This window comes from Lissotriton helveticus, unplaced genomic scaffold (genome assembly GCF_964261635.1).
Source record: "Lissotriton helveticus unplaced genomic scaffold, aLisHel1.1 SCAFFOLD_761, whole genome shotgun sequence".
NCBI classification, from domain to species: domain Eukaryota; kingdom Metazoa; phylum Chordata; class Amphibia; order Caudata; family Salamandridae; genus Lissotriton; species Lissotriton helveticus.
In genome coordinates, this window is record NW_027611850.1 from 80,663 (window position 1) to 224,841 (window position 144,179).

The 144,179-nt window shown below is 45.2% G+C and overlaps 1 protein-coding gene across 1 annotated transcript; it reads right to left on the reverse strand.

Moving 5' to 3' along the window:
• Nucleotides 1–9,526: 9,526 nt before the first annotated feature.
• LOC144807000 (serpin-like protein HMSD) lies at nucleotides 9,527–119,274 on the reverse strand. Its single transcript, XM_078673057.1, has 5 exons — nucleotides 119,210–119,274; nucleotides 112,749–112,941; nucleotides 103,203–103,340; nucleotides 34,327–34,444; nucleotides 9,527–9,684 (listed from the first exon to the last, which is right to left on the reverse strand). The coding sequence occupies exons 2-5, from the start codon at nucleotides 112,929–112,931 to the stop codon at nucleotides 9,527–9,529; spliced, it is 597 nt and encodes a 198-aa protein (XP_078529183.1). The 5' UTR covers nucleotides 112,932–112,941; nucleotides 119,210–119,274.
• Nucleotides 119,275–144,179: the final 24,905 nt, after the last annotated feature.

The window sequence follows — 144,179 nt, forward strand, 5'->3', positions numbered from 1 at the left end:
GTCTGCGTCGTAGTTGGAGTCGATCTCTGCCGCTGGAGTTGAAATCGGCTCTCGATCTTCCTGCTCATCTGCTTCTTCCCCCTCGAAAATGTTCACCGGGTCAGGGGCCGTCTGCTGGGCCTCCTGGCGCGCCAAAGTCGAATAGTCTTCTTGGAGCGAAAAAGGGAACAAGCCATACAGCTGGCTTCATCGTGATCCGGCGACAGGCACTTGTTGCACACCGGGTGGGCATCGATGTGGGGATACTTCGAGTTGCACACGGGGCATCTCTTGAACGGGCTCCGTTCCATGTGTGTCGTCGAATAAGTCTGGTTGCGTTGACTGGGCCTCGCGCACCGAAGAGCCACGCGACTCCTCTGGAGGTCCGACTCCGGAACTGAGCCGGAACAGAGCTGGGCACCGAACGCAAGACAATACCGACGCTATAGGAAAGGCCTTCGGGCCTAAAGGAAAGTTTCTATCGATTCCGATCTTGAGTGATCAAATATGCATCCGAACCCAATGGCGGAAAAAAACAATCTGGGGATGGAGTCGATGCCCATGCGCACTGTAGTCCAGGGGAGGAGCCACCTATCTCATGATACTTCGAAGACTCTTCCAGGACAACAATGTGCAATCATCCGGACCCAACACTAGGCGGCGATCTATGCTATAGATATGAATTCAGCAGCGCACATGCCTCGAACTTGGGCGATATGTCTTGTATAGTTGTATTTTTCACATTGTTCTTTTTTACCATTAGAATCTTCAAGTGGTTCCCCACAAGAAGGCGTGTGATACGCCGAAACGCGCGTAGAGATTACCATTTAACCCACTTTGATGTTTTTACAACCCAATTCTGTATTAATTTTTATTGTATATGCATTATATTTGTATCATTATATGCCTTATATTATTTGACATATTTTGTTATTTACTGTTTGTGAACCAATTTTGGTTTTATTTGTATTGTGTGTGTACGTTTTTTATAATAAATGAACACATATTTTAACTTATTTTGTCATTATTAGCCCAGTACACTGCAGCTTTTATTATCCTCTGTGTTGCCGTACCAGTTATCCTACAGGACCCTTAAGTTGCCTAGGAATCTGTTATTTTTTAAATATTTATGCGTAATGTGCCATGCCGTTATGCCTGGGATACCTCTAAATGTGTTTATGCTTAGGAGGTTGTTTTGCCTAGTATAGTTTATTTTAGTGAGTTTGTGTCCCTGTGTGATCTATGCCTATGGTGATTAGTATTGCGTAGTGTGTAACTACCTTTTACCTGTGTTTACTGGTTGTGTTCTACAATTGTTATTTTGTGCTATTTCTACTAAGTGCTGATCCGGACAGTGGCCCACGTGGCCCTGTCCTGTGTAAATATTCCCTTGTGCATATTGCCCTGTCAGTTGGCACAATGTATATTGCGTGATTACTATAACCTTGTGTGGAGTTCCTTTTGTGGTGTGCCTGGGATGTTGTTGCTGTGTGCGTGCGCAAATGCTTTACACATTGCCTCCCGGATAAGCCTGTCTGCTCGTGCCAAGCTATCAAGGGGGTGAGCAGGGGTTCTCTTTGGCATGTAACTCCCTTGCCCTGACTAGAGTGGTGGTTTCTGCCTGGCTTTGGCGCAAGCCTTAGCCAACCAGAAATCCCAGTTCTAACAGTGGCTATATCGACAGAGAAGCTTTTGTGTAGCACTGAAAGAGCTAATGTTACTGGGCAAGGGACAGGTTCCCTACCTTGAACCTCCGTCAATGAATGCACATTATCAGAGTGTAATAAGGATTAGTACATTCACTGGGGAAATAAGGATTCCAACGCAACCTTAACAAATGTAGATTTTGTCTCTAGAAGACAATAGTGTCAACTGGTTGGTTACGTTTTTCAGGCAGGGTTCAGATTAGGCCTGGTCGGTAAATCCCGTTCCGCTCGCAGAATTTGGATAATTTCGCGTTCCGCAGAGAACGAAAATTGCTGAAAATTCGGCATTCCGCAACTTCACATTTTTTGCTTGGTCGCGTTCTCAAAATGCGTGTCCGTGAGATATTTCCCCCCGAGCATGCAAACAGCAATTGCGAACAGGAAAAAAGCATCGCAAACAAGTAATTCCCTGTGTTTGCGGAATTTCTGCTTGTTTGCGGAGATTTTTTTACAGTTTCACTGAGGTTTGTGTGACGGAAAACGCAAATTCCGCCCACCCCTAGTTCAGATAGTATTACCGAACGCACACAAAAAGGTTAAAAGGAAAGTATTTTTGATCAGCCTCCTCACCACCTGGTGTGTTTGGGTGAACTCCCTTCAGTCATTCTTTGTGTAAGTTCTGCACATTTTTTATCCACCCATGTAATTTCACAGATATTTGAATCTCCCACCTTACATTTTTCATACATCATCTTGCCCGGCTAACAAAGGAGTACCTCAGACATCACAGAACTTTGCAATTGGATGGTCATCTAAGATGGTGACCGCATTAATGTTCAGGACGAACGGCATAAACTTACATTCAGAGAGGAAACCTAAGGTGACCCTCATCTAATATTTCTACCATGTCAATTTCATGATGCAAGGCCATCTTAGATAAAAGGATTCCACATGGCCATACAATAATAGTGGCAGCTGAATTTCTACTTCTTGGTTACAAAACACAGAAGAGAGCCTGGTGCCTTTTCTGCCCATGCCATTGTGGTTGGATGTTCTTGATTAACAAGAACCTTCAACACACAAATAGAGTTGTTTGATGTAAGGAATATGCTACTTACCAGTATGCAACTGTTCTTGGCATGTAGGGCTGCTGACATTCATATCTTGTGCATAGATCGCCGCCTAGTGTTCGTCTGGATGATTGCACTTTGTTGTCCTGGAAGAGTCTTCGATGTATCACGAGATAGGTGACTCCTCCCCTGGACTACAGTGCGCATGGGCATCTTCTCCATCCTCAGATTGTTTTTCGCCAATGGCAAAGATGGAGTATAGTAAGTAAGAGATGGCCATGCAAAAGAGAATCCTGCAGCTGCAACAGGCACCGGGTAGGATGGTGGGAGATATGAATGTCAGCAGCCCTACATGCCAAGAACAGATGCATATTGGTAGCATATTCCGTTCGAGGCATGTGAGCTGCTGAATCCATAACTTGTGCATAGACTGTATAGCAGTATCTCCTCTAGCGGTGATCACCTGTACCAGCTGCAGCAGTCTGAAAAAGAGTTTTAAAGACAGCCTGGCCTACCGCAGCTTGCTGCTTTGATTGCACATCTACACAATAGTGTAGAGTGAAAGTGTGTATGGTAGACCATGTAGCTGCCCTACATATATATGTCTTCAAGGGGAATATTCCCTAGGAAAGCCATGGATGCCCCCATTTTACGCGTAGAGTGTGCTTTTGGGGGGGGACTGTTAGAGTGTGTTTAGCTTTTTTATAACATATTTGAATGCATTTAACTATCCATCTGGCTATTCCTGATTTGGAGATGGGATTACCTTTATGTTGTGGTGAAAAAGCAACAAACAGTTGCTTTGTTTTCCGAAATGATTTAGTCCTGCCCACATAATATAGAAGAGCTCTCCTTACATCTAGTGTGTGTAGGGCTCTTTCAGCCACCGATTGTGGGTTTTGAAATAAAACTGGCAATTCTATGGATTGGTTGATATGGAAAGTGGATATGACTTTTGGCATGAATTTAGGGATTAGATCGAAGTACTACCTTATTTGCATGTATTTGCATAAAAGGTTCTTGGATGGTTAGTGCCTGTAGCTCACTTACTCACCTGAGGGAGGTAATGGCAATTAGAAATGCCACCTTCCATGTTAGAAATTGTAATTCACATGAGTGGAGTGGTTCGAAAGGAGGTCCCATAAGTCTGGTAAGTACTATATTTAAGTTCCAGACTGGTGAAGGTGGGTGCTATGGAGGGATTATCCTTTTAAGACCTTCCATAAAAGCTTTGATTGGTGGTACCCTAAACAGAGACCGGTGTTGTCTGTTCTGGAGATATGCTGCTTAGGCAGCAAGTGAATATGCTACTTAACAGTATGCATCTGTTCTTGGCATGTAGGGCTGCTGACATTCATATCTATAGCATAGATCGCCGCCTAGTGTTGGGTCCGGATGATTGCACATTGTTGTCCTGGAAGAGTCGAAGTATCACGAGATAGGTGGCTCCTCCTCTGGACTACAGTGCGCATGGGCATCGACTCCATCCCCAGATTGTTTTTAACCATTGTGGCGAAGATGGTGTAACAGTGTGAGCGATGGCCATGCTAAGAGTAAGTGTAAATTCTGCAGCCGCTACAGGCGCCGGGGAGGAGGGCGGGCGATATGAATGTCAGCAGCCCTACATGCCAAGAACAGATGCATACTGGTAAGTAGCATATTCAGTTCGAGGCATGTGGGCTGCTGAATTCATATCTATAGCATAGAATATATAGCAGTCCCTCCATTAGCGGCGGCCGCCTGTGCCAGCTGCAGACGTTTGAAAAAGTGTTTTTAGAACAGCCTGCCCTACAGCTGCTTGGAGTGCACATCTACACAGTAGTGTTTCGTAAATGTGTGTGGGGTAGACCATGTGGCTGTTCTACAAATGTCTTCTAAATGTATATTTCCAAAGAAAGCCATGGAGGCCCCCAGCTTGCGGGTGGAGTGGGCTGTGGGGGGGGGGGGGGGGGGAGAGACCGTTAAAGTGCGCTTAGCTTTTTGGTAACAAATTTGAATACACTTAACGATCCACCTGGCTATACCTGCTTTGGAAATGGGGTTGCCTTTGTGTTGGGCAGAAAGGGCAACAAAGTTGTTTAGTCTTCCTAAAATCTTTGGTTCTATCAATGTAGTACATCAAAGCTCGTTTGACGTCAAGAGTGTGGAGCATTCTTTCAGCCACTGTCTCTGGATTCTGAAAGAACACAGGTAGTTCAATAGTCTGACATGGAACTGCGAAACCACTTTAGGAAGAAATGTAGGGTTAGTGCGCAGCACCACCCTGTTTGAGTGAATTTGTATGAATGGCTCTTGTACGGTGAGCGCTTGGAGCTCACTAACACGTCACTGACGTAATGGCTATTAGGAATGCCACTTTCCATGTCAAGAACTGAATCTCACAGGAATGTAGAGGCTCAAAAGGTGGTCCCATCAGTCTGGTGAGGACCATATTAAGGTTCCATACAGGAGCTGGCGGAGACCTGGGAGGAATGACTCGTTTCAGTCCTTCCAGAAAAGCCTTAATGGCAGGCACTCTGAAAACTGAGAGATGCTGCCTGTTTTGTAGGTAAGCCGCTATGGCAGATAAGTGTATCCGATTGGAAGCATATGCTAGATTACATTTGTAGAGATGTAACAAATAACACATGTTGTGAGTAGATGCATCTAGCGGGTTGATGTGGTCTGCACAGTAAATGACAAACCGCTTCCATTTTGCTGCATAGCATGCTCTGGTGGTGGGCTTCCTCGTCTCCCGTATGATATCCATGCAGTCGGGAGGCAAGTTAAGGTAAACAAATTCTAAGACCTCAGGAGCCAGATCGCCAGGTTGAGCTGTAGCGGATCTGGGTGCTGAATGTCGCCATGGCTCTGCGTCAAAAATCTGGGTGTGAGGTGCAGCCTTTGATGCGGTACCACGGAAAGTTCAAGAAACGTGGTGTACCATGGTTGGCGTGCCCACGTTGGAGCAACTAGGATGAGCGTCATAGTGTTGCTTTAGTTTGCGTGCCACCAGCGGTATTAGAGGTGCTGGGGCAAAAGCGTATGGAAATTTGCCTGACCAGTTCATCCATATCGCATTGCCCTGCGACTGTGGGTGCGGGAACCTGGCGGCAAAGCTTTGGCATTTTGCGTTTTCCCTCGTGGCAAACAGGTCTATCTCTAGATGACCCCACTGCTGGAAGTACGGGTGGAGAACAGATGGATGCATCTCCCACTCGTGCATTTGGTGGCTGTACCTGCTGAGCAGATCCGCCATCTGATTGTCCTTGCCTGGGAGGTGTTCCGCCATGAGGAAGATGTTCCTCTGAATGGCCCACTTCCACATGCTCGGAGACAGATGAGACAACTGTGGAGAGTGTGTACCTCCCTGCTTCTGTATGTAGTACATGGCAGTCATGTTGTCCGTCCGGATCAACACGACTTTGTTGCACAGATGTACCTTGAATGCCTTCATTGCCATGAAGATTGCCATCAGCTCTAGGTAGTTGATGTGCATCTTCTTTTGCTGCGTTGTCCATAGTCCCTGCCCTGTGTAGTGGAGTACATGAGCTCCCCAACCCTGGAGAGATGCGTCCGTGGTTAGAATGATTTGTGGAACAGGCTCTTGGAACGGTCGGCTCTTGGAACGGTCAGCCCTTGCAAAGGTTGTGTGGAATCCACCAATGCAGAGATTTGTATGCCCAACCGGTCACCAACACTAGGTCTTTCAACTGTCCTTGAGCCGGATTCCACTGATGTGCCAAGCACTCTTGAAGCGGACGCATATGTAGTCTCGCGTGCGGGATTATGAAGATGCAGGAGGCCATCATGCCTATCAACTGCATGAACACTCGTGCTGGAAGCGAGTGTTGCGTTCTGAATCAGCGATTGAATGCTGTTGATGCTCACAGAATTTGGCTGAGCCGTGGCTTCCAGAGTATCTATTGATACCGCCGCACATGGGCTGGCTGAAGGTGCGACTTCGGATAATTCAGTGAGAATCCCAGATCGTGAAGAAGGTGAATGGTGTGAGACATGTCGGCGGCGCACTGCTGGGCCGACTTCTTGGACAAGCCAGTCGTCCAGATAAGGCTAGACATGAACATTCTGTCTTCTGAGGTGCGCAGCCACTGTCGCCAGGCATTTTGTGAACACCCTGGGCGCTGTGGTCACTCCGAAAGGGAGGACCTCGAATTGGTATTGCTGATCCTGAATGGTGAATCGGAGGTATTTTCTGTGTGATGTAGTAGAATATGAAAATCTGCGTCCTTGAGATCCAACGTTGCGAGAAAATCCCCCTGATTGAGCAACGGAAGAACCTGCTGCAGCGTGAGCATGTGAAAATGTTCTGAGAGAATGTATTGGTTTAGGGGCCTGAGGTCTAGTATTGGTCTGAGGGACCCGTCCTTTTTCGGGATTAAGAAGTACAGGGAGTACACTCCTGTGCCTCTGTCTTCCACCGGCACGAGCTTGATTGCCCCTTTTTGCAGCATGACGAGCACCTCTTGCTGCAATAAGTGCAAATGCTCTGTTGACATAGGACGGTGCCTTGGGGGGATGTTGGGCGGAGTGGACGTTAACTCCAGACAATACCCGTACTGGATAAGTTTTCTGACCCACCTGTCTGTGGTGATGGATTTCCAGACCGGCAGATACTGCTGGAGTCTCCCCCGACAGGTGTTGTATGGTCGGGGGGCAGTGACAAGGCATCACTGTTTGTTGGTGGCGGAGGATCGGGAGTTGTTGTTTCCACGGCCTCTGCCCTTGGTGCTGTTGCCACGATAGCCGCCTCTACTCTGCTTGTTGTAGGAGGTCTGCGCCCCACCTTTAGCGTACTGTGTTTGCTGGGACATCTGGCCTCTGGAAACAGCTCTATTGCTTGAGCGACGAAAAGTACTACCCCTGAACTTCTGGGACTGGAGAGCCCCCATGGACTTTGCAGTCTCGGTGTCTTTCTATATTTTTTCCAGGGTGGTATCCACCTCAGGTCCAAATAAGTGATCAGGGTTACAGGCCGATTGAGGATGGTGGTTTGTATCTCTGGTTTGAACCCAGAGATTCTGAGCCAGGCCTGACGTCGCAACATTACACTTGTGTGAATGGCCCTGGCCGCGGTGTCCGCTGCGTCCAGTGCACATTTAATAGAGGCATTTGAGATGAGCTTCCCCTCTTGGATGAGCATCTCCGCTGCCTCTTTATATTCATCTGGCAAGTGTTGTAACAGGGTCTCAAGTGTATCGTAGTGTGCCCTGTCATATCTGGCCAGGAGTGCCTGAGTGTTTGAAATACACCAGATATTGGCTGCTTGAGCCGCCACCCTCCTCCCTGATGCTTCTAGCACTTTTGATTCCTTGTTAAGGGGAGGAGCATCACCAGTAGTCTGTGAATTTGCCCTCTTACGGGCATTAGACACAACCAGAGAGTCCAACAGCAACTGTCCCTTGATGTAGGTAGGGTCACCAGGTGCTGGCTTATATTTCTTTTCAATCCTGGGGTTTATAACCCTGGCACGTGTGGGTTCTTTAAAAATGTCAGCAGCATGTTTTAAGACACCCTTTAGCATCGGCGGAGTCTTGACAGTTTTTTCTGAGGTGGAAAAGGTATCAAACAGGAAGTCCACCTCAATCGGGTCAGCATGCAGCTGGACGTCATGAATTTTAGCTGCCCTCTCAATTAGCGCATTGAAGGCCGCAGAATCCTCAGTAGGAGAGGTTTTGACCGCATATACTTGTGTCATGGTTATCCTCTGTATCTGTATCGGCAGGGAAATTGTATCCCTAGTCGTCTCCATCCCCAGCCTCCACATCTGAGTAAGTGGGTGATGTTGGACCATTGTCCTGAGGTCATGGAGTAATTGGTTCAACCAGAAGTGGTGAATCCGTAGAAGCCTTTTTCCTCTTTAAAGGAATAGTGTAGGACTCCATTGGCTGTGCCGGCGTGATCTTCCGATTGTAGAATGAAAGTTAACCGGTGTTGGCGTCGATAAACTGTTCTGACTGCTCCTCTAACAGGGGTTGTCGATGCTTTGTGCTTACAACGACATGAGTCCTCGGCCCGGTGGGCACCTTCATGGGCGCTTCGTCGACCGTTCTGGGCACGAACGCCTTCGGCGCCACTTTGGGCGGCAGCGTGAACAGGATCGGCGCCGTCTATTTTGGCAGCGGGCTGGAAGTGTCCTTCGGATCGACCGCTGAAGCCTTGTCCCTGATGCGTTGCAACGAGTCCGACACCTGCTTCGTGAAGGATGCAGACGGTTTCGTCGACCCGACAGGTGTTCTCGATCCACCAGTATGTGCCGACTTGAGTGTCACAGCACCTTTGGCCTTTTCTGTCCGACGAGCAGGCTCGACAGCTTTCGGAGCTCCGTGTCCTTTGTCAGTGTCGACGTCATTTGGCGCCGACGGCTTTGGATCGGCGGCCTTGGCAATTTGTTTTGATGCCCAGTCTTCGGCACGACGCCCTTGAGCGACTTCGGCTCGGCGTCCTTGAGCGACTTTGGCTCGGCGCCCTTGAGCGACTTCACCGGCTCGACAACCACCTTCGGCTTTGGTTGCCCCGACATGTCCGAAGACGAGGAGGCGACCAGAGCGACAGGAGTCTTCTGTTTCGAGGGCATCTCTATCACTTTCGGTTTGGTCGAGGCCGAAGCTTTCACTTTCGGTTTTGTTTTGACCAATGGCGGCTCCGCCGGAGTGTCCATAGCCGGGCCCGGAGGCGAGACCGTGGATCTAGGTGGGTAAGGCCATGTGGCGATCCCTCGACCTGAGCCTTGGATATTGTTCTAACGGGGCATAGCTCTTCACCTGAGCTATATTCCGTGGCCTCATGGTCGTCTCCTACCTCGTCGACGCCGTTTTCTGCATCAAGCATCTATACGTCTGCGTCGTAGTTGGGGTCGATCTCCTCCGCCGGATACGAAACCGGTTCTGGATCGTCCTGCTTGTCTGCCTCTTCTCCCTCGGTATCGAAAATGTTCACCGGATCAGGGGCCGTCTGCTGAGCCTCCTGGCGCGCCGAAGTCGAATCGTCTTCTTCGATCGAAAACGGGAACAAGTCATACAGTTGGCTTCATCGTGGTCCGGTGACAGGCACTTGTTGCACACCGGGTGGACGTCGATAAGGGGATATCGAGAGTTGCACACGTGGCACTTTTTGAACGGGCTCCGTTCCATGATGTAGCGTCGAAAAAGTCTGGTTGCGTTGACTGGGCCTCGAGCATGAAGAGTCACGCGACTCCTCTGGGTGTCAGACTCGGGAACTGAGCTGGAACAGAGCTGGGTACCGAACGCAACAATATCGACGGTAAGGTAAAAGGCCTTCGGGCCTTAAGTAAATGTTTAGCGATTCCGATCTTGAGTGATCAAATATGCATCCGAACCCAATGGCGGAAAAAAACAATCTGGGGATGGAGTCGATGCCCATGCGCACTGTAGTCCAGGGGAGGAGCCACCTATCTCGTGATACTTCGAAGACTCTTCCAGGACAACAATGTGCAATCATCCGGACCCAACACAAGGCGGCGATGTATGCTATAGCTATGAATTCAGCAGCCCACATGCCTCGAACATGTAGTCTTAAAGAAGAGTATGCTAGATTGCATCTTTAAAGGTTGAAGAGGTAACAGATAATGTTTTGGATGGAAGCATCTAATGGATTGATTTGGTTATTGTTGCAGTAAATTACAAATCGTTTTCATTTAGCTGCATAGCATGCTCTAGTAGTTGGCCGTCTTGCCTCCTCGATAATGTTCATGCAATCAGGAGGTAAGTTAAGGTATCCGAACTCTAAGACCTCAGGAGCCAGATCGCTAGGTTCGTCTGATTGGGATCTGGGTGCCTGATTTCTCCATGGTTCCTATTTAAAAGATGGGGCGAGAGGCATAGTCTTTGGTGGGGAACTACTGAGAGTTCCAGGAACGTTGTGTACCATGGTTGTCTCGCCCATGTGGGAGCAACCAGGATCATTGTGAGTGTCTGCTGACGTAGTTTGTGTGCCACTAGCGGAATCAGTGGAGCTGTTGGAAAAGCGTACGCAAGTCTGCCTGACTAGTACATCCATATCGCATTCCCCTGCGACAACAGATGTGGGAACCTGGCGGCAAAGTACTGGCATTTTGAGTTTTCGTTTGTGGCAAACAGATAGATATCTGGCTGCCCCCATTTTTGGAAGAATGGTTGTAGAACTTGAGGGTGAATCTCCCATTTGTGTAGCTGTTGACTGTCTGCTTAGCAGATCCGCTACTTGATTGTCTTTTCCTGGCAGTTGTTCTGCTAGGAGAAAAATGTTTTAGGGAATTGCCCACTTCCATATGTTCTGTGCTAAGTGGGACAGTTGTAGAGAGTGTGTCCCTCCTTGTATCTGAATATAGTACATGGCTGTCATGTTGTCCGTCCGGATCAACACAGCCTTGTTGTACAGGTACTTTTGGAATGCTTTTAGTGCCAGAAATATTGCTATCAACTCTAGTTGGTTGATATGCAGTCTCCTTTGTTTGATTGTCCAGAGCCCTTGGACTGTGTATTGTAGTAAATGGGCTCCCCAAACTGTCAGTGATGCGTCCGCTGTTAGTACTACTTGTGGAACTGGCTCCTGGAACAGTCGCGCCTTGGAAAGGTTTTGTGGATTCCACCACTGCAGAAAGTTGTAAGCGCGACTGTCCACCAACACTAGGTTTTTTTTAGTTGTCCCTGAGCTTGGTTCCACTGCCGTGCTAGGCATTCCTGTAGTGGACGCATTTGAAGTCTGGCATGGGGGACAATGAATATACAGGAGGCCATCATGCCTATGAGTTGCATGAATACTCGAGCTGGCAGAGTGTTGTGGCTGAAATTTCTGAATGAGATTCTGCATGTTGACTATCCTTGATTGATTTGGATATGCCTTTGCTAGAGAGGTATTTATTGTAGCCCCCAGATATTGTTGTATGTGGGAGGGTTGTAGATGTGATTTTGGGTAGTTCATCGAAAAACCCAGGCTGTGTAGCGGTTGGAGTGTTTGAGAAGTATGGCTTGCACACTGCTCGTACGAGTTTGCCTTTTATGAGCCAATCGTCCAGGTATGGAAACACGTGGATGTGTTGCCGTCTGAGGTGTACAGCTACTACCCCTAAACATTTTGTGAAATCTCTTGGGGCTGTGGTTACCCCAAGGGGAGAACCTTGAACTGATAATGTTGACCTTCTATTGTGAACCTGAGGTATTTCCTGTGAGCTGGATGTATAGGTATGTGAAAATATGCGTCCTTGAGGTCTAATGTTGCTAGGAAGTCGCCTTGCTTGAGTAATTGGAGTACTTGTTGCAGAGTGATCATATGGAAGTGCTCAGAGTATGTATTGATTTAGAGGCCTGAGGTCCAATATTGGTCTGAGGGACCGGTCCTTTTTGGGAATAAGGAAGTATAGAGAGTATACTCCTGTTCCTTGGTGTTGAAAAGGGACTGGTTCTATGGCTCCCTTTTCTAGCATGGATTTGACCTCTTGTTGTAGCAGGGTGATGAGTTCTTTGGACACAGGACGTTGTCTGGGAGGTATGTTGGGTGGAGTAGAAGTGAGTTCCAGGCAATAACCATACTGGCTAATTTGTCTCACCCACCTGTCTGTGGTAATTGCATTCCAGACTGGTAGGAACTGTTTGACTCTGCCTCTGACTGGTATTAAATGGTCTGGAGGGAGTGTGATGAAGTCACTGTTTGGTGGCAGTGGAGGCTCTGCTGTTATTGCCGCCTCGTCCTCTGCCCTTATTATTGCCCCTGTGACCTCCCCTGTTGGAGCCCTTATTGAAGGAGCTTTGGGTGTTGCTTTGGTATGCAGAGGAAGTCTGAAGTGTTGCCTCTTGCGGCGCCTCTGTAGGAGGACCGACGAAAGGAACCTCTATGTTGTTGAAACTGCAGCGCGCTCATAGATTTTGCAGTTTCAGTATCTTTCTTCATTAAATTTGTCTAAAATGGTATCTACTGCAGGACCAAACAGGAAGTCATGATTAACTGGTTGGTTAAGGATGGTGGGTTGCACCTCGTTCTTAAAACCAGAGATGCGTAGCCACGCGTGTCTGCGGAGTAACACACTAGTGTCAACTGACCTGGCTGCTGGGTCGGCTGTGTCGAGTGCACATTTAATGGAAGCATTAGTTATAAATTTGCCTTCTTGTATGAGGTCGCTAGCCTGAGCTTTGAAAGGTTCTGGCAGGTGTTGCAGTAAACCTTCAAGCTGGTCGTCGTGCGCTCTATCATAGCGAGCTAGGAGAACCTGTGTGTTTGCGATCCTCCATGAGTTAAAAGCTTGTGATGCCACTCTTTTGCCTGAGGCCTCCTATATTTTAGACTCTTTGTGCCCTGGCTGGATCATTGAATATGTCTGGCGCGTGTTTTAGTACCCCTTTTAGCATAGGAAGAGTCTTGACATTTTTCTTGGAGGTTGGAAAAGTGTCAAATAGAAAATCTTCTATTGGGTCAGTGTGCAGGTCGACCTTGTGGTATTTTGCTGCCCTATCTAGCAGTTGGTTAAACCCAATGGTGTCGTCAGTAGGCGATGGCTTAGTATGGTATGGCGAGGTGTCAGGGATGGGTTGTGTGCCATATGGATCATTTTGATCATCCGATGTGTCATCCAGAGCCTGTGGATCCTATGGGTCATTAAAATCTTCCTGAGGATCTTCCCCCATGTTATCCTCATCATTGTATCATGTGTGTAGGAGAGCAGGGCACAAAAGGCATATTAGGATAGAAAGGAGGAGGAGGAGTAAAAGGCCTAGAGGGAGATGTCCTGAAGTCCTTTTTCTTTGGTGGTACAGGGCAAGTAGAGTCAGTGTCCAATGGTCTCATTGTCCGGTAATAGATGGTAACTTTGCTGGTTTCAGGGTTTATATACAGTTTTGATTGGTCCTCTGATTCTGGATCAGGATGGAAGAGTTCCTCTTCCACTGTCCGTGGCTTTGGCGCCGAGGTTTTTGGCTTACTGGCTTGCTTGTGACCTTTTGGCTCGAGGGCCTTTGGTTCTGGAGTCTTTTTCGGCTCGACTGTCGGTTTGGGGTCGGTAACCTTTTTTGGTTCGACGTCTTTTATTGGTTTGGCAGTCTTTTTTGGTTCGGCGACTTTATTTGGGTCGACGACCTTTTTCGGGTCGATCCTCTTTGTGCTCGACGCCTTTTTTAGGGTCAGTGTCTTTGGTCGAGTCGATGCCTTTTTTAGTTTCGACTGGCTTTGGTTTATTTGCACTCTTTAGGATCGGGTGCGGTTTTCGGATCGATGACCTGTTTAGGTTCGACCCCCTTCTTCGGCTCGATGCCCTTTGGCTGGTCGACCTTTTGTTCGACAAGCTTTGGCTCAACGGCCTTCTTCGGTTCGACGACTTTTGGCTTGTTGGCCTTTTTTGGGTCATCGACCTTCGGTACGACAACCTTCTTGGGGGGGAATGTTACTTGGTCCTGGGCTATCGGAAGGCTTTGATTTGGTCTTCTGAAGGGGTTTTTCGATCTCTGCTAAGGCCTTTAGGCGAAGCTTCGACCGGAGCCTTCGGTTTCGGGATAAGCGGCGTTTGGGGCTGTGTACTCCCCGGTGGGATCTCGTCGTCGGAGTCCGACTGGTCCTCGATGGGGACGATCTCTAGGTCCGAGTCCGCTGCTTCTGGGAGGTCGTGTTAATCATCGAAGTTGTTCTCCGGTTCCGGTGCTGACCGCTGCATCTCTTGCCTAGCGGCCCGTCGAATCCGGATGGTCTTCTTCGATCGGAATTGGGCACACACTGGGCAATTCTGTTTGTTGTGCTCTGGTGATAAGCACTTGTTGCATACTGTATGCTTGTCAGTATACGCGAATTTGGAGTGGCATTGTGGGCACCTTTTGAACGGGCTCCTTTCCATCGACAGCAGACCCTTGACCGGATTAGGATGGAAAGGTTGGTCGAGTCAAGAAGTACCGAACGAGAACAATACCGTCAAAGTCGAAGGCCTTTTGGCCTTTAAAGTAGTTAGTTTCGGTTTCCAAAGTTGGAGTAAAGGAATAACATCCGAACCCAATGGCGGAAAAAAAACAATCTGAGGATGGAGCAGATGCCCATGCGCACTGTAGTCCAGGGGAGGAGTCACCTATCTCGTGATACTTCGAAGAATCTTCAGGACAACAAAGTGCAATCATCCGGATCCAACACTAGGCGGCGAGCTATGCACAAGATATGAATTTAGCAGCCCACATGCCTCGAACAGATAGATACTTTCAAGATACAATTGCCTTGTTGCACTATAAACATGAGGGTGTCTTCACCCACTTCTTTAGAACCGCAATAAAGACTACTGCCTCCAGAAGTCAGCATTTGCATATTTTTTTCTGAATGGAAGCAAAAATAATAACAGGAGGAAGAGTGACTTTGGAACTTTAAATGTTAAAGCTACACGCTATATACAATCTGCCATCCTCATAACAAAAGTGCAGTTAAGTTATTTTTATTTTAACCATTGTTCCATTCAACAAACCAATAAAAAGAGACATTTAAAAGGGTCTCCTGTGTTAGCTTAAGAATTGGAGAAGTGGTGGACACCTATGAGGCCTTTAGGAACAGCCTAAGATATTGCGGCCTGGTAGAGCAAAGGCTTATATCTCACTCAAGAGAGACATCTAGTAACTGCCTGTAGTATTGTACTTTTGTGAAAGACTATTTCTAGGAAATTCACCTTTTTTGTATTGTCACCCCAGACTTCGCCAAAGCCTATATTTATGCTGGCTTTAGAACTCTGTGCATTTGCTAACCAACTGTAGAGTGCCTTTGCTCCCCATTTATAAATTGTTAAATTGCCTAACTCCTAATTGATATATGTAACTTGACAATAAGTCTGTAGTATACAATGTAGAAATCCTACCCAAAGCCTGGAAAGTAAATGCCACTAGTGGGCAGTAGCACATTGTGCCACTTACTACAGTTGCAGTGCAAACATGGCATTAGGCCTATTCTGTAAAGCTGCAGTGACAACTGTCAAACTCAACCTTTTGACATTTAAAAGGAAGGGTTTTGCATATTAATCAGCAACTCACTCCTATGTAAGCCTTGCAGCTCACAACACAGGTTTCATGGTTTTTAAAAGCAGGACATGTAGAAATGTAAAGTTAACATGCCCTTACAACGAGTAGCACCAAAAAACTATTTTCACTGTAGGAATGCTGCCTCAGAAAAATGATATAGGATATTAAATCTCAGCAAAGAGACTAGCTAGAAAATTAAACAATTATTTTTAATAGTTATTAAAATGCCAGCTGTCAGCCTGTGCTCAACCCTTGAATATGCGTCACTTGAGGTGCAAAATGCACCCCAGGAGCAAACTATAGGCTGGCTTGTGTGGGTAGAGAAGAATCTTCTGAGCTCAACAGATATGCAGGGTGGGGGTCGTGAACTTCATTTGATAGCACAGTGTGAAAAGCTGCTTGACCGGTTTGTTGAGCCTTATGTAACGCTTGGGTAACACTTGAAAGGAAAACAGGATGTCAAGACAATTCTGTGTATTATCGGTCTTGGTGCTGAGGGCTCTGCATATGCCCTACCAGATTTCTGCCTCTAGGTGTGCTGTGGTTACAGTGCCCTTCTCAATTTAAATTGTAGTGTCGGATGTGGAAGGGCCCTCAGAATACTATAGTACACTCCTCACTCAGCGAAGTTTAGTGTGGCTGAAGGCCTTGGGCATTTTGGTTTTGCCCTGAGGCATTGCATTTTCAGCCTGTTCGCTAAGGCAGACAGCGACTACTGCAAAAATAGGCAGGTCAGGGGCTAGGAACCTTTACCCCATTGAATAGGGAGGGGCCATGAGACACCTCCACCCACTTACTAGTTCCAGGCATCAATGTGGCGCCTCCAGGTACCCACTTCAGGAGCTTTTCTGGAACTGCTGGTCTGGATCAGGAAGGTCTGGAAGATTAGAAAAGGACTGGATCTGCGGTGTGTGACCCAAGAGGGGCGCTAAAGGATGGTACCTGCTCATTCTTGTACACAGCACAAGGAAGTGGCCTCCAAGGGTCAGATGGCTGACCTCCTTTGTAGCTACAGGGATACAAGCAGCAAGATACCTTTCCCTGGAAGTACTCAGCTGACCAGTGACAAGTGGACCAGGACTGGACCCTGCGGCTGGGCTCTGTCTGACACCCTAGGAGTCTCAAAGTGCATCCACTTAGGTCTTTAGAAGTGTACTCCGGTGTTTGGTTTGGACTTAAAAGACTAGGTTAGGAGGTAAGAAAATTTACAAGGGCAAACCTGATTGGTGTTTCCAACCCCTGCTGTGTTGCAGTCATCATAAAATTCTGCCTGGTTCTGGTCTACTCGACCATTGACTATCTTTGGCACTTTTGGGTGCTTGTTTCTGTCTAAGAAAAGTAATATCAACTGTTCCCCCTATTGAATTTGTCATTTTGGTGTCATTGTGTTTATTAAATCGTACTCTATTTTTTCAATTTATTTTGAGAGTTTCATTGTTTTGCATTATTACTTTACTAATGCATAATTACTTTACACATTGCCCTATGGTAAGCTTTTTCCATAGCTACCAGGGGGTTGTGTTCAGGTTAATTCAGTTCCTTTGAATGCCCACCCGAACATGGTCACCCACCCCAAATAATAATCTAAATTCTTACATTACTCCAGCACTTGTGCAGGATACAAACAGAACCACTCCCCCGCCATCCTCCAAAACCTCAACAACATACCACCAGAACTTTCTCTTGCACCCATTACAGTTTCAACAAATAATTGCTGTGTTTTACAAAATGATTTTGTTCAATCAATGTAGTGCATGAGGGCCCTCAATTTCGTGTGTGAAAGGCTCTCCCCACTACAGAGTCTGGCTGTGGAAAGAAAACCGGGAGTGTAATTGTCTGCTTGAGGTGTAAAGGAGAGACCCGCTTCGGTAGAAAGGCTGGGTTATTTACAAGGACTACCTGTCAGCATCTCTTCCATTGTGAGAACTTAAATTGCTCACTTCACACCCCTGAGGAAGTAATAGCGACTAGAAACACTACCTTCTGTGAAAAAAATTTGAGGACAAGATTGAGCCGGCTCAAAAGGGGGTCCTATGAGCCTAGTGAGGACTACACTAAGATTTCAGGATGAGACTGGAGGTAATCTGGGAGGGATAATCCTTTTAAGCCCTTCCATAAAGGCTTGAATGACAGGGACTCTGGTTCTGTTTCTTAGTGGTGAGTGAGAAGACTCAGCCTGTTGAGAGGGTTCTAGTGAGGGACTACAGATACCCTGAGGAGAGTTGTGAACCATGGCTTCCTGGCCCACGTGGGAGCTGCTGGGAGGACAGCGACAGATTTGCCAAAACATCCGAATCACAAGAGAGGCAGAAAAGCGTATGCAAATATCCCTGATCAGATCATCCATAGTGCATTTCCCATTGACTGTGGGTGTGGAAACCTGGAGGCAATTGCGAACAGATCTATGTTGGGAAAACACCCAATGTTGGAAGCAGGTGAGCAGGACTTTGGGGTGAAGTTGCCACTTGCAGACTTGTTGGAGCATTGTGCTTACAGGACTGAAAAGTTGTTGTCCGATCCCAAAAGCTACTCCACTAGCTGGTGCAGTCTGTGGTGGATTGCTCAATGCCAAATGCCTCGCGCTAACAGAGCTGGTGATACCTGTGTACCTACCTGTTGCCGCAGGTAATACATGGCAGTCAAATTGCATAATATGACCGGGACCATTGTGTGATGTATGTGGCAGAAGGCGGCCTTCAGAGTAAATTGAACTGCCAACAACTCCAGATTGTTTGTGTGAAGGTCTGTTGAAGGAGTATCCACAGACCCTGAACAGTCATGTCCTGAAGATGCACCCCCACCACCAGCCCGTGAGATACGCGTTCATGGTGATAGTCACCTAGGGGACTGGGTCTACAAAAGGCCTGCCCCACAACAGACTACTGCTGACCCACAACTGCAGAGAGCAATGGGTGCTGACTTTTTAAAACTATTTATTGACAACACGAGAATACATTTGTAATATTTACATAATAAATTTTAGCAAAAGAAAAATTAAAAACAAAAGTAAAATAATTGCAGATCAATTCACATATAAAGTTTAGCCAGGTGGAAAAAGGACAATAAGTTATTAAGCAGCATAAATCAGAGGAGACAAAAGAAAATTTTAGCATTTACATTCGTAGAACAGCAGAGCTATTTAAACAAAAGTTCCCCAAACTCTATCCAATTTCATCAGTGATCTAACTCCTCATTTTAGCTAATGCGGACTGCATAGTATACGTTTCTTTAACCAGGGACCACCATTCCATGCTGTGAGGTGGTTTCAGGGAAATCCATGCCCTGGCGATAGTCAGTCTAGCACACGAGTGTAAAATAGTTAATAAGTCTTTCTGTGGGCTGTTCAGCGGTTGTATACCTAATAGTACCATTGTTATAGTAAAGGGAGAAAATCTAACAAGTTTTTGGTTCAAAACATTTTCCAGACCAAAACTCGGTCAGTGCTGGCATGAAAAAAGCATATTCTAGATCAGCCGCGATTAGATCACATTTGGGGCATTTAGACTGGTTGTTTATAGGGATATTTAGGGACCAATTTGAAATTCTTTCTGGTGTATAATATAAAAGACATATTGTTTTATATTGTTGTAGCCTTAAGCTAGAGGGCTGTACTAGGTTATTGATGCTACAGAGAGAAGCAGAGATCTTTTCAGCAGTTATGTCAATACCCAATTTTGTGCTTCACTTCATAGCAAGTTTCACACAATGATCCGCCTTATAAGAATGAAGGCATTTGTAGCCCTCACGGATAGATGATTTAGTCTTTACTGAGTAAAAGCAATTAAAGATATCTGAATCGGAAATTTCCCTCATATTCAGCTTGCGTATTAAAAAAATCGCGGATTTGCATATACTTAAACCGCATGGTTTCAGTCATTTTACTTAAACTTTACCCTTTTGAAATAATTAGGGTCGTTCACTCTCGCTAAGAACTGATTAGAGTATGCACCCATCATGAACTGATAAAAGTAGTATTGATTGTTTGGATTAAATAAGCTACGGAGGTGACCAAAAAAAGTTGCAAAAAAATATAGCCTGAAATCGGGAAAGTTCAGCCCGCCTTTATTAAATGGAAGCTTGGGTAAAGCAATTGATCGGCGTGATTTTTTTGTATCCCCAGATCAAGCCACTAAAGATCCCATCTAGTTTAAAAAAAAAAAAAAAAAAAAAAAGAATAATTAAACACGTAGTGGAATGGACCTAAATAAATAAAGAAATTTTATCAATACCTTCATTTTGATTAAATTAATTCGGCTGACAATACGTAGTGGGACCTTGGGCCATTTTTTCAATATAACGGACACTTATTTTAATAGAGCCTCATAATGGAGTATGATTATTTCACTTATTTTAGATGAAATTTTGTCACCCAGATATGTAGCTGCCCGGCATATTCCTTGTACTGAAGCCTGGGGTTTATACTTCGCTATTATAGGTGTTTTATTTATGTTTAATTTAGATCCAGAAATTGCCCCAAAACTATTGGCTTCCTCAGTTATCCCGTGTAGAGCTTCTATAACATCTGTAGAATATATGGTGACATAGTCAGCGTAAGCTGTAATTTTTAAAGAATGAAGGCCGAAATGAAAAGGAACGATTTGCGGTGGAGTCTGTAGTTCATTGATAAATGGTTCCATACTGAGTCCAAACTGCAAGGGTGACAAAGGGCACCCTTGCAGAGTGCCCCTAGATATTGTAAAATTAGAAGAGGTCATACCAGCATAGCTGATTTTAGCAGTTGAGTAACCATATAAAGCCTGTATCCACCTTAAATATTGGCCTTTAAAACCGAAAGTTGTCATTACGGCCCACAGATAATCCCACCCCACTCGGTTGAAAGCTTTTTCAGCGTCCAGCAATACCATACCGAGTGGGGTGGAGTCAATCTCTGCTACACCAAATGCGGTTATAGCCATATTTACATGGGCTGTTGTGTCCCTGCCCATGACAAATCCATGCTCTTGAGGATTAACTAATTTTGGCATGAGAGGAGCCAATCGTGTGGCAAAGACTTTAGCAAACACTTTTGCATCCGTGTTAATGAGTGAGATGGGTCTGTATGACCTACACATTAGCAGGTTTATTCTTTTTTAGAAAAAAAAACTCTTTGCGATGTTCCATGAATTAGGAGCCTTTCCGCTCTGACCAATTGAGTTAATATCCTGACAAAAGAGGGGGGGGGGGGGGGGAGTAATTCATCAGTACAAATTTTGTATAATTCAACTGTTAGCATGTCCTCCCCAGCAGCCGTGCCTGATGGCAGAGAAACAATTGCAAGTCTTATTTCGGTCATAGTGATGTTGTTAGTTAATTGACCAAGTCCTATTTCTCTGCTGTTGATCATTAGTATCCAAATACATTTTTATGCTATTCGTGGTAGGATGATTTTCTGGAGTATACAGAGTTCAATAATAATTAACACATTGCTCCATTATCTGGGCAGGCTGGTTATAAATAATGTTGTTAGGTCCCTTTATTGTTTTAATTAATGTTTTGGCCTTATCATCAGTGACTTTATATGCCAACATTTTTCAAATTTTATCACCACTCATATTGAGACAGTTGATATTTGTGTAGTTAAACACTGCTTTTCTCTCCGAGAGTGTCTATCATAGCAGACCTAAGATTCACTAATTTATATTCGGTGGATTCCGGGTTGGTGGCAGCATCCCGGCGCCATTTGATGAGAGATACTGCACAAGGCAGACCTGACTAAATCGCTTTTAAAAACTTAATTTCTGCTTTATTTTTGTAATACTGTTGTTTTTATTGATTACTGTGGGTAAAGCGGTAATTTTAACATCGATTGCATTTCAAAACGCTGGCGAGCGTTTTTGCATCCAAACGCGTGCAGGGCAGCTGATTACTAGCGCCACTTGCTTTCTCACCTTTGCCAGCGGCCCCTCTGCCCCGTTCCATCGCGGCTTGTTGCCGATTGAGTGGAGGGCGGCTCACCTACCGCGGCTCCTAGTGCCGGCCTGGTGGTGAGAACGGGTGCCATATTGGGAGGAGTCAGAGAGCACTGGGACCTGTGGCAGCGGTCCAGTCGCTCGAGGCTCCCTCACATAAAACGTGATGTGTTGGAGGGAGCGCAGCGGGCGCGACGGAGGCGCGCCGGAGTCGCGCTAGAGTCAAGCTCGTCTGCGCTCGTCCGCGAGCGTCCAGGGCCAGGGGCCAAGGATTCTGTTGGTCCCTACACTTACACATCCGCTGAGTTACAAGCGTTAAGACCTATTTCCACGATGTGTCCCCCTGTACCTCTTAACACGACGAAACGAACATCTCGTCTTGGCATTAGCAATCCTGCCAATTTAGTTGCCGATTCTGCCCCCAAATACGCGGTGTTGGAAACCACACCAAGTACAACTTGTAATTTTAGGTGCATTTATTTAAATACCCGCTCTATGATCAGACACCAGATGGATATATTCCTGCTGCTATCTGATATAAAACCGGATTTGCTGTTGCTAACCGAAACATGGCTCACTCCGGATTCCCTACCAGATATCTTAGCTGCTTTGCCTGCGGACTATTACATCCTCTCAGCAATTCGTCCGGCAGGTAAAGCTGGGGGTGGAGCAGCCATCATTGTCAATAAGAAATATCAACTTAGACAACTTCCCTCTCTACTCTTACCGAACGTAGAGAATATAGTTGCTAAATTCTGCTAATGGGACACTTGTAGTGGTCTTATTATATCGCCCACCTCAAACTATGGCCACATTTCCTTCCATTCTTGCCGAGCAACTGGCTACAAATAATTCTAAATTACTTTTGATAGGGGATTTGAACTTTTGGTTTGACAATACAGCATTAGACCCTCAAGCAGCTGAGATGAAGGACCTTCTGAATGACATTAATTTAATACAACATATCGATACTAAAACTCATCAGAAGGGCCATAGCCTCGACCAAATCTGGTCTCTGAATTTACCCGTACATTCCATTGATATTAAACCTTGTAGTTGGTCTGACCACTTTAGCATTAGTTTCTCCTTTTGTGTTGATAAAACCCCTCAATTTAAGCTGCAAACTACCAATACAATTCGAAATGGACCTCCATGGACATGTCAGCTTTTTAAAACTTTTTAAAAACTACTTTGCCTGTACAGAGTTCCGATGTGGAGACAGCCGATTATAGGCTTAAATGTTAATGGCAGTAGTTAGCCATTCTTTATGCTCCTCTTACTCGCTTTTGAAATTCACATGGCGTGGACGCACATAAATGGTTCACGCCGGAGTTAAAAAAATTACAACTAGAAGTGAGGCAGCTAGAGAGAATCTGGCGAACTAATTATTGCCCCCAAGCAAGGATTGCATACTGCTCAACTAGGAAAACCTATCAGAAAACACTATATACTCACAAGACTGATTATTTCTCTACAAAAATTATAAATGCGACTAATAAGTCGAAAGAAATTTTCAGGATTGTGACTGAACTGTGTAATGATGATAGAACCTCTCCCCCGGTAGTTCCTTCACAAACACTCTGCAACTCGCTGAATGATTTTTTTTGTGAAAAGATATTATTGATTAAGGACAATTTATCCAAACTTCCTGTCTGCGCCCCTATGGATGATATTTTCTTTAATCCTTTAACATTGCATTCTTTTCCTTTAATTGATAATAAAACCTTTTTAGATCTACTGATCAGAGTCAAATCAGGATCTCCTGAGGACGTTTGCCCCCCCCCAAATAATGAGAGAAATTGGTCGGGCAATTCCAGACAGCATGATCCCTTTGCTCAACAATTCTCTTATGTCGGGGATAGTCCCTAACAGCTTCAAACCGGCCTTATTGATTCCCCTTACAAAAAAATCAGGTATTGATTCTTCAGATCTTTCCAACTATCGGCCAATATCACTTCTACCCTATTTATCTAAGATCTTGGAGGCTCATGTCACCAATAGCCTTTCAAATTTTGTGGAAGACTCTGGTTACTTACAACCTAACCAGGCAGGCTTTCGGCCTGGTCATTCCACCGAGGCAGTGATACTGGCCGTTCAGAATACATTAAGGTCTAATGCTGATAAGGACTCACACCAGGCCTTGGTGCTTTTGGATCTGTCTGCAGCATTCGACACGGTTGACTATACCATTCTGGTCAACCGTGTCGAACAGGCCGGTCTTCGTAACTCAGCCTTGGCCTGGCTTAAGTCTTTTATATCAGAACGCACCCAGTCTGTTCGGCTGGGATCTTTCACAGCCCCTAAAAATTATTCCCTTTGTGGGGTTCCTCAAGGATCTTCCTTGTCCCCTTTATTATTTAATTTATATATGCGGCCTCTCTTGTTCTCCTTAAGAGAGCACAAGGTTACTGTATATAATTATGCAGACGACCTGCAGTTGGTTTTTGCATTAAATTCACCTAATGCGGCCGAGGATTTTCAGGCAACCATGTCTCTTATTCAAAGGTGAATGTCTTTAAATCATCTTAAATTAAATCCGGGGAAAACCGAACTGATCCTGCCTGGGAAGAGCGAGATCAGTTGGAGCCCACGTTTCTGGCCGTCCGACATGGGTTCTCCTCCAAAAAAATCCCAAACAGTAAAGAGCCTGGGAGTGACTATTAATGAGGACCTGACCTTGAAATCTCAAATTGGAACGGTGGTTTCCTCTGGTTTTTTTCAACTGAGGAAGATCAGGAAAATTGCACACTTCCTCACTGATTTGGCTTTAATTCAGGTAGTCAGTGCTCTAGTTCTCTCCCATATTGATTTCTCAAACAGCCTCTATCTGGGTTCACCAATTGGTCAACTTAGAAGACTGCAATACCTGCAGAACCAAGCTGCCAGACTGATCTGCAAGGTACCTAAATGGGAATCAATTAGATCAGGATTAGAGAACTTGCACTGGTTGCCCGTGGTACAGAGAGCCACATTCAAGGTAGGCTGCATTATTTTTAAGGCCTTGGAGGGCAAGGGCCCAATGTTTATTAGACAACTGATCGAGAGATACAGTCCCTCACGAAGTTTGACATCAGCTCATAAAGATTTACTTGAGGTCCCCCGATTCAAGAAGAAACGACAGGGAGGTAGCTGTTTTCATTTTTTAGCTGCTTCCTTGTGGAATTCCCTCCCTTTGACTTTGCGACAGAGCAGGGACCTTCTTGCTTTTAGAAAGGCATTTAAGACTTTTCTTTTTACACAGGCCTATTTGAAATAGCGACTCTTTTTTTGGTATTCCTTGTTATGTTTTTACTCTCTCCTCAGTGCCAAGAAGCTTTTGGGCGTACGCGCGCTTTACAAATTTTAAATAACATAACATATCCCATTTCAACAGTATTTTGGGAACCTTGACACAAGGCTTCTGCTAATTGTTTTTCCAGTGACAGTATATTAGTGGCCATAGTTATAGTCACTTTTCTAGACTCTGAATTCTGTCTCCACACAAATGTTACACAAACCCCCCTATACTAGCCTTACAGGCATCCCAAACAACAGTGGATAAAGTGGAGTTAAGGTTCAATTTGATAAAATCTACGATGTGTTCCTTGAGTTGCAATATGAACTCTGAATCTAATAATAAATACATAGGAAATGAAAATAGCCTTGGACCCTGGTTATTTTGTGAAGTATTGAAAACAAGAAGAATTGGATTATGGTCTTAAGTGACCCTTGGGCATATCTCTATGGTACTAGTATCTAAAATCCTATCCGAGACCCAATCCATATCTATATGTGACCATAGCTTATGTGGTGCAGAGTAATGGGTATATCCCGCCACATTAGGATATGTAATTCGCCAGGCATCCTTTATCTTTATATTGTGTACGCGCCCTACTTCTAGAATAGCAGCTCTTGTCTTACGCATCCGTTGAAAAGCTCCCCGCCGGGTGGTATCTAACTCATAATTCATTATACAATTAAAATCTCCCATAATTATATGCTCTCCTTCCCATTCCAACAGTTCAATATTTAGCCGGTCAAAAGTAGAAGGATCATCAATATTTGAGCCATATATGACACAGGATACATATTTACAATTTTCCAATACTAGTTGAGCAATAGCCCATCTGCCACCTTTATCCAGAGCGCTTTTAACAACCTTCAATCTAAATTGCTTCAGTTTTAGAATGGCGACCCCTCTGACTGAAACATTTAGTGCCGAGCTATTACATCATAACCCAGTTGCCCTAGTAGCTTCCTGTCTTTATGAGCGATATGGATCTCTGATAGTAATACTAGATGGGGGTTATACATTCTAACCTCCTCCTGAACTAGTCACCTCTTATTCCTACTATTGAGGCCTGCAATGTTCCAGGCTAAACATCTCAGTCGTTACATTTCGCTGATTTACTGTCCCTTTCCATTCTGACCATAAATGTTATTGTTTCCCTATTGTCACATTCAACAAATCTCATTCTTGTGGTATTTTAAAAAATTTTACCCCCCTCCCACAATCAACCACCCCTACACCAACCCATTCCACCCCCCCTCTTGTCCCTTATGGGAAAACACCCCTCTATATCCTGCTGCCGCTGTCTGGGCAGCCTTGCAGAGAAGCAGCATCGGAGCCCCCCCCCCCCATGCAACCCTAAGCTATTACAAGACAAGGAAGAAAAAAAAAGTTTCTCTGATGATTTCAATAGATTATGATTTATTCTAAACAAAGAGTGCTTAAAGGAGAAGAAAATAGAGAGAAAAAAAAAGAAAAAAGGAGCAAAAAGACATAGTTCAGGGATGATACAGGGCAGATCCCCATTAGCTAGAGATTCATAGGCTAGTTTCCAAATACCAGTTCCCTTTTAAGTAAGCGACAGAGCTTGCTGCAGCATGAATATTCTTCAGCTAAACTTAAAGAGTACTTGCTCGGCTTCCCTATCATCTGTGAAAAAATATATATGGCCACCCTTAATTACTTTAAGACGAGCTGGTTCCTGGAGGAACACCTGTCCCCCTAGAGATTTAAAAGGATCTATAAACTGGCGCAGCTTCCATCGTTTTCCCATCGTATCAGATCGAACAAAGAAGGTAACATTCTCTGTTATGACAGGGGAATTAGGCCTAGCTTTTAACGATACTGCTCGTCTCAGTAAAAAATTCCCGAAGGGACGAGGAAATTTGCGCTCTATTTCTTTGGGTTAGAGGAAGTCTATGGACTCTTTGAAGCTGCGAGTCCCAATCCCAGTCTGACAGATCCGGAAAAGCCTTCTGGAACAATTTAACTACATATGTCCTCGGGTCTAACCCTTCTGGTATTCCAAAAAGTCTCAGATTTTGCCTCCTTGGATGATTCTCCATTTATTCCAGTTTATTCTGAAGACTCACAATCTGTGCATCATGTTGATTAGTGAGAGTCTCTGTACGAACAAACGCTTCTTCTACACCCACCACCCTTTGCTGCAGTTCTTTGATTTCCTGTGTAATCCCCCCAAGTTTACTAGTCCTCTCCTGTAAGGAATTTTGCATTTTACTATTGTCTTCCCTCAGCTGCAGGAAGTGTGGTTGTGCTTCCTGTCGAAGATCTGTTAGAGTCTTTAAAATCACATTGTGGGGGGAAAGAGTGGCCTCTGAGTCTTCTGAAGCTGTTTGGACTGGTAAGTCGGTTATGTTGACTGTAGATGAAGTTGTAGGCGGACTGACCTCAGAGTCAGAGCCTATTACAATGGCTGCTGTAATGTTGCTAGGCTTAGATAAAGATTGATTGCAGACTCAAAACACTATCACTTCCATAGGCCCTCCGATTGAGGCCACTGTGCTGCCAGGAACTCTTGATGCGGAAGCTTGTGTAAGCAGGCATGGGAATCTATGGCGATGCAGGAGGCCATGATGCAGAGGAGGCACATCACTGTTTTCAAGGTAAGATAATTTGGCAGAAAGAGACAGCAGGAGCTGGAAGGCTTGGACCTCTGTGTGACTGGGATAAGCTTCCCCAGTGATTGACCGAGTACAGTAGTGCCCTGAGAAAGGGCTGTTTTTGTAGGGGTTGGAGGTGAAAATATTGGTTAAACCTAGATCATGGAGGAAATCTAAGGTCATCTGCGTGTGAACCGAAAACTGCTGCTTGCTTCCACTCAGCAAGTCAAGATATGGGAAGACGTGGACGCCTTTTTTCCGGATATGGGTGGCTACTACTGCAAGACAGTTGGTGAAAACTCTGGGGGCGGTGGTAACACCAAAGAGTAGAACTTTGAACTGAAAGTGCCCACTCCCCATGAACCTGAGGTCGCAACGATGTGCAGGGTTGACATGATATGGAACTAGGCAGCCTTCAAGTCGGGGCAGCCATGAGGTTGCCGTGCTGCAATAATGGAATGAGGTCCTGGAGTGTGACAATGTGGAAATGCTCCAAGAGGATGTACTGGTTGAAGGGCTAGAGGTCTAATATGGGCCTGAGAGACTGGTCTTTCTTGGGAATTTAGACAGTATAGTGAGTACACATGTATGCCATGTTGTTGAGGATAAGTGGGCTCTATGGCCCCCTTGAGTAAGAATGCGTTCTGGAGGAGCGGTTATTCTAATGAGAGGAAGTGTTTGCAGGGGGATTTGTTGCGTAGTGGGGCAGTGAGCTTCAAGCAGTAACCCTGGTCTACAATGGACAACCCATTGGTCTGAGGCGATGTTTCACCATTGTTGAAGGGACACAGAGACATCCCCAGACAGGTGTTGTGGGATCGGGGAGGAAGAGGAAGCCACTGCTTGGTGGGTGAGGCTTCCTCAGTATCCCCATACCTACCCCTGAACTTGGAATGGTTTCCCTTATAGGCACTCCCTCAAATAGACCCAGGAGGCTTGTAGCTGGTGGTGCTACCTCTGATAATAGGTAGAGGCCTCTGGGGAGGTGGCTTAGGCACTGTCACAGAATTGTGAGTGACGAAAAGTTACATGGGAGGATAGAGACTGGATAGCTCCCATTGTGTTGGCTGTGACTGATTTTTTTGGACTTCTGGCTTGAAGCCAAAGACAGAGCAAAGTGTGTTTTTAGATCAGGACACTGGAGTTAAGTTCTCTGGCAGAGGCGTCAGCCACGTCAAGAGCACACATGATGGTGGTGTTGGAGAATCTTCGCCATTCCCCTATCATTTCCTGTGTTCATTTTTTATATTGTCCCTTGACCCTGCTCGCAGGGCCGGTCGCTCCACGCACCGCACGGCTCCCCGTAGGTGACCAGGACTTCTGCCCCATCGCCACAAGATCGCCGCCGCACTCGTGCTGCTGAGTATTTTGCTTGTATTGCATCTGCCTTGTGCCCTGTTTGTTTCCTGCTGACTGTTTATTTTCTGGACTCTCAGTAACTTTACCGCCTCTGTGCCCCCCGCTCCCTGCTCCCCTGCGGCCCGCCCCTTTTTCTTCTGCACCACGCCCCCCAACGCCAATTGGCCGCCCTGCTCCCGCCTCCCAGCTGCTCCTCCCTCCCACTTTGCCATTTATGGAGGACGCCGCGCGGAAGCGCAGCGGACGCGCGCAGCGGGTGCGCAGCTGGTGTGCCAAAGGCAAGCCCGTCTGCGCCTGGACCGCGCCCAGCGCCAGAACCCCTGGACCTCGTCGGACCCAGACCAACCGACTGACATACAACACCGCCACCCTCAGCGCACTCAACACCGGACGAGCGCCTGCCTGCTATCAAGCTACCCCCAGACGCACCCACAGACCCTTCACCTGTCAAGCCTGCAAATTCACCTGCCTCAAACCCCGTCCCCCGCACGCCAAAGCAAACCGCAACAACAATCACCTTAAGTGCATCCTCCTCAACACCCGCTCAGTTCACAAGCACGCCATCGAACTCTGGGACCTCCTCGACACAACAACACCGGACGTTGCCTTCCTCACGGAAACCTGGATGAACGCCTCCTCAGCGCTAGACATCACCATAGCCATCCCAGACGGCTACAAAATCACACGGAAAGACCGCATCAACAACACAGGAGGAGGGATCGCAATCATCTACAGGAACACCATCAGCATCACGACCAACGCCGAAGGCACCATCTCCTCCGCCGAACACCTACACTTCCAGATCCACACTGTCACCCCGGACCACCCTCAGAGGAACACTCATCTATCGACCCCCGGGCACACGCACACAATTCAGCGAAACCATCGCCGACACCATCGGCCCGCATGCCTTAGCCTCACCAAAATACATCCTCCTAGGAGTCCTGAACTTTCACCTGGAGAACAACGACAACACCACCACCACCACCCTGTTTGACAATCTCGCCAACCTTGGTCTCAAGCAACTGGTGGACTCCCCCCACCCACCTCGCTGGACACACCCTCGACGCCATCTTCTCCGCCAGTAACCACGTCGCCTTCAACCACTCCACAGGACTACACTGAACCGACCACAGTTGCATACACTTCACTTTCAAAAAGACTACATCTCACCACCATACGCATCGGATCCCCCGCAGATGCTGGAGCAGAGTCACCACTGACCAGTTTACCAAGTCACTGAGCCAGAACCCACCTGTCGACACCAACATACCCGACACCAACGACACAGCTCTCAACTTCGCACAGTGGATCACCAACTGCGCCGGCGACCTCCCCCCACTGAAAAAACCCACAGCAAGACCACCACCACAAAACCCTCATGGTTCACAGACACCCTCAAAACCGCAAAGAAAACCTGCCGAACACTCGAGAAGGCCTGGCACCAAGAACGGACGACAGAAAACATGACAACCCTCAAAGCCGCCAACCACCAATACCATCAGCAGATCCGGACCACCAAGAGAGCATCGTTCAAAGAGCGACTGGGCATCACCCATAACAGCAAGGAACTCTTCAGCATAGTCAAAGAGCTCTCCAACCCCAACGCCAGCAACAACGACATCACCCCTTCGCAAGACCTCTGCAACTCCCTCGCCACATTCTTCCACCGCAAAATTGCAGACATGCACGACAGCTTCGGACCCCAAACTACTTCTGGACACCAAATCAATGACCCCCAGCAACACCATCAACTCCTGGACCCCCATCAGCACTGAAGACACCACCAACGTCATGAGCACCATCCACTCCGGCTCCCCCTCCGACCCATGCCTCCACCACATCTTCAACAAAGCCGGCACCACCATCGCACCCCACCTGCAAAACGTCAAACCGCTCCGTCACGTCGGCGACCTTCCCTGAAAGCTGGAAACACGCAGAGATCAACACCCTCCTGAAGAAACCCACAGCAGACCCCAAGGACCTCAAGAATGTCCGACCCATCTCTCTCCTCCCCTTCCCAGCTAAAGTCATCGAGAAGACCGTCAACAAACAGCTGACTGCTTTCCTCGCGGACAAACACTCGCTCGACCCCGGTCCGGATTCCGAGCCAACCACAGCACCGAGATCGCCCTCATCGCAGCCACAGACAACATCAGAACCTTGACAGACAACAGGGAAACAGCTGCCCTCATCCTCCTGGACCTCTCAGCAGCCTTTGACACCGTATGCCACCGCACCCTAATACACCGCCTCAGCAACACTGGAATCAAAGGAAAGGCCCTGGAATGGATCCTCTCGCTCCTCTCCGGAAGAACCCAGAGAGTCCGCCTCCCCCCCCCTTCCAATCCGTGGCCACCGAGATAATCTGCGGCGTTCCTCAAGGATCCTCCCTCAGCCCAACACTCTTCAATATCTACATGAGCCCCCTCGCCACAGTCTCACGTAAACACATCAACATCATCTCCTACGCCAACGACACCCAGCCGATACTATCCCTCACCAAGGACCCAGCCACCGCCAAAACCAACTTCCAGGAAGGGATGAAAGAAGTAGCAGACTGGATGAAGCACAGCCGTCTCAAGCTCAACTCGGACAAGACAGAAGTCCTCATCCTCGGACAATCCCCATCTGCCTGGGATAACTCCTGGTGGCCCCTGGAGCTGGGAACCGCACCGACACCCACGGACCAGGCACGCAACCTGGGTTTCATACTGGACTCCTCCCTCACGATGAGCAAACAAGTCAACGCCGTCTCATCCTCATGCTTCAACACCCAGAGAATGCTTCAAAAGATCTTCCGGCGGATCCCCACAGACACCAGAAGAACAGTCACCCAGGCCCTCGTCATCAGCCGACTGGACTACGGGAACGCCCTATACACAGGAACCACTGCCAAACTTCAGACTAGACTCCAGCTCATACAAAACGCTGCCGCACGACTCATCCTCGCCACAGCCACATAACCACCCACCTGAGAAACCTCCACTGGCTCCCCGTCAACAAAAGGATCACGTTCAGAATGCTCACCCACGCACACAAAGCGCTCCACAACATGGGCCCGACTACCTCAGCCGACGCTCATTCTACACCCCCACCGCCAGCTTCGCTCCACCAGCCTCGCCCTCGCCATCATCCCACGAATTTGCAGAACCACCTCCGGAGGAAGATCATTCTCCACCTGGCAGCGAAGACCTGGAACTCCCTCCCCCACCCACCTACGACTGACCCAGGACCATCTCAGCTTCAGGAAGCACCTCAAGACCTGCAGTAGAAGTCGACTGAAATTTTGACTCTCAGGTGCCCCTAGGTGACGGAGCCAAGACCCCAGAGTTTGTTGAGGGAGCGGTCGGCATGGATGTGGGCAGTGTTTCAGGTTGCTGGCTCAGCAACAGGTGTAGAGTTGTATCTGAAGGCATAGATCAGTGCTGCCTATTGCTGGGAGGCAGTGGCAGCCCAGAAGACGGTGTCCCCTATTTTGAGTTTGAAGACTGGCCCTGGTGGGGCAGTGAGTTAATGGTGAAAACTCATACTTACTGTTGCCATTTTCCAACGCTGGCCTGGCGTGGCCTGCAGGTCTGGGATCCCAGAGTCAGAAAGTGAATTGGGTTCTGGACTAAAGGCTGCAGCTTACTCAACCTCATCTTCCACTTCTTCTCAGACGTCTTCCCTAATGATGTTGGGAATATCACCATCTTGGTACAGTTCCATTGTGCAGCAAGCATTCCTATGATACTGATGGTCCTTTTGGAGCGGAAGCCGAAGCAGTCACAATAGGAGTATTTGTTATGCTCCTGTGGCAGGAAGAGGTTACAAGCTGCATGTTGATTTGCCCACACGTACTTGGAAAGGCACTGAACAGTGGCGAAAGGGGTTTTTTGCCATTACTTTGATTGCATTCTTGATCCAATTGAATTCGCCCAAGAGGGGCAAAGGCACGAGCAGGGTGTTGACGAAACCAAAGACGCCGATGCATTGGAGGAACCGCCGCAGAGGTGGTGAAAACTCAGTGCAAAGACGGATTGTCCAAAGTTGTTGGGAGTGGAAGACTCAAGAAGCCCTGATGAAGCGCTCCACATGGCGTCAAATCAGCGGCTCAGCAGAGCATGTCCAACCTCAATAGCATAGGAAAACAATCTGACTATGGAGTCGATGCCCATGCACATTACCAGTCTCAGGAAGAATCACTATACCGTATGACTCAAAAGATTTCTTCGAAGAGAAACAAGTTGTACACGTCCGATCAAAAAACTAGATGGCATGGGCATTCAGAGCATGCATATCTACTGCTCTACATGCCATGAACAGGTTTTTCAAGTTACAAGCTTCCTATCAACAATAAGTTAAGTGCCAAATGGATGTTAATTGAGCATGGAAAAAGATAAGAAAAGTGAGGCATGGATATTCACAATAAGACCGTTTTTCCTAGGATTCGTATCTAATCTGATTACATTTGAAATTAACGCCAACTGCTAGCTGTGTTGGTGACTGTTCACCAACCAGTGAGTTGCATTCTCTGAGAAGATACTTGCAAGTGAACATAGCTTGTGCGAATCAACTAACATTTGGTTGTAAGCTAATGAACATTTATGTTTATGGCCCCATTGTTTTCCAATGAGAAAATGTAACTAAAGTTCGTCTGAGTGACGTACTGACAGGCTACATTATTAACAACAGAACAATTCTGGTTAAGAGTTTTTCACTAGTTAGGATATATGGTGCAAATAAAGTGGACCATATATTATCCTTGCAAAAACATCAATACATTTTAACAGTGTCCACACTTCTTCATTTTCACCGTTGAGTATGCATTTCAAGTCTGGTGCAAAACAGACTCCACTCCAATGCATAGCTAAGCAGCTCTGGAAAACTAGAATAAACAGCAGGCTGCACCATGTACCGGAAATGTTCCAGATAAAAGGAAAAAAAAGGATGTCTCTGTAAATATACGATTCTTGAACGGTTAGTACAGACCCATCAGTCTGAGCACAGAAGTGGGGTCGGTCACTCAAAATGGCATCACCAATGTTCACGTTTCTACCGGATATATGGAAATGGATTCAAGTGCGAGGGATGGTAGAAGCGGTTTTAGCAGACTAGAGAATGCCCCCTCCTGTAAGATTAAAGACGCGTGTAAGTGCATCAAAAGGGTTACAGGTTTCCAGCTTTGGAGATCACTGGTCATCTAGGCAAAAATGAAGCTGAGGACTCGAGATAGTTAATGATAAAGAGGAATAGGAGATATATCGCTCCGCTAGAATTTTTAGGGAACTCACTGCAAGTAAAATATAGCACACCCCTTTTCCAGTTCCTTAACTTGTACCACACTTTAAAAACTTGTGCAGCTCGATTTAAAAAGAAAAAAACATAAATAAATCCAGTTTGTGAAATGTAACTTTTCATATGAAAGAACTGATTATAGACTTCAGATCAAAACAGGTTCTGCAGACCTTTCGTGTAGCATGCACCAATGCTGAAGATATGTGGGTGATAAGTAGGTGCTCACCTTCAGTTTTTTCTTCTACCCAGTTATTAATTTGTCCTCTGGCTCCTTCATATTCCTGTTGGAAGTCAACTTGCTCTGGCTCTGACAGGTAGTATTTATTGCAAGAATCCAGGAATCCCTGAAAAAAGGAGAAAGGTCAAAGTGGGGGGTTACCAAGAGATCAGTCAAAATTTCAGTCTACGTGTGGAACATAGTAGCCTCGGTCGAAAATATCAACAAGGCGGTAACTGCAGAAATAACCAAAGATGCAAACCTCTCATGAGAGAAGCCTGCAGAGTGGACAGAAGGTACAAGATAGTTGGGTCAGTAAGGTGACTAGAAGAGGCTTTAAGGTGGAAAGTGTGCATGCTTCTTTTCAAGGGCAGAAACATCAAGGTAGGGAGGTAAAATACAGAGGAAGCAATAGTAAAATCAAAGGTGAGAAGCAGCAAAAGACCGAAGTGACAACTATCAGGAGGTGGAATAATAGTCATGCGAGATTATGTGAGATTTCAGTACAAAATACACTGGCGTGTGAGTGAAGGGCGAAGACAGTTACAGGAGCATGGTGCTGCAGAGCAGGGCTAGAACTACAGATCTGGCACAAGTGTAACTGCACTGTCACCAGTAAGTAGTAGTAGTAGTAGTAGAATTGTATATAACCAAAAAAAAAAAAACAAATATACACAAAGCTATTAACATCCTTAAAATGATCCACCAGTTATGAGTTGATAAATGACATTGACAAAATATTAAAACATTACATAAAAATAATTAAAATGCATTATACTTGCTAAAGTGTCTTATGCTAGCAGCAAATACTATTTTAGCAGCATTTATCTAAAGTGACATGTGTTAGCAGTAGGTATTATAAATACAAATGTTTAGCTGTTTTCCATTCGCAAGCAATAATAAAGTGCAATGTGCATCACTAGATTAGATTGTACTACTAGCCCCTTAAGCTGGTATAACATTATACTTCAAACAGCTCTCCAGTTATATTCCTAAGATATTTTACCGCAAAATACATTTACTTCGTCCATCAACTCTTTTGAATTTCTTTTCTGCAATAATGATGAACTTAACAAAAAGATGAATAAGTTTAATATCGACCCCACTCAAACAGGTAATAATTGCATTCATACATACTCCTAGTTCATTAAAAATTGGTTTAAGGATAGACTTCCGAGCGTTTGCCAAGGCTGGGCAGAAAGTTACAATATGCATTAGTGTTTCCTCCCTTAGCCCACAAAGCCTGCCTCGATGACCATTTATTATCCCATTTTGGAATTCCATCTTTTGTCGGATATCTTCCCAACCTCAAGTGCATACATGTATTCTTAATCAAAGGTCTTAGATGATATGACAAATAGGGTTGGTGAGACAACCAACCAAAAGAGTTAGCAATTGACCAGAAATGATTTTTTTTTCCTTAAGTCCTCCTGATCCGCTATAGTCGTTAGTATTGCAGCCGTTTGATTAATTTCTTTCTTAAAGACTATTCTACTCTCATTTCATCTACTAATTTGGAGCATTCAAAAATTACATAAGCATTCATTTAAGTACAGCTGCCAATTCTTCGAATATTCACCTTCTGAAATTTCGAGCCAACACAGCTTTACTAAAGATCCTTCCTCTGAACGGACTAATGATAATATGGACTTCAAAAATTATGATTGTCGCGCCAGTAATTGGTTCTTCAATCCAAATTCCAATCTTATATTGGCACGACTGATAGATTTAGGGATCTTAAGAACGGTTTTATATGTCCTAATTTCTACATCGTCGAGCAATTTCGCGTCTTTGCCCCTAAAGATGATGGAACAATAGTCCAAAGATTGAATTAACTCTGCTCTCATCACCTTCATTAGATGTTCATAGTTAGGGCATGATAATTTGTCTCTTAATTTTCTAAAGGCAAATGCGAGAGAGGAACCCCTGGGTTCAAGATTATTAAAATGCTGCCTAAATATCAGTCCGTCATCAAAAGTAGTCCCTAGATATTTATATGATTTAACATTTTCAATTACCAGGCTGTTGATCTTCCATTCTTTAATCCTCGGTTTCCCTTTTCCCATAGTCTTTATTTTTGTCTTTTTTATATTAATTGTTAGTCCATTTTGTACGACATAAGAATTAAAAGAATCGATTACCTTTTTAACCCTATGATTGTTTGGCTCATTAAGATGGTATCGTCTGCATATTGAAGATACTTAATCTCCTTACCATAAATCGAAGGCGAATGCGATTTAATATTTTTAAAATGAGCTGGCAGATCGGCCATGAAAAAATTAAAAAGGCAAGGAGCCAAAACACAGCCTTGTTTCAATCCGACATTAGTAGCCAAACGACGGGTCATATGTTTTCCATCGACAATTTTGATCTGCACCCAGGTTTCACAGTATAAAAGTATAATCATTTTTAGTAGAGTTTCCGATATACTCCAATTCCTTAACTTCCACCAAAGAGTATTTTGTGGCACAGAATCAAATGCGGCTTTTAAATCAATAAAACACATATATAATCTTTACATCCTAGTTCTGGCTCTCACACCTAATAGGGAGAATAAAATCAAATTAGTATGAGTTGATTCACCCCTTCTAAAGCCAGTTTGAAAGTTGGGAATAAGCTACTCTTTTGTGGCCAAAGCCTCTAACTCATCCAACAGGCAACTGGGGAAAGTTTTGTATCTAGTGTGATTAAGCGATTATTAACCGATTATCCTGGCGGCCACATTTGTATATTGGTTGTATAATACTTCCATGCCATGATAACGGGATAAGGCCTGATTTAAGTACATCATTAAACAATTACTTAATTTAGCTTTAAATATTGCATTCGGAATACCTGGCGCTCCACTGGATCTAATCTTATTTATCACTTTTTTTTACTTTATCGAGCGACCAGAGCTCAATATCCACAGTACATTGAGGGGGATGAGTACAATCCGGCCTCCCTCCATTTGTTATTTTATACATGTAGGTAGGACCATTACTATTACCCTTGTCAAACGCTGGGCCTTGGGTATCGATTTTTTAATTCAAAAAGTTATGTTATGTTAACTTTATTTTGTATAACGCAACGGCTACTCCAACGGAGTGTCCCGGCGCTTTATTGTGGCAGCTCAAAAACATAACAAACACAGATACTCAGAGAACAACTGAACAGCACAACTAAAGAGTAAAAAGCCACGTTTTTAGGCCTCTCCTAAAAGACAACAGATCAGAAGTGCAACGTAAGGCCAGTGGCAGAGCGTTCCAAAGCTGGGGCGCCCTCAAACCAAAGGACCGTCCCCCAATCCGGGCCTTCCTGACTCGAGGTACCACAGCAAGAGACAGAGAATTAGAGCGCAATGCTCTGACAGGACGATAGAAAGCAAGCCTACGTTGGAGATATTTAGCTCCAAGACCAAAAAGCGCTTTATGAGCCAGGGTCAGTGCCTTGAAAACTATCCGCTTGCGGATAGGCAACCAATGACGTACCTGTAAAAGACCGGACACTCTGGCTCGCCTGTGAAGGCCAAAAATGGCACGTGCCGCAGAATTCTGCACGACCTGTAATCGCTGCAATAAATAATCCGGAAGACCCAGGTAAAGTGCGTTGGCGTAGTCCAATCTGGAGCCTATCAAAGCTTGCACCGTTATCTTCCTGTGCTCTTCAGGGAGCAAAGGAAGAAACTTCCGGAGCATCCTAAGGATGCCAAAACATGAGCCCGTGAGGCCGAGAATCTGAGATCATTGTCAGATTGTTGTCGATCTTAACTCCCAGGTTTTTGGCCACCTGGGATGCCTGAGCTGGGGGAAACATGTCTGTCGGCCACCATGCATGCCAATCAGGGTCCGCAGCACAGCCAAAAAACAACACCTCCGACTTGTCGGAGTGACATTTAAGGCTGTTGCGCTGGAACCAGTTGACCACCACCCCGAGACAATCCCGAATGCTCCCTTCATCAAAATCCTCCCCTTTCCTACATGTGAAGAGAAGCTGGGTGTCATCGGCGTAGGAAACGATCTGGGCCCCGTACAACTCCACCAGTGCCGCCAAAGGGGTCATAAAGATGTTAAAAAAAGTCGGGCTCAACACCGAACCCTGCGGAACTCCGACTCCCAATGGCGGCATCTCAGCAGAACCCGGGGGGGACCCAGACCATTTATCGACGGCCAGCTAGAAAAGATGTAAACCAGCTGAACACCGTCCCCCTCAGACCGATGTTGTAAAGTCTGGCGAGGAGCCCCTCATGGGGGACGGTGTCGAAAGCCGCCGACAGATCAAGCATAATAAGCATGGCTTTGCCTCCAGAATCAAGAATCTCCCTAATAGCTTCAGACACCTCTAACAACGCCGTCTCGGTACTCAAATTGGGCCAGAAGCCAGATTGAGACGGGTGCAGCAAATTATTAGACTCCAGAAAAACTGAGAGCACACTATGAACGTGCTTTTCCGTAATTTTTGGCAACGCTGGAAGCAGCGATATAGGCCTATAGTTGGCCGGCGCCTCAGGATCTAACCCCGGATTCTTGAGAAGGGGGGGGGGGGGGATCACCATGGCCCGCTTCCAGGCCTGCGGGACCATCCCTTCCCTCAAAGAGCGGTTCAGAAGTGGGTTGAACAGTGGATTAACCACATCAGCCATCCTCGCCAAAAATTTGGCCGGACAAGGGTCAAGCGGTGACCCAGATTTAAGGTTGGCTAAGAGTGCCCTTGATGTAGAGAAAGAAATGGGCGGGAAGACTGACAAAACCGAGTCAGGAGTAGGCACAGAGTCTAGCCCAACCCCACAGCTGGGATGAACTTCCACTGACTTCCCCAAAAAGGAGTCCTGGATCGATTTGATCTTATTAGTAAAAAACTGAGCCAGATCGCAGGCCCAAGACTCAGAGGGAGAGGTTTGAGAAAGATGAGATCTAGGGGTTATGAACTCCCTTACCACCGTAAAGATCTCCTTGCAGGAGTTAGAAGCTGCCTCAATCCTTCTAGCCAAGAAGTCCTTTTTCTCGCGAAGGATGTCGCGGTGATAGGCTTTGATCACAGTCCTGTATGCAAGTTTAGCCACCGGGTCATACTGGGAGCGCCAAGCTCTCTCAGCCACCTTACACTGGCGGCGGGCGGAGAATAGCACTTCCGTGAACCACGGAGCAGAGACCCGTTAAAAAGTAGCCTTAGGCACCCGCACAGGGGCAAGATCATTCAACCTATCTGTCAGCCACAGCTGCAAGGAGTCCACATCCTGCTCTAAGTCACCTGTGAGGGGACACGGATGCTCAAAAAAGGCCTGAGCTAAGGTCTCAGGAGTCACAAGATGGAGTGCCCTAGAGGCAGACCCCTGTGGTCTGGGCGCAGTACTATACAGTTTCTCTCTACCACGAATACAGAACCTAGCGAGCATGTGGTCGGACCAAAGCACCGGGACAAGCGCTATGTCCTCCAACGGCGCAGTGGAGAAAACCTGATCCAGAGTGTGACCCTTGTCATGGGTGGGGCCAGATAGAAAAGGCACCAGACCAAGGGGAGCCGTGATGTCAGATAGCTTAATCACATCTGGACCTCGCCCTCATACATATGGAAATTAAAATCTGCCAACACGCAATGCTCCACCCTCAAAGCTAACCCTGCCACTGCAGCTTGGAGATCGTCAAAAAAAGATCCCACCGGGCCAGGGGGTCTGTAGACCAACAACCCACTAAAAGCTTGATGGGGGGCTAGAGTAATGGAAAATGCCAGGGTCTCGGAACTTGCAATTGGTTCCATCAGAATGATGGAACAGGTAGCCCGCTTATCTACAACAAGAGCCACCCCCCCTCCCCTCCCCTTCGGTCTATCTTGACGGAAGAGGTTATACTGAGATGGAATGTCCGTCAAGATATACGGATTGGAAGACTCACCCAACCATGTTTCCGTTAGCAACACACACAGTGGTTGTTCCGTCGCAAGGAGATCATAAATCTCCAAAGCGTGTCTGCACACAGATCTGGTATTGAGAAGTAGGCAGAGATGTTTAATTCCAGCCTCTTCCCTCTGTGGCATCACGGTCGGCACCCCGACGGGTGTCCAGCCACATCCAGGACAGAGCCTCTTACCCCTATAGCGTCCAGGAAAACAGAGCAACAAGTACCAGACATGTTTTGCAGGGAGCGGAGTTCCTGCGACGAATAATAGCCCATCCTGCTAACCCCTGCGAAGAGCTCAGGGGCACCCGGCCCGTCCGCCCCTCCGCCACCTCCGGGGCGCAGACAGGCAAGACTCAGGCAAGACTCAGGCAAAGCGAAGGCCGACCCGCTGCGCGATCCCGCTGTGCTCAGAGGACTGGTTTAAATAGTGCCTCCAGGTAAGGATCAGAGCGCACCACCAAGACACTCAATATGGCGCTGAAAGAGCGTCAGTGCCCTTCCCAAGATGGCGCCCGTTTGTCCAACTCGGGAGACCCCCGACCACCCAGGAACCGGGCCCGTTCAAGTAGCGGTGTTCTACAAATTAATGTGCAGGTAAGGGGAGAGCCCCAGAAAGCCCTTCAGATAAAAACAGGGGAAACGAACAGAAATACAAAACGAGGATTTAAAAACGGAGCGTGCTCTCCACGCAGCGCCAAAGCTGTAATGAGCTGCCAGCACCTGGCAAACGATTCCTATCAAGGTGCAAATACTGCAAAGATCGCCTTAAGTAGTGCCTCCAGGTAAGGATCAGAGCGCACCACCAAGACACTCAATATGGCGCTGAAAGAGCGCCAGTGCCCTTCCCAAGATGGCGCCCGTTTGTCCAACTCGGGAGACCCCCGACAACCCAGGAACCGGGCCCGCTCAAGTAGCGGTGTTCACCCAACTTGCTTCATCTACATTAGCACTATTGCTTCTATTATAACCATTCTCGATCTTGTTAATTATGCTTCAAAATAACCGCAGATCTTTGGATTTACAAGCATGATGTATCTTTGCCCATGTTGATTCCTAATGAGCTTGCTTTCCTCTCCAAATTTCCCGCTTATATCCCTGTTTTAACTCTAATTTTAAGAGATATAAACAGCGATAGCCTTTTTTTATTCCTGTACAGTAATCCTATTGCTTTATTAAACCTTCTTTTTAGATATAGTAGGTGGAAAGACCACCACCCTGGTTTCTTAGGGTTCAGCGTTACACCCCTAGAGGGCTTATCCCTAGCAAATTTAGCCAACAATTCGTCACACAAATGTGACCATAAATCAACCATGGATTTCCCTTCACCATTAGCAGACTGCACATCCTGTATTAAACAGCTATGGACTCCCAAAATATTTCTCAGTTTTTTCATTCCATCTTAGCCTTTAAAGATTAAAAGCTGTTGGAGCTTTTTTCAGAGTCCTAGTTTCTGGCAGATATTCCAGAGCTAGATCAAAGAGAACCACTTGTGGATTGTGATCACTTTCAATCCTTGGGACTATCTGGTAGCTTTTTACTAAATTATATAATTTCTCAGACATAGTATGGAATATGCTACTTACCAGTATGCATCTGTTCTTGGCATATAGGGCTGCTGACATTTATATCTATGCATAGATCGCCGCCTAGTGTTGGGTCCGGATGATTGCACATTGTTGTCCTGGAAGAGTCTTCGAAGTATCACGAGATAGGTGGCTCCTCACCTGGACTACAGTGCGCATGGGCATCCCCTCCATGCTCAGATTGTTTTGCGCCATTGTGACAGAGATGGAGTGTGATACAGTAAGTGATGACAATGCGTTAGAATAAATCTGAGTGCTACAGCTGCGACAGGCACCGGGGAGGAGTGCGGGCGATATAAATGTCAGCAGCCCTACGTGCCAAGAACAGATGCATACTGGTAAGTAGCATATTCCGTTCGAGGCATGTGGGCTGCTGAATTTATATCTATGCATAGAATAAATAGTAGTACCCTCCTTAGTGGCGGTTGCCCGTGCCAGCTGCAGCAGTCTGAAAGAGTTCTGAGAACAGCCTGACCTACAGCAGCTTGCCGTTTTGAGTGTACATCCACGCAGTAGTGTTTGGTGAATGTGTGTATGGTGGTCTATGTAGCTGCTCTACATATGTCCGCTAGAGGAATCTTACCTAGGAAAGCCATGGATGCCCCTAATTTGCGTGTGGAATGCGCTCTTGGGGGGGGAACTGTTAACGTGCGTTTAGCCTTTTGATAACAGATCTGGATGCACTTAACAATCCATCGGGCTATACCTGATTTAGAGATTGGGTTGCCTTTGTGCTGTGGAGAGAAGGCAATGAACAGTTGTTTAGTTTTCCTGAAGTCTTTAGTCCTGTCTATGTAATACAGGAGAGCCCTTTAAACATCAAGTGTGTGTAGTGCTCCGTTTGCCACTGAATCAGGATTTGGGAAGAATACAGGTAGTTTAATAGTTTGGTTAATGTGGAACTGTGACACTACCTTGGGCATAAACTTGGGGTTGGTGCGTAGCACAACCCTATTAGCATGAATTTGAATGAAAGGCTCCTGAATAGTGAGGGCTTGCAGCTCGCCAACTCGTCGTAGCGACGTAATTGCGACTAGAAAGGCCACTTTCCATGGGAGAAATTGTATCTCGCAAGAGTGGAGAGGTTCAAATGGTGGGCCCATGAGCCTGGTGAGGACTAGGTTGAGGTTCCAGACCGGCGAAGGCGGGTGTCTTGGAGGAATGACCCTTTTCAGTCCCTCCAAAAAAGCTTTAATGGCTGGTACTCTGAAAAGGGATAGGTGCTGTCCATTTTGAAGATAAGTCGCCATTGCAGCTAAATGTATCCGGATGGAACTATACGCTAGATTACACCTGTATAGGTGCAGCAAATAACAGGAGGTTTTGCGTGGAAGCATCAAGGGGACTCATGTTATTATTGGAGCAATAGATAACAAAACGCTTCCATTTTTGCTGCGTAGCAGGCCCTGGTGGTAGGTCGCCTAGCCTCCTTTATGATGTCCATACAGTCAGGAGGTAGGCTTAGGTAGCCAAACTATGACCTCAGGAGCCATATTGCAAGGCTCAACTGCAGCGGATCTGGGTGCTGAATGTCTCCATGGCTCTGAGTGAGGAGACTGGATGTGAGTCTTAGGCGCTGGTGGGGAACCACGGAAAGTTCCAGGAACGTGGTGTACCATGCCTGCCGTGCCCACTTTGGAGCAACTAGGATGAGCGTCAAGGAGTGTTGCCTCAGTTTGCGTGCTACCAGCGGTATGAGTGGTGCTGGAGGAAAGGCGTACACAAATCTGTTTGACCAGTTCATCCATATCGCATTGCCCTGAGACTGCGGGTGTGGGAACCTGGCGGCGAAGGTGCGGCATTTTGTGTTTTCATGTGTGGTGAAGAGGTCCATCTCTGGATGACCCCACTGCTGGAAATATGGTTGGAGCACTGAGGAATGTATCTCTCACTCGTACATCTGATGGCTGTATGCTGAGCAGGACCGCCATCTGGTTGTCCTTGCCTGGGAGGTGTTCCGCCATGAGGAACATGTTCCTTTGAATGGCCCACTTCCACATGCACTGTGATAGGTGTGACAATTGTGGAGAGTGTGTTCCCCCCTGCTTTTGGATGTAATACATCGCAGTCATGTTGTCCGTCCGGATCAGCAGGACTTTGTTGCAGAGATGCAACTTGAATGCCTTCATCGCCATGAAGATTGCCATCAGTTCCAGTAGGTTGATGTGCATCTTCTGCTGTTGCGGTGTCCATAGTCCCCGCACTGTATAATGGAGGACATGTGCTCCCCAGCCCTGGAGAGATGCGTCCGCAGTCAGTACTATCTGTGGTACAGGCTCTTGGAACGGGCGCCCCCTGCAAAGGTTTTGTGTGTTCCACCAATGCAGAAAGTTGTATGCGCGACCGGTCACCAACACTAGGTCTTTTAGCGGTCCTTGAGCCTGGTTCCACTGTCATGCCAAGCAGTCCTGAAGCGGACACATGTGTAGCCTTGTGTGAGGGACTATAAAGATGCAGAAGCCATCATGCCTATTAGTTGCATGAACACTTGCGCTGGGAGTGAGTGTTGCGGCCTGAATTTTTGAATCAGCACCCGCATGCGGTTGACTCTCGCTGAGTTTGGCTGCGCTGTGGCAGTAAGAGTGTTTATCACTGTGCCCAAGTACTGTTGTACAGGTGCGGGTTGAAGATGAGACTTTTGTTAATTTAGTGAAAATCCTAGACTGTGTAGGAGGTGAATTGTGCGGGACATGTGGCTGGCACATTGCTGGGCTGATCTTGCTTGGACAAGCCAGTCGTCTAGATACGGATAGACATGGATGTGTTGTCTCCGAAGATGCGGACACTGTTGCTATGCATTTTGTAAACACTCTGGGGGCTGTAGTGACCCCGAAAGGAATGGACCTTGAACTGGTAATGCTGGTTGTTGATGGTGAACCGGAGATATTTTCTGTGACGGGGTGAATGGGAATGTGGAAACATGCATCCTTCAGATCTAGGGTTGCTAGGAAATCCCCATGACTGAGCAATGGCAGACCTTGCTGTAAAGTGAGCATGTGAAAGTGTTCTGATAGGATGTTTTGGTTTAAGGGTCTGAGGTCTAGAATGGGCCTGAGATACCCGTCTTTCTTTGGGATTAAGAAGTACAGTGAATACACCCCTGTACCCTGTTGGTCTAAAGGTCTAAAGGCACGAGTTCTATGGCCCCTTTTTGCAGCATGGATATGACTTCTTGCTGCATTAAGTGCATGTGCTCTGCGGACATAGGACGGTGCCTTGGGGGTATGTTGGGTGGAGTGGAGGTTAGTTCTAGACAATAACCGTGTTGTATAAGTTGTCTCACCCACCTGTCTGTGGTAATGCTTTCCCAGACTGGAAGGAACTGCTGGAGTCTCTCCCCCCCCCCCCCCCCGACAGGTGTTATATGGTCGGCGGGCAGTGACAAGAAGTCACTGCTTGTTAGTGGCGGAGGATCTGGCATTATTATTTCCACGACTAGCTAGGTTGTGTTAGTGAGACTCAGGGGGTACATCTGTAGGCAAACCCTTAGGTTTGGTCATGAAGCCCTCACACACCAACCTAGTTGGTGTCATGCTTCATCATCGGGCCCACCACAGTGACACCGAGTGTGTCCCGGGTGTGCTGCGACTCCAGATTACTGAGGAGCTGGTATGCTCGCTGAGTGTGCAGTGATGGTGAGAAAGGAAGTGAAAAGTTAAAAGCTATACAGGTGGTCCCAGTTCCCGAGGGTAAAAGGTAAATTTAATACCTGGGCCCCTGTTAGCAAGATAAAAAGGCTGTGGACGATGTGGAGTGTATTAAGAGCTCCTACGTCCTTGCGGTCTACATGTTTCAGCCAGGCCTTTTGATTAAAACTGGCTTTCCTCAGGACCAATGAGTATGTGTGGGTGATAATAAACTATATTAAGTGACAATGTGTGGTAAAAAGTGTCGCACTCGCTAAGGTGCTGTACGTGTAAGAGGGGGATTCCCTCTACTTTACTGTACATGGAACATAGAAACAATACAGACATACAAGGGAGAACCAGTGAGAATGGTATTTACCAAAACACAACATATGGCCGACTTCTAGTGTGCGTGAGCGACCTAGAGCGGCAGATAACGTGGCCATGAGCGTGTGCCATGGCTGAGGTGAATTATGGCGGTAAAGTTTTAAACGCAGTGGCGGTGGTGGGCTACACAGCGAAACAGGCATAGCGTGAGGTACAGGTAAGTATGGTACATAATTCCTCACACTTGCTACTTGCTGTTAAAGCCTCATGGGTCACTTGGCAGGGAGGGAAAGAAGACCCTAAACGTTTGTAAAAGGTCAGAGTTAGGATAGTACCTGTTGAGAGAAAATATGCTGCTTACCCAGAGCGTCGTGTAGAGATCACTCGTTTACTCACGGTATTTCCGATCAGCGTGCTCCTGCGACCTATCGTCCTGCTCCAGTGTCCCGGGTGAACTTGCATGGATCAGGTATGGGCTTAAATAGCCGGTTCAAATGGTAACACCTGGAGAGGGGAGAGGGTGCGGTCGCGCTGGCTCTTAGCGCGCGTGTGCAGGGAGACAGCGGCACTCGCGTTGCGCATGCGCGGTGATGGATTTCCAGCGCATGCGTGATCAACAGAGCTCTATACATTAGCGCATGCGCATTGGCGCCGTTAGGGGTGACGAGACGCTGAACAGCAGTAATAGTGACATGTGCCCACTAGGGCGTGTGCACAGGGGAAAAGGGCCCATTTGGGACAAAGGAAGTTTAAAAAGCATAAAAAGCAACAATTAGCAAATTGCATGGAGGCAAATACAGAGTAGGGACAGACCACGAGTCTGAGCGCAGACAGGGATACAGACTTAATGTTTTGAATAGAAATGGAGTGTTTATCTGGCTAGGGCATTCCACGGGATGGAATCGTTGAGCCCCTCTATATGGGTAGAAAGGCGGTAAATCCAGCGTTGCTCTTTGGAGAGTAGTGTTCTCTCATCGCAGCTGGATGGTGCGAATTGTTCAATGACTGTCCAGGTGAAGTCGTTCGGGGTGTGATTTTGAACGATGAAGTGCTGGGTCAGCTTGCTGATGTTTTTGCCACAGCGCATTGTACTCCTATGTTCAGTCATCCTGGTTCTGACTTTCCTGGTAGTCATACCAATGTATCTCAAACCACAACGACAGGTGATTAAGTATATTAAGTTAGATGAGTTACAGTTGGTAAATTGTCGTTGTGTTCAGGTTTTTCCATTTTCCAATGATAATGTTTTGGAAGGGGTAGTCAGGTGGCAGACGCTGCAATTGTAACACGGTTGGTGGCCTGTTATTTCTGGTAGACCCCATGCATTCAAAATTGTCTGGCCTGTTTGTTGTTTCTTTCTCGGTCTTGTGGATACCAGTTGGTCCTTCAAATTCTGTGCTCTTTTGTATGCGAACCTGGGGGGGTCCCAGTTCCTGGTTCCTGAATTGATGATCTTCCAATTTTTGCGAATTATGTTTGAGACCTGGTTTGAGGCGGTGTTATAGGTGGTAACACACGTCATGATGGATGTTTCTGGCGGTTTGACAAATGTTTCGAGAAGGGCCTCCCTGTTCTGGTTACGTGCTCTTTTGCAGGATTTTGAGATGATTCTGGATGGGTAACCACGGTCTTCCAACTTGTGGACCAAGGCTTTAGACTGGTGTTTAAAGTCGTGGAGGTTGCTACAGTTTCGGCGTATGCGCAGGAACTGTCCAAATGGCAAATTCTCCCTCAGGGGTCTGGGGTGGAAACTGTCAAAGCGCAACAAAGAGTTCCTGGATGTCGGTTTGTAGTGAGTGGTTGTTGTCAGGCCTCCCTGATCAGGTCTTATGTTGAGGTCTAGAAATGCTAGTTCAGTTGGGCTGCTGGTGCATGTGAACTTGAGAAACGGGTCAAGGTTGTTAATCCAAGTGAGGAAGTCTTTCAGTGAACCCAATGACCCAGAAATCACTAATGAAACAGGGCTGAAACCTAAATCCAACTTCACCCCGCCACCTGCGACTGTGCCAGTGGAGATCAGCACTTTCGAGTTGGCAGTATACTCAGAGGTGGAGAAATTACAGCCCCAGAACCATTTCAATAACCTTTCCTTTCAAGACAGGGAAATCGTCAAGAAACTCCAAAATGACCCCACCCGCATCATCAAACCAGCGGATAAAGGAGGCGGGATAGTCATAATGAACAAAAGTGACTACGACACCGAATGTCGCAGACTTCTAAGCGACACTCGCAACTACAGAATACTACAGAGAGACCCCTCCAAAGATCTACAGAAAAAGATCATAGAACTAGTGCAAGAGGCTTCTGACGCAGATTACATCTCGAAGCAAGAAGCTGAATATCTCAATACACGTGATGCAAAAGTACCCTATTTCTACATCATGCCCAAGGTGCATAAAGGGGTCACCCCACCACCGGGTAGACCCATAGTGTCTGGAATTAAATCCCTCCTAGAACCGCTATCACGGTTCTGTGATCACTACCTCAACCCGTTAGTTCAGAAAACTCGGTCCTACATCCAGGATACGAAACATCTCCTCAACATCAGAGATGTCAGTTTCGACCCAGATAAACATCTCCTGGTCGGACTGGACATTGAGAGCCTGTATACGAGCCTCCCCCAAGATGCCACACTGAAGGTACTCCACGATGTCCTGATGGAGATTGACTGGCAACATCGCACCCCCCGCCACTTCATCCTGGACTGCGCCTCATTGGCATTGAAAGAGAATTATTTTCAATATGAGGACACTTTCTTCCTACAAACTAATGGTACCTCTATGGGGAGTGTTTTTGCGCCCAGCGTGGCGGGGCTTTACGTCCACCATTTTGAACAGACGAACATTGAAGCCCCCACGAACCCCTACTCAGCCAATATAACTATTTGGCGTCGATATATCGACGACATTTTCATTGTCTGGGAGGGCAATGAGGAGACACTGAAAGACTTCCTCACTTGGATTAACAACCTTGACCCGTTTCTCAAGTTCACATGCACCAGCAGCCCAACTGAACTAGCATTTCTAGACCTCAACATAAGACCTGATCAGGGAGGCCTGGCAACAACCACTCACTACAAACCGACATCCAGGAACTCTTTGTTGCGCTTTGACAGTTTCCACCCCAGACCCCTGAGGGAGAATTTGCCATTTGGACAGTTCCTGCGCATACGCCGAAACTGTAGCAACCTCCACGACTTTAAACACCAGTCTAAAGCCTTGGTCCACAAGTTGGAAGACCGTGGTTACCCATCCAGAATCATCTCAAAATCCTGCAAAAGAGCACGTAACCAGAACAGGGAGGCCCTTCTCGAAACATTTGTCAAACCGCCAGAAACATCCATCATGACGTGTGTTACCACCTATAACACCGCCTCAAACCAGGTCTCAAACATAATTCGCAAAAATTGGAAGATCATCAATTCAGGAACCAGGAACTGGGACCCCCCCAGGTTCGCATACAAAAGAGCACAGAATTTGAAGGACCAACTGGTATCCACAAGACCGAGAAAGAAACAACAAACAGGCCAGACAATTTTGAATGCATGGGGTCTACCAGAAATAACAGGCCACCAACCGTGTTACAATTGCAGCGTCTGCCACCTGACTACCCCTTCCAAAACATTATCATTGGAAAATGGAAAAACCTGAACACAACGACAATTTACCAACTGTAACTCATCTAACTTAATATACTTAATCACCTGTCGTTGTGGTTTGAGATACATTGGTATGACTACCAGGAAAGTCAGAACCAGGATGACTGAACATAGGAGTACAATGCGCTGTGGCAAAATCAGCAAGCTGACCCAGCACTTCATCGTTCAAAATCACACCCCGAACGACTTCACCTGGACAGTCATTGAACAATTCGCACCATCCAGCTGCGATGAGAAAACACTACTCTCCAAAGAGCAACGCTGGATTTACCGCCTTTCTACCCATATAGAGGGGCTCAACGATTCCATCCCGTGGAATGCCCTAGCCAGATAAACACTCCATTTCTATTCAAAACATTAAGTCTGTATCCCTGTCTGCGCTCAGACTCGTGGTCTGTCCCTACTCTGTATTTGCCTCCATGCAATTTGCTAATTGTTGCTTTTTATGCTTTTTAAACTTCCTTTGTCCCAAATGGGCCCTTTTCCCCTGTGCACACGCCCTAGTGGGCACATGTCACTATTACTGCTGTTCAGCGTCTCGTCACCCCTAACGGCGCCAATGCGCATGCGCTAATGTATAGAGCTCTGTTGATCACGCATGCGCTGGAAATCCATCACCGCGCATGCGCAACGCGAGTGCCGCTGTCTCCCTGCACACGCGCGCTAAGAGCCAGCGCGACCGCACCCTCTCCCCTCTCCAGGTGTTACCATTTGAACCGGCTATTTAAGCCCATACCTGATCCATGCAAGTTCACCCGGGACACTGGAGCAGGACGATAGGTCGCAGGAGCACGCTGATCGGAAATACCGTGAGTAAACGAGTGATCTCTACACGACGCTCTGGGTAAGCAGCATATTTTCTCTCAACAGGTACTATCCTAACTCTGACCTTTTACAAACGTTTAGGGTCTTCTTTCCCTCCCTGCCAAGTGACCCATGAGGCTTTAACAGCAAGTAGCAAGTGTGAGGAATTATGTACCATACTTACCTGTACCTCACGCTATGCCTGTTTCGCTGTGTAGCCCACCACCGCCACTGCGTTTAAAACTTTACCGCCATAATTCACCTCAGCCATGGCACACGCTCATGGCCACGTTATCTGCCGCTCTAGGTCGCTCACGCACACTAGAAGTCGGCCATATGTTGTGTTTTGGTAAATACCATTCTCACTGGTTCTCCCTTGTATGTCTGTATTGTTTCTATGTTCCATGTACAGTAAAGTAGAGGGAATCCCCCTCTTACACGTACAGCACCTTAGCGAGTGCGACACTTTTTACCACACATTGTCACTTAATATAGTTTATTATCACCCACACATACTCATTGGTCCTGAGGAAAGCCAGTTTTAATCAAAAGGCCTGGCTGAAACATGTAGACCGCAAGGACGTAGGAGCTCTTAATACACTCCACATCGTCCACAGCCTTTTTATCTTGCTAACAGGGGCCCAGGTATTAAATTTACCTTTTACCCTCGGGAACTGGGACCACCTGTATAGCTTTTAACTTTTCACTTCCTTTCTCACCATCACTGCACACTCAGCGAGCATACCAGCTCCTCAGTAATCTGGAGTCGCAGCACACCCGGGACACACTCGGTGTCACTGTGGTGGGCCCGATGATGAAGCATGACACCAACTAGGTTGGTGTGTGAGGGCTTCATGACCAAACCTAAGGGTTTGCCTACAGATGTACCCCCTGAGTCTCACTAACACAACCTAGCTAGTCCTATATTGATATTTCTACATATAACAGGGGACCCGGACTAGCTTACCTAGTCCTCTCTCTCCCTTTTGATTTGCTGATTATTATTTCCACGTCCTCTGCCCTTGGTGCGGTTCCCACGGTATCCACCCCTATTGTTCTTGTTATAGGTGGTTTGTGTGCCTCCCTTGGTGTATTGGGCTTGTTGCGCCGCTTGTCCTCTTGAAGCTCCCCTGTTACTGGAGCGACAAAAGGAACCGCCCCTGAACTGCTGAGACTGCAGAGCTCCCATGGATTTAGCAGTTTGTGTCCTTTTTAATCTTTTCAAGAGTGGTGTCTACTTCTGGACCAAACAGGAAGTCAGGGTTTACTGGCTGATTGAGCAGGGTAGTCTGCATTTATGACTTAAATCCAGAGATGCGGAGCCAGGCATGCCTCCTGAGCATAACGCTAGTGTTTATGGCCCTAGCTGCTGTGTCGGCTGCATACAACACGCACTTAATGGACGCGTTGGAGATCAACTTCCCCTCCTGTATGAGCATTTCTGCTCCCTCCTTATAAGTATCTGGCAGGTGTTGCATTAACTGCTCTAACGTGTCATAGTGTGCCCTGTCATATCTTGCTAACAGGGCTTGGGTATTGGAGATTCTCCAAATATTAGCAGCTTGAGCTGCCACACGTTTTCCAGACCATTAACGAAAATGGGGTTTTTTAAACAACATACCCTCGCAGACAAGCTGCACTAAGGTGACCATTAATGAAAAATAATTTCCACAGGCTTCCAAGATCTTGGATTCTTTGTCCGGAGGAGGAGCATCACCCGTTGTCTGAGAGTTCGCTCTTTTGCGAGCATTAGCCACCACTAAGGAGTCCAGTGGGAGTTGACCCTTGATGTAGGTAGGGTCCACGGGCGCAGGCCGGTACTTCCTCTCAATTCTTGGGTTCACCACCCTTGCTTTAGTGGACTCTTTAAAAAGGTCACTTGCATGTTTGAGCACACCTTTGAGCATAGGCAGAGTTTTTATACACCTTTCTAACGTGGAGAATGTATCAAAAAGAAAGTCTTCCTCCACGGGGTCAGCATGCATATCTACGTCATGGTTATGTGCCGCTCTCTCAATCAGTGCGTTGGAAGCAGCAGTATCTTGAGTAGGCGAAGGCTTGATAGTATATGAAAGAGTATCAGGGGTGTGTGGTTCAGCGGGGTCCACAGTGTCAGCCCACGGCTGGGACTCATCTAGATCAGTATCAATGGGATAGTTAAACTGGTCCTCATTGTCTCCTTCCTCCACATCCTCAGTGACATGTGTGAGAGTGTAAGTATAGTCCTGACCATATGATTGCATGGTTTCAAAAAGAATAGGAGAGGTGGTAGAGTCGCTCTTCTTCAGGGGTATTCTATAATGTTACAGGCGTTTCAGGCATGATCTTACGCTTGTAAACGGTGAGTCGACCTGATTCGGAGTCGATGTAGAGTTTCGACTGGTTGTCGTGGGACGGTGGCTGGAATATAACGTCTTCCATCCGAGGCTGAGTGGCTGCGGCAACAGACGTTGACTTGGAAGAGTCGGTAGCCTGTGTGTGGAACAGGTTTAGGCCGTGCTGTCGGGGGAAGTCCGAACTTTATCGGCGCCGTAAGCATCGTGGACGGGCTGACTTGCTTCGATGGAGGCGTTGTCTTCGATCCGACTGACTTAGACAGTTCAGTGTGTTTGAGGCCGTGCGTCGATTCGAGCCGTTGCTGCGCAGCAGGAGCGCCCTTGTGCTTCGACGCGGTCAGGTGTTTTGATCAGAGTTTAGACTGGGTCGAAGGCCTTGACTAACAGGAGCTTCTTTATTGTCGGATCGATGGGTCTTATGGGCCTCGATTCCTTTGGAAGAGTCGCCATCTTTGGAGCCGAACGTCGATGGGAGCGTGACGTGTTTAATTGTAGACACAGGCGTAGTCGAGCCGATCTTTGGTTCGACGCCCCCTTTCGACCCAGAGGGGTCGAGCGCACGTTTAGACTTGGAAGGTTCCGAAGTCGTCAATCCGATGGTTGTTTTAACCAGTGTCTGTTTCGATTTCAGTTTGATCTTGGCTAAGGCCTTCCGGCGATGCCTCGACCGGAGCCATGGAAGAGTCTTTATTGGGCCCCGCTACTGCGGTTGGGCCTAGCTCCTCGCTTGAGTCGTCGACGGCTCCGATAGGTTGTACGTCGTCTCCTACCTCGACGATGTCTTCACCATGGACGTAGAGTTCTTCCTCGTCCTTGTTGTAGGTGGAGTCTGGCTCCGACGCAGAATCAGAGTGTTCCGGATCCTCTTCTTGTACATTTTTTTCGTCGTCACCACCGAAGATGTTTTCTGGGTCTGGTGCCGTTTCTCGCACCGACTGTCCTGCAGCGCGTCGAAGACGGAGAGTTTTCTTCGATCTGAATTTCGAACAGGCCATGCAGCTGGCCTCGTCGTGGTCCGGTGAGAGACATTTGTTGCACACCGGGTGCATGTCGATGTGGGGATATTTCGAGTTGCAGACGGGGCAGCGCTTGAACGGACTCCGTTTCATCGTCGAGGGGCCTTTGGTGTTGAAAGGCAAAAAAGTCTTCCGAAGTCTAGTTCAAAGAACTTGAAAGAGGTAAAAGGCACCGAACCACAGAAAATACCGACGCCCCTAAGGCCTTTCGGCCTCGAAAAAGAGTAACCAATATATATTTCGAACGCGAGTTAAGTACATCCGAACCCAATGGCGGAAAAAAACAGAGCATGGAGGGAATGCCCATGCGCACTGTAGTCCAGGGGAGGAGCCACCTATCTCGTGATACTTCGAAGACTCTTCCAGGACAACAATGTGCAATCATCCGGACCCAACACTAGGCGGCGATCTATGCATAGATATAAATTCAGCAGCACACATGCCTCGAACAATCGATTACAAAAGAACTACCGGCTTTGGTAAAAATCGGGATATTATCCGGGTCATGCATAATCTTTAGATTGTATTTTTTAAACTCACAATTTGTCCGTTGAGCTAAACATTTTAAATCAAGTGTCTGCTTTTTAAAAGCAACAAAATGCATGTTAAAATCACCTGAGATAATAAATACAGAGTCCAAATGAAAAAAATATAACGTTTTTACCATTCCCCATAACTGAGTTATTTGGGTGGATGTAACCTTTTTTTTACAGCTTAAATACACATTTGAAAGAATAATAGAATGAACAGCTATTCATTTAACACACGGCAGCCATTTTACCTGAAGGTCAATTTCAAAGTGTTCTACTTTTAGATTCAAAGAAACATATATAGAAAGACCACCACATGGGCGACCTGAATAAGCTTCACGCGTTGCGACATTACAGTATTCAAAATAACCAATAAAGGGTTCAGTACACGTGTTCCAGGTTTCTTGAAAAGTGAATATACTAAAAACCTTCAAGAAATCTACTACATATTGGTCCTCAATTAATGATTTTAGACCATTAGTGTTCCAGGAACAAAGATTCAAAGGATTTGATCGGCATCAATCCTTTTTAGGATTTACATTTGTTAATATTCATGGAAGCCAGCTCCAATCTACAACTAACTCCGGAACTTTCTTCAACGCCTCACATGTTCGCAAACCAGACTGGCTACTCCTAATCTTGATACCGTATGAGAAGTTTAATTCCATAGATGGGCCTGACGCACCTTTTAAAACTAACCTTTGCTGCCGTAGCTATTTTTTTTATCATCCTTTTTTGCGTCATTAGATCAGGTGACTTAATTGGAATCAGCAACATCGGATAGCAAGGTCCTTGTGGTCTCCAAACTTTAATGCCCCATTTCTCAAAAATTATACCATTGGCCATTATTTTATCAACAATTTCAATATTTAGCCAGGTTGTAATTGTTCTCTCCTGTCCAAGTGTTCACCTTCTTTCTTAAACTCTACAGCTTCCAGATCCTCAGTTACCACATCTTTAAGATCTGTAATTGCATGTAACAGTTTCAAGAGGTTACCACAATTTAGAATATCATGTGGACCTCTTGTTATATATTGGGGACAGAAGGCTACTTTTCTCATATTGTGCGACAGATTTAAAGGCTTTATATTATCCTTATCCATAAGGACAGGTCGACACATTGTCAATAGCAGGCACTAGAACCATTTCAGTCGAGAAATTAACTTCTTTAACTTTCTTTATTAATCGATCTTGCGTACCTGAGTGGGCCACCTGATCGGTCCTGTTACAACCTTGCTGATGAGTGTGCTTTACAAGTTTCTGGTTAATAATATTATTAACTCCTTGATCGGCCGCTACTTCATTACTTGGTTTCAGGCTTAATTCATACCCCTGATCATTACTACTACTACCTAAATGACTATTAAAATCTACCGATTTCTGAATATGACTTGGTTGTACACCTTGGACTTCCGACCTTACATTTATCAGTTGTTCGGATACGTTTTCCCTTATTTTTGAAGCTTCCACTATGGATCCAGAACTAAATTTGGAATCATGCCCAAACTTTTTGATGACACTCCATTGTTTGATTTTCCTTTACATTAACCCCTTCGACGCTCATGACGAGCTGGGCTCGTCATGAGGTAGCCTCCTCGCACGCTCATGACGAGCCCAGCTCGTCATGTAAAGTGCGGTTTTAAAAAACTCAGCACAGGAGCGGAATTTCGCTAGCGCGCATGCGGTTAAATCCTGAATTTTTATTAGGACCAAAAATCGAAAATATGATTTCGTTTCAGTTTCGATTTCTTCCGAAATTTTAGGATCATCACACACATTCTTACTAGAGGATTGTAAGTCATGCGTTTTCTTATTGTGTGTCTTCCTTAACCTTTTTCTTGCCCTTTTTGAAAGAATTACTGATTTTGATGGAACACTTATTTCATGGATTTGATTAGGGCATGACTTATTCATACTGCTTGACTTGTGTGTTGACACTGGATAATCACTAGTCCTGACTATTACCAAGCCATCTTTAATTATATCACATCAGATTTAGGAAGAGGGACCTCTGTAGCTTGTATTTTGCCATCATTTACAGATTGTGCCTTACCATCATCAACTGAGCTGCTTATACTGTTCGATAGATCAATAATTTCTTCATTGCCATGCGCTTTTCTACCCAACAGTTTTACTTCATGCACCATTGAACTTACTATTGAAGGCAGGTCAGAAATGTTATCAATCAATTGTGCAAAGGTGCAGGTTATAAACGGACTATCTTTATCTGCTTGCACCTTCGTAATCAGGTTAGTTAAATGCAGGACTTTTGTATCAATACCCACTACATGAGATGCTAGTGTGTTTAAAATATCAACCTGAACATCCAATTTGTAGGAGTGGAAATTAAGCGCATTAGTAATAGAGTCTATGGTATGTAAAAGACAATCCCATAAACCCCGCTCAGGACTAGCCTCACTCTTTTTTGGATCACCTGGGCTAGCCTGAGAGTTGACCTCTAGTTTGGTTAATAACAATATATCAGCTGGATTAAACTGGCACTAAGTCTAAGCTACATTGGTCTTTTGTATTAATAATCTTCTCGGAGCTGCAAACACCTGGATCGAACAATGATTTATTGATGGTAAAGCTATTCTCCATAATTATACTTGACTGGTCCAGGTTAAAAAAGCGGACATTACCACCCTTGACAAAACCGCTATTTGGGCTGGGAAGCGAGTCCTCTGGGACCAAAACTGGTTCACTAGACTCATGCTTGTGAGCTGGATTTCCAACTCCAACTACAAGATCTAACACAATAACATCTTTATTTTCATTCAGTGTCCTACAAGGAGACATATCACACACTACATCCAACCATTTACTACACCCAACTGGTGTTTTATAACAACGCCTGACTGGTAATTTGAAAATCATCGACCAGCTGTGACTCCACCTGATCGGCAGTAGGGACACAAACATGGATTTGCGCCCGAGCCCGTAGCTGCCCAGATACAGATAATGGCTGGAGCGAAGAAGACAACACCTTCTCCACTACAGCACCTTCGCCTATTACACTCCTATCCTGATAGACCGCTACAGCATCCAATTTTTCAGGCAACTTTGAATGGATCAAATCACTACCAAAGCCACTTTTTTTTTTTTACACAGTGGTGACGACAAAGGAGAGGACAATGAACAGTCACTAACATTCCCACTAAGTTATTCCTTTTCGGAGGTCTTTCCTTTAGGTTTATCGGACTGTTTTTGATGGTACTTCAAGAAGTAGCTCTTTATAGACAACTGCGCCACACATGGAGACTTCATTCAATCCACACAGTCCTTACTAAGAGATGCAGATAAAGGCTTTTCCTCGGCTGGCTGACACTAATTCCTCTCTATAAAGGCACTGCCTCTACTATTTACCACTTTTTCCTCTTTTTCTCCATTTTCCTTGTGCCTCTCCAGTTGAGGTCGAGCAACTGTTGACTCTTCAGTCGTCTGGTTATGTATAGAGTTTGGAGGGGCCCCACGCTGACGGCCAGACCTCATCCTTATTCACACAATACTTGACAGTATTTGTTTTAACTGCCACTTCCCTTATTCTATTCCCTTTCCTTATTCTATTCCCTTTGCTCTTCTCTCCATGCACCTTGACGGTATCCAGACTACGCTATCCACAGACACAGGCAAATCTACTGCCACCGTCGCTCACCTTCAGGCTCTTCCCACTCGATCAAGCCTTGGCGGGATTTCAAAAGTCGCACAACTGAGAATAGTTCATGGACCAGTGCATCAGAAAGTGTCAAAAGGTATAAAAAAAAAACTGCATCACAGGGCACTATAGGGAACTACCGCGCAGCAACTGCTGATTCGGTTTTCTGTTCTGATCTATTCTATTCCATTTGCCATTCCAGGGAGCTCTTGCTAGGTAGGGATGGGGAGCAGGGGGGGTGGGAGCTAAGCAAGCAGGACGAGTGGAGGGAAAGGGAACAGCTGTCAAACACAATTTGCCCCTCTTATCTCCTGCTACTTATCCACAAGCAGCAACCCGCAAACCATCTGCCCCCGTAGCCCCCCAGCTATCTTACTCCCCTCGCACTAACCCCTACCCTGGAGTAATCCATCCTCTCCTTTGGTCGCTCGTAGTCGTCCTAACTTCTTCGTGCACTACTGCAACTGCTGCTCTAGTTATCATGCAGCTCTAATGCAGCTCACCACGACTTGCCGCTCTCCTTCACTCCTTCATTCTCTTTTTACCCTTTTTTTAATTTTAGCAATCAGCTCTGTTCCACTTCTCCAATAGCGGTGGCACCAGCAACCCAAGCAAGGAGGGTGGTGGCTCAAACTGTGGCTACGGCGTCAGCAGTTGATTTACTCGCTCACCGAACACATTGGCACGTCCGGGGCTCAAGCAGTCCACTGCAGCTTGGAGGCTCAAACAGCGTTAACCAGAAGCCAGAAGCCCTCCACTCCGATCCCTTCATTCACCTGCACACCTGCCATGCCACACGCCACTCTCACTCCTGCTCCCGAGATGGATCCGGACGCGGCTTCAGGACGCGGCTTCAGGAACCGGCTGTCACCGCGATGCCCAGAAGTCCGCACACCCTGCACACTCGCCGACCGGTAACCTCGACGGACAACTCCCGGTGCAGGAGCAGAGCGGAGCAGGCAATCCTCCACCGCAGAGCAGCGGGCGGCGGCTCCCAACGGTTCGCAGTGAAGTACAAAGCACGGAGCACAAGCTCCTCCTTCTCCGCACCGCAGTAAGTAGGGTATTGCACAAATTGTGCCCTGCTATGTGGTACAGAACAAACAGCTTGCCTTGAAGTCAATGAAAGAGGAGTTAATGTGATGGGACATAATTTATCTTCCAGTTTATAAGCCCTTACGTGGAAATTCACTGCCACTTTCTTTGCTGTTAAGTGTCAACTTACAACGTCTGGAGAAGGAAACAGGGTCCCCCTGGCTGCACGACCCATCCATTGTTATGTTATGTTATGTTAAACAATTTATACCGCGCACGTACACCGAGACGGTTTCTTGGCGCTCATAACAGACCTGGCGAGCCGGGGCGGGAGACATTACTCAAGAGCCAACTTAAAGAGGTGAGTTTTCAGGGTTTTTCGAAACAGTTCGTAGGTGGGACAATGGCGAAAGGAAGAAGGAAGGGAATTCCAGAAAGTGGGGCCTAAAAAAGAGAAGCGAAGGCCGCCGTGTTTTTTGCGGCGGATCAGTGGAATGCAAAGAAGATTATCGGCAGAGGATCGAAGATTACGAGGTGGGAGGTAGCGCTTGAGTTTGGAGGAGATGAACTCAGGAGCGAGTTTGTGAAGGGACTTAAATAGGGTGCAGCCGAGTTTGAAGAAACACCGTTTAGCCACCGGGAGCCAGTGGAGGCTCCTCAGGAGGGGGGAAACATGCTGGTGTTTGGGTTGGTGAAACACCAGGCGGGCAGCCTGGTTCTGAATCAGCTGAAGTTTTTGAAGCTGGTAGGCAGGGATCCCCACATACAGGACATTCGCGAAGTCAACCCTGGAGATGACCAAAGCCAATATAGCTAGTATGAGTGCCTCTCTGGTAAGGAATCTACAGATCTTGCGGATCCTGCGCAGCTGGAAAAAGCAGGAAGATGTTACTGCTGAGATCTGAGGTTTCATAGATAGATCCTCAGAGATGATCACTCCTAGACTTTTCACGGTGCTGACCGGGCGAGGGGGAGAGCCAAGAGAAGAGGGCCAGAAGTTGTCATCCCAGGGATTGGAAGGGCCGCCCACCAGAACAAGTTCCGTTTTAGACGGATTCAGCTTGAGTTGGCTATGAGCCATCCAATCAGAGATGAGTAGCATTGTAGTTTGGAGGTTAAGACGGGAAGAGGGTGAGGTATCCAGAGGAAAGATCAGTTGCAAGTCGTCTGCGTAGTTATATATAGTAGCTGAGGAGTGACGAAGGGATGCCAAGAGCTGTTGCATATATAAGTTGAAGAGGAGAGGGGAAAGAGCTGAGCCCTGGGGAACACCACAAGTGAGGGGGATAAAAGGGGCAGAGAAGGTGGAGAGGTGGACTGCCTGGGAGCGGCCTTGCAAGAAGGATCGAACCCAGTCCAGGGCGGCGCCGCGAATGCCGGCGTTGCTGACACGGTCGATCAAAATAGTATGATCGACCGTGTCGAAAGCCGCCGACAGATCTAACAATACTAGGGCTTGAGGAATATTATTGTCGGCACCAGTTCTCAATGTGTCCATTACTGCTGCAATCACCATCTCTGTGGAATGAAGAGGGCGAAAACCCGCCTGATGAGGGTCAAGGAAAGAGGAAGTTTCCATAAAGGTACTCAGACACTTGGTTACATATGTCTCCAAAATCTTTCCTAAGAAAGGGAGGAGAGAGATGGGTCTGTAATTATTCATCACAAGAGGGTCTGCGCTAGGCTTTTTCAAAATAGGTAACACTATGGCCTGCTTAAAAGCCTCTGGGACAACTCCTGATGTTAAAGAGGAGTTGAGAAGGGCCAGGGCGGGGTCAGGGCAGAGCCTAAAAATTTCCTTGAAGATTTGTGGGGGGGCAACAGTCCCTAGGGGAGCCAGAACTAACTTTATGGAGAATACTGTGAAATTCAGTAATGGAAATGGGAGGAAAGGTGTGAAATTTAAAGGCATTTTCAGGAGGGAGGGGAAATGATTTGGAAGGGGGAGATGGAGAAATATTGTTTTTAATTGTGGAAATCTTATCCTGAAAAAAAACATTGAGCTCATCGCACAAAGCCTGGGTGGGAACGGGCGGGAGGGTAATACGATCGGGAAGGGAGAGCTCATTGACAATTAAAAAGATGTCCTTGGCTTTTGAAGCCGACTCGAGAATTTTGCGAGAAAAATAGGAGGTCTTGGCCTCTAGAATGGAAGATTTATATGTGTTTAGTAGGTTCGTAAATTCAATCTTGAGTGCAGGGTCGTACTTCTGGCGCCAACGACGTTCAGCCTGGCGGAGGGCTAGCTTATCAAGTTTCAACTGGTCAGTAAACCATCGCTGGGCATCATGGGGGCGTGAGATTTTGATGGTCTTTAGGGGAGCTACAACGTCGGCAGCTGCCTTCAGCAAGAGCTCAAGAGTGGAGGCTTGGTGAGACACAGATTCAAGGGCTGGAGGAATTGAGCCTGCCAGGAGAGAATGAAATGTTGTCATATCGGCGTTTTTCCAATTGCGGGCCGTAATGCCAGCACGGCGCGAAGGGCGGTGAAAACTAGGAAGGTCGACCGAAAGGGAGATAAGGTGATGGTCTGACCAGGTACAAGGGGTGATCAGTGGAGGCGAAAAGTCTAGATTGGCCACCCAGACCTGGTCGAGTATATGACCCTTACAGTGAGTGGAAGTGGCTGACAGTTCAAGCTAGTGAGGGTTTCGGTGAACAGTTCAGAAAACCTGCTTTCTTGGGGGTCGGAGGGCCAGTAGTTAAAATCACCCAGAAAGAGAATTCTGGAGTGATTTATCAGAAGCTGGGAAAGAAGTTCCCCGACTGAGAGAGCAAAGGAAGGCATGTGGGTGGGGGGTCTGTACATAAGAACACAGATGAGGGAGGTAGTGATTGAGCGAAGCTGGATGACAAGGGTTTGGGAGTTGGGGATGGGGGTGCAGTCTAAGATCGAAAAAGCATATTCTTTACGAATGGCTGCTACTCCCCCGCCAACTTGCCCTCCAGGGCGGTTGACATGAAGGATATAGTAGCCGTTGGGAAGAGCGGCTAGGATATCGGGAGGACATAGACTGACACCTCTAAATAGACTGGAGTAAGAGTTAAAGTGAGATATGGAGACAATGTTTGGGAATCCTAACGAGGAGAAGAGTTCCTCAGTGACAATTGTTACAAAGTAAACCTCTTTCTGGGTCATCACCTCAATTTTTCCATTTTTGTTTTGGGATTTACCTGCTGATCCTCTTGAACTCAATCACTGGAACACTGCTATAAGTGCCCTGTGTAGATGCTCTCACATCTAGAACGTGCCGAACGTTTCTTTAAACAAGGTTGCCACATTTAACTTTCCTATAATACACAGTATGTGCAGAATTACACCCATGACATGGAAAGTTAAATGTCACTTGTGCGCTGCAGCACCTATTGTGCCATCCACTATAGTGGCAGTGAATGCATAGCTTCATTCCTACTCTGTGCTGCCTAACAGCAGCACTTTGAACCCTATTGGCAAAATCACCCTTTTAACAGGTAGGAAAACCTTATTTGAAATAGTAAATAAGTCACTGCTAAGCATGTGACATTTGAAATTTGCTGGTTCTCCCAGTGATTAGACACAATGATATTGTCACTGGTCAAAAGTAGGTGTAAAATACACGTGAAAACTACCCCAAAGAAGATCCAATGGCTCGAAGTGGGAATGGATTTCTTCACCTGGCAGGCAGTTGGGGTGGCCCCAGGAACTTAAATAACTTTAAAGGGTCCAGTCCTGCAACAAGCAAATGCTAGATGACACCTGGAAAACCCCAGCTTTTGTTGCCATCATGAAGCTTGCACCAAACGCCGTGGGAGAAAAGCTACCACCAGAACCAATTTCTAGTGACCACAGAGGAGAAGACTGCTCTTTATCCAGGCCACAACTCTGGGTTGACACTCAGTCCCTGCACAAGCGGAAGCAGGGTTTGCCCCGTCTTAGCTCAGAAGAATATGCTACCAAAAAAGTGTGCCGGTCTGGATTTCATTCACGTAATATCACTCAACATTACAGGGCCTCATCACAAATGGATTTTCAGAATAATTCAAGTGGTACTTTTTAATGTAGTCTTACATGCATTCAAGAAAATCTAAAATGGTAATATTCAGGGAATATTCATACAGTTAGCACAAACAGAAAGTGCTGTGCTCTATTTGCTCTTACCAATTGAGACATTTCAGGGCCGATTCATAAAGACATGTGAAAGAATCCCACTGTAGTACTACTTCCCCACTCAAATAATTTTCTGAATCTGCCACTACATGTTTTACTACATTAAAGCTTGTATTCAATTCACTTTAAATGGAGGTTCCAGTTGTTCCCAGTCAATGGTACGGTGACTTTCTTACCCTAGGTCCTTTGAAAGGGAGCTGGCTGGAATCTACAATCTTTCTAAGTATGAGCTAATATTTTAAAGTCCCCTAGCCATCAACAAAAATGCTTGACAACAGCATCTTTTTGACAGAGAAACAATACCATGTACTAAGGGAAATGATGACTAATGTAACTTACTGAATCTATGAAGTAGAAAATGAGACGCTAGAGTTAAAAAAAAAAAAAGAAAAAAAAAAAAAAGAAAATGTCCTAAGGGGGACAATGTATTAATGAAAACATAAGCAATCGCAAACAATATTACATCCCTAAATATTTAATAATGGTGGCACCTTACTACAGCTTTTCTCTACCTAGATTCTGGATTTCCATACCACTAACACATGCCTTCTAACCTGCCAAGGTACACAAGTAATATGCACAGGCTTGATAGGCAATGAAGAAACAAAAGCAAACATAGTTCATATATACAAAGTAAGCATTCATAGTGAAGGGGCAGGGCTGCACCTGGAGACACGTTTTTTACTGTACAGAATGGAAAATATAAACAAAAGCAGCAAAAGTGCTTTAAAAGTATTTAAAGAATTCTCATATAGAGGTTATTACTATACAAGTTGCTGTGAATAAAAAAAATATACATTTATTGGCAGTCTACTTAGAAGCAAGCTCTGCATACAGGTCAGCAGCTGAACTGGCTCAGTGTATCTACTGTATGAGATTGTAGTGCAGTGTGGGATCCAAGATACCTGGTGGAGATTCAGTGGAGTAAGTAAGTAATACTTTATTGTACAGTTAATAAAAACCATTACAAAACCAGCAACAATAAAAACAGTTATGAATATTTATGGCAGCATAGGGAGTGGTACTTGAGGTAAGTTAAGAGAAAAAAAAAAAAAAAAAAAAAAAAAAAAAAAAAAAAGAGCTTCAGTTTGGACAATACTAAAAATTTGAATTAAAAATGGTTAAAAAGGAAGTGTTCGTCCGCCACTGGGCGCTTCTGCATTTCCTCGGAGAATATTTATTTTGTCTATCCTAGCCTCCTTTCCCATTCGAGGGCGTATTTGCAGTCTCCGTTCCTTATGGGGGGCAGGCCGTCCTTTTCCCTGTATGCTCGTGGCTTGTAGTAATCTGTTGTTTGATTTTATTAGCCAGTTGTGACTGAGCAGTCTTAATGTTTTAGCTCTAGGGGTGTGGCGGGTGCGCTGTCTTTATCCGTTTGTTCTTTCCTTGTATTGATTCTGATTTTTGCGGCTTCGAAGTATTTTACCCGTCGGCAGGCCATTAGGACTTTGTCGCCCGAAAAGCAGGCCAGGGCTGCTTGTCTGCACGACCCGATCCCTTTTTTATTAAATAGGGGTCTCAACAGGTTCCTGCAGTCTTGCTGCAGGTCCTTGCAGATAGTGATGAGGTGTACAATGTTTTCATCATGGTTCCCGCACAGGTGGCGTTTTGCTGGTTTTGGGGAACGCAGCCAAGGGGCCATGTGGTCTGCGGAGGGCAATACTCCTCGCCGATGTTTTAGGAATGACTCTTATTTTTTGGGTGAAGCTGGTCAAAAGATATATGTCTGTGGTGTGAGTTTATTGTAAGTTTGTACAGTTAGCCAGCCATGTGCTCGCTCCGTTAGTGAAGTTTTGTCTTGTAGGAGAGATTCTTTCCTGACAATGTTGTTTACTGCTTTTTTAATGCCTGCCAGGTTCCCTTGCAGATCCCACAATTGTTGCACCCCCAGTTATTTTATTGCTTCCTCCAGAAAAAGCCTTGCTGGGCTGTAAGCTTTACTTTGTAGGTCTTTCCAGAGGAGTGCATTGAGGGTGATTACCTCTCCCCTAATGATTTTGTAATAGCTTTTGAGGTATGCTCCCTTGTGTGCAAGCTCTTACTTTGCCAACCCAAATTAGAGTCGGATCTGCGCCGGAGAAGTGCATCACGGGAGGCCAAACATCATCTGCATCGCTCTTGTTATTACTCCTAATGTTCCGGCGTCCCTGCCTCATTGCTTTGCTTCCGTATGTAATAGATGGCATCAATTTAGCTTGGATCAGTTTTAGTAGTGGGGAGAAGTTTGGACCAGTGATCTTGTTTTTCAGATTCCTTAGAGATACAGCTGTCATTAAGCCTCTTTTTTATTTCCTCGCGCTGTGGTGTAAAGCTCCCCCTGTGATCTATAGTCACTCCCAGGTAACGATATTGGTTTGTAACTTCCAATTTCATTGTGTCCAAGTACCAGCTAAATGTTGATGTCTTTTTGCGATGGTTAAGGTACATGACTTGTTTTGTTATAGTTGATACTGAGTTTGTTTTGGACTATTGCGAGGTGATGTCGAGAAGCCGCTCTAAGCCAATCAGAGTAGAATAGATTAGACAGCTGGGTGCCCCCTAATTTTGGTGCATGCGAGTTGTTTTCATTTAGGGTGGTTGATAGTTCGGCCATAAAGGAGGTTAAATAAAATTGGCGCGGACACGCATCCTTGCTTTACTCCTATGCTGGTTGGGATTTTCTTAGTTAAGAAGTCCCCAGTTCCTAGTTTAACCTGGACCCACGTGTCGCCGTGCAAGAGCATTAGTTGATTCAGCAGTGTTGGAGGAATTTTCATTCTCTTTAGTTTTTGCCACAGCAGATTTCGGTTTACGTGATTGAAGGCGGAACTGTAATCGATATAACACAGGTATAGGGGCTGTTTTCCCTCTAGCGCTGAATCAATCAGAAGTGACAAAGCTAGAATATTTGTGGTCATCCACATGTTTTCCCGGAAGCCGGTTTGATTGAAAGGGATTGCTGATGTTTCTTCCGCCCACGATGTCAGCTCCTGAAGTAAGAGGCCTGCATAGTACTTTGCCTCGTTATCTAGTAAGGCTATTAACCGGTAGCTTCTAGGGTCTTTTCTATCACCTTTTTTTAATATTGGTGAGATTATTGCCCCCCTCCATGATTGTGGAATTGTTGAGGTCTGCCATATTTTTTTCAAACAAGGGTTTGAAGGCAGTGGCCCAGTATTCTGGTTCTTGTTTGAATAGGATTTGGGGTATGCCATTTGGGCCAGGGGCTCCCTCTGTTCTCCCTTTCGAGATTCAGTTGGTTATTTCTAACTTCGTGATTAGTAGTTCCCTCTCACTTATAGAGGTTTCTTTGTGTGGGGACATATGTTCTTTGCTCCTGATATTAGCGTTGCCAGTTTTCCGCGATTCTTGGGTGTCGCTGAAGTGTGTGCTAATAGAAGTTGTCCAGGCATCTTCCGTCACGTGGGATTCAATCCCCTGGCTTTGCTCATTGATCACACTATTGATCTTTCGCCAAAACTGTGCGCTGTAATTTGTTTTGGCATCATGTAGGAGTTTTCCCCAGAAGGCCTGGTCCGCGTCCTTTTTTAGTTGCCATATTAGTTTCCTGCGGTTGCCTTTTAGCTGTCTCAGCACTTGTCAGGCAGTGGGGTCTGTTTTTACTCTTCGCAGGGTGTGATTGATCCGAGTCTTCAGCCTTTTTAGCCTGATGTCCTTTCTGAAATTATAATGGCTCTTGTGTGTCGCGGCGCTGCCCTTTTCATCTGGCTTTGTGTGCCCATTTCTTTCAGCTGTGTCATTTTTTTGTGAATAACTCCCAGAATATAATTAGATTTGGGGATGCGGATTGTGCCTCAAGAGCTTGGTTAGCTTGCGCTAAAAAGTTTTGTGGGTCGATGGTTTTGCACTTTATCAGACTTTCATTTATTGTGAAGTCCAAGCCTAGTTTGCTGGCGCCTGGCGGACTTGGTATTTTCGGTGTATCTATCGTTTCCTGGGGTAGGTGGTCGCTGTAGTCCATCGGACAGATGTGAAAGTCTCTTACCCTGTCGTACAAACTGCGGGAGAAGCATGTAAAATCAATTGTGGAGCTTGCCACTATACTGTGGAATGTTGCGGATTGTGGTCGGGCGCCTGAAAATCTGCCATTAAGTGCCCTGAAGCCCAGCTCTTCTAGTTTGGCCAACAGGCTCCTGGCTGTTTTTGTGCTTCTGCCTCCCGAATTACAGTCTTGACGGTTTTGCTCCCAGGCAAACGGATCCTCCTCGTCGGTGGTTTCCGGGGCCGAGATGCTAAGCATATTTAGGTTGAAGTCCCCTGTGACGATTATGCTGTTCGTTTTCTCGGTTTTTATCAGTTTTGTGAGTTATTCCATTAGCTGTTGTGCTCCCTTCATTTTCTCCCTGGGATGCAAATAGAGGTGTATTAGAATGATATCCTCTTTTGTTTCTTGCTTACGGAGTGACAGTCGTAGTACTTTTATTGCGTTTGGGGCGGCTATATTGTAAACAAATGGAAATGCTTCCGTTATCACTGATAATGTACTGTAAATGGCAAGACCACCTTTCTTATGGCCAAACAGTGAGCTCTGAGTAGATGGTAGAAAATTCAAATTGTATCCCGACAATCTCCTAAGCCGTTGATGTTCCTTGAACATAAGCTTAGGGTACTGATTGTGTTGGTTGATTTTGTGTTTTGAAATTTTTTTTACTCTCACGTTTAGGGTCCTAGAGAGCCAGCTCCAATTAGGCGAGGGCAGACTGTCGTGAACCGATGTTTGAATGTCGTGCTGGTCTCGATGCACTAAGTTGTCTGGGGTTTTACTTTGAGCTCCTCTTAGGACAGTTTTTTTAAGAGATGGTTCTTTTGTTTTTTTCCCTTTGTTGACTGTCCTACAGTAGAGGATCTGGATATCTTGATTGAAAGAAAGGCTGTAATTTTATTCCCCAGGAGTCAAACTTTGCTTTTTCTTTTAGTAGTCTCTCCAGGAATTCTGCTGTGACCCATGCTGTTTTTGTTGATTCTACTCCGGGGTGCCCCAAGGGTTCCATAAATTCTACTGATTCCAAGTCAGTTGATGATATGGTATTGAGGCGGTCTATGGTTTGTAGTAGCCGTAGTATGATTCCCCTATTTAGGATATCCATTGGGCCGCTTGATTGATACTCTGGGTGAAACATTACTATGGTCCTACCGACTTGCCCCCTATCGTATGTCTGGATATTGTCGATGTTATGGATTGAGGCTTCCCCTCGACCAAGAGATTCCTCGATTCCTACTTCATTACATTGGTCTATCATTTTACTGCTTTTCTTCAGTTCTTGTCTAGGGTTGTTTACCCTGGTTGTCATGACCCGCTGGGGGCTTGTTCGAGGTTGTTTATCATCCCTTATCGGAGGGGTATTTTTGGTGTGGCTTTGATCGCACGGTCGAATTCTTTCGAAGTTTTCCCTGTCAATTGGATCCGTAGCTACTTGTGGGTTGTGCCCCTTTTCAGTATCGTCTTTGCCGGTCTTCAGTGCTTGTGGCGAGTTTGGTGTAACTTTCTCGCTTTTGGTAGGTGGGGGCTGTTGGTAGGCCTCTCTAGTGACGGGTTTGTTTCAAGTTTTTTCCCTGTTCCTTTTTTATTTTCTGTGTTGGTGCACTCATGGTCTGATGCATCTCTCCTCTGTCAGCCTGACTTGTAGTGGATTTGCTGCTGATTTCTCACTGGTGGAGCCCTTGCACCATGCTATAGCCCCTGTTTTCCATTGATTTCTTCCCTTCCTTTTCGGTTTTCTTCCCGCTTTTCCTTGTTGGAGAAGGGTTGACGCTCCGTCTTTTTGACAAGTTTTTTCGGAATGCGCTGTACTCTCTATAGGGGGAGTTTGGGCTCCTTCAGGTTGTTGTTTGTTATTGGCCGGTATGTTCTTATCGTTTAATTTTTCCCTAAACGGAAGTGGGTCTGAGGTTATCTTTGGGTTCTCCTGATTTAGAGGCTGTGGTTCGGTTTGCGAAGACAATGCAGTTTCCTGTCTGCTCTCGACGTGATTGCTTGGATGGTTGTTTTTAACTGCGACCCTAATGTCGGAGAGGAGATTATCCAATGCTGTTGGTAGCGTTACCAATTTATCCACTATTGTAATGCAAGAGCAGTTCGGCTCTATTAATTGAGTCTCAGCTTGCACCCTTTTTATCATGCCATTCAGCTCTGCTAACTTGCCGCCAATATTGGCAACAAATATTGACAGGGAGTTAAGGACAGAGAGTTGTAAGTCCATTTTATCAGACTGGTATTGAATGGTATTTGCTGATAGTTGCATTGAGTGCAGAAGGGATGCCCAGATGTCTTCCTTAACATTTGGTCTTTCCTTCCCTGGGTTTTCGCAGATACTCTCTCACCTGGCAGTTCATGCTTCGATTCCGCATGGTAGGATGCTACCAGTTCTTCGCACTCTTCCGGAGTGAGGTACTAGGTTTCGAAATAGTTTATCCTGTGTATTGAAAGTCCTGTACTGGGTTGTGTATTAGAGGCAGTTAATTGACTCAGGATATTTGTTCTGGTTAATATTGGGGCACGACCTTGCTCAGCGCCATCCTTTTGCAGCTCGGGTTTATCAAGTTTCTCATGTAGTTGGTCATTAAGTTGGAGTGAGCACTGACCCTGTTCTCTTGTTTCCTGTGTTATGGTGGTTGGTTGCCGTGCTGCGTCAGACTCTGCCCTTGTTGTAGATTCTTTTATGTCCCTGGGTGCAAGCATTCCTTGTCTGTCCGCTGGCGTTGTCACGATGTATTTGCAGGTTGATATTAATTTTGCAGGTTGATATTTATTTTTGTGTTGTTTGGTCTATGTTCTGCGTAAGTTCACTCATCTGTGTGTCGTCCTTGAAGGGTGGATCCTGGGGCCCCCAGTTTGTTGACCTGTCTGGTCCGCCATGGCCCGCAGAGGTTCCTGGTGAGCCTTGCATTCTCCTCTGGGGTGCTGGGCGTTCATGGCATTCCTCCTCAGTGCCATTGTGTATTTCGTTTTCTCACAAAGCTTGTGGGGGTTGTGGTGAGGTAACGGGTTTTTAGGAACCCGTTGGTGCCAGGGGATAACACCCGAAGACCTCTGAGTCCTCCCTTGTTCCGGACCACAGAAACACGGAGTCTTCTAGTCACTGTCAAAGATCAAGTTTTATTGGTAGCTACCAAGTAACACGTGTCCCAGAAGTACACCACACGGATAGTAGGTTCTCGGGAGACTGTTCGTTTTTACAGAACCAGCCTTCTCCTTATATACAGAAATAATAGCTTCAAGCAAGAATTCTTGAGTTTATGATATGGCTATACACATATTTCTATAATAATACAAAGAGCGAAGTCATGTAAGCAAGCCCACATTTTAGATGTCCAGTTCGTTGATAGATTACCCAGTTAGGCCCGGAACTCCCATCAGATATCGATGAAACCTCAATAAAGAAGGGCACCTCCTAGTCATAAAACTGGCCATAAACAAGGAACGTGGACAGGTGCATGTTTGCAGAAAGCATAGTCTGTATGTAGTGAATGGTTTGTGGAATGTTATGCATCGATGTTATCGTATTCGGCCATTGGGCGAGGAGCTGCCCAAACAGGTCTGGCTGAAGGCTGTGGAGTCAGTTGGGACAGGTCAGGGGGAAGTCAGGGAAGGTGGACGTGTCCTTTTAGATCAAGCTCGACCTTTAATTGACTTATCATGAGGGCAAAGCACAAGATGGATGCCGCTTACAAAATGGAGTCTAAAGGGTCGGAACGGAAACTACGATTTAGGGGTGTTGGCAACCTTCGATCATGACGCAAATGCATAGGGATGATATCCTAGTCATTATCGGTTCGTCGATACTAAATTCGTCATGGTATGTTGATGTTTTGCGACACGGGTATTGGACCTAGATATCGGGATAACAACAGGGTCCAGATTTTCAGAACCACAGTGGAACGCCTCTCCCTGCCTGCTTGCCTTTGGTCCGCTTTGATCATTTCTTTTGAGTGGTCTTGCACATTGCCTTTTGCTGTTATTTCTGCGTTTGGGTCAGCCCACTCTCGTCTTTGACCATGGGCCTGTGCTGGTTGGTCCCCCGGGGTTCCATTGTTCATTTCTCCGCTGGTTGCAGATGCGCCCTCCTCAGAGATGTGTTCCCTCTTTTGGGGATCGGCCTGGTTCATTTCCTCCTTCGCCACTCGTTCTAGCTCCTGCTATAGGGGAATTGTCCTGTTTGTTTTGGTTGGTTGGAGCGGTGTTGGTAGATCGCTTATGCTGGCATTATTTAATTAGAGGACTGTGTTGGGATCTTTAATGAATGCGAATTTTGTATACATTTTTGGTTGAAGGCCCAGTTTATTGCTGGAACGGCTGTGTAAATAATCACAAGCTCTAGAGCCTCCAGGACTGGTTGACAGGGGGGGAAAAAAAAAAAAAAATCAGGGAGGGTTCTCCTTCCTCGCCTTCATTCTTTCCCTTGGCCTTTCCATTTCCAGTTACTTTGTTACACACATCCAGGGGGATTTGCAGGTGCTGCATTGTTCCTTGGCTTCCCAGACCTCATTTTCGTGTTTTTTTCTCTTCTCTTTGTCCTTTTTCGTATCCTTGTATCTCCTTGTGTCTCATTTCCCCCCCCCCCCCCTTTTCTCAGCTGCTTTTGGATTAATAAGGGGTTGATAGGAGTTCAGAGTGGGATTTAGCAAGAGTTAGTGAGGGTTAATGGTTCCCTGCTGCAACTGTAACACGAACAGCTACTGCCACTGCAGCAGTTTCACCCCTTTTATACAACACCCTCAGCCTCTCTAGGGTTTTTTCCTGCCCCTGACTCCAACCTCGAGCTTCTAGCTCCTGTATAACTGCTTAGGCAGAGGGGTGAGGGTGGGAGGGCAGGAGGTGCTGGGGGTGTAGGGGGGGGGCAAGTGGATTGGTTTTGCAGCTTAGCTTAGCCCATTTTAATTAGGCTTAAAAACTTGAGCTGGACAGATTTCAGTTTTTAAGTTGCTATTTCCCCTTTAATGGCAATGCCTGGCAGCAGGGGACGAAAGGAGCACAAACGCAGGAGGGAGAACGCTCACCGGTTGCAGCTTGGCTTGGCCTGGCTCCTATATCAAGGTACAGCAAGTGAGGAAGGCAGGGCTGCCGGGCCTCACCATCCCCTTTGCTCACGCCGCCTGCTCGCTCCTCCGCCGCTCACACCTCCAGCGGCTCCCCCCGCAGGCAACAGGGCCGTCGGTCTCCGGACCCGCGGGTGCACCAGGTGCCGTAGGCTGTGCGCGGTATGTTGTGTTCCGCGTACCGAGAGCCGGGTGCCTGGGTCATATGCTTGACACCAGTGCGGCTCTCAGGGCACAGGACACGGCACTCGGACCTCGGACTCTTTGCCTCGACTTCTGCTCCAGCCCGCCGCCGCTCCAGCACCTCTCCCGACTCCTGACTCGATGCACGGTGCACTGTGCTGCTGCTGCTCAATAGCGCCCAGAGATTCAGTGGAGACTTGTGTTGCTCCCTGATGCTCCCATCATCCCACCCTCCTATTCCTAAGTCCTATAGTTAGGCAAAGCATATGCTCCATTGGAAGCGGTGCAGTATCTGGGAGTCGTTTTCAACAGCTTTATTACTTGAGCCCCATGCTAATGCAGACACTAAAAATGCCAACTGCATCTACTGTCCCAAAGGGAACACACGGTACAATTCAGACAAAGTAACATTATGGTGCAGGTGGCATTAGGGCTGGATTTCCCACCATGTGAACTGAATGAAGTATGAAGAAAAGGATTACAACAGCTGTACTGCTTTGCACAACCCTCGGTGAGCCACAGTTATAAGTGGCGGAAGGGAGCACTACGTTGTACTTCCTGTTAGAAAGGATGAGGAAATCGAGCGGAGGTAATGAGGGACTACTTGCTACGATCTAATTGGTGTGTTCCTGCAAGGGAGATACTACTGAGAGAGGTAATGTGAGCTCTGGAAGTTTCCTGAGATGCTGAGCACAAACTATGTAGGGCAGATTTGCTGAGTCTTTTGCCTGTCATACCTAGCACGGTGTCAGGAAAAAGACTCCCCCTACAGGCACCAAAATGAGAAAGGGGACTCCTTTCTGGGTGATGGAAGGACTCTCGAAGTGGAAGACCATCCAGTCCTTGGGTCTTTGTCAAATTCTAGCAGGGCCGACTGACAATACTGACGTTGGCCACAATGTCAACTGACTTACAAAGATCACTGAGAAGAGTTAAGTCAACAAATCAATTACCTGGTGGTCAACACGATAATAAACTAAAATAATCATCTACGGATGAACGAAGTGGAAGTTTAACTTGATGTAGACCCTGTAAACATTTCTACGTATAATTACTTGGGAGTGTGGCAAGAACAAGCAAGATTGAAAATGCAACATATGTGGTAAAGATCAAATTGATCTACTTTCAACACGCACAACGGAAGCTACATTTTAAGTTGCAGAAGAAAACTTGATTTAAATCTGGCATAGAGGAACAAAAAGGAGAGCAAGGGTTATGTTCACCAAGGTGAACGGGGAGTACTCCTGTACCCCTGGGTATGACTGCAGAAAAACAAATGAAGGAGTACCACCAGCAAGAATTCACAGGTTGCTATAGGGGTGGAAGGTTTAGACAAAGTGGAGAGAGTCTCCTTTTGTTAAAAACCCCTCACTCATCACCTAGTGATGACATGCTTCATCATCGGGGTCCACCCTAATGACCTAGCGTCATCAGGGTGTGCTACAACACCCGATTACAGTGGAGCAGGTTGTGAGTGATGGTGCGTGAGAAAAAGAAAAGGTAAGTGTGTTAAAAATTGTCCTGGTTTGAACTTGAAGAAAATAAAAATTTTATTGGCAAGCAACTGGACAATGTTAAAATTGTGGCGAGATAAAGTGAGGGCAGTGATGAGCCCGTGTATCTCTCTATGTGTTAGGTCTACATGTTTCAACCTTCGAGGTTATGATGAACCAGGTTTTCTTCAGGACCTTAAAACCAAGTTGGTGGACAGTCTGCGTCCCCTAAAAGACGCACCCTATCCTACCAAATGGGACCACTGAATGGCAAAAGTGTGCCCGTGGTATCAGCTCGCACCACAGTGGGTGAGCTCTAAAAATCAAAAAGCCTGTAAAAGAAAATACGGACATTTGTCACATATAGAGCGTTTTTACAAGCCTGTTACGTAGTGCAGTGCTTCAACGTTGTGCCTGCATGCTGTCTATCCCCATTAGGTGGTGAATTCAATGGTAGCATCAAACTTTTTGCGTTACCGGTATAAAGCTCAGCTCCAACATACATCAATGGGAGGAAGGATGTGAAAGTGCACAATGTGGGGCGGTGAAAATTAACCGCAACTTGCACACTGAATAACTAAGGTGCTGTGTTTACTTATGTATCTTCACAACTTTCACGCAATTCAGTAATTATCGCGGCGTGGTGCTGACTAGCATTCTGACTAGCTGGTACGAGGCTATATCGATTTGATAATACATGCACTGCCATGCTAATTTGTAAAACACAAGACAAACGTGTCAAAAGTACGAGACAGACAAAAGAAAAACCAAGCCTCACTCTCGATGGAGTGTTCGAGGACTTCATAGGGCAGGGGAGGTTACCCTCGTGAACAAACGTACTCTGAAAGAAAGGGGTTTTCAAAGTGGGGCGTTACTGCGAGGGAGACCGGATTCTGGAGATCAGAGCCGTGTCCTGAGTGCGCGCTGTGGCGCTCGATGCGTAGGAACTGCCCTAGGGAAAAGGGCAGGGTAAGGAAGAATATTACTTACAGTTTGGTGGCGAGGACTCTGGCCGGTAACCTACTACCTACACCGCCCCGTTAGTATTGGGCTGGGCGTCGGCGATGGTAAATATCGGTAGAGCGCTGCCGTGATGGGCGTGGTTAGACCTCGATCACGTGCGCGGTATCCAGGCAACCGGGGAGGGCGCAGGGATGGTGGCTGCACAGGGTCATGAATGGACGTGACTGTCGTGTCTTCGATCCACAGATTGGGTAGCCTGTTCACGGTACTGGGTGATAAAGAAAGGGAACATCATTCATGATAAATGAATCATAGGTCTATTTTGTAAATAGTGGAAAAAGATTAGTCAATTCTGTGAATAATAATATGAAATAAAATAAACAGAATAACCCACAACCAGTAGTGCACTGGTCGGAGTGTGACTGGGAGAGGTCTTAAAAATGGGCAGTTCCCAAGATACAGTTGGCAATGGTACTGCAGAGCATCTAGGACATAGGGGGGTGTGTTGGGGTGGCATATATTGAAAGTGCCCGTAGGGGTAACTGAATGGAGAGCACAAAGGAACATTGGGCTGTACTATAGGTAAGCCTGAATGAAGGAGGTGGTATTCCATAGGTGGTCCTCATTTGAGGGGTATTCATTAAGGGAATTGCTCATTAGGGCAGTTGGGTAGACAGCCCAGTAGGGAGGCCATATATTGAAAGGTTTATACTGGGTAAACATTAGGTAGGGTTATTTAAGTACTGAAGCCCAAGGGATATTATCATTCAGGCCTGTGATGTGGGTGGAAAGTCTGTAGACCCAGCGCTGTTCTTTTTCATATAGAAGTTGTTGCGAATTGGGTCCTGTCGGAATTTGTTAGATGATGGTCCACCTCATGTCGTTTGGGGTATGGTTAGCACCTAGGAAATGGTCCGTCAATTTGGTAGCGTTTTTCTTGCAGCGTATTGTGCTGCGATGCTCGCAGATGTGCTGCTTGACCTTCCTAGTGGTCATGCCAATATAGTTCTTACCGCATGTGCATGTGATCATATAAACGACATTGTTGCTGTTGCAATTCGTGTGTTTGCGCTGTTCCCAAACTTAACCTTCTACAAGATTCAATGTTTTTGTGTTCTCAGTCAAATGGCACACACTACAGTCCCCGCATTTGAAGTGTCCAGTAATTGGTGGCAAGTTCCATAGTTCAGTAATGCTAGGGTTAAGGTTGTTGGTTTCAGCTTTAGGTCTTGTGTTGACTAGGCTGTCTTTTATGCTTGGTGCCTTTTTGTAGGAGAAGAGCGGTTTGTCCCATTTGAGCATGCCAGTATTTAATATTTGCCAATGTTTGTTAATACTCTTACTCACTTTGTTAGATATAGTATTGTATGTTGTGACACAAGTGAGGGGGACTGAGTCATTTTGGACCATGCTTACTTCTAGGAGCGCGTCTCTAGGTTGATTCCTCGCTCTTTTCTGGCACTTCTCAATTATCTTGTTGGGATATCCTCGTTGTTTCAATTTGCAGGTGAGATCTTGTGCTTGAATTTTGTAGTCCGATAGTTTGCTACAATTGCGTCGTAATCTCAGGTATTGACCATATGGCAAGTTTTCTCTGAGCGGGCGAGGGTGGAAGCTCTCGTACCTTAGTAGATTGTTCTTGGCTGTTGGTTTGAAATGTGTTTTGGTTGTCAATTCCTGCCCCTCCTTGTTGATTTCTATATCCAGGAAGATCATATGTTGTTTATCATAGTTGTGGGTAAATCTGAGGTGTGGATCACAGGTCCTTGCCAGATTGCTATGACGACGTCGTCAATGTACCGGCGCCAAAACTTGATATGTTCAATGTAAGGGTTCTCTTCCGTCAGGGTATGGTTTTGTTCAAAATCGTGGACGTATAGTCCGGCTATGCTTGGAGCAAAAACACTGCCCATGGATGTGCCACCGATTTGGAGGTACAGTGAGCCCTCATATTCGAAGTAGTTTCTTTTGAGTGCGAGAGTAGCACGTTGTAAGATGAATGTTTTGGGCGTTTGGTGCTCCCAGTTATTCTTATCCAAGATGGTTTGAAGGACATTCAGGGTGGCATCTTGTGGTATACTTGTATAAAGGCTCTCAATGTCAAAGCTGAGTAGGATGGTTTCATCATCTACTCGTACGTCGTTCAGGAGTGTCAACAGGTTTTTTGTGTCTTTTAGGTATGTCGGTGTTGATTGCACGATGGGTTTTAGAAAAAAGTCACAAAACCTAGATAGTGGTTCTAAAAGTGAACCAATCCCTGACACGATCGGTCTTCCTGGGGGGGGGGGGGGGGGGGGATTTTCCCTTTGTGCATTTTGGGCACTGTGTAGAAGTATGGAATTTTACCTTCCGTTTTGCAGAGGTAGTCTGCTTCCTGTTTCGAGATCCCTCCAGAGGCCTCTGACATCTCAACAAGTTGTAGGATTTCTGCCCTCAGTAGGGTCTCTTGGTAGGGGTTGGTAACTCTTGATGTCACTTAGTAATCTTCTGCATTCAATGTCATAGTCAGTCTTATTCATGACGACCAGGCCGCCGCCTTTGTCTGCAGGTTTTATTAGGACAGTGTTGTCATTTTTCAGTCTCATTATTGCTTCCCGCTCTTGCCTACTGTTGTTTTGAAATTGCCTGGTTTCTCTCATTTGTTCAATGTCATTGAACACTACCTGTTCAAATGTGTGGATTTCCACAGGGATGGTATGAGGTGGTGGTGTGAACTTGGACTTGATTTTTAGTCCTGTTTCGTTGGGTGTCTCGTCAGTCTCATTGCCTGGATGTTTTTCAAAGAAGGCTTTGAGTTTCAGCTTCCGGAAAAAATTTGCCAGTTCACAGTGGAGTTTAAATTTGTCTAAGCGTGTCGTGGGTACAAAGCCTAGACCCTTGTTAAGTACTCTGGTTTCTGTTTCAGTGAGGTTTTTTGAGGAGAGATTGGTGACTAGTTCCTCGTGTTGCTTGGCCCCGCTTTGCTCGTTCCTGCTCTGCTTCTGGTGTTGTTGCCCACTGGGTCCTCGTCTTCCCACTGTACATTGTTCCCGGTTCTCTTCCGACCTCTCCCGCGCCTGCCTCTGTTCTGAAAAGGAGGGCGGTATTGGTTGGGTGGGAAAAAGTGTGGTTGAAATGGTGGTTGCCATCCATACATGGGGAATGATTGGTCTGGCATGAATGGTGTGGGGAATGGAGGTTGGCTGTATTGTGGCCATTGGTAGTGTCCTCTAAATCCTCCTCTTTGTCTTTGGTTGCCATTCCCGGATCCCCCGCTGTTGTTGGAGCTGTTGGACGTATTGCTAGATGCATCAGAGTCTGGATCCGGTCCTGTGGTGGCCTTGTAGTCAGCATCTGAGTAGGGATATGCTTTTACAAAGGAGAAGCGTTTCAGATCCTTCTGAAATTTTTGTACTTTTGGGCTTCAGTACTTAAATAACCCTACCTAATGTTTACCCAGTATAAACCTTTCAATATATGGCCTCCCTACTGGGCTGTCTACCCAACTGCCCTAATGAGCAATTCCCTTAATGAATACTCCTCAAATGAGGACCACCTATGGAATACCACCTCCTTCATTCAGGCTTACCCATAGTACAGCCCAATGTTCCTTTGGGCTCTCCATTCAGTTACCCCTACGGGCACTTTCAATATATGCCACCCCAACACACCCCCCTATGTCATAGATGCTCTGTAGTACCATTGCCAACTGTATCTTGGGAACTGCCCATTTTTAAGACCTCTCCCAGTCACACTCCGACCAGTGCACTACTGGTTGTGGGTTATTCTGTTTATTTTATTTCATATTATTATTCACAGAATTGACTAATTAATCTTTTTCCACTATTTACAAAATAGACCTATGATTCATTTATCACGAATGATGTTCCCTTTCTTTATCACCCAGTACCGTTAACAGGCTACCCAATCTGGGGATCGAACACACGAGAGTCACGTCCATTCATGACCCTGTGCAGCCACCATCCCTGCGCCCTCCCCGGTTGCCTGGATACCGCGCACGTGATCGAGGTCTAACCACGCCCATCACGGCAGCGCTCTACCGATATTTACCATCGCCGACGCCCAGCCCAATACTAACGGGGCGGTGTAGGTAGTAGGTTACCGGCCAGAGTCCTCGCCACCAAACTAAGTAATATTCTTCCTTACCCTGCCCTTTTCCCTAGGGCAGTTCCTACGCATCGAGCGCCACAGCGCACACTCAGGACACGGCTCTGATCTCCAGAAGCCGGTCTCCCTCGCAGTAACGCCCCACTTTGAAAACCCCTTTCATTCAGAGTACGTTTGTTCACGAGGGTAACCTCCCCTGCCCTATGAAGTCCTCGAACACTCCATCGAGAGTGAGGCTTGGTTTTTCTTTTGTCTGTCTCGTACTTTTGACGTGTTTGTCTTGTGTTTTACAAATTAGCATGGCAGTGCATGTATTATCAAATCGATATAGCCTCGCACCAGCTAGTCAGAATGCGAGTCAGCACCACGCCGCGATAATTACTGAATTGCGTGAAAGTTGTGAAGATACATAAGTAAACACAGCACCTTAGTTATTCAGTGTGCAAGTTGCGGTTAATTTTCACCGCCCCACATTGTGCACTTTCACATCCTTCCTCCCATTGATGTATGTTGGAGCTGAGCTTTATACCGGTAACGCAAAAAGTTTGATGCTACCATTGAATTCACCACCCTATGGGGATAGACAGCATGCAGGCACAAGGTTGAAGCACTGCACTACGTAACAGGCTTGTAAAAACGCTCTATATGTGACAATTGTCCGTATTTTCTTTTACAGGCTTTTTGATTTTTAGAGCTCACCCACTGTGGTGCGAGCTGATACCACGGGCACACTTTTGCCATTCAGTGGTCCCATTTGGTAGGATAGGGTGCGTCTTTTAGGGGACGCAGACCGTCCACCAACTTGGTTTTAAGGTCCTGAAGAAAACCTGGTTCATCATAACCTCGAAGGTTGAAACATGTAGACCTAACACATAGAGAGATACACGGGCTCATCACTGCCCTCACTTTATCTCGCCACGATTTTAACATTGTCCAGTTGCTTGCCAATAAAAATTTTATTTTCTTCAAGTTCAAACCAGGACAATTTTTAACACTTACCTTTTCTTTTTCTCACGCACCATCACTCACAACCTGCTCCACTGTAATCGGGTGTTGTAGCACACCCTGATGACGCTAGGTCATTAGGGTGGACCCAGATGATGAAGCAAGTGGAGAAGTGTGGCTCAATGGTTAGAGCGGCAGACCCTGATACAGAGGTCTATCCCGGGACCAGGGTTCAATTCCCCGCCTCGGCGGGTCTTGGGCTAAAAAATTCCACGGACCTGACAATTCTCGCCTCGGTGCCTATTCCAACCATGGAGTCCCACTCTGCAACTCTGGGCAATAGCTTGCTTAATCTCCACAACGGCCCCCACAACGCTAAGGATGCCTGGCCTCCACCTTGGGGGTGCCCAGGAGTGGACACCTCACAGGGAAAGCCAGGAGGGGTTCCACAGCGGTATTCGTACAAGCGCCTTGAGACCCTTGCGGGTGAGTAGTGCGCTATACAAGTATCAATTTACATTTACATTTACATGTCATCACTAGGTGATGAGTGAGGGGTTTGTAACAAAAGGAGACTCTCTCCACTTTGTCTAAACCTTCCACCCCTATAGCAACCTGTGAATTCTTGCTGGTGGTACTCCTTCATTTGTTTTTCTGATTTAAATCTGGCACCATTAAAAACTACATTTTCCAGTGATATTATACAGTGCATTGCTTTTAGGTCACCAAATGAGTATGATGCTAGAAAAAAAACTTTTGTAAAGGTCTCAAATATATTTTCCATCTTCTCACTGTGTTCAGTGAGGCAGCTGAGACTGGAGCTTAGTCTGGATTGAGTAGCCTATATTTTGGCCTCACTGTCAATTAAATATTTTTAGTTTGTGCCAAGTGGCACTTAGTTCTCTCAAATTAATTCCAGCAATCAAAAACGTCTTTTTCAATCACAAAACTTTAAACCAAATTGTTGCAGTTCACGATTGCTGTTTGGGAGGACACGTAATCCGTTGATCAATTTAACAACATGATTAAGGAGAAGATACACAAACTTTTCTTTGATGCAGATATCTACAGTTTAAGTTAACTTAGGAAAGCACATTTTAAACAGTCTACATACCTTCGTTTGAGCCGGCAAACTTACTTTTTCTTCTCTTTGAAACAACAAACTCATGTGAGGGACAGGAGGTTTCGTTTACCCCTTCTCATCATAGTGGATATAATGTTTGGTTTGGGCTACACAGTCCACAATTAAATGCTGATGTTGAAGACTGTGTAGATCCAAGACAGTATCAATAACTCACTTGCTATGTATTTGTTTTTCACAACTGAATGAACGAAGAAGACTTTATTTTGAAAATTGGAATAGAACAAGTTATCCAGCATTGTGTAATTGCCACAAATATTTAACACATTTACGAAATCACGGTCATCAAGGTACACATTTATGTGTGCCGTTCTACTGCTTGTCAGAAGACCGTGCAATACCTTTAACATATTTCCTGGACCACTGCAGAACTACTAGGGAACTTTGTGGTTGCATATTTTTCTTGGTGTTCTAGACATTGCGGAGCAGGCTCCCAACACCCTGAGTACCTTCAAGAAAATAATCTACAGTCTCAGTGGGCCCTCATATGTTTCAGTGCGTTTTAATGTCTAAAGGGACTGGAATTAAAAAGGCTCCAAGATCATGGTGTGACTCAAAATAATGAAGTTTTTAAATATTAGTTCGGACTGTTTTGGAAACAAAACCTGTGGGAGAAGGATTGCATTTGTGTATGCATTTAACCCCTTGGCTGCGGGGCTGTTTCACCCTGCTGTGCTGGTGGAGGGGGGGCGCGCACAGCGCCCCGGTGCTCATGACGAGCTGAGCTCGTCATGAGTCACGGTTCTCGTGTGCTCATGACGAGCTGAGCTCGTCATGACCACACCCGTTTGTGGGGAACGCTCAGCACAGCAGGGGAATTAGCCCAGCGTGCGAGCATTCCACGGCTCATGACGAGCTCAGCTTGTCATGAGCACATGGGAACCGTGGCTCATGACGAGCTGAGCTCGTCAGGAGCATAGATGGAGTTAAGGCACTTAAATATCTGCATATAGGTCGACCACAACACTTTGCCCAACGTCATTGAAATGCTGAACAAGTTTAGGGGACATATGCGGTTTAATTTTAATCAATTTAGCCTCAACTATGAACAATTGCGGTTACATGGTGACGCTACACCCTGCAAATCCTGCTTTAGTCCTATAGGTGCATCCAGATATTGCAAGATGCCATTTGCATTAGCCTCAGCTATGGCTTTAATCAAGTGGATTGTGAAAAAAATCCTGGATGCTTTTAAGAAAAGATCATAGTCCTTGGGAGTGATGTAACCAACATAACATCCTGCATAAGGTTTTGGGCAAATAGAAGGAAGTATGCCTTACTTTGAAAAAAAGTAGTGCAAACTGGAGTGAGATCTGTAACCTACTCAGAACATTTTATCCAAAGGTGACTTCAGGTCTAAAATCTTCCTGGTCAAGGAAATTAGGAAAGCACCTTCACCAATAGATAAAGAGCAACTTAATCATTTTCTTGGCTTAGTCAAGTTTTGGTTTAAAAAGGATTTTGGCAGTCTTATACAGACCATCTGAGGCACCTGTAAACAATGAGCCCATTTCATTTGGTCCCATCAATACCAAGAAGTGTTTACAATCGGAGGTCCCTGTAAACAATGGGCCCCTTTTTATTCGGTCTGATTAATACCAGGTAGTGCTTACAAAAGTCAAAAAAGAAATTTCTAAAGTTCCCACCCTGGGAAGTTCTGCCTCCACTCTGCAGAGTTTTGATCAAAGTACCAAGGGATTAGTGGGAACAATTAAGGGTGAAGGCAAAAAAGAATAATAATTTCACAAAGTAAAGTGGGCAAAGAATAACTCTTCTGTGGTTGAATGTGAAGAGCTATTGTTGCTGTCTTAAGACTACAAGTTTTACCTTTGGAGCATACCATTTGTGGTGTGCACAGATTACAAGCCACTAGTATCTGCTTTTACCACTATGTGAGCAATCGCGTGAGGCGTGGAGGCAATCGGGAGGAGGGGCGGCACCACGCCAGAGTGGAGGAGGGGTGGCACCACGCCAGAGTGGAGGAGGGGCGGCACCACGCCAGAGTGCCAACTTGGGTTGCATCAAGATTTCAGCCTGATTTCACTTCGGTTTGCCAGGATGTTTATTATGCGGATTAATTGTACTCACCAGATTTATGTGGGAATAGCACAAAAAGAATTGATACATTGTGCAATATTACCCGCAGATGTAAGAGGTCCTCGGACCGGTTTGTTGGACTTCTAACATCCACCCACACTCAATAATAGCATCATTCTTTGGGAGCTGCAAGACCTTAGACAGTTTACCTTTTCTCCCAAAAGGTCACGGTTTCCTGTTGAGGCTTTGGAAATCAACTATGTGTGATCTCATGATAGGAATGAAAGAGGCTTAGCAAAAAGGGAAAAGGGTATCCACAGAATAAAGACTAAAGTTGTTATTGATTATACGGGGAAATGTATACAACACAAGCCAGAGATCTCACTGGAGGCATATCTGGGCAGTCAAAACACAAGAAAAGTCAAGGGATTAATAATGGTACATAAGGCAGCAGGAAGAATCTGCAGTGTGTTGTTACGCACACTAAGTGGCGGTCCGACTAATAAGGCCTTTTTTAGTGGCGCTCTATGAGGAGGTGAAACAATGCTGATGAAATGGAGTGGTGAGATACAGTTCAAGTTTTCTGGGAGGAAATTTATTAATTGTTCTTCTAATGTTCAATGTGTAACATATGGGCTTTTGGAGTAGATTAAATGAGTAGCAGATAGGCATTGGAAGGATCACATGGGTGGAGAAATTTGACCTCTAAGTTAGGAATGGAGTTTGGCTGCAACATTTTTCACAGAAGGCAGCCCTCCACAGAGACCAACAGTACCTTAGGTGAGACAGGCCGGGGGCCATCATTGCTAGGACATTCGCTGGTACTATGGAGCATGGAAATATACTGACAAAATGCAGGTGGAAGAGTAGATTCTCACTCTTGATATTATTTCCGATATGCACACTGCCAGATTCTTTACTGTCTGTGAAGGGAGAGGCTATTGGCCTAGGAAGGGTTTGGGGTGGTGCAGCGGAAGGCAAGCATATTGGAGAACATGTTGCCAGGGAGGATTTTTTATGTCGCTGTGCACTTAGTTAACCTTGAGATAAAATGCCAATATATACTTTACTAGGTGGGAGGTTTGGTTGGGCAATGTTCTGTTGATTTTAAGAATAATGTACTTGTTAAGTGCATAGTTTTAGAAGGTAGGCCCGAGGGAGGGAAACCGGTGTACCAATGAGTCAGGTAGTTGATTACGATATTGGAGGAAGAAGACTGAGTCACTAGTGTCAAACGTATTCAAGGGTGCAGTGTCTTTGAATTTATAAACTTACTGGCTTGGGGTGCGATGGAGGTGTGCCAACTTCAGAGTGCCATGTAGCAGAAGTAGGGGGAGGGCAGGACAGTCAGGGCCCCATGAAACTCAAGGAGGACAGTAAAGGTCTTCAGATCAGGCTAGCATGGCCTGCTCGGCAAGAGAGCAACAGAGTAACATATAAATACACAAAAGATGTTACATAGTGGGATTTGCTCACCTAGGATTAAAAACTGTACTTGCATTACGATAAAAACCCAATAACGTTTTATAAAAACACTGAACTTGCATAGGTAAATCTCATGCAGTCCATCACTAGTGTGGCGTATGAGGGGCACAGTGGTTCTTTGTGAAAGCATGCATCCAAAAAGGTCACATTTTCAGCTTCCTGCCTCACTCACTGAAAAGGGTACAACAGGTTTGGTAGCACTAGGTTAAGCAAAGAGAGCTTCTGCAGGATTAGTGCTAGCCAAAGGTTGTAGGCAGGATATGTAGTCCGGACTGCTGCTGCAATTCAGCAACGAGGGGTCCATGCAGGTCTATTGTCAGAGAATGATCAGCGAGCTGCTGGGCAGCTCAACATTATATTTACAAAAGTGGGCATTTGGCTGAAGCACAATGCTACATCAATAACCAGTATATCTCACAGTTTCGAAGAACTGCCTAATAAGATAGCCAAGGTTCCCTCCTTGGAGAGGAGTCTGGTATAGGAGACATCACTGCCTAAGTGGAGACGCTGCAGGGAAGCCATCCAAGTGCTTCTGTGGTGGCAAGCTATGTGTATAGTCACCACAGTAGCTCAAACGAGAAAGAAATTAAAGTTTATTATTTTGTTTTTATCTATAAAGTTTTATATAGCCAACATGATCCTTGCGGATTTCAGAGCGCTCTACAATGTTCAAGGACACAGGTAGACTAGATGATATCATCAAGGACGGCACAGGGTATGACAGAATACCCTAGAGAGGCAACCTCAGGGTCCAAGATGGACAAAAATAAGAACAGAACATGCAAGAAATAAGCATGCGTGCAGACTAAGGGACAAATTGTGTCCTGGAGTAGAGCTTGTGAGTTCTAAAGCCGAAATGTGTTCATCAGTTTCACTTTAACATCTTTCTTGAATGATGTAGTTGAGGGGTTAATTCTGATTTCAGGGGCAGGGTATTCCAGATTCTCAGGGCAATACCTGAAAAGGCTCTGTTATACGTTTTCTTTTATAGAATTTCAGTGGTTTCAGCAGTAAGGTGCTAGTGCCGCTGGATGCTCTACAGCCACCAGTTTGCTCAAGTTTTTGTGCAAGGCATTTCAGGGTGTTGAAGTGTAGGGCTTTATGGGTCATGCATGCAATTTTCAAATAAATCCTTGCCTCATATGGGAGACAGTTTAGATATTTCAGATCAAGAGTTGTGATGGTTTCTTTTAGATCCTGTGATGAGCCTAGTAGCAGAGTTAAGAGAGGCCCCACTTAGATCTGGGTAGGCCGCAGAGGGTTGCGCTTCCATAGTCCAACCTGGGAATCACTAGGGCTTGAACATTTGATTTGAACTCGTGAGGCAGTAGGAAGAGTCTTATTGATGTTCATGTGGACACTTGCTCCTTTGGTGGCAGAGCTGATGGAATCCTGCATGTTCAGGTTCTTGTCAAGCGTTTTTCCCCAGAGTTCTCATTGAATCTATAATGTGCGGCAAGCAGTTAAAAGCAGTTAGTTGTTTCACCATCCAGCGGTGTCTGGTGAGTGTTTGGGTGGGGCAATTGAAAGTGTTTAGTTTGAGGTGGTTACAGGTCAGCCAGAATTTCTTTTTTTTCTTTTTAATGGTTGTGTTGAGACTGAATACCTTTTCATGTACAGTTGTTTGTCATCTGTGGACGTGTGGTAGTAGATGTTAGATAAATTCAACAATTCAGTGAAAGGCTCCACGAACAGGTTAACCCCTTCGACGCTCATGACGAGCTGGGCTCGTCATGAGGTAGCCTCCTCGCACGCTCATGACGAGCCCAGCTCGTCATGAATAAAGGGATTTACAAATTCTATGGCAGGACCGGAGGCTTCAGATTATGCTTCTCAATCTTTACTGCATAAAACACAGCAGCCAATGAAAATGTATATTTTCAGTAAACAATAACAATAAACTTCATTACCCATGAACACCCATGAGTATAGGCACGCCCCCACAGTCCATAAGAACCCCTTGCGTGCTCCCATCATCCTCTTTCTTTGCTGCTCACAAGCCAGAGTTAAGTGTACCTTCCCTGTCCCCTCACTCTGCTTGTCGCTTTGGGGGTGTCTTGGGAGACGTATATGTGTTGACTGACTGATGCGGGTGGTTCCGCTTATGGATTGAGGACTGGGGTGCTCTCTGGTGTGATTTTTATTTCATTTATGTGCTTTAACAGGTTCGAGCGCTCACCTTGCGCTCCCTCGATTGGGCCGTTTTTCCCGAGGGGCTGCTCCCGCGTTGGAGCGAGCGCCTGTCAGCGCGCGGCTTCCCTGCGGAGTGCGCGACTGCCAGCGCGTGTTTTTCACGGTCTTTGACCGGCGAGGGGCATTCCGCTTTCTCCACTGGGGCCCGGTACCGGCTGCCTGAGGGCGCGCGGAGGCTTCCCTAGTGCGCCCTGCGTTCAGGCCGGGTGGCTCACGGCCGACGCGCGCGCCCAGAAACGCTGACCATTTGGGCTGGTTTTTAGTTGGATTTGGTCGCGTTTTGGGCGGCGCGCCTCGGCACGTCTCCCTGACTTTCTAGAACGCGCGTTTTGCGCGTTCTACACACCGGTTTGCCTCACGTTTGATCGCCTGTGCTGGGTGTATTCTTTTGGACGTCCAGAGTGGGCACACGCTCTTTAGATTAAGGACTTTGGCCACTGGCTGCTTTGACTACAGCTTTGCTGAGGGGGTTTGGGTACAGGTGGTGATATTATCTTGTTGTGTGCAGTGGGCTGACCCCCCCCACCACCCCCATATACTGCCAGGGTTGTTCCCTGTTACCTTAATTTTCAACACCATGGAAGAATGGGTTCGGTACCCTGAGGATGGTGAGGCAGATGGGGAGGTAACTAATGAGGGGCAGCAGGAGGCTGTCCTCGAGGATACCATTGTAGAAGCCTTGGATGCCTCGGTCCAAGCTTCTGTGGATAAGGCCTTGGACCGGAAGGTCCCCCAGACTGTGCAGCAGGCACTGGCAGTGGCCCTATGCCCCATTCAAAAGCAATTGAAAGGCTTTGCTAAGCGCCATGGGTATGGGAAGCGCAAGCAGCAGAAACGCGATGTTCCCTCTACCTCGGCTTCAGTCCCTGAGGAGCGGCAGATGTGGCCGCATGCGCAGTCCTTAGCTGCCCTGCCGGTCAAAGATGTCCCTAGCCAGCCAAGTTCTGGAGGCAAGGCTACTAGTAAGCGCAGGGTAGTGGTGGACACGGATACCACCACCACCACGACTACAGGTACCGATACGGATACTGATACTTCGGAGGAGCAACCTCCGCCCCCTAAGAAGGCCAGACTGGCTCCCAAAGTGGTGGAGGATAAGACCCCTAAGGCTTTTCACTTCGATCCTTCGAATATTGTTCACCCTCGGTCTTCGGACTGGGTTCCTCCACCGGATGTGTCGGATTATATACATGACCACCTCCGGAAGAGCTTCACCCGGGAGGTGCGCAACCGGCTGCGGTCGGAATGCCCGCGTCCTGATATTCCGGACTGCGTCGCTGACACGCCGGAGATTGATGCAAGTATGCTGACATTCCTTAAAAAATTTTCAAAGGATCCGAAAAGAGGGCTCGACAGGGCCTGGCGGGGCTGTCAGGACAAGATGCTCGATGTCATAGGGCCCCTAGCGAAGATCCTGGAAATGGCCTTGGCGGCCAAACAAGGGGCGGATCCAGTAGATCCTGACATCCTGGCGGAATGGACTCAGCGCGCCATTTGTTTCCTGGGCAATGCGAATTGCGCTGTTTCTTCGGAGCGGCGCAAGTCCTTGCTGATGCGCATGGATAGCAATTTAACGGAGCTGGCGGAGGCAGAACCGGGCCCTCTGGCGGGGGGGTGTCTCTTTGGAGACCGGTTCGTGAAGGATGTCACCAAATATGTAGGCACCTTCACCGCATTGGATAAGGCCCAGAGTGGTATTAAACGAGCTCTAACGCAGGGTGTTTTCAACCGGGCCGGGCGAGGCGGGGGTCGCTCGTCAGGCCGAGGGTTCCAGAGAGGCTCCCAGAGAGGTGATTTCGGCCGTGGCCGCGGCGAGTGGGATTCTACCCGCGGAGGAACCTTCTACCCATCGAGAAGAGGCTTCAACAAGGGCCGTTTCCAGTCGGGAAACAACAGGGCGAATTTCAAGGCCCACCAAAGTTCCGGTGAGTCCGACAAATGTGTCTTTCCTTCCTTTGGGGGGTCGCACGCAACATTGCCTGCCTCAGTGGCGAGTGTTGACCCAGGATGTTTGGGTCTTGCAGACTGTTCAGGGTTTCAGGCTGGATTTCTACTCCCAGCCGGCGCAAGCGTTTCCCCCGCCACCTCTCCATTTTTCCCAACTAGATCACAGTTTTATAGAGGCAGAGGTGGCAGACTTGCTGAGGAAGGGCGCGATCGCTTTTTGTCAAAGAAGTCCTCGCGGCTTCGCCAGCAATGTCTTTCTGGTCCAAAAGAAGGGAGGTGGCAACAGGCTTGTACTCAACCTCAGAGACTTCAACCACCATCTGGTGTACAACCATTTCAAAATGGAGGGTATCCACATGTTAGCGGATTTGTTGCAAGAAGGAGATTGGTTAGTGCGATTAGATCTGAAAGATGCTTATCTTTCTATTCCTATTTTTCCTCCGCACCGCAGATTCCTGCAGTTTCAGTGGAACGGCCGGTGGTACGAGTATTTAGCTCTTCCTTTCGGTCTCTCCTCGGCTCCCTGGTGTTTCACCAAGGTAATGAAGCCAGTGGTAGCTTTCCTCAGGGAGAGGGGAGTGCGCATGATCATTTACCTAGACGACATTCTGATCATGGCGCAGGACAGGTCTGTGTTGCAGCAACACTTGACCATGACTATATCCTTGCTACAAAGCCTGGGGTTTGTGATAAATCTGGCAAAGTCAGTGGTGACCCCGGCTCAGGTGATAGATTTTCTGGGGTTCACGGTCAATTCCCTCACGGCGCAGCTGCTTCTTCCGCAAGCGAAGTTGAGGGACCTGAAGAAGGAGATCAGGAAACTACTGGACAGTCAGTTGGTCTCGCTCAGAACCCTGGCCAGGATTGTAGGAGTCCTGGCGTCATCTATTCAGGCGATATTTCCAGGTCCTTTGCACTACAGAGCCCTCCAACGTCTGAAGATCAGACATCTTCAGAAGGGTCTCTCGTATACGGACTCGGTTCCGCTTACGGACGAGGTTCGGCACGAACTCCAATGGTGGCTAGGCCACGTGGATGCCTGGAATGGCAGAGCGATCTTCGGGTCGCGACCAGATGTGGTAATCGAGTCGGACGCCAGCAGATGGGGCTGGGGCGCGCGCTGTGGAGAGGTTTCCACAGGCGGCAGATGGTCATCTCAGGATCTGGAACTTCACATAAACTGTTTGGAATTACTGGCAGGATCGTTTGCGGTCCGCACGTTATCCCCGAAGCGGACATCATGTTGCATCCTCCTGCGCCTGGACAATGTGTCCGCAGTGAGGTATATCAACAAGTTGGGCGGCACGAGGTCGTCTCTTCTTGTCCAGATAGCCAAAGAGTTTTGGCATTACTGTCTACAGAACCAGATATCAGTCATAGCAGAGTACATCCCGGGTCAGGCCAACCAAGTGGCGGATTGGCATTCCAGACACTTGAGGGATTACAGCGACTGGAAGCTGCTTCCCCAGGTCTTCCTCTGGTTGCAGGCAGTTTGGGGTCCGTTTCAGACGGACTTGTTCGCGTCCAGGTTGACATATCAACTTCCCCGGTTCTTCAGCTGGAGACCGGACCCGATGGCGGCAGCGACGGACGCGTTTCTCCAGGATTGGTCGGTGGGGATCCAATATGCGTTTCCCCCCTTCCTGTTGATTCCCAGAGTTATGACTCATGTGATAAGGCAAGCGGCGGAGATTGTCATGGTGACTCCGTGGTGGACATCACAAGCGTGGTTTCCCAAGTTGTTGCAGTGGAGCTGCGACCGCCCCCGGCTGCTGCCGGATTTGAAGTGGTTGTTGCAGGGCCCTCGTCAGGAACAGCACCCATTGCTGTTGGAGGGCAGGTTATCCCTGATGGCATGGAGGCTTTCAGGGAACAGTGGCAAATGCCTGGAATTTCGGACAAGACTGCAGACTTTATCAAGCAGGCTTGGGCACCTTCCACCAGGAAGCGATACTCCGCTGCCTGGAAGAACTGGGTGGATTGGTGCGTGGGACGACATCTGGATCCCGTGGGGGCAGAGTTATCCCAAGTATTGAACTTTTTATCCGAGAAGGCATCAGGTGGCCTAGCGTATCGTTCGGTCAACAACTTTCGCTCAGCCGTCTCAGCGGGGCATGCCCTGGTGGATGGTAAACCGGTGGGCATGCATCCGGTAGTTTGTAAGTTGTTGAAAGGCATCAGGGTGGCTAACCCTCCCAAACCCAAGTATACGGGTTTGTGGGATGTCTCAGTTGTGATTTCTTTGCTCGACAGATGGCCGGTTAATTCTCTCCTGTCCAGGAAGCAATTGTGGGCTAAATTAGCCATGTTGCTTTGTCTATCCTCTTGCAGAAGATCTTCAGACGTCAGAGCGCTCGACGTAACAGGTAGAGTGTTTACCCCGGAAGGGGTCTCCTTTCATATTACAGGTCGTACTAAAACAATGTCTAGACATATATCTTATAATGCTTTTCCTGACAATGAAAAACTATGTGTGGTCCATTGTTTGAAGACCTACGAGGAATGTACAAAGGCCTTGCGGCCGCAGGGCTGTTCACAATTATTGATTGCTATTCAGAAGCCCTTTAAACCAGTGGCGGCTGCCACTATTGCTAGATGGCTTCGGTTCATTATGAAGGAAGCAGGTGTTGATACAAATGTTTTTGGTGCTCATTCAGTTAGAGGCGCGATGGCGTCCAAGTCCTATGGTTTAGGATCCAGTATCCAAGATATTATGCATTGTGCAGATTGGTCCTCTGATTCAACGTTTAAGACGTTTTATTACAAGCCGGTGGGAGACATTACTTCTGTGGTATTTAATCAGCGTTAAACTAGCATAATCTGAAGCCTCCGGTCCTGCCATAGAATCACAAATTTGCTAGCATTCGCGACAAGAATTTGCAATTCTATTAAGGACACGGAGGCGAGGATTATCCCACCCGGCTTAATGTACTGTATGTATTAAGCTTACCCACCCTTTTATGCAAGGATTACGGTGGTGTTGTTTCCTTTATTTCAGGATCTGATAAGAAGTCGGACTAATCGACTCCGGAGGTCAGGATGTTCCGCCTGAAGCTGTTCTTCCACGTTGGAGGATTGTGATTGTTCAAGTTTTGTTGGACTTGTTTCGCCTCAAAGAAAGAGGATGATGGGAGCACGCAAGGGGTTCTTATGGACTGTGGGGGCGTGCCTATACTCATGGGTGTTCATGGGTAATGAAGTTTATTGTTATTGTTTACTGAAAATATACATTTTCATTGGCTGCTGTGTTTTATGCAGTAAAGATTGAGAAGCATAATCCTCGCCTCCGTGTCCTTAATAGAATTGCAAATTCTTGTCGCGAATGCTAGCAAATTTGTGATTCTCAGCGTGCCAGCTGAATTCCGCCCGCAGCCTAGAGGTTAAAGAGTCAATGAGAGCGTGGACCTATATGGGACCCCTAATGAGACCTGTGTAGGGTTTGATAGGAACATATTCACTTTGATTCTTTGAGTTCAGTTGTAGAGAAAAGAAGCGAACCAGTTAAGAATGGACCCAGAAAGCCTCCTAGACCTACTTGAACGTGGAATGAAGCTGTCATGTTTGACCGTATCGAAGGCCGATGAGAGGTCAAGGTAAAAAGGCAGGATTCTTTCTGATCCAAAATGTTTAGTGCATTAGCAACTATGTGTGTAAGTGCCGATTCAGTGCTATGGTCCAGACGGAAGCCGGGTTGGAATGGACCTTAGAGAATGAATTGTTCAATGTGGCTGCATATTTGTACATGGACATAATTCTCTAGGATCTTTGCCAGGGTTGGAATATTAGAGATTGGTGAAAGAGGTTTAGGTCTGCACGATCTACTGTGAGTTTTTTTTTTTTTTTTTTTTTAAACAGGGGTAACCTGCCCAGTTTTAAGGCAGTCCTGTATCGATCCTTGAAGTAGTGAGGCATTAATTATCTTGGTCCAGAGAGGGAGTAAGGATATTTTAATCTCCCTGAAGACATTTGGTGGTAGAGGGTCGCTAAAGTGGTTTAAGGGGTTTACTGCTGTTAATATTTTGAGAATGGTGCTTTTATAAAAAGTTTTGAATAAGATCCATGAAGCATTGTTTTTGGGGGTGTGGGCTGAGAGACATTGTGGCTCAGAGATCCGGGGCGGGGTGTGCTAATATAAGGTGTAAAAAGAAGGTCACTTTCGAGCGTTCTTTCTTTTCTGCGAAGAAGGCAAAGTTCTTGCAGTTTGGCTGTGGATTAGGACCTGTAGGGGAAGGGTTGGGTTGGCTACCTGCTTGTAGCTTGACAAGTTCAAACTGTTTTATTGGCGATGTCAAGCTTTAGCCAATTGGTTACTACAGAAATTCGCTTCAGAACTTCTGATACGTTTGTTGTAAATGCTCCTCTGTGATCTCACCTGTTTAAGTTGTTCGTGGGAAGGTGAGAATCTCCACGAATGTTCAGCTAGTCTAAGCTTACGTCTTTCTGCATTTGGGCTGCCGTTGAACCATGGTTTGGATTCTTTGGTGTACATTCTGTTTAGCTGAAAGGGGGCTACCAAGTCTAGAATGATCAGCATGAATTTACTGTAGTGATCTGTGAGGTCACGGATATCTGCCACATCCAAGGGAGGTGGGAAGATGCTATTGCTGATGGAGGTCAGATTGTTCAAGTTTATACTTTGCAGGCTTTTTTCCATTAAATGGGGTTCAGTTGAGCCTTTTTGGTCCTCACAGATTCTGTAATGAGGAAAGTGATGCAGTGGTGATCTATCCAGTCACAAGGCTTGACAGATTCTAGTTGGATGGTGTTACTCTTGGAAATGATAAGGTCCAAAGTCGCAGCCAAGTTGAGGGTAAGACTGTTGCAGAATTGTCTTAGGTTGAGGTCAGCTAGGAAGGATGTAAGGCTGTTGACTGCTGGGTCATTAGCACCATTCCAATGGAGGTTGAAATCTCCAAGGAAGATCTGGGTGCAGTGTTGTCCTGCGTTGGTTGAGATGGCTTCCATAATTTGTTCTATGAATGGGATGTTTTCTCCTGGTGGGTGGTAGATTGTGTGCAATTTGCACAGTGAACTGTTCCTCAAAATATCAATGTATAAGTATTTGCATGAGGATAGGGCAATGTTACGTTTAACTGAGATTGATTCAGTGCAAGCAATACCTCTGCCTGGTCTGCGGAGTCTCTAATCTTATGATGTCATGATTAGGTGGAACTAGTAGTCAAAAGGTAGGTGTGGAGGCATAATTTAACCTCGTTTTGGTCAGGATTAGTAGGTCCAGCTCGTGTGCGAGGATGAGGTCTGCGCTGTCCGCCGCATGTTTCACTGCTGATCTGCAATTGATCAGCATGTATTAAGGTGTGGCTTGGTGTCAGGTTGACTGAGAAATTGGCACTTGCTTAAGGTTAGACTTATTCACAGCTCTGTGGTTGGACCTCGGTTCTCTGAGTGGGTTTGTAAGAACTATCTTGATTTACATGTATTGCCAGTTTACTAGGGACCTAGAAGTAAATTAAATGTGCCAACCAGATATAGGCTAATTCTACCATGTTTTAAGGCGGGAGCACAAGCACTTTAGCACTGGTTAGCAGGGGTACAGTGCTCAGTGTCCTAAAGCCAACAAAAACTAATTTCAGCAAACAGGCGACAAGAGGATATGGTGAAAGGTTTGTGGAAGGCCACACCCAGACTTTCAGGTCTAACATGCAAGTGTCAAGCAGCTTAAGAATGTGCAAAAGAAACAAAGTCTTGTATCAGCTTGCAGTGCTTACGGAGTTTGTAAACATTCAGTGTTTATTTTGTTATGCAGACTTTTGTGCTTCATACAGAGAGAGAGGAGAAAACCATCATAATTCCTAGGTTTCTTACTTCTTTTGAGTTTGTGAGTGGTGGGCCAGGTAATCATTGTGTTTCCAGTTGCCACAAGTTACAATCTTAGTTTTGATGAAATGATTTAATGGGGGTTTATCATCATCAAGCGGCCATGGCTCTAATGCAACCATTTAAATTTGAGCCGGAAATAGTTGTTTTCCAACATAAGTATTTATAGGAGTATTGTCTTTATAGCTATAAAATTTGATGCTAAAGGATTTGATGAGCTCCAGGAGGGGTTTGATATATGTAACTAAAGCAGTGCAAGACGATTAAGCCTTCATCCGTCCAGAGGTCATGCGAATAACCATTTGAGGGAATTTCCTCTTATGTCCGTTTTGTTTTAATCTTTGTAGTAGTAGTTTGATATGGACTGTGCTGAAGTCTGCTGTAAGGTCAACGAGTAGTAGTGCTACAACAGTTTTTATCCATCACTGTTCTTATGGATATCATTGCCGATGTCAGTGCCTCTTCCAGAATGAGCCTGGCTTGTTGGTCGGATATAGACACTCCAGGAAGTGTGAGATTTGATAGAAAACTGCTCTGTCTGTTAGCTTACTGAGGAAAATACAGTTTGTGATCAGTTTCTAGGATTAGCTGGTTCCAAGTTGTGTTTCTTTACTAGTGGTCGTAAGGTATGGATGTCTCGAGTTCTGACAGAAGCGTGCTGGAGGTTTGAGATATGCCGATTATATTAATTACTTCAATGGAGACCGATATGGATAGCAATATTTTATTAACCATTCAGTAGAGTGTGGATCAGATAGTGAGACTGCTGATCAACTTGATTCTTCCACATCACGTAGTTCTGCAATGGTCAGTTGTTTGAAGGAAGTTAGTAATAGGGACTAATCATTTTAAATTAATCCATTAGACTGGAGATCAAGTAGGTCTCATGTTGCTTTGCTTAGTATATCTATAGTTCATACTTTGCTGACAAAGTGATCTGCCAGTTGATCAGAGAAATCGTGCGATTGTGCCATAGGCATGGAGGTACATTCTGTATTGTGAAATTCGGACAGTGTTTTATGAAATTTCTCTGAGGAGCATTTGGTATTGGAGATCCTGTGTATAGTGTGCTCTTTTTGGTATTTCAAGGTGTCTTTACAGATTATGTTGTGAATTGGGGAGGGTGTTTATTTTGTCCTAATGGCTCTTTACTTGGCACCATTTTTATGCAGAGGGCATAACGGTATGTATGTCTTATTTCATCATTCATTCATGGTGTTTTCTGAATCCATTTGTTAATGACAAGTGATTTTCAAGTTATTATCTTCGTGAATACTCTGGCCATCCAGTTGTACAAATCTTATCCCTGTGTTAATCTAGTCTAGGTTTATGTTTGCTGTAACATTAACTTGAAGAGTTCTTCCACGTTGCACTTTTTCCATTGTCTGCAAGTTGAATTATGGGAGGAAACTTTGCCAGAACGTTTACGTGTGATATAATAAATTAAGGTGGTATGGTGATGGTTGCTGCAGGGGGCACAGTCAATAGCATTGATGACAACGTCGTCCTGATTGCTGAACCCAATGTCTAGTGTATGTGCTGCCATATGGGTGGGGCCAGAGACAACTTGGCAGATTATAGCCTCCAGACTGGATGTGATGGATTGGTTGCAACATATTTGGTCTGGTGAAGCAGATATTCTGGTTGGCAAGTATATATTGTTTAGGATGATTCAGGGATATGTTCCATGTGGCATCTGGAAATGTGTCTGTAAAGGCTCTCCTGTGTGGAGGTGGTCAATATGTAGAAAAGTGTTAGAAAACTAACTCAAAGTACGGGTATCATGTATTCTCTTAGCCATGCTTTTGTAATGACAAATAGGTCTGATTTTATGCGGTTTGTAGGTCATAGATACGTTTTTTTATTCTTGGTGATTGAGCATTGAAGAGCAGCAGTTTATTTGGGGCAGTACTATAATGGGAACTATAGACTGAGGTAAAGAGCAAGACTGGTGTGTGTTTTGCACCAGATAGGATTGCGCAGTGGGCTTGGGATTTGCATAGGTGGATTAGAGGTTTGTTAGTGCAGATATAGATGTACAAGTTGGGGTGATCAAGCGTTGAATTGTGAATTGAGTAGGTAAAGGTAAATTGTGTTAGTGAGTTGAAACTAAGTGGGTTGGGAGGGTGAACATTAAATGATAGTGGGTTCAATATGGTTCTCACTTCCACTAGAAGGCATTTTACGGAGTTAGTAGCAACAGTCCCATGCACAGTACACATACAATATAAAGTAAACCATGTAGAAGTGATTTGAAAACAATTGGAACAATATTCAACGTTGGTATCCTGGTTTCTTTAATTAGTCATGACACAAAAACAGCCAGCAGACACGTGTTTCTTCAGAGAAACAGTGGTCTCTGACTCTTCAGGGCTTATTGGTATGTTCCAAGGCCAGTCATGTCCCTGGACCGGTGATAATTCCAACCCGGTAGGGCGCAAGTCAAAATACAACAGTGAGTACTGTCAAGGGTGCATCCGAGTAGCTGCAAATTGAAGCCACAGATGGCATGAACACGATGGCGGTGATAATTCCAAACCGGCAACAACATTGAAAGTTCCTCAATGGAAATATAAAGGCTAATGCCGCCAGTACCGATATACAATGGGACAAATCCTCCCAACTGCATCAATGTCATCTACGAGTCCGCTCAAATCTGCGCTACTCACGACCAAACAAGAGTGCGTGCTTCCCAATAATCTGAATCCAATGTAGTGCAGACGTCCTGCCGGCTCCGACTCAATCCGGGATTGAGTAGGAGCTCACAGGACGCGGATTTGAGCGCACTCGTAGATGACATTGATGCAGTTGAGAGGATTTGTCCCATTGTATATCGGTACTGGCGGCATTAGCCTTTATATTTCCATTAAAGATTACTTTTACGATTCGTCATCTCTACTAAGAAACTTTCAACCTTGATGCCGGTTTGGAATTATCACAGTCATCACTTTCACGCCATCTGTGGCCTCAATTTGCAGCTAATCAGATGCACCCTTGATAGTACTCACTGTTGTATTTTGACTTGCGCCCTACCGGGATGGAATTATCACCGGAGACCACTGTTTCTCTGAAGAAACACGTGTCGGCTGGCTGTTTTTGTGTCATGACTAATTAAAGAAACCAGGATTCCAACGTTGAATATTGTTCCAATTGTTTTCAAATTACCTCTACATTGTTTACTTTATGTTGTATGTATGCACAAGACTGTTGCTTCTTTTATAGGTGGTAGGATTTTCCTCCACAAATTAAGGAGGTTATTAGGGTTTCCCCTTCCCTGTTAGTACCTACCTAATGGTTTCATGTCTAACACAACGTTAATTAGCTGAGCGCCATCACTTCCTGTATACGAAAACCCTGTTCTCTTGTATCGTTTTACGGAGTTAGTTTGGAATGAACTTGAGAACGTAGTGTACGCCATTGTTGGATAAAAGTCTTTTTGGGGTGATACATATTGGTATTGTGGCTGGTATTTGCCGTCTGTTTCCCTTTGTAACTTCCGAATGTGGATGTGGTGGACGTTAGTGGTGGAAGGGGACTGTGGGGTCAACGTTAAAAGCTTTGAAGGCTTAGGTGGCTGTTAGTCCTTTATTTCTGTGTTACACAACTGATTTTGGTCCCGTGAGGATGAAGACTATGAGTGGAAAGGTGTAGTAAAAGGTTGTGATGTCCTAAGCCTCACTGTTCTTTGTTGCAGTGGATGTGCAAGATGATGTGATATGTGCCAAAGGTAGAGGGGAAGTAGGATTAGTTAGAAGTATAAAAGAGGGAGAGTTTAATATATGATTAATAAGATTTTGAAAAAAAGTAATTAGCTATGTCTTTGGGTATGTGGGTGACAGAGGGTAGCTTACCCAGTGGTGGTGTTAGGTAGGAGGCAGTCGTGAAGGTGTAGGTGACTGGATGGTAGTTGTGATGACAGATGGAAAGCAGATGTTGGGGTTGGTCAACTTATGTTGAGTGAGGATGGAGAGGTTGGTTTATTGTTGAGGACTGATTGCAGAGACGGTGTGCAGAGAACTGGCAGAAGTGTGTTAGTAAAAGATTGTAAAATTTGTGTTTCTTATAAGAGTGCTTGTGGGTCTGGGGGTTTTAAAAGGAGAGGACAGGTGTGGGGAAAGAAGACAGAATTGAATGATGGAAGCATTATCTTGGGTGATGTTTGTAATAAGAGGAAGGGTGGTCTGCTTTCATCCTTACTGAGTGGTCAGTAGATGTGTGGAATGTAATAACTGAAGGAAGATTCTGGCTGGAAGGCTCTAGTCAACTATGGGGTTTGTAGGGTTGTTAGCACATATAGAGGTGTTAGGCAGAGAGGTGGTCTGATATGTGGGACGATGACAAGGGGAATGGAGAGGTGGGGTGTTGCAAGTGGAACTATGAGATGGTGTGTGAATTGGGAAAGCATTGGAGGACAGATTAGTATGTACTGGTTGTGAGTGATATTCGGGTGATGAGGGACAGAATGTGTGACATCAAGTGTTAATGAGTCTTGTGTCTGTGTGTACATAATAGAGTGGCAATATCTAGTAGTTATTCAGTAGTGGGATAAAGGCATGTGTGGACTGGGTGCAGTGCATAGAATGGAGTGGACTGGATTATTACTGCTCTTCAGCTGCCTGGCAATTCTGGATTAGAGTTTCTGACCCTAACTACTTACCATGCCCAACAGGAAGAGACCCTTCGCCTTCCACTCTTTGCACGGACGCCAAGACCAGAAGCCCTAGGAGGAGAAGTTAAACAGTACAAGGCTTGAGAGTGGTGGTGGGGGTAAGACACTTGCTGATGAAATGGGTCAAATTACCACAGGTAAGCATCACCAATACAGCATACATATGTACCAGAGTGTGGTCTATGGGAGAGAAATCATGCTTTTCAGACAATCAAAAAACCCACTAGGTCAAAACAGGAAGTTAGAAAGCCCTCAGATGGGCAGTAAATCCTATTTTAATATACAAAACGGTCTGCATGCACATGTTTCAAGGTGAATAGCAGAACTTAAGCTATATTCTGTTTTTTTAACCTAGTATTCCTTACCATTTCCTAGATTCAGAGCAAGGATGTGTACATGGTGGCTGCAGTGGTCTGGGGTATGTAGATAAGCAAGATAAAATGAGGCGATCTGAGAACCCAAGGAAACACCTGGATGTTTGCAAAGAGGAAGATCATGATTGCATTACAAGTTTCCAAAGCTATGGATACAGCAAAGAGTACTGAGTGAAACTATTGAGCCAAGCAAGGAATCTCGGGTCAGTTTCTTACATTCAATGCAGTTTTAGGTGAAAGGTTTTGCATTACAATGTGAATTAACAGACGGATTGTAAATGTGGGTGTCAAACTATAGGCTTAGGTCACCAAGGTGAAAGGAGGAAGGCTGGAGAGAAAGAACGTTAAGACATTTGCTAAGGGAAAATGGAAAGAAGGGGTTTGAGTAGAGCGGTTTAGATCAGCAAGACTGTGTGCAATTGGTGGTGAGGCAACACTGAAGTGTTAAGGATTTTCCAGCCTGTTGAAAATTAGCAATTTTAGATTTTCCTTCTAGATCACTGTGATCCCCTCTGCTGGGTATTTCTTAAATGTGACTTTATACAGGATAGCATTGTGCAATATTGTTTTCAGTGTTCAGAGAGCTACATTTTTTATTTGAACAGCAGGCAAAGATGCCCTAGTGAGCTCTTTTCTTGGATCATTAAGTTTTGGTGCTGCATGCAAGCAATGAAGGAAGTTTGAGGTGTGCTGTGTGATATTAGGAAGGATGGTCTAGAGCATTTGAGGCGTTACAAACATGTTTGTAACGTGGTGCATAGAGTTGTGTATTAAAATCATGGTAGAGTGGGCAAGAGGGAATGGGCGGTCACTTGTGGGTGGGAGGAGATGTGAAGGACTCAAAGCTTTCTACCATTAGTATCAGCACTTTGGACATGTCGTGTTTGACGTAGTGGATAATGCACGTACTGGCAAGGTGGTGTAACATCTTTTAGGAGGAGCAGGCAATATGTTCACGTGGGTGTCCACTTTTCAGATTAGTGTGTGGTAGGCAGGAAAGCAAGGTGGATATGTCTAGGGGTTGGCTTTGGTGTGGAGGAAAGTATACTTGATCCAGCAGGGGATTTTATCTTACTTGGGTGTGCTTACTATTATAAAGCAGGTGGCTAACTGGAGGCGGTTTTTCTTTAAGAGTTTTATATAGCGCAAACTAGACCTGAAGATACCGCATATCAGAGCACTTTACATGAGCACTAGTTTCATTACATAAGGACACATTCATTTTTCTTTTTTGTTAGGCACGGGGAGATTTACGCGATTTACCCAGAATCACAGGATGTTGAGCGTTGTTGCCGAGACTCGAACCCGGTTTCCCAGCTTCGAGGTTGACCGCTCTAGCCATAAGGCTATAACCTCTGTTGGGTTGGCATGGGGTGGGTGTTAATGTTGTGCTTGTGCAGAGAGACATATCTTCAGTTAGGGAGATGGTGTTCTCATAAGAAGCTTATTTTAAGACTTCTTTCAGAAGTAGGATCTCTAAGCCTATTGCTGCATTACCTAGAAGTGGTCTATAATATGAGGTTCAAGGAAGGATGACTCCCTGGTGTTGTGTTAAAAAAGGCTGTGATCACAAGCTGGGCATTGCATACTCCAACTTTTGGAGTTTATGTAACATTCTTTGCCCTTATAGTCTGATGAGTTACCACAGTGCACTTCTGGGTTAACACCTTACGTGAAGTGCCAGAGTCTGTTTCTCTAGTACCAAGCATTTAGATTACTTGGAAACCTGGCAGATTTATATGCTGGGAAGATGCAGGATACACTTCTCTTAGAACAGAATGTCTTGACTAAGTCTTGAATGTACTTATTAGAGATGATCAGTTCAACTGAGTCCCCAATGTACTGCAAATCAAACAGGCTGCCACATCTGTGGTGTTCACCATTTTGATTTTAGCAAGAAGGAACAATGTTTGCTAGAGACTGACACCTGGCTCCAAGACAATGAAATCAGAACAGCACATTGCCTGGGCACTTTATCGCCACTGCTGGCTATCCTACTGCTTGTTTTCCAAACCTGGACCAACTGAAAGACCCCCCCCCCCCACCCCTTTATTTAATACAGAGCAACAATACCCTCGAAGGAGTAGGTTGATGCCACACCAAAACACACTAGACAATTTATTTCCTGTCTAAGCCAATAGGTCTTCTGAGAACCTTCCTGAAAAAGTTTCCCCACTAGCGGGCCTTACCAGGAGAGAAGAATCCAATTGTTTTGGTCAATGTAGGGCTACTCCAGTGGAAGGGGATTAGCTCATTCTCGCTGACGTGAGATTACAACATAGCCAATTCACAAAGGATTTCTTCCTGGGCTCATTCAAATCTCACACAATCTGCACCCTTGACAGAAGTGGCAGCTCTAGTTTATTCCTTTGCGTATATGTTTTTTAAACTAGTCTACTGAAACACATTTTGGAACTGAATAAAAACGGACTGTGATGGTTATGAAATGTATTACAACTCACATTTGGAAAATATTCAAAACATGCCAATATATTAATTCATGTAAAGTCCATGAAATTCGATATTGCATGTGTGCAATCAGCAGACAACCGAGATTGACAAGCTGCTTCTGCTAACAGTTTCTTGGCACTACACCAAGCTGTGAGTAAATGTAAACCATTATCAGTATTTTCCTTTTGTCACAAAAAACATTTAAGTGAACGTTTGAACTTTAAACAGAAACTATTTTTGCTAATAATTTAGTTACACTTATCATGATTGTTTTCAATGGGTAAAGTCTGCTCATGGCCTTTGCCAAGGCAGAAGAGTAAAAACAATCTTCCAGTCAGGATTGGAAGTGCATTACAAGTGACTGTAGGCAGTCAGAGTTGGTGCCATTAAATATATATTAAGCTAAATAACATACATAGATCTGAATTCGACTTAGCCCAGGGGTATCCAACATTGGTGCTAGGGCGAAATCCATGAAACAGTTTCAGAAAAATAATTGTGTACATGATCCCCTTTTAGTTTAATTATATGAAAATGTATCCTAAGTAAATACTCAAAAATTGGCACCCAAATCTTAGACCAAGCCTGCAACAGGGAGGTAAACACTGGAATATACTGCAAAATGAAAGACCACCATCCAGGTTTCTGTAGGCGCGGAAATATATTGAAATAGCAGGTGCAATTTGGTAGATTTTCACATACTAGTCTAATTTACCCCTTTATCTCACATTTTGCTGCATTTAGACATCACCAATATACGCATTAGGGAGGTAATTTGTGCTCGGTAAGTAATCTTAATATAACAGGTAATAGCACATGGCTATAAAAGCAAGATGAAAAGCCTGCCAAGCCACATGTTTGGCTTCACTGCATGGAGACCCCGTTCTGCAAAAGGAAAAGTGCATTGATGCCATACATAAAGGTACACTGAGAACCAACATTTAGTGAAGCAGTAAGCGGTCCCTTCGAGTGGCTGCCTCCATCCCAATACCAGAAGCTGCGCCACACTTAGTAGCAGCTGTTCGCATAGATAGGTTCCTCTCCAGAAGTGTATACTGTAAGCCATGAGAAGCCAATAATAATTCAATGCTTTTATATTGCATGGGCATTTGCATAGCTGAATGCATCAAGGACAATGGAAGCTGTGTTCCCCTAAATGAGAAGGGGCTCCTCACGCATCTCTCAAGTCGCAATAGGAATTGCATATTACACTGCAAATTTAATTCACTTAGAATAGGGATTATAAAGCTACAAAAACAGAAATTTGTGCCAGGCTTACGAAGCAATAACATAAGGTTTGGTTCATTTGAAGACTATTTTCATGACATCAGTACGGAACCAACAGACTTCAACAAGGTTAAAAAAAAATTTGGAACATGAATTACGTGCACCTCAAGGAGTAAAATAGTAAAAAAATCAACATAACTTACAGTGTGGAATGTGTAGCTCTTCTCCCCAAATAGTCTACTGGCAGTCCGAAGTAGGCATTTCGTGCAAGATTTGTTAATTTCTGAGGTCAAGGACTGAAACCCGGTGTGGACATCTTTGGCCCTGTGCAGCTGGAGGGCCTGGGAAGGAAGAACAGTCATTTATTCTCTTGAAGACCCTTGCAGAGTATCCTCACTTACAGTCATGACAACGGAGTCTCTTTAGCCCTTTACTTGCCAGAAAAGGGAGTTGGGCATATCTAAAATGGATTAAAAGAGGTCCCTTATTAAAGTGCCTGTCCAAACCCACTATGTTTTAATTTCTGGATTCTTTCTCCTAAGCTCCAAATTTCTGATGATTTAAGTCAAACTGGTTTGATTCTTGTGTGCACCATTTTATCTAACAGCGGCCCATTTGTGATGGTGGCACGGAACGAGGCCACCTTAACCTATGTAGCCTCATTACACAAGGCCTTTCTATTTACAATGGGTCTGTAAAAAAGTTATTAACCATATGGAATTATGAGATCTGTGGCAACTATGAATCTTTGGTGTTGTATCGGTAGACTCCAACCGCCAAAAGCAGGTGGCGTCTTCCAAATGAAATAACGGGGAAAAATAAAGAATTCCAAGGAAATCAGGAACAACATTCCTGACACTCCCAGTAATTCCTCTTTTTCTTAGGAGGTCCTCTGGGTTACACTCTTAATCTCACAATACCTTTGGGTGTGGAGGGAAGGGGTGGAAATAAGGGTCAATGGGCACCAATAGTTTAATGGGGCACTTGAAAAAGACACCTGGTTTGGTAATTAGAAATTACAGTATTATATTTTTAATAGAAACTGGATTAAGCAACATATTTTACGTTTCTATATTGCGATAAATGGATGGATGCCCATGTATGCTGAATTTCGGCGACTAACCGAGGTAGAGGAGCCCTATAGATCAGGATTTAGAAGATCACTTTTGTTACTCAAATTTATGCAACACATGGACTTGTGGAAGTTGGAAGAAATGAGCGGAAGCTTTTTAACTCTGGCCACTCAACGATAAGAAACATTCCTATCTGATAACGCGCAATAAAACAAGACACTTATTTTACAAGTGCAATTATTTGCTTTCAGTGCAGAATTTGTACACGGCCATCAAATAACCTTGTACTAAAAACCCGAACTGGACAGTTCTTTTTCCTCTAATCCTCAGCCACCTACCAGGGCCAGCTTTAGCATTGGCAGCGCTGGGTGCAACAAAATTTGTTGGTGCTCTGTCGTGACCTCCTTCCTTATGGATTCCCTCACTACCACCCTCCAAGGGTGCCCCTCATCTCTCCATAGCCCCTCTCTCACATGTATTTCTTTTGTGGGTGTTAAAAGCATTGTATTTCAGACAGACAAACATTATACAGAGACAATAAGTCATACAAGTGTGTAAATTATTGTATATGAAATGCTATAAAAAGACAATGAGCACTACTAGGCGTAGAAGTTACAGTTCATCCATAATGGTGGGCAGCATATTTTGAGAGAGCTTGGTCTGGAGAAGCACAACCTCAGGATTTAAAACATAACACAGTGGTTGGGGTTGCCTTTACTAATAAGAATCTATTTCTACCCAAATAAACCTTTTTGAACAACGAAAGGCTAGGCAGAAAAACATAAGATTATAGGTCTATGCACTTCAGTTCATATGCAGTTCTTTGATGGCATTTCATAGCTCACAGAGTCAAAAGACCTCTTATAATTTGAGGTGCTGTATTAGTCCACTCCGTGCCACTAGAGTCAAACTAGCCTGGCTGATGAGGGGCGATACTATGAAACCGGTCCTAGGATGCTGGTTTCCAGTCTAGGGAGGACCTGGCCTGGTAGTTCCCATAGGGAACAGGGTCAAGACTGATTTGCATATGGCTGGGTCTAAACTGGAATGGCATGGGGAGCAATAAAAACGATGGATTTAGACCCAGATCTTTGCACTGAGGTGAATGCATGGCATCGTTTAGCTTTCTGTCCATCAATGGTTCTTTTTGCATTTGTCACCCAGAGTGGGACGGGTATGCCTAGACGTGAGCCAGTGATCTTCATGCCACTGAGTCAAGCTAGCCTGGCTGGTGGGGGGGGGGGGGGGGTGCGCGGGAGGGGAATACTCTGAAACCGGTCCTAGGATACTTGTTTCCAGTTCCATGGGGGGGAACAGGGTCAAGACTGATTTGCATATAGCGGGTCTAAACTGGAATGGCATGTGGAACAAAAAAACGATGGATTTAGGCCCAGATCTCTGTACTGGGGCGAATGCATGGCATTGTTCAGCCTTCTGTCCATCAATTATTCTTTTTGTGTTAGTGGCAATTGGGACAGATTTAGGTATCCAGCTTTGGGGTGGAATCCCCACCATTAGAATTTGTGATGATTTTTCCTTTTGGCCATGACTATTCACAACTGATTCAATGGATTGGATCGCTGCATAAATTAATAATCATTTTTCATAAAGAACCATGGGTGGGAGGTGTGTACAAATGAGTTGGTGGAGTGGTTGTTGGAGCAGGCTGGTAATTTTTGGACCTTGATGAGTGAGAAGAGGGGTGTGCAAAGGTAGAGTATGAAAGGAAACACTTCAGGTTAGTCTCAAATAGGGAACTTAAATGTAATGTTTCAGTCGGGAAGGAGGTTGAGATTGAACAGAATTAGAGTAGATTGTAAGGTGAGAATATTATGGTTAGAGGAGGCAGCATTGCATTAAGATTGTAGGAGCCGTCAAGTTAGAATCACGCAGATCTGGGTGGGTGGTGAGACGGTCACTGGGGTGGAGCTCCAACAACGCAGATGCAATGAAGCAATGTGAGGTGCATGCCACACATAATTAAGGTGAAGTGTACAGTTCATAGTGCAACAGTCACTCAGATATAAAGGGGTGTACCTCCTACCCCTGTGCAGTTTGCAGATTCGTTCACTGAACCCCCGTAAACAGTGGGGTGTAGTGCATTTGAGGGTGGTGTGCACCTTTTTGAGCCAGGTTCTGCACTTGGCACCAACCTCCTGCATTTGCGTGGGTGGTGCCTTTAACCTCTGAATAGTGACCTACACCTTGTAGTTTACAGGAGGGCAGGATACCAATCACTGAACTGCATAGATGTCGAGAAGCGTTAAGGTAATTTGTTAGCTTTGATTCAGCTTTTGAAACAAAGACAGGGCCCTCAAAGAGGAGGACACTCTTCTACCAGTCGAGAAGCAAGACATATCCATTAATCATTACAAATCAACTACATTCCTAAAAGGTCAGCTTTCAGTCTTGCATAGCTAAAGCAGATAGTCCAAAGAAGTGGCTCATGAAATGACTGCAGAACCTCCTGAGGCACAAGCGTCTCCCTCTAAAAAGGCTGAGTGGTGCCCTGATGGCCTACATTAGTAACTGAAATGCCTCACTACAAACCACCCCTTGCTCATAATGCAAAACCTCAACAGCAAACCAGTGATTAGATATGAAACCTACCAATGTTCACACTTTTTTCCTCTAGCACAAAAACTATTAAATACTGCTGGTCTGTCAGCACAGTGATCAAAAGATCTTCAATGTTTCGCTTGTGTTAGTAAGTGTTCTAGGCACAGAAAAGCATACTATGTTAACACCATTTCATGATAAACAGAGGAGACAGCGGTTCATACAAACTACTTTCCGAGCTGTCTAGCATCCTCTATGGAGATTCCCAAAACAGGTGTTACCTCAAAACCTCTGGCCATGTGGAAGAAAATAACCTCCTCAGTAAATTAGTTTCAGATTTCTGACCATGCTGGGGTACACTTACAACTTAAACAACATCAGGTAGAACTACTCACTGTGGGTAGCCCTGCAAGGACCTCACATTGGTCTTCCCTAATTGGTGTGCCTCCTTGGATGCATGGAGCATAAAATCCTGCCCCTTGACTAGATTTGAAGGGATGGACTTCAGTAGTTTTATTCATTCGGGTCAAACATTACCCAACGAACAAATGTTGTCTGTTCTTCTGCAAATATCCCAAATTGTTTTGCAAGTGCAGGAGACTTCAGTGTTTGGCTTTAACTGCCATATCAAATCCAATATCATGCCTAGACAGAACCAAGATCTGCATTAGGATAGCTAAAGATAAGTGAAATAGCAATCCTCTTGACTGTCACTTGTAAGCATAAAAATAGAAACAGCAAAAGGCAAGCCAGGCGGAATTGACCAGGATGGAGGCGGAAGTGATAACGTTAGAGAAGCGTGCAGCTGGGTCTGCTGATCCGGGTGCTCACTCGCTGTAGTTACAACAAGAGGAATATCGAAACCTCTCCAGGGAGCAGGCAATTTGCCAAGATCGTGCCCTGCAAAGTTGGATTTATGAACATGGTGACAAGGCTGGCAAGCTAATTGCTTGGTTGGAACGTGGAAAGTGGGCCTCTAGGTTAGTACCGGAGATAGAGGGACAAGGCTCTGATACGGTCACAGACCCGCAGGCAGTGGCGGATGTGTTTTCTGACTGTTTTAAGGAAGTGTATGCCTCGGTGGGGGGGGTACACAGAGGCTGACAATGGTGAGGTGAGCTGCTCAAGGATATTGCCATGCAGAGTCTTTCAGAAGACAATAGGAATTATCTAGACTCCTTTCACGGATGATGAAGTTGCACAGGCGATCAGAGGCATAAAATCTTGGAAAGCAACGGGTCCAAATGGGATCCCAATAGAGCTCTACAAATTGAATGCCCATAAGATCGCCCCGTTTATTTATGCCATGTTTCTAGAAGTAGGGAGTTAGGACAGCTTCCATACGATCAGCGAGTGGCGAAAATTTTGGTCATTCACAAGACAAATAAGATTAAGACAGCTCCTTCCTCGTATAGATCCATTTCACTTCTCAATGCGAAGCCGAAGATTTTGGCAAAACTGCTTGCTGCCAGGTTGGTCAAGGTCATAACAACCCTGATACATCCAGACCAATCCGGCTTCATGCCACGTCGCAACACAGCCCTGAACCTATGAAGGCTACATGGGATCTTGGGCGGCTCCCCACAGATATTGGAGCCAGCTGTCTTGGTGTTCCTGGATGCCACCACGGCATTCGATAGGGTCGAATGGGCTTACTTGTACGCCGTTCTGGCCAAATTAGGCTTTGGTCCGGGGTTTATTGGGTGGGTCAGATTGCTCTATGCCGCTCCCCTCGCCAGGGTGGTAGTCAATAATTGTAAGTATACAGATTTTTCCCTTAGAAGGGGAACGAGACAGGGGTGTCCACTGTCCCTGCTCCTCTTCGCACTGGAGCCCCCGGCGGCCTGGGTCAGGCGGGACCGGTCAATACTTGGCTTGCGGTGGACGCCTGGATGAGAGGATAAAATTTAGCTTTATGCAGATGACATCCTGTTGTACCTCATCAACCCCAGAGCGTCCTTAAGTAATTTTTTAGATGTCCTTGCTGTATTTGGCAGGTATTCCGGGTTTGCCATTAACTGGTCAAAGTCGGTGTTTGTCTTGTCAGGAGCTCCGCCTGTGACTCCGAAATAGCGTCCGATAAAGGTTGAGTTGGTGGGATTCACCTCTTTGGACATATATAGGTGTCCTTAGATCCAAAGATGAGGTACGCTAATAATCTGAAGACCCCCTTGAATCGATTTCGTAGGGATGTGGAACGATGGAAAGCTCTTCCTCTTTCGTTGCTTGGAAGAGCGGTATTATTTAAGATGCTGGCCTTAACCCGTTCCTATATATGCTCCAAAACACAATGGATCCAGTGCCACTGTCCTATTTTAAGGAGGAGATTGAGACACTTCAGCGACAGCTACTCTGGGATGGCAGACCAAATATAGCCTTCAACAAATTAACTCTCCCGTGGTATGATGGGGGCATCGGTCTCCCAGACTTGAGGAAAAATTATTGGGCCACACACCTTGCAGCAGTGAACCACCTTGTCTTTGGATCCCCTGGGGACCCCGGCTATGCTATGGATCGTGGACAGGCACCAGGTGGCGACATTCTTAACGCCTTATATGCTAGGGCATCGGTCTCCCAGACTGGAGGAAAAATTATTGGGCCACACACCTTGCAGCAGTGAACCACCTTGTCTTTGGACCCCCTGGGGACCCAGGCTATGCTATGGATCGTCGACAGGCACCAGGTGGCGACATTCTTAAAGCCTTATATGCTAGACCCGGTTAGATTCGAATTGGTAGGCCCGACAGCACATGCTGTGCATGTTTGGCACGCGGCTACCAGAAGTTTAGGGTGGGAGGGACAATTGACGTTGGCTACCCCACTATTTTGCTCAGAGAAGCTGGGGAGCCTGTGGAAGACTAAAGGATTTGATAAGTGGGACCTCATTGGAATTAACCAGATTATGGATGTATGGGGGAAAGACTGTTGATGTTTGAATCTTTACAGATGCAATACAGTTTGAATGCTGCTGAACACTTTCGATACAGGCAGGTTAGACACGCTCTCCTCACTCACGTGCCCAGAGGGGCAGAACTTCCGGAGACATCTCCTCTTGAGGACCGTGTGCTATATGGTCACGTGCCAGAGAAGACTATCTCCTTGATCTACAGTCAGCTTATAAATAATATGGAGTACCCCTTGGGAAGTATTAGGATAGCGTGGGGAGCGGATGGACTGCAATTAGACGATGAGGACTGGGTAGAGGCGGTCTCCTCCCCTAAAGTGGTTGCAATTCAGATGAGACTCAGACTGGTACAGCTTTAAATTTTACATCGGTCATATATCACAGGACCTAGGCTAGTGCACATGGGACGGGCGATGAGCGGTGAGTGCAGGAGGGGATGTGGGGAGCTCTGCACCTTTATACATATCGTGTGGCACTGTGAAGAGATACAGACCTACTGAGCGGCAATACATGACAAACTTAAAGAGGTGTTGGGGGAGGGGATACAACCGGAGGCGTCTGTCGAATGTATGGGAACCCACAGACTTGAATCGATATTTGAAACAATGGGTGATGTTGACATACATGGTGGCGAAGCGAAACATTGCTCAGCTGTGGGGGGGCCACTCAACCTCCCCGGAGTTTCTAAGTGGGCTGAGGACCTAGACTGGTGCATGTTCAGGGAAAGGGCGGTGTATATAGCATGGGGCTGCCCGGAGAAGTGGGGGAAGGTATGGGGAGCATGGAATGGTTATCGTGGCAATATATGTACACCCCACGGAGGCAAAGGGAAGTAGAACCACTGGAATCCCTTTGATCCCAAACTATAGATGATCAGTAATTGTTGAAGTTAAATGTACGACAACTAATGCCTCATAATGATGTCAATTAATGTTCACCGGAAGCAGATTTTTTTTTCTTATGTATTATAATAAAAAGAAAAAAATAGAAACCGCTTCTGCATGAGTGGTGATAAAACTAAAATCTTTCTTCTAGTCGTGGGAGACCTTGCTTGAGTCCATTTCACAGACACTGCTATTGGGTACCTTCATCTAGCCTTTTTAACAAGCTAAAACCGTAAAGTCAGGAACTTGGGGATCATCTCTAGAGTTTAACTTTCAAGATAACATGACCAAACACAGGCTCATCCATTTTTATCAACTTCAGGGATCCTCACACTATTGCTTACTCAACACCACGTTGGCTTCCTCCTTGCAGTAGCCCTCTTGCGCATCACGTGCAATCATGCAGGTTTTCCAGCGTAGATGTGGAGCAAGATGCAAAGAACTTAACTGCTCACTTACACTGATGTCACTCTACAGGTTGCCGATTAAACAATGGATCCATTTTAAAAGTGAACATGTTGTCCATAATGAATTTACAACAGCATAGTGGAGAACCTGATCGTTCAGTTTCTCCTCTACTACCTGAGCAGATTCCACGGATGGCCTTCCAAATGTGTCTCACAGATCCCTTTGGCATACAAAGAATTAAGAGGAAGATCCCACCTTTTGGACCTGCTTATCTTTGCCTCCTGACCCAAGGTGAACTTCAAAATGTAGACAATTAAAGACCAGTCTCTTCGGACAAGCTTGGAATAATAAAAAATGTACTCTGTTCTTGTGCTCTCCCACACCTGTCACTACAGCTGTTGTACCTGCATCCTGAAAACATCCATCGTGTTGCACTATAGCTGTATAATTGTTACAAATAAAATCAAAGAAAAATAGGATTTACCAAAATAAGACTGTGTATACACAGCAACTGTAGAATAGTGACTCTAGCTTTCCATTGCCCTGGATCCAAAAATGCCACGGGGTTAATGTTCTGTTTTGCTTACTTACTCAACTTTCTATATTAAGTTTCGCTCCAGTTTAGCATTAGATTCTTTCTTTAGCAATGCAACTGAACTTGGTCAGACTACAGTAGGTGTAGGAGTTTCATGGCACACTAGGGCCCTTGGATTTTATTAAAAGATCTTCTGACAAAAAGCCTTGGGACGATCCGCATGTGTGTCTTACGTGTGCCAAAGGCAAAATTCAGTAATCATATCTAGGGCTCGTAGAGCAATCAGGAAGTTGAGGCAGCCCAAAACTGGCATTCTGGTGCTAGTCTGTGCAAATGTTTGGCTGGAGCAGAACCCTTACAATTTGACACAATCCCACAAGATACTTCACAATTGAAGATCAATCTTTTAATTATTATATCCAAGCTTCAATAATGCTCCGTGTCCTGACCTGCCCTTCACCTTGGTTGCTATCTCTGGCAGCAGGCATTGTGATGTCAGAACTAGACTGTTATGTTATTAAATTATTTATTGACGCACTAACACGGATTAGTTTCTTGGCGCTAATTTAACAGTAACACAATCAGAGAAGGGGAAGTAGATTTTAAAAAGCTTGTTTAAAAAGCCAGGTCTTCAGTGCTTTCTGGAAAGGTAAGATCTTGGCAGGACCGGATTTCCAGGGGAAAAGTGTTCCATAAGCAGGGGGCAAGTGTTGCAAACCTACATCCGCCAGAACGTTTAAGTTTGAAGGGAAGGGTTTGGAGAAGGCCAAGATGAGATGAGCGAAGGTTGCGGGAGGGAACGTATCTGGTGATTAATTGAGTGATGAATTTAGGGCTTTTGCCATGTAGCGACTTGAAGATCATGCAGCCAGCTATAATAGGTTATAATAGTCTTTTCTTTATTATCATCACCTGGGTGCCTCACAAGTCGCAGATTATAAAGAAATCAGATACTGCCATTTATAAAGGGATCACAGAATCCCATGTATTAGGTTATTATCACCCAAGTGGTGAGGCATAAACAGCTGGTAATAGCCCTTCCTATCATTATGCACCCTCACAATCCAACCAGGCCCACAAAAGTGTGCGTCAGCAATTACTGAATGAAACAAAAAAAGAGGCTTTAGCAGTTCATGAGAATTGATTTCCCAGCTGAAAAATAGAAACCTCCAACGGTAGTGGTAACTGAATGTTTCACGAGTCAAGAAAAAAATACAAGCAGCCTTAATATTAATAGACGGTTCATCCAGTTCAATGCTAGATCTCCCAACAGCGATAATACCCAATTACTACAGGTATATCAGGAAAGGTTATCTAACAGCTCCCTTTTCACAAGCTTATACCTGCACTGCAGCACTTTTACTGTACAATGGAAACAAACATACCTTTACCATCTGGGCTGCTGTGTCCCCATGGGCACCCAAACAAACCATAGCCAGAGCAGATGAAATACTTATTGGCGAATAAAATACATTTTTCTTGTTGTCATTTTCACTCAGTTTTCTCAAGAGGTCAAGGGAGAATAAAGTATTGGCTTTGTTAAGAGAATCCTTGTTAAGAGAATCCATTCTTGAGAATCTAGAACAGAAAGAGAAAACTAAATGTACAAACATTTTTTTTGTTTTCCTTAGGCAAAGTGGATCTAGAATCAGAACGGATAGCTAAAGAAACATGAAATATTGCATGGCGTGACCACATTCCTCTCAAGTCTGGGTTTTTAAGACATTTAACAAGTTACATGATACCCTCAGCTGAAGGAGTTATTCAAATAAGTGTGCAAATCAGGTAGAAAACACTCTGCTGGGCACCTAAAAGAGCCATCATTACAACAGCAGTGCACTAGCACAGGGGCAAGGAACTACGGTACACCAATTACTGCTGCCTTGTACTCTCGAGCTAGGGTATGTCCCTTTACTGGCATTATTTTGGCCAATGACTGACTTGTCTGGTCACTATATTACTGGGGCGAGGGAGGTAGCAGCTCTGGATGAGAAGTCCTGGGGCAGTTTGTCACCGCGATAGATACAATTTTTTTGTGCAGGCAGCAATTATGCGGCCATCCCCTTTTCTCATCCTTACTTCTCATGTATCATCAATTTTCCCTACTTCTCACTCATCTAACACATTTTTCATCCCTACAGCTCATGAATTATCCAAAATTCTACTTCTCATGCCTATTTCTCAAAGTCCTGTAGACTGAACTTTTAAGTGTAAAGCCAACAACCATACCCTCACAATGTTTGTTTGCCTAACCACCAAGATGAATTAGTTTTTAAACCAACTGATATGTGCTTAGTCCACGTCCCCTCGCTATAACTACGTTCAAGTGTTAACTTTCAGCGTAAAAATACTACAACCAGGTCTCACTAACAAGAAATTCATTAATCAGATTGCAGTTTATGTTTGACAAATGCCAAAGTCTACATTTGAATTCTAGCCAGCTTTGTAGATGCATAAAGTTAATGTTCACATGATTTCTTATCTTAGGTGTGTGCTGGATTACAGCTTTCAGACTTTGGTAGGGGAACCTATAATCCGACCTTCAGGCAGCAACGTGTCCTCTTAGAAGACAAGACAAGTCCTCCTTGAGTACACAGAAGAACATGTGGCATGCATGTGAAACGAACACACTGGAGAAAACAAATCTAGGCAAACATAACATTTGTTCATTCTACTATCTGAGCAAATTGTCCTACCACACGGAGACTTGGAGCGTGGTTCTGGGCTTGGCAGACCTCAGTCTAAATGGAAAAACCATTCCGGTGCAAGAGTGAGTTACCGAAGACTACTGAACTCACAAATGCTTAGTCTGGATGAAGAGCAAGGAGAGCATATGGCTAGCCCCATAATTTAATTGCCTTTATGTGTGTAACAGAATGGAATGGTAATAAGAGGAAGTCTTATTGGTTAGAAGTGTTCAAACACGTCCGCCAGTCGCCTTGTTATTGTCCTGCACATCACTCCACTGTCTAGATCAAAGAGAGACTCTTCACGGTGTGAACCTCTGACCTAGAAAGAATCTTTCTCTACACGGGCTGCCAAAGGCTAACCTACTCTACATTTCTAAACACCTTAACATAGCATACAAAAGCACATATATATTAGACTTTCGAGCAAATGCACAGAAAATTCTCTACACTTGGATAGAATACCATAAAGTCAGATGGAAGACATGCAAGACACCTCTTCAAGCACCCCAATATTATCCATTGCTCAGAGTGTTACTTAGGTTTATCATTTTCAGTTCAGAGATGGATGATATTTTTCATAGAATTGGGAGGTCAACAGACTGACCTGTACCTGAATACGCACAGGCAATGCTACCTGTAGACAGTTACCACAACTCTTTGGATAATACTCTATGTTATGTTAGGTTATCTATTTGGTTGAGCGCAAACAGCTGCCCCAGCAACGAGGCGTCCCGGCGCTGAATAACCGCAGAAGCTATCCTAACGGAGGGGAAGGGAAGTCCTAGGAGGGGGGGGGGCAACAGATGGGTCTTTATAGCCTTCCGGAAGACAGATAGATTATCCAGGGAACGGATGTTTAACGGCAAGGAGTTCCAGAGCTTAGCTCCTAGGACCCTAAAGGATCGGCCACCAGTACGGCAGAGCCTAGTGCGGGGTACCGTCACTAGGTGCTGGCCAGAAGTGTGTAGGTTGCGCTGTGGCGCATAAGGTGTTAAGAGCGGGCGCAGGAGTTCTGGGCATCCTGATTTGAGAATCTTAAAGGCCAAAGTCAGGGTTTTGAAGTGAATCCGAGATTCAATGGGCAGCCAATGTAATTTCCGAAGGGTAGCTCTGGCTGAGCACCTGCGAGGGAGGCCCACCAGGGCTCTGGCCGCTGAGTTCTCTACGCGTTGAAATCGAGCCATCTCCGCTTTATTGGCGCCTAAAAGTAGAACGCTGGCATAGTCCAGTCGTGAAAGCATGATCGACTGAACAATGAGCTGACAGATTTTTGGATCAAAAAAATCGAGTATCGGGTTAAGGCTCCTCCGCAGTCCCACACAAGTAGCAGAAAGCCTGCCATTGACACTCACAAACCAATCTCAGCCAATTCACATAAGGACTTCTATTATTGCATCAATGCACGCTTATGGTAGTGGTGGGTGTGGTAGCGAGGGGGGGCTGTGTTCTGGAATTGTTCTGTTGTCATTGCAGCTACTAAAAAACCTACACCCACTTTCTAGGGGAAATCGGCTCGCTGACAATACACCAATTAAATATTAGAGTATTGTCAGTAGGGAACATACACAAAATGGCTCAGAAAGTATCGTAGACTGTCTCCTTTCCGCTTCTCATTCAACTCCAAAACTAAAATTGTATAAGTCATGGTGAGATACATGTTAATTTCTCTCATCTTCATTAAAATGCTACATCTCTCAGCTCGGTCATACAGCTTTCTCTGGTAAACTCAAGGTTTTACATTATGATCAAAGTCTAGCAAAAATAATAAGGCGCTGGCCAGGATTTACTCATCCCCAGTTTTAGGACTGCCGTGCAATGAAACAACGGTACAATGTCTTCATGATTTGTGCTACTACTGCCCGTTTCACAACAGTTTTTAAAAGTTTGCCCTCTATTCGTGTAGCTTGTTATCACTGAATTTAAGTGTAGTCATGGAAGAAACCATAAGCAGAGACGATGGGACACAGAAGCATTTGTAAGATCAACAGAGGCCGTAAGAGGATTGGTCCTTCAGGCATATTTGTTAGAATACTTAATATTGGCTTATTTAAATGAAAGGAAGGACAAAGTACATTGAGCTCGTTATCAGAATAGGAAGCAACTCCCATGGTAATAACATATCTGCCAAAATCAAAAAATCTACTGATTACATTCAAGTCCTGATTTTGGTCAAATAAATGGTGCAGGGAATCTCAAGAGCCAATGGTCTGTTTCGGATTCAAGAGATTTTTCAAGATCCATGCCTTGTGACTGCCAGTAAATTTATCACCTTGGATTACGGAATAGAGAGAAAGGAATTTGTTCAGACACTCACTTGTGTCAAAAGAAGAACTTGAAAGTATCACAGTTGCTGCCAGCACACCATTCCATCCAGGTAAAACTGCAAACTTCAGTCTACCATCGAGCAACATTCTTTCAGAAGGAAGCATTTGATTCCATAACAAGGACAATCAACAAGATTATCAATTTGTCAGGTAGATTCATTGTTCTGACTTGGCCTGAAGAACACGATCTGGTTATGAAGCACATCCACATCTGGTTAATTAAGAAATACCTGCGTCTGCATTAGTACCTTTAAAGAGCCAAAGCAACATCAGCTGAAGGATGAGAAGGTATGCAACACATGGCTGAAGGATGCTAAGGTATGCCACCCCACTGATGTCCACAAATATGGGCAGCAAATTTCCTTTGGAATCGTACATCACAACAAAGGCTCAATCACTAGAATTACTCAAAAAGGTAATACCTCCCCTACTTTTGAACTCCAAACACGGCACTGAACTTCTGAGATGATTTGGTGTTGACTAGTGTATCTCTGCAAGTACTGGAAATTCTACAGCCATGATGCAGACAGAGTACAAATTTTCTAAGAAAGTGGTGATAAGAAGCTTCAGCTTCAAACTTGAACAAATAATCCAATACTATAGAATACTCTACTGGTTCCCAATAAAGAAGATATTAAAATGCTAGTTGTAGACAACAAAATTGGTTTTCCTGGGTCATGGCCCAAAGGATCAGAAAAGACTACTACAGCATCCATTTAAGGGCACTCTCATTACTCACTCCTCATGCCTACTTCTCTTCCCTATAACTCATCCATCATCCTTACTTCTCATCCATCACTCCTACTTCTCAATGCTCTCATCCATCATTCCTTTTCCTCATCCGTCATCCCTACTTGTCTTCACCATCTCATACATTGCTACATCTCATTCCGACGTCTCAGCCCTCATAACCGCTGCTCATCCTTAATTCTCATCCACCATCCCTGCTTCTCAATCATCATTCCGACTACTAACTCTTATCCCTACTTCTCATCTGTCAACCTTACTTCTCATCCATCCTCCCTACTTCTCATCCATGAACTATCATCCCGATTTCTAATCCTAATTTACCATGCATCATAAATTATCCCTACTTCTCATCAATCTTCTGCGCTTTTCATCCATCATTCTTTCTTCTACCTCTCATCCCTACTTCATCCATCATCCCTACTTCATCCATCATCCCAACTTCCCAGCCATCATCCATACCTCTCATCCAAATGCCATCCCTACTTCACATCCTTACTTCTCATGCATCAGCCATTATCCATCATCCCTATTTTTCATCCCTGCTTCCGATGAATCATCCATAATTAGAATTCTCATACCTAATTCATAATCCATCATCCCAACATCACACTCCTCCTCCCTCAGTCATACCCGCACACTATAAATGTGGCCCCCGAGAGAAAGTTTGTGAGTACCCATGCTTTAGACGAACTATTGACTCTTCCATTCTAGGTTTCTACTTTGCATTCTGGGGCTTCTTGTTCTGTTTATCTGATTACCAAATCAGAGAACACATACCAAGATGCAACGAAGACATCCTGGATCGCCTAAGCTACTCACGCACACGTCAAGAAAACTAAAGTTCGGGGGTGGTCACTCATCCTAAACACGACGATCTGAGCTGTCTGAATTTGAGAAACGCTGTTTGCACCACACACTACCTCAGTATCAGAAACGGTTGCCATGTAAAACCCCCTTTCCCCGTACGATAATGCAATCTTGTTTGAGACATTGTTGACTGCTGTTTCATCGAGTTTCTCTGCTTCACCCACTCTTACACAAAGCGCCGAGTCCGTGCAAGGCACCCCGAGTTACTCCCCTCTCTTCAACCTGCTAAGGGTCGGAATTCTGAACTTTTCATTCCAACAACCCTCTGCTTTAAGTCACTCGTTGACTAAATTAATTAAAATAGAGTTTGTCCGTTTAAAATAATTAAATACATATTTATAAATATATGCCGAGTTCCTTAAAACTGGCAGATCTCTGCATTATTATATTGCGCCGTGTAACTACCATGCACTGCAAAGTATGTAAACGGCTAAGCGGGAATGTTGAGATAGAAAATCACCTCATGATATCCGAGCATCAGTAGCAAAGGGTTGAACAATAGACTGGGGCATAAGAAGAAATCAAAAGTAGGCAACCTCGGTATTGGACAACCCCAGCTTCAGACTTCTAGAACTCTGCATCCAGCGCTTTTGATTTAGTTGATAAATAGGCATTCGTTTTAAGTGTCAAAAGAGTTGACGAGGCCAGAACGTGCAACATTTAATTTGTGACACATATCAAGCGGTTAACTCTCTGGTAGGAAAAAAGGGTCACAGTTCGTTTTAAAAGGGTAGGGCGCCACGCCCTGCAGCGCTTTCCGGCGACGAGAAACTCTGAGCTGAGGAGGGGGCACCTTTGGGCGGATTCCCGCAAATCTACCCCTCCCACCGTTTGCGAGTTTGAATACACTGCATCCCGTGCGGACAGCCTCTCTGCGCAAACGGCAATAATGAAGCTCTATTGTTTGCACCTGTGCTGCGTATTCACTTGTGAAATAATAACCACACCTTTGGACTCTTCTGCGTTGTGTAGGGGGCTCGGGACTGACACGCAATCACTCAGTCAATTTTGAACTGCAAATGCGTTGGTTTTCTAGATACGTTTTGAGGGTCGCAGTTCAAAACGGGCAATTATTTGCAGATAACGAGTATAAGGGGGGTTATAGAGCCAGGGTGTGAACTTCGAATATAAAGATCGTGTTCATGGCCTTACCCTGAACTCTTAGTGTAAGACTTAATGGCCCCGTGCGGTCAGGAAGAATGTATCACTACTCACCTGCTTCGGGACGGGCGTGTATTCTTCTTGGAGTCTCCCTGGGCGTGGACCGTCACAGTGGAATTCTATTATAGAACCGGAGGGTTCGTATGATGCTTCTCTTCCTTTTATTTGCTACTCACAGCAGCCAATGAAAACTTTTTGTATGCAAATAAAACTACATTTCCCATGATGCTTGTCCATACAATATATCCTGTATAGTTCTAAAAGAGCCACTGTATCCTGTTTCTCCTCCTCTTTCTTGCTGCTCACGCAGAGAGTTAAGTGCTCGAAAGTTACACTATGATTACTAATATTGACTGTTTAGTTGATTGATTGATTTATTGATAGGCTTTATTTCGATATAAAAATATCATAAAAGCTTGTTCAACAATTATAAAACACAACATTTACAACAATCACTTCCTAATTACACAGAAAGGGAGTAAAATGTTAGAACAATTAAATCAAGAATTAAATTGACAAGGACAGCCTGCTTACACGAATCAGCCATGACCATTTTAAAGTTTAGTTGGCTTGTAGTCACTATTGCAGGCAGTGCCTGCACGTTTATTTGTGCTTAAAAGTTACAGTATGTTTACGATCGATATTGCCTGCTTAGTCGGCTTGTAATCATTATTTCAGTTAGTGTGCGCGCCCATGTCGCGCTGGGTTTTACTGTTCCTTTATTGTTTACTTACATATTTGTTCGCAATATCGTGCTGTGTGCCCCGCGTGCTTTGCACGGAGTTGCTGAGTGCTCGGACGTTAGCGCTTAACTCGCGCTGTAATTGTTGAGCCTCCGGCAGTGAATGGCTCCTGCTGGGAGCAGTTAACTAATGCGAATGCGCTCCCTGTTGGGAGCGACGAATTTCTTGAACGCGGGTGGCCCGTTCAGGCTTAAATTCCATCCTGATGACCTCAGAGTATCGCGTGGCCCTCGACAGTTTACATTCACAGTTTTCCCCGCTCACGTTTACGAGCTGAATGGATTCTGACGAGTCATGTGGCCTAGGGGCAAGGTCTTCGACTCCTACTCCATAGGTTCTGGGTTTGAATCCTATCTCTCCTCGTTTTGTCAGGTTACAAAATTATATTTCAGTTTAACTGAATATTTACATTTGAGTACATATTACAATTCAGGCTTGATGTTTTCTGATCCATGTAGTTAATATTAATACTGCACTGGCTTGCGTGCGCGCCATAGCGCTCTTAGTTTAGCACGTCTGGACCCAGGATAAGGTTGCTCCCACGGGAGCAGTGATGTTGCGATGTTAATTGCCTGTTGCATATCGGTTACAACGCCCCCTTCATTTTTGAGGCCTATACCATCTAATTGTCACTGTCCCTGTCCCCGCCTTGTAAGATCAAACTGTATAGATATTAATGTATGGGTAGGCCTGTTGTGTTTTTTGGTTGTCCAACTGAAAGATTGAATTTTTAGTTGTACATAAATATCTTAATTGTGTCTCTCACTCTAAACTTTCCTTTCAATTCACTTGTGCACCCCCTTTTCTTACTGCAGATTGCAGTTTTCCTTCTTCTCTAATGTTATTAATATGTAAATAAATTTGCCATTGTACTAAGAAGAGACTCAGTATTAAGTGGCTTTTTGTATTATTTGTGTTGGGTTTGCTGTCTTAGCATTGTTGTTTGCAAATAATATATCTCGTTTTCAAATTTATATTTTGTTTACTTGAAATAACGAGATTTACATTAAATGTAAGTTTGAATTGTGTCAGGGACCATTTTGTTTCTATATATATGCATATCGGTTTGGGCCTGCGATTGATTTTCACGAGGAAGACTTGACACGGCCAGACACAGAATCAAAGCGCTCCCTCAAGAGCGGAGATACCACGCTGTCGTTTACAGCATTAGTAGAGTCACTGTGGGACAGTGATTAAGGTCCAGATTTTTACTCAAAGGAGTTAGGTGTCCAAATAATGGTATTTCAGTGAATATGGTTTTCTGCTTTAACATTATTCCTGTCACTCCCATAGGTTTGTTCTCTTAACTGTGCGGTCTTCCCGCCACAGGCTTTCCCTAGTAGCTGAGTGCGGTTATGGAGTCAACGCTCCGGTGTGGGTAGCCCAATTGGGCTACATTTAGGCTTTTTTTGGCCTACGCACGTCGCAGGCGTCCCCTGTTTGTTTCGAGATTCATGGTGCCTTTTTTCCTGGTACGCCTTCCCGGCGGTAATAATAGGCTGGCCCTTGGAGTGCGCACACGTTCCTGGTATTTTACTATGACTCTGATGCCCTTTGGGCTGGAATGATTGACTACAGCTTTGCTGAGGAGCCGATACATTATTAATTTACAATTTTCGTGTGCACAGGGTTGGCTCCCCCTTTACTCCTCCATTACACTGTGCTTTGCACTACGATATTAAAGACGGATATCCCTTGACGATGTATGGTGGGGATATATAAGGAGGAGGCCACTTATTCGAAAGGAGCGCACTGCCTCTTAAGATACATTTATTGACACTCGAGTTCTCCACGTCCTTGAGCTGTCAACAGGGCCCCAGATATGACAGTCCCTTCCTCAGGGTAGCATGGCTTGATTGACGCCTATCATCGTTCTTAAAGGCACAAATCCTTGGCCATGATTGTTTTTTCCCTAACTCACCAACACAACGGATATCGGGTCACCCGCGCGCGTACGACAGGGCTTAGTCAAGGGCACACTAGTTTACAGTTAGAGGCGCTGTGGACTGTTTTTTCGGGTTATGGTTGGAGAATTGCCCGACGTCGACGCCAGTCTCCTTCTTTTCTAGTTGTCACAAAAAAGGGTTTAACCGGACCTGACAGGATGCTGAGACACAATCCTAGTCATAAGTCTGCCAGAAACAGTGGTAGCCGTCTATATGACGCCGTCTGCACCAGCTCTTCCGAGAGTCGCAATTCCTTCCATAAGGATGGACAACCTTGAAATTTAGACTCCGCTGGCCCCTTGAGACGGATCCCCTCCGGGACAGCTTCGTTATTGGTCACTTCTATAATATGTAGACATATTTTGCTTGTGGTCACACCCTCTGGAATTAGGAGGGTCTTTCACGATGCCGCTCCTTTACGGACTGTTTAGGGATTCCTACTAGTTTCATCAGTTCCTTCCCACAATATTCCTCAGTTTCTAACATATAGCGTCAAGGAGGGCATCTAGTTGTCGCCTTTTTTCCCTTCCCTTCATTCGCGACCGTTCCAATGACGGACCTGATGGGTGATTATATATTTTTTCTTCCTGGTCCTTCAGCTCTCTAGTGCTCATCAAGTTTCTAAATAGGTGATTTCTCTCCAAGGGAACAGGGCATCCTCACTCTTGCTTAGCAGTACATATATATATATATATATTTATTTATATTGTTAGAAATGGGATCCCTGGTTGGCCAAGGCTTGCGCCAAGGCCAGGCAGAAATCGCCATTCCTAGTTAGGGTAAGGAAGTCACCCGCCAAGACAACCCCTGCTCAACCCCTTGGTAGCTTGGCACGAGCAGTCAGGCCTATCTCGGAGGTCATGTGTAAAGCATTTGCGCACGCATCCCCAGCAACAACCTCCCGGGCCCCCCACAAAAGGAACTCCACACAAGATATATATGAAAAATAGACTTTGTATTGAAAAACATACTTAGGTATAAATACACAATATACAAGGTGCCAGGGGCACGGGCAGGGTTTACAAGGGAATATATACAGGACAGGGCCATGGGACCACTGCCAGGAATATGCACATGATGGAACTGGCATTTAGGACACATAACAACTGGGAGCTTCCTAGAACTAGTACTAGAACACATAACAACCAGGAGCTAGCATTAGAACACATGACAACCCGGAGCTTCATAGAACTAGCAGTAGAACTCACTCTAACCAGAAGCCACATACATGGGACCTAGGATATTTAGGAAGGAAGGAATGACAAAAGCACTTAACGTAACAGAAGCACCCTCAGAGGTGCAACACAGAATAACTCACAAGAAGTACAGTTAACATGAGCTCATAACTTTCAACAGGCCAACTGGCCTCCCTGGGGCTAGGACGCCCAAAGTCACGATGTTAGGACAGGCTGTAGGTAGTCAGATCAATAAACCTACACGTAGCAGCTGCCCACGAAGTGCTGGGCAGCTGTAGGTGATGAGGGCAACACGTTGGAGCCTCGCAGGCTCGGGACAAAGGGGCAGGGATGAGCCTCTCTGGCTCAAGGACAATAGATGCTGGGCTGGGGCCGAGCCTCGCAGGCTCGGCGGATCAAGGATCAAAGGTGGAGCCTCTCGGGGCTCGAGAAACGCTGCGTGGGACGAGCCTCGCAGGCTCGTTAGAACAATGGCAACAGTGGAGCCTCTCGGGCTCAAGAAACAACTAGGCCATCTGGGAGCCTCTCGGGGCTCTGGGACACGGTAGGGTGTAGGCGGAGTCTCTCTCGGGGGACTCGGCATCACTGGGAGCCCCACGAGCCCTGGAACACAGCCCTGGATTCACTGGAGGGGAGGGGCGGGCACCGGCAATGTGCCCCGACGCCCCTCCTCTCTTTCTCTGCACTCACGGGGTGGGGATCGCGCCGGTCTCTACTCGCTCTCCGGGGCTCCCTCTCGCTCCTGGAGGCCCCGGGGGGGAAGCGGCAGTTCTCTTGGGGGGAAGCAGGGGCGCGGAGTTGGCTCCCGCTGCTCCCTGCCTCGTCGTGCTCTCTCGGCCAAAGCAAACCTCCTCGGGCTGGCAGCCAATCACTTCGCGGCCTGGGGAGGCGTCATCGGGGAATCCCGGGCCGGCAGCCAATCACTGCGCGGCCCCGGGGAAGGCATCATCAGGAGTCCCGGCAGCCAATCCCAGCGCGGCCCGGGGGAAGGCCATCACGAGGGGTCCCGGGCCAGCGGCGGTGAACTCGGGGGGATAGCGATGGGTAGGCTCCCTCATAAATATATATCGAATAAGGGGATAAACGAGGTAGGCACTCGCTGGGGCCAGAGACCTCCACAAGAGCGGGGCAAATGCCGGGTGGGCACCGGCTTGGATAAACAGCGCTCCCAGGCGCTAGGACGGAAATACAGCGCTCCCAGCACTATAGGGGGAATGAAGCGCTCCCAAGCGCTACAGGTCAAGAACCAGCGCTCCCAAGCGCTAGAGGTCAAAGAAAGCAGCAAAGTCCATAGAAGAGTCCAGGACCTCAGGTGGAGCACAGCAGCTCCTAGCAGGAAAATGCCATCAGAAGTCCAGGAGCAGGGCAGGGCCCAGGGAGGCAAGCCAACCCTGAGCCCAAGCAGCAGCACGCCCCTGGCAGATTCAAGTTAGGAACAAGAACATTTTAGAAGAGGTCACAGCCTCTTTTTATACATGAAATTCCTTTGTCTAAAGGTGCTGGGTGGGGGAGAAACCAGTCGCAGCTGGTTTTGGGAGTATCTTGTTTTCCCCAGCCACTCTTTTCATTCATCAGGCAGGCCTGGTCATCAGACGCACCCCAGGGGGGTGGAGCCAGCATTGTGGGGGAAAGCCCAGCCCCATACAGGATACAGGCACAGCCCCTCCCTGACATCAGCATGTTAATCTCTCCATTCACCACCGGGGCAGACCCACACAGACTCCTGGAGCCGGGCTCCCCAGCCGGCTTCAGCCAATCACGCGCCAGCACACCTACTGCACACACACACCCATGTCTAGAAGTGGCACTTCCCTTCTAGACACACACATGCCGCATACATCATCTTGCAGCATTCAATCACACGAGTCCACACGTACCAGACTCGAGCCTGTACCCCCCACGCACCAGGAACTATCAGGGACACACACATTCCCCATGCATTCCTATGGGAGGGCAGGCTTCTCTCATCTACACGCACTCAGAGTGGGAATCACCATCCCCAGGACACATATAACAAGCAAAAACTTCAGGGGTGGACCTGCCAGAAGGGCCCAGTCCAATATATATATATATATATATATATATATATATATATATATATATATATATATATATATATATATATATATATATATATATATATATATATATATATATATATATATATATATATATATATATATTTATTTGAGGTTAGGACATGTCCGTTAAAGTCTCTCTCAAACCCTTAGGTTTCTGAAAACAAGTCTAAAAACTGTACTGTAGCCCTAGTTTCGTTTCCACACTCTTTTCTAAAAATACTTTTTCAATTTTGGTTTTAGTCTTTCACGTTATAAGCATAAATTATTTTTATCTTATAAATTTTAAAAATCTCACGAAGTTTGTAAATATTATGTCTTCCTTTTTCCTCTTTAAAAGGAAACATCACCATTATGGAATGGGAAAATATCACTGTTATTTTTTGCACTTTAACCGAAAAAATACTCTTATGCTGCTATAAAACATTATATGCACTTTATTTGTGGGTTTGCACATGAGCTCTATTTTGCACAACTCTCCATGTTGCCTAGATCAACATTGATGAGGTCAGGTCCTTATTATCTGGGAATTTATTCCGATATTTATGTATAGCCATAAAATTGAGGTATCAACATTTTATAATATATTTCTATTTTTATATTGTATATAAAATGCATATTTATTTATATATATATATATATATATATATATATATATATATATATATATATATATATATATATTTTCATATCATATGAGGGAAGGAGTTTTTTATATATATATTTTTATATGTTGTGGATACACTCATGAAAAATAATGGAGCTATACAAATAAGCGACCATAAATGCAAATTAGGATATGTTCTGTGTTAATATATCAAATATATCGGTGCACCATGTTTTATTTACTATTTTCTATGACTGAGCATTTATGCTGTTAGGTTGTTTCGATATGAAATACAACTATATTGGGTAAATTGGTTCAAGAGCTAAAAACTACAAAACCCAGCATACATTTGTATATAGTATTTTTTCTAATGTTTAACACTTAGATGAGGTGAAAGCATCACACCAAAAATGTATAAAAATAAAAAGCGGACCATCTGTTTGTCACATTGAGAAAGAATACGGAGGTATTCGAAACGCGTCTGGCAACATTTGAAAAATAAAAGACCTGCTGATCCACGAAAATTGGAGTCTGTAATTCGTTCCTTTGGTTTTGTCCCGGCTGGGCTCTGCAGAAGGGATACGGAGATATCGCTATATATATATATATATATATATATATATATATATATATATATATATATATATATATATGTGTATATATATATATATATGTTTCTCTTACGACAGTCATAGGCCTTAGCCTCACGCCTTTCCCGATGCCACATTCCCTCTTTGGCTTCCACTGGTCCTCAGATTTGCAAATGTACTGGCCTACTCCGGTTATCATTCGATATACTTGTGTCTCTTGGATAAGTTCTTCCAGGGTTTTCTCATTCCTATAAAGTTCAGCTATAGCTTTCAGGCTCCAAAGAGCAATTTCCAATGTTACCCTTGCAGAGGGTTCCATTGCGGGCGGTTGCCAAAGTAGTGGTGTGCTTAGCATCAGCAATCGAACAGTTTTTCCTGCTTTGCAGTCATTCGGGTCCTTTCCCGCACAGGCCTTTGAGCACATACTACTCATATTATTTTGGCTGTGAGAGCTGTCAACAAGTATAGGACTACAAGGTCATCTTCCTAGTGTTGATCATGAACTTTTGGCATTCTGCCGGAATTCTCAGATTTCAGGCGTTGCTGAATACCTCCTAGGGCAAAAAGGACAGGGGCGGTTTGGTATTTCTGGTATCTCCAGATGGCGATGGGTGGCAGCTTCACCAGTAAGGCATTCCGTAGTTGCAAGCCTTTTTCTGGGTTATTGTTCCACAGACCCTTGTAGTGGCAGGGCTGATACGTCAGTTACAGACGTTCCAGCTGGAGGTCAGACCCTTTGGGAAAAGGATGAAGGACTTGTCTCACATCAGACGGTGGGACTGAATGGGGTTCCCCTCCATTCCTTCCTATTTTGGGAATGGGGACGTAATTTTCACACTGGTTAAGTGGAAGTGATCTTTGCAGTTCTCAGGTAGTCTCCATTTTGTATTAGCAGTACTCCTTTAGATGGTGGCGTCCTTCGCAGAGTCCTCCGTGACCCCTTTTACAACTATTCCAGGTTCTAATGCTGAAGCCCTCATGTAAATTGGGGCAGAGGTCCTTTATAATATACCAAGGTGCTACAGCTCGCAGGTTCGTCGGGTGCCTTTAGACAGCACAGGATCAGGGTTAGAAACATGTCACTGCAGTAAATACAGTTGTCCCAGATCCTATATTCCAAACATTGTTTTTCGGTTACGATTTAAGTTATTATTATTTTTTTCGGGCATCAACGACAAATTGTCTGTTTTTTTCAGACACACTGCTGGCCCCATTTAGCGGCCCTGGGTTCTTTCACTCATGCACATTTTGTTTTGGCATCAGAGGGTCACATGTGTTGGTACGTACACCACGCGTCACCTCTGGGAGAACTGATCTTTCCTACTTTGTGAATGTTTTATCAGGTAATGTACTTGGATTTCAGTAGTGTTCACTGCACAGCGGCCCTTTTGGCCGTTTTGCGACTCATTCTCAGATTGCTTAACGTGCGATGGGGTTCTTTCGGGTACTTTGGTAGCGTAACACCCGAGAACAGAATGATCCTCTCGCTGGAGGTTCTCTCGCTTTTCTTATTTGAAAAGTTGCCAAATAATGATATGTCAACAAGAAACCAATTATTGTCAGGCTGTGTTACGAGGCCTTTCCGCCTCGTGGTGTCCCTACGGCGTGACAAGCCCTTGATTTACAGGCACAGTAGTTTTCCTAGCAAATTTGCACTATAAGTAATGGCAGGACTATATATGGTCAGGGCCTGTTCACAAGAAGTTTTTCGAAATACTGCAATTATATGTGTGTTTTCCATACCTTAAAGCTTACAAGGGTGATCCTCAGTGTTAATACCTGAGGTTTTTCATATAGCTGTTGATATAACGGTTGGTTACATGACAGACACATTTTACATATGTGTCCGAAGTTATTATAGCCGGTCATTGATGCCAATTTTGCCAGGTATTCATATCCAAATGTTTGAGACACAGTCTGTTCGAGGGACCATACTTCTCAATGTTGTTCAATGTTTTCCATTGCACAAGACGTTTAAAAATATTACTGATTGATTTCTTCGTCTATATTTAAACAATTTATTATGAACCGGTGGGTGATATGCCTGTAGTTATGTTGGATAAGCGTTAAACTAGCATAATCCGAAGCATCTGGTCCTGAAATAGAATCAAAAATTTGCTAGCATTCGTGCCAAGAATTTTCAATTCTATTAAGGACAACGGAGGCTAGGATTATCCCACCCGGTTTTATTACAATATTGGTAATAGTTACCCACCCGCTTGTATTGATATTCTACATAAGCAGAAGTTACGGGTTGTCCCTGTCTCATTCCTTTCAGATTCGGGAAAAGAGGATGGAGCAGGTGTAATTCTGATGTAGAAGACGTAAACTTTCCAGTTTGAATATGGCTCTTCCACGTTGGAGGATGATTATTGGGACTCTCATTCCTTTTTATGGACTGAAATTATTAATGTGATTGACTGTAAAGTTCGAGCAAAGAAAGAGGAGGACGAACAGGTTACAGTGGCTCTTATAGGGCTATACAGGATATGATGTATGGACAAGCATCAATGGAAATGTAGTTTTATTTGCATACAAAACGTTTTCATTGGCTGCTGTTAGTAGCAAATAAAAGAAAGAGAAGCATAATCCTCGCCTCAGTTGTCCTTAATAGAATTTAAAATTCTTGGCGGGAATGCTAGCAATTATTTGACTCTGCTGCCCTGCAGATACAAGCACAAAATAGCTTGAAAAACGCCCAGACAAGCCCTTCCCCTGCACGGATGCATAAAGCCCAATGGGTAAAGTTGCTCGTAACACTGCCCTCCTATGTTAGGAATAATTGACCTAATTTTCATATGAGTCTGTATATTAGTCTGCTACTTCTTGTACTTAGAAGAAGCTTTAGACTGGTGGTCCTGAGACTTAGCATGTTCATTGCCAATGGCAGCGCTGGGAAGTACAAGCAAATGTCGCTGCCATCTTGAATTAGTACATATTCTATTTTCTTTTTTAATTCTCCTTTTTCGGAGTTAGAGATTCCAGGCTGTTAAACGAGGAAGTGGGCAAAAAGTGGAAGACGCGAATAAAATACATACGCTCATTTAAGAAAATATTTGCCCCAATTATTTAAAATCAACTAGAGCGAACATTCAATAGACTTTAAGGTGCTAAAATGACCTTTATTTGCAAAAAATGAAAATTGTGTCCGGACCGTTTACCTACACGTTCAGGTGCGTTCACTCCTTTCTGTTTACATGGCAAGTGGCCTCATCATCACCTGAAACCCTTAGCAACTACCGGCCTTTTATCCTGCAGTACTGTGCACAGGGGTGCCACGCCCAGTGGGCTAAAAGGGCTTCAACTCCTCCCGTCTGAGTCCCACTCCGGGTTGCTGCAGGCAGCTTCCAGGACAGCGGGACTAGTATGGGCAGCGTTTTTGCCCCTAGTCTCGCTAACCTGTATGTGCACAAGTTCGAGCAGGACCACATCTTCACAGACACCAATCCACATCTTGGCTGTCTGCGAGTGTGGAAAAGGTACATAGACGACGTCCTGGTGGTCTGGCGTGGGACAGTTGAGGAGCTACAGCTTTTTCATAGCTGGTTGAATGAGAGAAATCGGTTCCTCAAATTTACCATTGAATTTGACAGACACCAACTGGCGTTTCTAGATTTGCTTATTATATCTACAGCAACGGGCCTACAGTCTGAATTGTATCGAAAACCCATGGCAAGAAACTCCTTATTAAACTAAGGAAGTTGCCACCCCAAGGCTCTGAGGGACAATTTGCCCTATGGACAATTCCTCCGAATACAGAGGAATTGTTCTACAAAGTCTGCTTTCGATGTCCACTCTAGGACATTAGCGGCAAATTTGGCAGACAAAAACTACCCCAAGCGTCTAATTCGGAGTGCTAAGAAAAGGGCCTCTAATAACAAGAGAGAGAGTCTTCTTGAAATCTTACCACCGAAATTAAAACAAGAACGCATTACGTGTGTGAACACGTTCAGCACACAATCTAATCAAATCCAGAAGATTGTGAAGAAACACTGGAGGATTTTGAATACAGGCACTGACTGACTGCCGCCTCCCTTGTTTTCTTTCAAGAGAGGTCAGAGTCTGAGAGACCAACTGGTGCATACCAGACCCAAGAACACCATCCCGCGAGCTGTAGGGACACTTTGGGATATGCCTGCTGTTACTGGACATCACCCATGTGGTAACTGTGCAGCCTGTCCACAAACATCTAAGACATATAACATCGATATCGGTACAGATCGTCCTTGGCAGCTGAGAAGGTTCACTAATTGTAACAGCATGAACCTTGTATATCTGATCACCTGTCCCTGCAATAAGAAATATGTGGGGATGAAGACCAGGAAGGTCAAGATGTGGATCTCCGAGCACAAGAGTTCGATCAGATGCTCCAAACAGGCAACTAAACTGACCAACCACTTCTTAGAAGTAGGGCATTCACCCACTGAGCTACATTGGACAGTACTAGATCAACCACTTATCCCATCCGGGGTAACAGACACCTCTGCCTTTTTGTTCAGATGCAAACAGAAATGGGTATTCAGGCTCAAAACAGATAAAATAGGTTTAAATGAAGGCATACCTTGGATGTCGCTCTAAGTGAAAAGAAACTATTTACAGTATCAGAGCTGGCACCTTTAAGTTGTCAATATTGCATACCATACATGAGCCTTCAGTTTGGTTCTTATTTACAACCTGTGGTTTTGTGATAATTGGCTTTGTACAAGATGTCTAACATTAGGTTTAAGATTTGTGGTTGGACAATACATGAGTTATGCTTTCTTGAGTTGTAATATATAGGGTGCACCGTCATAATGGGCTATGTGTTTCACCCAGCATATATTGTTGCAGCCTTTTCTCTATGTCTGTTCATGATAAGGCTTTTGGCTTGATTAAATGCAATAATGCCTTGAGCCTGACCATCTAAATGGGCAATAATGGCATGTGATGAGAATTATACCGAAGTGAATTATGCCACTGGTATTTCACTTCTCCTTTATTATAACACAAATCGGCAAAAAACTACACGTAACGAGGAGATTGACGGTTTAACTACATTTCCCTTCCACTCACGTGCGACAGACTCTGCTGACGTCTTACGCACGGGCGACGAACTTATAAAATAATAAAGTTATGTCCTAACATTTAAATATGGGAATGACTGCATGTACTGATAAGCACTACATTGCCTTTTATTAGAGTGTAAATTGACATTAATTACATGCAATGAAGGGTATGCGGAAAGAACTACATTTCCCATGAACTTGTGTGGGGCACATTCTGATGACGTCATACGAACGGACGACGTTTCCATCGGAAAGGACCTCGCCGCGTTCTAACATTAAAACCAACGAATGACTTCATGTACTGACAAGTATTACATTGCCTTTCATTAGAGTGTAAATCGACATAAATTACAAGTAATGTAGGGATGCTGATAGAACTATATCTCCCAGGAACTTGTGAGGGGAACACTCTGATGACGTCATACAAACGAACGACGTTTCCATCGGAAAGAATTTATTGGCCACAACCTCGGCGCGTCGGTACCTCCCCAAGAGACAGCCCAGAGGGACGTCCGGGGTACCGACGGACAGGTGAGAGTGTGGCTCGTGTTAACATTTGCTTCCGAATAGAGAGCAGTGCATGATGTGATCGGAGCATTCCATTGTGAGAGTGCAAGGACTGCGAGTCTGTCATAGCCATGAGTGTGTGATTGATGGCGCGCTCTCAGTAACGTACTCTGGTCAGACTTACCGAGCACTTTCCTTGAATACGATTACGCCAAGCACGATCTTTGTGATTTAAAGAGGGTATTTACAGGTAGCCCCTATATTTAATTTTCGCTATCTGTGGATAGTATCTGAGGGACCATGTAGAGTGTGGCGGGTCATTATGGACTGGCTGATAACTGTTGTTTCTAGAACAGTGCAAGCCTGCAGTATAAATAGCAATTCTTTTATTCCCTTCGCTAGAGCGGTGCTCCAAGTACCTGAGCTGAAGCCAGGTGAGGTGGGGTTGTTCCTTCCTGCCACAAAGGTGAGTGAGCATGGAAATAAGAGGGAAGATTCAATCGGCCCTTTGAGTTTGGTCAAACATTAGCTGGCCAAAGAATTAGGTTAATTTATCATCTGAGCACATGATAAATGGGTATTGACTGTGCTTTGTTTGTCTTTCTTCTTTTTTATGTATCTGTTCTCTCCCCTATGGACTCTTGCATTATGAAGTCAGGAGGATGGTAAGATATCACGTCTCCAGGTGATATTATTCTATTTTATCTTTAGCAGTAGCATTAATGGTCCTGAGGAAGCAGCAGGAGACCACCTGGCTCCGTACGTCTGCAGAAACATGTCGACCTAAGATACTTATTAGTAGTTATTTGTTACACTACTACTTGCACTGTTTTTATTGATTTGGGATTGAAGGGGTACAGAATAAAGTTTTTTTCCGCTGTCACTACCCAATCTTAACTTACTTTATTTGTCACTGATTCACTTTCACTTTATTTTTGGCACTGCTACTCAGTAGTCCACAGACACTTTTTCCATCCCTTCCCATCCATCAATGATATGTTTTGGTATAGATTAGGCTTACAACATCTGCCAATCTAATGTGGGTACTTTCACCTTCGGAGTTTGAGGGTCCCCAGATGATGAAGGGTGGTCTCGTGAGATGACTGATGGAAACTCTTTCACATTGAGGGAGATCCACAGGCAAGATTTTATTTTTATTTTCTGCCTATGCACACACTAAGGTTTATCAATAGATACATAATTTAGTTAGTCTTCTCTTGACCTTCTGCTATTTTTTGTTGGTGTAGTTATGTAGTTAGGGGCTATAGCAGGTTTGGTCGTTAAAATTTCCCCTAGGACCCCCTATCCTCAGTGTTTTTTTAGCTTCCAGGACAGCCGCAGGTCTTTATCTGATCTGTGCTTGAGATGGGACCTTAATGACAGCTCAGATGTCTGTGTGTAACCAGACAGTTACACAACTGAATCCTGGTTTGTGCTTGCTAGAATATTGATCTGGAATTATAGTGCTACACTGTCACAGCCCAGGACTGAAAACACTGTGAATATTCAAGTTTCTGTGAATATTGTACACTATATAAGATAGTCTGCTGCAAAACTTGCTGAGATTCAGAGGCAGATTTACTACCTATTTTCCCGCAATAAAAAGAACCACACCAAATAATTGCACTTAGCATAAAAGGTCACTTTATTAATCCAGGCAACATAAATTGTAAACTGTCATTACTCTTGAAACTTTTTGCTATTCAACCAAATATTCCCCACAAGACTTCTCATCAAAAATACCCCATGAAATGCACAATCCCAATCAACCTTTCCAACCCCCCTCCCCCACCCCAGAGGGAAGGATAAGCCCACTTCAGACCCTCCAACCCCCAAGAAAAAAAACACCCAGGAAAACCAGAGAGTTTTCCTGGTCCCCACCCCCTTAAACAAGCAATTGTTTGATGCCACAAACCTAAGTGAATATTAAAGGAACACCGCAGATTCTCGCACCAAAAATCCGCCAATAGATCTCTCAGCTCCATTAAAGAGTATGCCTGGCCCATTTGTGACAAGTGCACCCCGTCTTCCCTGAAAAGATGATATTCCGCACCCGTGATGTTAACATGAGCCAAAAACGTTATACCCATTGCAGAACAAAAGATTTTCATTTCACGATTGAGTTTCTTGCAAGCTTTTTCCATCGCTGTGTGGTTGCGAGCTCCCCTCCAATGGTGGCTGTAAATAAATTCAGTCCAAACCCGAGTTGCACCTACCCAGTTATTCTTGAGCACCGCCAAGTCCAATTTAATTTTCTTCAAAAGGGATAAACCAGACAATGTCACCAGATCATTCTCCCCCAAATGAATTATTAATAAATCAGGGAAACCTCTAGCAGAAGACAGCTCAGAAAGCATAGAAAATAAATCATTCCACTTCATCCCCCCTTTCCCCTGCCATACAACTTCATGTCCCTTACTAGGCAAACCAAGAGCTCAGCCATAAATCTGCTGCTGAGCAAAGCTGGCTGACCATTTTACAAACGAATGGCCCACTATCCATGTCCGCCTCTTTGATACTAAACTTTTAACACAACCTATGTGGGAAAAAAACAAAATTAGTCCACATAGTAAATAGCAACTCATTTCCTTACATAACGTGTGCAGCAATCAGATTTCCATCTCCCAATCTTTTTAATGTCATCCAAACCCCAACCCAATCTGTACGCTTCAGTCGCTGTCCCTATCCGAAAACAGTGAGTCCCAAAAAGTGTGGGGTTTTTACCCAACAATGCCAACCTTTTACGTAAAACTGCCAAAAGTTGTCCACTAGTCTTTTTGCTCCCATTCTTGTGAATGAATATGTCCCCACGTTGCAGGCCTAAGGAAACTAAAAATGACTCCCATTCCTTTACTGGACAACAATCCTGCACTCTGCTACCCTTTAAAAAGATACAAGTGCCTTTACCCAGCTGATCAGTTTTTGACTTCCTCAAAAGAATCCTAACCGACCCACCTTGCACTTGAATATCTTCTACCTGCATGCCTTTCTGATCCCGCAAACCTAACAACTCGGAAACTCTGAAAGCGCCAAAAAACAGCCAAATCATTCAAAGCCTAAAACGTGAAACCTCCCACAAATCATAACAACACACTGTTAACTGCTTTAGAACTTGTTGCAAAATGTGAAAAGTGATTGGCTCACCCAATTCTGAAGAAAAAGAACGTTCCCTCCTCAAAGCCTTCAACATACGCCTTAATAAAACATCCCCCGTAAACTCCTGTCCCCACCACAACTGACTATAAAAAGAAATGCCGGCCAATTTTCCTGAGATTGTTGTATGACATAACCCCAAATTAACCAAATGCAAAACAAACCGTAATATAACCTCTCTGCTACCCTCAGTAGAAAAAACCATTTTGTGTAACTTAACTTAACTTAAAAACTCCAACCAGGCCTGACGATAACTGCGTCTAGTAGAAGGGGCTATAGAGTTTTCCACCAGATCAACGATTCTCATTTCCCCAGCACACAGATGTCTTTCGGGATCAATATTTTTCAGCCATCCGCACCTGGCACCAAACTGCGAAATTTCTGCCAATTGAATCGAGACAGAGCATCCGCAATTGAGGTATTAACACCTGGAATGTGTCTATCTCGAAACATAATGTTTAATCTGAGACTCTGCAGCATAAAAACACGCAACAGGTGTAATACACGCACATCTTTTGCCTTTTGCTTGTTAATTAGCTCCACAACGGCCATATTGTCAGTATGAAAAAGAACATTCCTGTCCTTAAACTCCTCCCCCCAAACGAAAACAGCCACAATGAGAGGGAACAATTCAAGAAAGGCTATGCTTCGACCCTGTTTTAGCTAATGTGGAGGCCATTTTTCCTCATACCAACGACCCTCCCAAAAAATGCTGAAGCCATGTGCTCCAGAGGCATCTGAAAAAATTTGAAAATGCCAGATGGTATCATCCTCCACAAAATATAGAGAAACTCCATTAAAATCTCTCAAAAATTGCAGCAAAATTAATAAATCCTCCTTAATCTGCTTGGTGAGCCTAATCCTGTGATGAGGAAGAAATGCCCCTGACTTCGCCATCCCCAAACATCTACAGAAGGTCCTGCCAGCACGCACCACACGGCAAGTGAAATTCAAATAGCCCAAACGACGTTGAACCTGCCTGAGCCTAATTTTTTCCTTGTCAATGATCTCCAATAAAAAGGACCTAATCTCACTCACCTTAGTCGCTGGCAACCTTGCCATCATAAGTTCTGTGTCAATTTCAATACCTAAGAATGTAAGTTTGGTACCCGGACCCTCAGTTTTCTCCGGAGCCAAAGAAACGCCGTACTTCTCAGCCAATTCCTGGAAAATGTTCAGGCATCTGTGGCACTGATGTGACTGGGCTTTGCCAATAAACAAGAAATCATCTAAATAGTGACATACCTGTTTGTGACCACTTTTTTCTGAGAAACACCACTGAAGAAAAGTACTGAACATTTCGAAAAGTACACATGACACCGAACAACCCATTGGTAGGACTTTGTCTATGTAAAAAGCATCATTGAAAAACATGCCCAACAGCTCAAAGTCCGATGGGTGAATGGGCAGTAAACGAAACGCTGACTGGATATCACATTTAGCGAGTTCCGCACCACTCCCAGCTATGCGTACCATCCTCAATGCATCATTATTATGATAGAAGAAATCCACAGGAAACAGCAGGAAAGTTGAAAGGTAGGTTTAGTCTTCATCAAAGTAAACTTCACCCAGTGCGTGATGCATCCGTCCAGAGGCAAACCTCAACGGAGACTGGCCACAAGTTGAAGGCAACCACCGAGCGTACACATCGCGCGTGGATATATAATCAAACCATAACACAATGCATGTGACACAGCGCACGTGAATGTATAATCAAAAGACAACATGTAAAACGATATCATCGCGCGATGTATCGCGTGATGAATACAAGTAATTAAGCACCCGCTAAATAAGTAACCACTACATCACCTTCCCCCTTACAATAATGAATAAAAACTAAACAAATATAAAACATATGATAAACATCAGAAAGAACCATCAAACCTCAATATCTGATAAAATCATCGAATTTCCTAGGAGCTCTGATGGTTCTGCCATGAGAAGAAATAGTGTGTGAAGGGGCAGCAATGGTGAGTGGAGAGGCGGTATTGAGTGGATGAACACGGACATTGGGAGGTTGAACATGTGTATCAATAGTTTCATTCACATTAACAGGAGAATTCAACCAATGACTCCAATCAAGATCCTCAACAGGTTCATTTCTCTTCATTCTAATGATGTTTGCTTGATGATGGGAAACTTTTACCAGATGACGTTTGTTCCACCAACCCTTATTATCAATGAAAGCAGCTCCTTTACTAACTTTAAGAACCCTTGAGGGTTGAAAGAACTTGGACTCACCCTTCTTTACCTTAGCAGGTTTCTTTATCAAAACCCAGTCAAACACAGAAATCTCAACAGGTACAGTATTACATTTTGTATCAAAACCTTTCCTCATAAGCATTTGCTTGGCATCCACTCTTTTGCGAATAGCACCCAAATCAATTTCCTTACGTCCGGATAAATCTTGAAGCCAGGAAGGAAATAAATTAGAATGAGAACTTCTGTTTCACAACAAAGTAAAAGGAGAGACACCAGTAGTACAGTGTGGGGAAGTGTTGTAATGCCATACCTTCTCTCTAATGAAATTAATCACGTTCATTCTGCTGGACAACGCCGTTTGGACACCCTCTTTTATAAACTTATTCCCTCTTTCTACTAAACCATTAGAAGATGGGGAATATAAAGCAACCTTGAGTTGTTTGATGTCCAAATCACTAAGAAACGTCCTCATCTTATCCGAAACGAAATGAGTGCCATTATCGCTAACAAGCACTTTAGGGGCACCCTCTACATCAAAAATTCTTTAAAAAAATGAAATAGTAGAATCGGAATCGGGCACTTTAACACATTCATGGTACATCCACTTGGAATAATAATCAACTAATAGAATAACATATTTACATTCCTGGTCTAGAATGGAATAAGGTCCTGAGAAATCAATACAGACTTTTTCCCATGCTACATGTGGAAATTCAGTAGGAGATAAAGGGACTTTCAACGTATGCCAATGTTTGTCAGAGACCAGGCATTCCGGGCAAGAATCAATTAATTTCCTGACCTGTACATCCATAGAGGGCCACCAGTAGTGTTCCTTAATCCTCATGATTGTTTTGGTAATCCCTAAATGACCTTTAGGGGCTTCACCTATAATTAAAGGTCGTAATTTGAATGGGGGAATAAATTTGTCAGATCTGCGAACAATATTATTCTCAACCGAGAGCTCATTAGAAACTTGCGAGAACCTACGTAATTCACCCTCCAAACACCTAGGTTCTGGCCATCTAAGAGTGGAATAATGGATAACTTTTTGAAGTACTGGGTCGTTCTCACATGCGGCCTTCCAATCATTCTCGGATAAAACAGGGGTTAACTCACTAACAGCGTCCACCATGGTGACACATTCAATGTCCTCGGAAGAAATATCATCATCATCATCCTTTACCATGGAAAGTCTTGACAGGCAGTCAGCCCTTAAATTCTTACCACCACTAATGTGTTTGACATCGAAATGAAATTCCTGTAGCTTAGAAACTAACCTCATCAGTCTAGCTGACAAACATGAAGAATTAACTCTATTGAAGATATAGATAAGGGGCTTATGGTCGGTAACTAGCTCAAATTTCCGACCCCAAATATACGTTCTAAATTTCTGTACTGCCCATACACAAGCTAACGCCTCCCTTTCAATGGTGCTATATCTGGTCTCGAATGTCTTAAGCGAACGCGAAGCAAAAGCTACTGTCTGTTCGTTGCCTCTTACATTTTGAGTTAACACTGCACCCAAACCAGTGATGCTCGCGTCAACTGTTATGACAGAGAGACAATCATCCCTGAAAGCATGAAGAGCTTTAGCAGATACAATTAAGTTTTTAAGATCACTAAAAACTTTATCTAATTCAGGGGACCAATTGAAGCTGCAGCCTTTTCTCAATAAGCCGCGAAGGGGTTCAACCAATTGAGAATAAGCAGGGACAAATCTTGCGTAGTACTCAGCCAGACCAAGAAAAGATCTGAGGGAATCTTTGTCAGATGGAGGCTTTGCATCTTCGATGGCTCTGATCACTGAGAACTTTGGTTTGATCCCATCGCGGGATACAGTATGACCCAAATAATCTAGTTCTTTAACTGCAAATCTACACTTGTCCCCACGTACAGTCATTTTTTTAGGCATCAAAATGGTGAGAACCCGCCTTAAAATCGTATTATGCTCCTCTAAAGACTTAGCATAAATCAAAATGTCGTCCAGACAAGCCTGGACTCCAACCACCCCACTGAAAAGCGAATCCATCAGTTTCTGGAAGACGCTTCCAGCCGAGGCCAAACCAAAGGGGAGGCGCAAAAATTTAAAGGCTCCAAACGGGGTGATAAAAGTAGTCAACTCTTGGGATTCTTTTGATAAAGCAACCTGATGATAAGCCGACTTTAAGTCGATCAAGAGAACCACCTAGCCCCACCAAGATTAGCTAGCAGTTCATGGATCTTTGGTAGAGGATGGAAATCCACTATAATATTTTTGTTTAAACCGCGTAAATCCGCACAGAGCCTAATTTCGCCTGATTTTTTTTGAGCGACAACGATTGGAGCCACCCACTGTGAAGAATCAACTGGCTGAATGATCCCTTGCACAAATCCTTTAAAGAATTTTCTAAATCTGCACGAACACTTAAAGGAACAGATCTAACTTTATGAGCTACAGGTTGGGCTCCAGGAATCAATCTTATTTTGTGCTCAAAACCCTCCACACTGCCTACCTTGTCACTAAACACAGGTTTAAACTCATCCATAATCAGTTTTGCATCAAATGTTTGATCATCAGACATGCACTCCACACTTGACAGAGACTTCACAGGGAGATCCCCAACCTTGACTGGATTATCATCTCCGGGAACTAAATATAAGCCCATACGGGCAAGATCCTTCCACCCAACTATATTTTTGCCTTTCTCCGCCACATACATTTTAGTAACGGTTTCTCTACCCAAACATTGTACCAAACCCTCAAAATACCCAATCATGTTGATGTCCTTCTCCCCAAAGGCTTTCGGGTTAACATCTGAATGTAACAATTCTACTTTTCTTTTCCATAAATCATAGAAGGTAGAATCTCTCAAAATCGTGAAAGGGGAACCAGAGTCCGCCATTACCTGTAGGGAATGCCATCGATTATAGCAGAGCATAAAGGACCTTTTATGTCACTAACTTGACCATTATCGTCTAATGTGACAACAATATTACTAAAAGAGTTGGTACAATCATCAACATCATCAGAATCTATATAGTTGACTGTAGGAGTTTTTCTCAAATTCTTACAAACACCTTGAAAATGGCCTATCTTTTTGCAAATGACGCAACGTCTGTTAATAGCAGGACATCCATGAACATTTCCAAGATGGTTCCTTGAACCACATCTGTAACAAAAATTAGATTGTTTCTTTTGAACAAATTTAACATTTTTGTTTTTAACATTCACAGAACACACAGAATTGTCTTGATATGAGTCAGAGTTATTAATTGAATTGACTCCACCCTTTGAAGCGCCATCCATTACTTTGCTTGTAATTGCAGAACGTTCTATGCTTAAGGAAAGTTCGATTACTTCATTCAAAGATGGATTTTTGCAACCAAGAATTCTCTCTTTGATCTTTCGTGAAGAACAGCTGAAAACAAACTGATCTCTAATATAGTTATCGCAAAGAGGACCGAACTCACATGTTGTTGCTAAAACTCTCAGAGCGGAAATGTATTCCTCGACTTTCTCACCCTCTCTGTATTTCCTAGCATAAAAATTATGTCTTTCTAGCATAATATTCGGCTCCTCAGCAAATTGTTTTTTTAAACGAGCCACTGCCTCAAGATATACATTCCAGTGACGGTCACCACTTTGTGAAGGAGGAGGGGATATTGGAGGAATACTTTTAAAAATGCGTTGTGCTGCTTGGCCAAGGCACCCAAAAAGGATTGCGAATTTGCGTTCAGAGGAAAAATCTATAGCATCTATAGCAATGAGATGATTCTCAAACAAAGCAAACCATTCTTTCCAAATTATTTCAGGGGTACCAGGTTTACTCAAAAAGGGAGGAGGTTGAGTGATTTGATGTAAGTGTAGATTAGCCATAATAAACTAAACAAACAAAGAGCACTTTTACAATTTTAAAAAAACAAACACTCTCAATAAATGTGGTAATAAACACTAAGTTCAACTAAATTTCAGGTAGTTACTATAAATGACTTCTCCTCCGCTGTGATGATGTGCTTAGGCTGAATGAGGAAAGCGTGCGCGTCGCTGTAGAAACGCGCTGGCAGTCAATATAAACAAATCCAACAGCGTGTGTATCACAGAGTAAATACGTTGTAAGGATAGAATCTGTAAAGCGTGCGCATCGCTGAGACGATGCGCAGATGGGAAATTCAATTTCAAAATCAGGCAAACCAGCAGATGTAAAAGCGTGTGCGTCGCTGTAGCAACGCACTGATGTCTTGTCAAATCGACATCTCAAACCAAACTTGTGACGCCCATAACACCTTCGTGAAGAACTGAAGTCAATAGCGATTGGATAAATCCAAAGGGCAAATCACTGAGTCACAGGCTGAAAGCAGACCAATAGGCGATCTTGGTTTTAGATCCTTATGGCCAATACTCACGCTTGTGAGATAAAGCTTTGAGCCAATCGCGCATACTAAAGAAAGTTAATCGACATACCTCGTTCCTCGGTGAAAATGATTGTAAACCTCACCGGAATGTTTCAAGGAGTGAAACTGACGATAGAACTGTGCGGTACGTCTTCGATTATTTATCAAGGATTTGTTGAAATATTCTTGCGTGGGTATGGGTGAAGTTTAAATCTCATCCTCGTCGCCAAATGTTATGATAGAAGAAATCCACAGGAAACAGCAGGAAAGTTGAAAGGTAGGTTTATTCTTGATCAAAGTAAACTTCACCCAGTGCGCGATGCATCCGTCCAGAGGCAAACCTCAACGGTGACTGGCCACACGTTGAAGGCAACCACCGAGCGTACACATCGCGTGTGGATTTATAATCAAACCATAACACAATGCATGCGACACAGCGCACGTGAATGTATAATCAAAAGACAACATGTAAAACGATAACATCGCGTGATGTATCACACGATGAATACAAGTAATTAAGCACCCGCTAAATAAGTAACCACTACAATCATCACAGATGTATAAGACACATTGGAATCTGACGGGGAAATGAAGTCAGTAGTAGACTGGCCCTCCGGCCACGATAAATGATGGATTAGTCGAAGTTCACATGCCAATTTTTTGGGAGCCAAGCCCAACGGAGATATCATCAAATTCTTCAAAGGACAGTGCTTAAATGGGCCTGCTATCCTGCCCTCCTGTATCTCCAAATCCAATTACTTCTGCACCACTTGAGGCAACTCCTTAGCCGATTTTAAATTGTCAGACCATCTATTATAACGGGGACCCTGGTAACCTATCTTAAAACCCTCCTTGAAACCCCAAAAGAGTTTTGAAGCGGATTCCGCATTAGGATACCCTTCCAACCACTGTGTCATGACCGATAACTTAATTGGGGTATGCGCACTCTGAGATAAACTGAGGAAAAGCTCCCCTACCTCTTGGTGATTTTCCTGGATCCCCAAACCTTTGGTTGGCAAAACACTGGATGATGGCATGTTTCCCACCGCACTGTGAACATTCGTGCTTAAACCTGCAAAATTGCCTGATGCAGGAACCTCGATTAAAGTTCCAACAGGAACCCGTAACTGGTAGTTGTCCTCTACCCACAACACCCGCCCCAAATTGGGCGGGGCGAGGCAGAAAGGGCCGATAAGTAATTGGGAGCCCGCTTGCAGTATGCGTTGTCGCAGGGTTTGAGTCGAGGACATCCACTGAAGCCACAGTTCCTGATCCACATCCCCCTAGGCTTATCATGGAAAAGACTTACTCTAGCCCTAAACTCCTCATCATAGTTGAGCCATGCGTAAGTGTGCCTTGCGCATGATATCGATATACTTAAACATTGCAACAGCCCTGTCCTGATGTTTTTCACAATTGACGCTTGCATAGATTAACAAGCATTTACAATGCAACGGTTTCGCCTTTACAAAAGTTAGAGCAATTGGCATTGTAAATGACAACATTTGTATTTATGTGTTGGTTTTGAAAACAGATAAATAAATGGCATTGTCACTATATATGATGTCTACTGTCTTTACTCATATTCCCTAACATCAGGACTTTTGAACCCTATGGTGCACGAGCCAAGTAGGGCTTTGGTGCCACTTATGTCATGCTTGGCAGAAGGCTGCAATGGTGCCGTCTGCCTACAGCAGACTTCTGTGTGTTAACATTTTAAGCAGTGGAGTCGCAACATGGTAGTCGTGATCAGTGGGTCACTTCCATGACCAGTTTTAGAAACCGTGCCCTGAAAGGACTAAATTAATTGTGTTGCAGCCCTAAAAGTGTAGCACATCTTCCTCACTGTGTGAATGCGAAACTAAAAGAATCCCACAATGGACCGATTTACCACAGTAAAGCTACGCGGCATGCCTTAGTCCTTCATTCTATCTTTCGCCGAGGAGGTGCATATAAAGGTGCATATAATAGCAGGACAGGCTTACAACACCAACAAAAATTGTCATCAATATACTGTATATGTTTTACTGCCCTGTGAACAGGGTTCACTGTAGAACTTATTTTCAAATGTGATTTAAAAACATGTAAAAACCCAGAGTGCGGATATGTGTTGATGTGATGCATAAGTTACGGTTCTTGTTGAAACTGGTGAATTATTGTACAGATGTTTCTACGCCAATGATGGTACAGTAATATATAATGTGCTTGTTGTCTCATTAAAAGAGTGGATAAGGCCCAGCAGAGCATCATGGTGTTTCTGTACTGGCCACTAGCTGTCAGCAGTCCTTTCTAACAGCTACTTAAAGATAGGCCAAGAACCAGATGTGTGTGACTGTCTTTCCTAGAAGTCTTTGTGGCCTCTATGTCTCTCGGGCCTCGCCATTTGCTCCACAGGTAACTGAGAAGTTTAAAAAAAAAAACCTTAAACTGAAGCACTTCTAGCATGCCTAAGCACTCAAAGTGAGCTTACATAGTGTCATTATATACTATCAACTTTTCACACTGGCAGAAAGGCAGCCAAACTGGAGCACATGTAGAAAGATTGACTTTGATTACATGGTTTTTGTTCAAGTTGTGGGGGTGAGA

Excerpts from the sequence above, each read along its gene's own strand:
- LOC144807000 (XM_078673057.1), bottom strand. The coding sequence starts at position 112,931 with ATGGATTCTCTTAACAAGGATTCTCTTAACAAAGCCAATACTTTATTC. Across the intron at positions 103,341-112,748 it reads CAGCAGCCCAGATGGTAAAG|GCCCTCCAGCTGCACAGGGC; the intron begins GTATGTTTGTTT and ends CTTCCTTCCCAG. Across the intron at positions 34,445-103,202 it reads AGAGCTACACATTCCACACT|GGATTCCTGGATTCTTGCAA; the intron begins GTAAGTTATGTT and ends TCCTTTTTTCAG.